This window comes from Lissotriton helveticus, chromosome 8 (assembly GCF_964261635.1).
Source record: "Lissotriton helveticus chromosome 8, aLisHel1.1, whole genome shotgun sequence".
Lineage (NCBI taxonomy): Eukaryota > Metazoa > Chordata > Amphibia > Caudata > Salamandridae > Lissotriton > Lissotriton helveticus.
This window is the reverse complement of record NC_136069.1, coordinates 93,023,612-93,167,790: the sequence shown is the minus strand read 5'-3', so window position 1 is coordinate 93,167,790 and position 144,179 is coordinate 93,023,612. Positions and strand designations below refer to the sequence as shown.

Genomic DNA, 144,179 nt, shown 5'->3' with positions numbered 1-144,179 from the left:
AACCTGATCACGGTGTCAAGGATGTTTACCAGGCTGGGAGCAGGGGATGGAAAACAAGCTTGTTTACACAGGGCGTGGATGTCTCATGGCTTTCTGTTGAACTGCAAAGAATAGGGGGTTGGGTGTGCGACAGTTCCTGGACAGAAATGCAGGCCGCAAGATGTTTTTTGTCGTGTCAGTTTAGATTTTCCTTAGGCATCAGCAGAAATGACCAGGTGGGTCGTGTGGAAGTGTTTGACACGAGATGGCAATGAAAAAATAATGGAATCTCGGTACCGATTATGCTGATCAGAAAAAAACACTTTTCCTCAGTGATATATCACTCCTTCACCAGACGCACAGCTTGATCTGTGTATTTAACACATATTAACCTTCAATTTTTCCAGATTTCAAAATAATGATTCTATGTACTCCCAAAGTTCTTGATCACCTGTTTATTGTCCTTTTAAATCACACGTGAGATGCTTATGTTTTCAACAGTTTCTCATGCGGCAGATATGCCCACCCGGACCTTTCTCTGTAGCATGCCAGAATACATAAAACATCCTCAGTCACTGATCTTATCTCACCCAATGCATTTCGGGCTGTTAAAAAGGGCTTCTCTACAAATAAAAGAACAATGCCATTAGATTCTAAGCTACAGACCTCTCTACTTTACAGTTTAAACCATGAAGTATAGAATACACATTTCATGCCAAATTTGATAACTAACCCCTCGACAGCGTTATTCCCACTAACAGCGTCACTACACACTGCAACGATGTTACCTGGAAAAACCTCTATCAGGCTATATTCATTAATCTTCATTAATCTTCCCCGCTCTAAACTGAAGCCCCCAAGGTGTTCCCCCTCACCTTTAGCCTCACACTTACTTTGTCACTTAATACCTCAAAGTGGCGAAGTGTGGCTCAATGATTAGAACGGCAGACCCTGATGCAGAGGTCTAACCCGGGACTAGGGTTCAATTCCCCGCCTCGGTGGGTCTTGGGCTCAAAATTCCACGGACCTAATAATTCTCGCCTCGGTGCCTATTCCAATCATGGAGTCCCACTCTGCAACTCTGGGCAATAGCTTGCTTAATCTCCACAACGGCCCCCACAACGCTAAGGATGCCTGGCCTCCACCTTGGGGGTGCCCAGGAGTGGATCCCTCACAGGGAAAGCCAGGATGAGTTCCACAGCGGTATTCGTACAAGCGCCTTGCGGGTGAGCAGTTTGCTATACAAGTATCAATTTACATTTTTACATTTAATGCTGACCCACATCACTTTTGTTCCGTGCCTTACTGACTTCTTTCAATTTCTTCCCAGCGTTCTCTTCTTTTACGAGGCAGTTTACCAAATGTGGCTAACTTCCCTCTCTTATAACGTGACTCCGCCCCTCATAATACACTAATCACAACCACCCGGCTGTTATGATGCCTATCCTGAAAACTCCACATCCCATAATTCACTGCTTCAGTCATAGCATGATTGATGAACCCACACTAATTCCAATGTTGGATTTATCAACACATGCACCCAGAGGACACCTCAGAGGTGGCCCCTGAAACAACCTGTTTCAGGGGCACAGGTGGGCTTACTGACTGGGTTTAGGCAGCCTAACACCAGAGACAAATTACGGATCCCTAAGGGTGAGGGCCTTCACTCTCGGGAGGCCACAAACTAGGCCGGCTCTGGGAGGGGGTGATTAGCACCCCTCCCATGAGATGACCTTTAGATTAGCCTGCCCAGGCAACGAAGCTTCAAAACAAGCCCCTCCGCCTAGGGTATGTGACTCTGGTTTCTCTTATAGGACAGGAAGCCAACCCCCATGGGCTGCTCCAACTTTGGCAGGACAGGTGGGAATATTAGTTACATTAGGAGGGGTGCCCAGAGTCAACCAGGACCACCCCTAGAGTGGGACAGGTGAACATGACCCTCTTGTCAAATGCCTCCATCTTGTCTTGGAGAGAATTAACAAACCCGGGTCAGGTTATGCCTACTTCCCAACGGAAGTGGTCATAGGAGGATGTAGTCACACTTAAGGTAAGTAGCCTATTGGCTACTACCTGGCACTCTCTCAAATGCCCCTCGTTAGACCTGTCAGCCCTAGGGTGGTCTTTCCCTGTGATTTTTTTGCCCTTGCCTCATTTTTCCCACCTACTTTGTGTTGGCTTTAGGACTCTGGGCACACTCCCATTGCTAATCAATGCCAGGGTGCAGGTGCTCTCTTCCCCCAACATGGCTGCCACTGACCCCTGCTACTGCAGTGTGGTCTGTATAGGCGCACTCTAGTAGCCAGGAGCTGGCTGGAACCCTTAAACAATATTGCCATACCAGCCTGCCAGCCTGCCCATAGCTAGAATGGGGGAAGCTCCTGGAACCTTCCAGAATAGGGGAGGCGACAACTGCCACTGCCAACTGCCAACTGACACTATATAAAGAAAGGGAGGGAAACTTTCTAGTCAGTTGGGGCATCACTGACCTGGGGAACCCACGCAGGAGTTTTAGGCGGGAGGGCCTAGTGAGGAACCTATGCTACTGGGAGTGACAGGATTTAGGTGCTGCCTCTTAAGCTGGGTGAGGTGTCCTAAGCTAGCCCCCTGATCTGGCCCAGTGGTAGGGAACCCCAGGGTCCATCTGCAGTGACTGAGGAAAATCTCTTCAAGCCTTCAACTCACCCCCCCCCCCCCCTTCTTCCACTTCAAGAAACAACCATCTAAGGGCGCAGAACCATCCAAGCGCCAAGAAAACTGCTTTCCTGTGACCAGAGACTGCTGGGGGATCGACCAGGTACTGGACTGTGCTGCCCTGCGCACCCCCCTGCCTGCAGTAGGCCCTCCTTGCCTCACTGGTCTCCCCCCATGACTGAACTGTTTGCCTACCCTCCTGCCAGCACTGTCTGCTGTTTATTTGGCCACGCGCTGTATACTGTGGCCCTGCACAGCGCTGAGAAGCATCTCCCCCAAAGGGCTGGGCTGCCCTGCACCAAGCACTCTCCTGAGCCATCTGATTTGCCCCCCGAGCGAGCGCTGCGGTGCCTGGGCCCTGCCTTCACGAGGCGCTAGCATCCCCCCACTTACCGCCACGGCCCGGAGCTGTCTGCGCCCCCCTGAGGCATCAAGGAATCACCTCAGAGGACGCGGGAACTCCCCCCTCAGCGGCCCCCATATGCCAGGAGAGGGCCGCCGGAAACCCTGAGAGGCCGCGCTGGGCCGGAAATTAACCTCGCTCGACTGTCCCGGCGCTCTGATGAAGGGACGTGCCATTGATCCCCCCTCGGCGGCCCCCGGTGTCAGGAGAGGGCCGCCGCATCGTAATCACCAGGCCGCACTAGGCCTGAAGCCTACTCCTGCCTGCAGCACGTGACGGGGGACTACGGCCTTGTCATTGGCCACACACCCGCCACTCCGCGCAGCCATTGGCTGCCCAGAACGAGCCTTCTGCCTCGAGGCCCGGCACCCGGGGAAGCGCCGACTCTTCCCGGAGGGGGTCGTGGAGCCCTGGAGCCCCCCTCTGACCGGCCGCCCCCGAGCGCCGCTGCCCAACAGCTGTCCGCTTTCCCCGCGCCGGGCCGAGTGAGGCTACGGGAGGGACGAAGGCCCTTTCGCCTGCAGCAGCATCTTTGCAAGGGCCCCGGAGGGCCGAAGAAGAGAAGTAACCCCCTGGGGAGGAGGGCGGTAGGCCGAGTTGGCCCGAGGTCGCCCCTCCCCCAGGGTTAACTGAGACTGGGCCCTGTTGGCCCCCTGCTAATGTGCCTCAAGAGTTCGGAGGATTAAACACTTTCCATTCTGCACCATATTTACAAGCCTGAAATGTTCATAGTGCACCATATTTACCAGCCTGAAATGTTCATAGTGCACTATATTTACAAGCCTGAAATTTTCATAGTGCACCATTTTTACAAGCCTGAAATGAGAGGGAGATTCACTTCACTGTACTGAATTTTCTTACAGGGGTGGACTTCTATAGTATTCTGATGATCTGATCTAGGTCGCAAGCCGACCTGTATTCACAAGAAGAAAGGCTTGTCACTAATGACTAGAGGCTGTGTTCTTTGGAGTTCCTTGTTAGACTGATAAGTACTTGCCGATATGTTTTATTACCGTCAAGGAAAAGCGTCCATGAGAGGTTTGATGTGTTACTTAAACGCATTACTATAGTCGCTTCTTGTAGGATCCTCAAGGTTAATACAATTACCCCTTTGCCTGTCAGAGACTCTGATGCGACAGGCGGGGTTAGTTAGTGTTTTATTGCTAGATGAGCTGGTTATTATTTTAATGAAATGTTCACCCATTCATAGGAAATGCAACCTGAACGTGATTCATGAAATGTCTTAATGAAATGCTTACCTGAAATGCTAATGAATTAATAATGCATCGCTCTATTTGAAAGCCTATATAAAAGATCTGGATTTCTTTCAAATACAACTACTGGTGTGGTCTCCATTATTGCCCACTGTGTGTTTCATTGGATGAGTGTGTTAAGTAGCTGCTTTACACGCAAGCCCCTGGCTGCCTTCCTGCTCGAGCCATGCTACCCCCCTTGAGAGCTGGTGGTCCCAGTTCTTATACCCCTAAATTCAGTATTTAAGTGGCACCCCTGGGTCACAAACCTTGGATTATGATGTCCTAAGAAAAAAGAGGACACCAAAGAGGCGCAAAAGCGGAAAAGGCTGAAGAGAGCATCTGACTCGCCCCAGCAGACTTCTTTGAAAACTGCACCAAAGTTGACGCGCCCTGCAGCTGTTGACTCCAGAAATTGGGAGGACTGCCTGCCTGTGAAAAAGACTCAAGACCTCCCGATGACAGTGGATCTGTTCTGAATGAACTGCAAAGAAAGGACTCTGAGGCCTCCGGAACTGCCATAATTCGACTCCTGAAGTAACTACTACACCTGCCGCCCCCGACCGAGTTGAAGTGAGCCAACAGTGCAAAGAAGGTTCCTCAGCCATCCAGAGTTTGTTTCCATTGTAGTTTTAACTCTCCTTGCCTCCTCAACTACAGCTGGAGCCTCTGCACGCAGGCCCCCTCAGCCGTGACTAGTCTGGTAAGGAAAAACCTGGGCCCTCATTTATGAAAAGTGACGCATCCTTGCGCAGGCGCAGGGATGCGCCACAATTCCTTACGTCGCGCTGCGTCAGAAGTTTGCGACGCGAATGCGTCACATTAATGGAACGGCGCATCATGTCGCAAGTGATGCCGTAAGCCGGAAAAAAGACACGCAGATGCTGGCGTCCTGACGTACCGGAAAGTCACGCAAGTGCGGGAAAAGTGCCGTAAGTCGCAATCGCGGAACTGACGTAAGCTTACGCATCGCTGCGTCACATTTACGTTGCGTCACAATCTGGAAACCGCCAAAAATACACGCATCCATCCCCCAATTCTCCTGCAAATGGAAAAAATTGTTACCATGGAGCCTGAAGGACACAGCAGCAGCCAAGGGGACCTTCCACATGGCAGCCAGGATGTCCAGCCACATGGCACCCAGGAAGAGCAGCCTGAAACACCCGGAGAAACCCATGTCAAGAGGAAGAGGAAAATTAATTTCAGCGCTGAGGAGAACACCATCCTCATAAATGAGGTCACAGACCACCAGCACCAGCTCTTTGCCAGTTCCAAGTTGCCACTATCAAAAAAAGAGGCAATTTGGCTGTCCATATTGGCAAAGGTCAACTGTGTGGCCCAATCTAAGAGGACAGTCATTGACCTGAAGAAACGCTGGAACGACATAAAGCGCCGGACAAAAGAGAAAATGGCAAAAAAACGCAAAGAAGCTGCGGCGACAGGAGGAGGCAGCCCATCAGTACAGGAAGAGCTGGATGACCTTGAGGAGCGGGTTGCGGCGGTCATCCCAGAGGAGTTGGTGGTTGGCGTCCCAGGACAGGACAGTGCAGAGCATGAGGAACCGCAAGACACACAGGGTAAGTCCCTACAAGGGGAAATGTGCAAAGAAGGTAATGTTGTGCAGTCAATAAAGTAAGGTAGCCGGCTCAATTACAGACGTGTAGTGGAAAGAGTAGTCATGCAATGTCATGAACTGTGAAGGGTCTACAAAAAGTATTGTACCAGGGATTTCAAGTTCAAGTTCGGGCATTTATATAGCGCACTACTCACCCGGAGGGTCTCAAGGCGCTAGAGGGAGGGGTTCATTATTTGTCGAATATCCAGGTTTTCAGTTCTAATCTGAAGGGGATGTGGGTCTGAGTAAGGCGGAGGTGGGTGGGGAGTGAGTTCCAGGTCTAGGCGGGCAGGAAGGAGAATGTTTTTGCCCCCATGGTGGATTTTTGGATGCGCGGGACTGCGGCGAGGGCTTGATTGGATGATCTTAGTTGGCGTGTGGGTTTGTAGAAGGACAGTCGAGTGTTGAGGCATTTGGGTCCTATATTATAAAGGGCCTTGTGTGCGTGGGTGAGAAGGCGGAAAATAATTATTTTGTTGACGGGGAGCCAGTGGAGGTCTCTTAGGTGTCTGGTGATGTGATCTTGGTGCGGGATGTGTAATATGAGTCTAGCAGACGCGTTTCGGCTGCGCAGGAGTTTTTTCTGTAACATTGTGGAATGCATTACCTTGCAGTCTGCATGAACCACAGCTGCTTGAAAAAGAAATCAGAGATAACAGAAGTCTGTGTCCTTGGAACAACTCTTCCAGCATGTAAAAACACCTGTTGGATCTCCCACTCTGATGGGAAGGGGCTGCGGCTACCGCTCAAAGAGACAGGTCATGATGAGTCTTCTGAATGGGAGAGTAGGTCCTGGGTCTGCCGTAGGTGGGCCGGGAGGGTGTGCAAGGTCTTGGCGGCGAGGTAGGACAAGGATCTGCTGCTGGAGGTTGGTCATAGGATGCGGTGGACAGTGGTGAGGGGGAGGCTGGTGGAGTGGCCCTGGCGTGTGGGTGTGTACAAGCTGAGTCTGCTGTACAGGTAGCCTGCTCCGGGCCACTGGAGTGTATTGTGCGTCTGGGTCTGGAGCCTGAAGCTAATCTACTTGCTGATGGGGAACCAGTGTAGGTCTCACATTTGGGGGATGATGTTGCTGCGGTGTGGGACGTTGACAATCAATGAGCCGTAAGTGTATTGGATGCGTTGCTGTACTTGTAGGTGTTTGTCTGGGAATCCTCAGTACAGTGCGTTGCGGTAGTCCAGTCCGCTGCTGCTCAGCGCCTGCGTCACACTAATGTCAGTCTGGGGTGGGGATCCACTTGTAGATCCAGCATAGCATGTGGAGGCAGTTGTAGCATGAGGAGGACATGGCGTCGACCTGCTCAGACATGGAGAGGGAGGAGTACTGGATGTATAGTAATTTGCGTGCATGGTCAGTGGGTGTTGTTGGTGTTCCCAGTGTGGTTGCCCACCAAGAGTCGTCCCAGGCTCAGGGTGTGGGTCCAAGGATGAGGCCCTGTGTCATGTCCAAGTACAATTTCATACTGTTGCACCTCATCCACTTGGTGAGGGAATTCAGTCCCTCGTCGAGGTTTGTTGAGAGGGTGTGTGGGTCCCTGGTGATGGTGGAGGATGAGCTGGGTGTTGTTGGTGTAGGAGATGATGTAGAGGCTGTGATGGCAGCCCACGTGTACGAGGGGGACATGTACATGTTGAACAGTGTTGTGCTGAGGGATGACCCCTGGGGTACGCCGCAGATGATGTTGATGGCGTCCCATTTGATGGATGGGTTATGGACATTCTGGACGCTCTGGGTGCTGCGGGAGAGAAAGGACGTTCTTCAGTGTAGGGCCTTCAATTGGAATCATGATTCTCGGAGGTGTGTCTTCAGAGTGTGATGGCATACCGTGTCAAAGGCGGTTGACCGGTCCAGGAGGAAGAGGGCTGCTGACTTGGTGCTGGCTAGTTGGTGCATGATGTTGTCTGTGCCGGACATGTGGACTGTCTTGCTGCTGTATGTACGTATGAATCTGGACTGGGACGGGTGAAACATGTAGGGGTCTTCCAGCTGGCGCCACAATAGCATGTTCTTCATTACCTAGATGAACTTCGTTGGGAACGTGAGCAGGGAGATGGGCGGTGAGTCCCCGAGGGCCTTGGGGTGTGACTTGTGCGTCTTGAGGAGGGCATTGCTTGTGGCGTGCCTCCATATTTCATGGAATGTTGCTGCATTGAAGAAGATGTAGATGAACTTGTGTAGTTGGGGTATGATCGCTTCCTCTGCCTTTTACAATAAGTGGTGTGGTGATGGTACTGGTGGTGATCCAGTGTACGGAGTTCATGACCTTGTGTGTTGCGTCCTTGTTGACGTAGTACCAGGATGTGCTGCGTTTGGGGCTGGTGGTCCTCGCTGGGGAGGTGGAGTCTGGCAAAGTTGGTGTGGATATGGTGATGAAGCTGTCGTCGATGGCACTAAACGTGCGCTGTGAGAAGATGGACAGTGAGTCCCACACTTCTTGTGAGGGTGGGATGTTGACAACATTTGCGCAGGGGTTTCTCTGTTTAATAACGATGCAGAAGACATCATTGCTGTTGTGTGCATTGGTATCCAGAAAGGTTTGGAAGGAGGAGCTCATTGCCAATCTGTTGAGGTGGGGATGTATACACGTGGCGTCCTTGTGGACTGTGTGGTTGTGCAGTGTGTGTCCATGAAGCCATGTTCACTCCATCTTCCGGCATGTGCTTTGGTAGGTCTGGAGGTAGTCGGTGAACCGGGTGGCTCTGCTGCAGGCGTGGCAGTTGGAGGGCAACGTGAGTGGGGCAAAGGTGTTGGTGCCGTCCTACATACACTGTCATAGTGTTTTGGGCACTGGCGACTGGGTTGGTGGGGTTGTAGTTCGGGCCCTGGCTGAGGGGTGTGACCAGCTGGTCTACGTTTACTTTTACCCAGCATTGGTGAGGCAGCAGCTCTCTGCAGTGGTGTGTGGTTGATCAATAGAAGGTCAAATTGATGCTGCGGTGGTCGGTCGAGTGCAGGTCAGTGGTGTGGTTGGAGGTGACGTGGGTGCCTGTTGAGAAGACGGGGTCCAGCTTGTGGCTGGCGGCGTGGGTTTGGTCCCGAGTAGTCTGCAGCCGGGTCTGGTGAGGTCGTTGATCAGTATGGTGGAGTTGTCGTCGTTGTTGTCCTTGAGGTGTAAGGTCAGGTCCCACAGGATGATGTGGTGCGTGGAGGGGAGTGTGTGGGTGCTGGGGAGGTCATTGATGGAGCAGCAAAACTGAGCACAGGGTTGGTGTGCTGTACACGAGGGTCCTCTGAAGGTGGTGTTGGGTGTCGGTGTGGATGTGTATGTGCAGGTGGTTGGCGGTGTTGATGGTGTTGTCTGCATGGGTGCCGACCTTGAGGGGGGACTTGTGGTCGATGGTGACCCATACACCTAATCAGTCAGCGCAATCCCTGCGTTTCAACTTGTAGCTGTCTGGGATGTCTATGGGGATGTTGGTTGCAGAGGACTAGTCCCACCAGGTCAAGTTTAATGATCACACATCTGGGGCGGAGGTGTCAAGCACATCCCAGAGCCACATGGGCTGTGTTCGTGTGGAGTGGGTGTTGTGGAGAATGCGTCAGAGGTGGTTGGGTCCACTTCATGGGGGTTTGGTGGTTCACTTGCATGTGAAGCTGCATGTGCGGCAGGAGAAGGGTCCCGTGTGTATGTTATTGTGGTGGGCTGGAAGCAACTGTTGTGTTGGATGGCATTGAGTGCATGGAGGGTACCGGCGTAGTACTTGAGTCTGGTGTAGTGGCGTTAGTGGCCACGGATCACTGAAAGAATATCGACTACCAAAATATCGACTACCCAAAATATCGAGGAAAAAATATCTACAGCAAAAATATCGAGTTTGTATGTACAAACAGGTAAGTACAAAAATATCGACTACAAAATATCGTTTACAAAAATATAGTTGTAAAAAATATCGTATTTACTAAAAACAGTGTTAAATTAAATTAATATTAATAATTAATTACTAAAATATACTTAAAATTACTTAAATTAACTTATAATAATTAAATAATTAATGAAAGTTAAATCAATATTTTTTTATTTCATATTTATTAAACATATATACATAGTAATAAAATATAATAAAATAATACCCAAAAACTGAAAACTGACCCTGAACCCTAAAAATACCCCTTTACCCAAAAACTGAAAACTGACTCTGAACCCTAAAAATACCCCTTTACCCAAAAACTGAAAACTGACCCTGAACCCTAAAAATACCCCTTTACCCAAAAACTGACCCTGAACCCTAAAAATACCCCTTTACCCAAAAACTGAAAACTGACCCTGAACCCTAAAAATACCCCTTTACCCAAAAACTGAAAACTGACCCTGAACCCTAAAAATACCCCTTTACCCAAAACTGACCCTGAACCCTAAAAATACCCCTTTACCCAAAAACCCAAAACTGACCCTGAACCCTAAAAATAAAAAAAAAATGTTTTACTATCCATAGTATATACTTACATATTTTCACTTTCTATATTATTTACAGTCGATATTACTGCACTTACCTTAAAAACGATATTTTGGCTGTCGATATTCTGTCCAGTCGATATTTTATCCAAACGATATTTTTTCCTCGATATTCTGTCCAAACAATATTTTGGAGTCGATATTATGTCTGTGCACCAGTGGCCACAAGGGGTCCTGCCGCTGGGCATGGTCGAGGCGCAGATGGCTGCAGACTGGCTTGCTTAAGGTGTGTCTCTGGTGCGCAAGTAGCACAGTCGAGCACAGTTTGTGACATATGGGGATGTGGGAGGGAGGAGCAGCTGGTAGGCGGGAGCAGCAAGTGTGCATGGGGTGGTGGAACAGTGGCACAGAAACCAAAATGGTGTGCAAACAGTGTGTAAAATAGTTATAATGAGGCCACTAATGGGACACTAATATGGTGGAACTGCACACCTGCCAGTGTGTACTCAGCAGCGGCAGCAGGGGCATACAGGGGGAGCTGGGTGTAGGTTGAGCAACATACCAGGAGCAATCTGTATTATCAAAATGTTACGTAATTAGCATGAAGACACAGGAAATGGTCCACACACAAACAACACAGCTGTGATGGCTATGACATGTGGGATGATGGGAGATGGTAAGAAATCCATGTCCCCAATCCTCAGTAATTGTGGCCTGATACCTGTTGCACACATATAGAGTGCATAAAGCCACTTGGACTTGCTACTGTGCTGGAATGAGTCCCCAATATACACCAACAAAACAGACATCAGGACATGCACTCAAGTTGAATGTTGCAAGTGTGCAAGCACTGTCTGGCCATGTGCCATGTTTTTAGACAAACATTTTGAATCCATCAAATGAATCATGCCATGTCATTTTAGGTAACATGAGTGATGATGTGTAGCTTTAACTGTGACATGTTGACACACATCAAACTCAAAAAGGGTAGATGACTGAGAATTGTGCATCTGTACACCATATGTCAGACATGATCATAAACATACATCTATTTTTTATTTCAGAGCATGGTACACATCCTCATGAGCAGGAAGCTATGTTTGAATCAGATGATGACGCCGTGGAAAGTGTACCAAGTGTGGACACAGACGATATCCAGGACCTCTTACTATCAATACAAACTCCCTCTCCCCGCACCAGAAGGCAAACCAGCACAGTGGGATCTCAGCTTGCCCAACCTGGAAGCACTCCTACGCCACCTCCCACAACATCTCTGTCTCACCACTCGCCAAACACGCTGAATTCCTTTGAACAACGTGTCGTGGATGTACAGGGGCAGTTGGCACAGGAGGTGCGTAAAGGCATTGAGAGCATGGCAGGCACCCTAGAGGGAGTGCTCCGTTGCCTAACATCCAATAGTGGCAATGCGGAAACTGGTAGCACCAATGATCCACCACCACGTACTTTGTTTCACGCCATGAATGAGATATCAGAGGTCATGCAGCAGAGGCACAGACAAATGCCTAACACAAGTGGCAGTCCTGGAGTGGCCAACACGCTGAGGGAAATTCAGGTAACCCTTAAAGATATGAATGCTAAACAGGATGCCTACCTGACCAAATTGGCTAACTACCAACGTGATGTAACAGCTGTGCTTGAAAATCAACAACTCATGCTCAGTGCATTCATGCGGTACCTGATGGGCATCGAACATGATGCTGGTACAATCCCATCTACATCAGCAGCCCCTGATGTGTCTATTCCTCCCGTGTCAACTTCACCACTGATTACACCATCAGCTGTGACAACAAACACATCTGATGAAGAAGAGTCTGAAGATTGTCCAGTCCTCCGCAGAACCATGCGTTAGCATTACATATTGTACATGGACTATACATATACACTGGCTGGTGCATATAAAACTGACATTGTACCACAGTAATGATGAACAATAAATTACTGCTAGCCAATGGATGTACAATGAATTATCTGTGGTCTCCCTCCATGAGGTGAACATATGATTTTGACACTCCCTTCTCACACAATAAAAACACTACTCACTCATGCATGTCTCAAATGTCATGTTGATGTATGGACTGTGCATGTACAAACTCAACCCTACTGTATGTGTCCCTTGATCATTATAGTCCTGTCATACCTTGCTAATTGCTAAGTTGTGTCACTTACATCAATGTGCACCCACAACATGCAAAGTCCAACTGGCAAAGTTCATAAAGTGAGTAGTAACGTGTGTACAACAGCATAGCAAATGTGCAACATTACGAATGATTACTTAAGTTCTAATGAGTAACACTACAAGTTTGTACAAGGAGGGGGTGACGGGGAACATCAGATATGCTTGCACGCTAACATGATTGTGGATCAGTCCAAGGTGTATGTATGTGATGATGAAATATCTGACATACCACATGTATGTATGAAAGGAAAACATCAGCAGGTGGCTGGCATCAAAGGCACATCCTAAGGTAAGATGAGTAGCACACAATTCTATTAACTTAAGCATGGGAATAGGGACATGCTTCACACCAGTGATTGAAACAACATCATTCAACACTCACATGGTGTCTCATGTATGAATTCCTACAAATAATTCAGTGCTGCTGCAAAGACTGTGGCCCTCATGCCTCATTGCCTTTGATACACACTTGGTACAGTCTCCTACCACTAGATCATCAAAGTGAATGTCAACCTAGATGAACATAAGCAAGACATACCACACAACACCTTAGCCCAAGTAAGCCACACTACACACCATCCTCTGGTGGCCACATGTCTACATGTTTCACATCACAAACACCGTGATGGACATACTTTAAGGAGCACCCACACACCCCTGCCCACAGCACATCTTCCACAGGGCTGCATCCCCCACAGCACACAAACAGTGACAGTACATGGCCTCCACCATTGGAACATGCACCTCCACAGTAATAGCAAATGCTGAGAGCTACATGACATTAGCAGATACACCCCTGATGACCAAACAGATGTCAAGACCCACAGGCACATCTTTCCACACACATATGCAGTCTAAATCCTTAACCAGAGGGTCATCATGCACCCACTGATGTTCATGGGAACATTGAACATCCCCAATCCTCCGCCATGACAAACAACAGCATCAAGAGGTCCCTCCTACATGCCACAACAACATCCACACAATCCTCAAAGTAGGTCACACTGCCACTCCATATACACAATACATTGCATCATTGCAAGAAACAATGTTCCACAACACACTAGCAGTTACACTCCACTATGGCATGAGGCAAGGTAAAACACCACACTGGAATTTCTCCACCCTTGCAGACCGGAGCAGATGATTCAGCCCAATACATTTCACAGCACAACACACAGAGTACTGATGCTGAGTTCCTCAGGGACTGTCCCTCAGTAACTTTGTCTGCTATGTCTACATGGCTCCGCTTGCTGAGGGCATCAGTGAACATGGACTCTGCATAGTACCCTACGCCTAATACACCCAGCTCTGCCTCTCACTCACCAAGGTACCCAACATTAGAGGATACGATTAACCACAATGGATGCGAGATGTGCCAACAAGTATGTGGCTCAGCTGGACACATCTCCATTTGTTGTCAAAAAAAGTCTTCATAATCCCAAGAAACACTACCACATGGAACTATACCTGGGGGTACCCTGGGCTGGATAAACAGTTCTGCACTCATATGTGCCACACAAACTATACATTGTACAGAACACATCCCTCACGCCGTCATTACGGATTATAGTAGTATCCTCACCATACTTCTTCACCCTCTGCTAACTCTGCAAGTGCATCAAAATTATTGCCAACTGATGCATTGATTGGATCTGCCACACACCCATCATCATCAGCCTGTGCAATGTGAAAGCCCTCAATAACATTATCAAAAATACCCTCAGTACAAAAAAGATGAATGTCCAGACAACCGTAGGTAGACGTTCCCTGTGGCTCACATGATAATACCACTTCCGCCTGCACATACAGGAGCTCTACTGCATCCACACCCATACAGATATACTGACACTCAAGGAGCTCACACACACCTACACAGTCAGCCAGAACCCTGGGCCAGCAAACCTCTACCAAAGAATTTGCTTCTAGGCCCACAAGACATACGTCTGCAATACAGACCTATCCATGGTCACATTTCCCTACATCTACATAGCCAGGCTGTAAACCAGCTTTCTTTTCCACTTGCAGGAAAGACGTGGGTCATACTGGCCCTCAGCATTGGGAAACACTGCAAACATTGAGGTACAGTCTCAATACCAGGTGGCCCAATAAATGACGGCCCTTGTGCCATCTGACCCTCACTTGTTGTGACGTTGTGTGATGCCTAACCCTGCCTAACAGTCATCATCCATCACCAAGGCACATAGTGATGGGATAATGCAGCATGCAGCTAATCCAACCCTTGCACGCATTGATCTGCAGTACAGGCACGTGCAATGGGTGTTGCTGGGTGCCTTCCCAGCAACATCCATTGCCTTTTGACACTGCCACAGATGTAATAGGAACATGAAATGTGAGGCACTGTCCAGAAATTACACAGACCCAGTGCAGGCGTGAAGAAGGCTCAATGTTGACAAATATGATGAATTCTCCTTGTCTCCCCTTTTTCTCACAATGCAGTAGACATAGTAAGAGGAAGAGGCCGTTGTGATGATTGATTAACTGAGAGGTGTCCGTTCCTGTACAAGTCGGATGTTCACAGCAAGGCAGACACACTTGCCCCATTGTGCAAAGGTGACTGCGTTAGCGATGAACAGGACATTGTGCAACAGTGCTGGCGAGAACAACAGGACTGCGCAGTTAATAGCAGATACGGCACGGTCCTGCACTTAATCCTGCAAAAGGGTAGCACTACAGGAAGGCCTGCTGTGCTCCACTACGGAAAAACGTCATGACAGAGGTCCCAGAATCTTTACACATGATTGTTGATCACATGGGCTCACCTGAGACACATTACCTAAAGTCCCTCAAGGGTGAGTATTGGCCTGTATGAATTTGTGATAGGGTAATGAACATTTGGCTTACAATAGCTAACATGTAACGGTAATCTCAGCTATGAGATCATTGTTGACATTCCTTGGCCAGCAAGGGTAAGGCTCATCCAGAGCTGATTTCTCTACTTCATATGCCTACAAGTACAACTTATTGTAATAGAAACAGATATTTTATTAACAAAAATTGTTCAGACTATTTAAATGTTATGCTAAACTACACTACACTATTCTAAAATGTTTATAAAATCCTACACTAATCTAATCTAATGCACTAACATCTACACTTATCTTGTCTAACTGTTCCTATACCTACCTCACACATACTACACAACACACAGATGACCACCCACCCCCTATTCAACAATCACACATCAGGTACACATACACTTAATCTAAACACATACTAATTAACCTACCTAACTAAACAATGATATATTTTTTTTTATTTTGTTTTTTTTTTACATATAAAAATACATTTAACATACACTATACATCAACCCCCACCCACTCCTAATAACTTAACACTTATCCTAACACTATTCCTAAGTACTACAACTATCCTAAATACTATCTAACTATGTTAAAAATGTAAACAATAACAAGGTCCGTAACTTGACATGTGAAATTCCATGTCATGGACAACGACCACAGTTGTTAACTATGTGTTCATTCCTGCTCGTCCATTTGTTCAATGTTGGCCTTCATGTCGGCAACCATGGACAGCAGGGTGGCCAGCTGCAGTTGCATGCCCGCAACCTTCAATGTCAGTTCCTTCTGGCCTTTTTCAAACATTTCCATTTGCCCCTCAATCTTGTTAATTTTGGCCATCAGGAGCACACCGTCGATCTCAGGGGGAGCTGCTGCATGCCCTGTTGCTGTACGTCCAAGTTGCCCTACTGCACCTCCACCTGGACTCGTTGGAAGGGCCTCTGCTGTGGTGGATGGCGATTTTTTAGCAGTGGTTGTCACTGGGGTCATATCTGAGGGATGTCCAGAAGTGGGTTGAGTAGCAGATCCAGAACCAAGACCAGCTGGGGATGCAACCAAACCTGATGTTGAGGGTGCTGGTGTCTGCATGCCTGATGGTCCACTCCCTGTAGGAGATTCAGTGTCCATCTGTGGATGTTGATCTTCACATGATCCTGTTGGTGGTCCGGAGTGCATGTGTGAGGTTTTGGCCTTTTCCTTCCGGCTCCGCGTGTTGGATGGTGGAGTGGGAGTTGGTGATTTCCATGCTCCATCAGCACGTGAGCGCTCATGTCGGCGTCCCATCTGCCTGAATGAGCGACCAACATTCCGTATGTGGCGGTATCTCTCTAGACGGATGCGATACTGCCTCTCCTCATCTTGTGACATGTTTTCTGTAAAGGAGCAATGACATCCACATCAGTCTGCACTAACACATTGACACCTGTACACATGCACATTCATGCAATCTTCGGTAAATTTGTCAAGGGGCTATCGTTAACAGGGCATCAATTTAAAAGCATGGTGGCATCATCATCGATGGTCATACACTGGGATGCTAAGTGATATTGCGTACTACCTAACATGATAAATAATCTACATGACATGTAAGGCCTCAATACATATGAGATGGTGCATTCCAAAGCATTTGTCCTGGCCATGAACCCAATGCTCGCCATTCACATATGCAGGCCCCTTCTCAAAATGATGCCTGTGCATCTGTGTGCAGGCAAGGTTTGTAGAGGCATTGTAATTGTGCTCTTCATACGCAGATACATAGCAAGGTATATGGACCATCATCCCTGTATGCTGCACAAGCCTACACACATGTAAAATGCACAATGGAAACAAAACATGGCCAAATTAGGATTGTGTTTCAAGGAAAGACACAGGTGTGCACTGCAATTGATTTGTGCACCGCCTCCTATCATTTAACTCTTGTACATGGGGTGCTGCTTGGGAGTAAATACGTGCTGCATTTTCACACTACGCAACACACACTGCACAACACTTTCATGTTAGACGCATCTTCACAGGGGACGTCATATAATGGCCAGCATCAAGGCCTGGTATGTGAGTTGACAATGCATGATAAATGATGCTATGGCCATTTATAGACATGTACATCAATGCATATTTAATACTGATGTAAATAGTCAAATCTGCCGGTAGCCCTTTTAGTTGCATAGGTAACTGCATTATTATAGTGCTAATTGATGATGGACTTGCAGCACTGTTGCATCCCTCTAACAATAGCAAGTACTGACACACGTGGGGCACAAGGAAATCCTACTTGTAGGAGGTATGTCTATGTTGTACTAGAATTAGCATGTGTCACGTAGCCATGGTCTACATACACTGACTGTCACGTACCCCAAGTCTCCTTGCTCAGCATGACACTCTTCGACATCTCCATGTGCACACTTGCCACCATTGCATGCACACACCACCACAACATACAAACCTATGCCAATGATACCCATCTGGTACGGTCCCTCACCCATGACCCAGCCCCAAACAAAAACAACCTCCATGAAGGAAAGATAGACGCTGCAGAATGGAAAAAGGTCAGTCAGCGGATACTGTAGACACACAATACAGAGGTTTTCATTCTTGGCAAATCAACATCCGCCAGGGACGACGCCTATTGTTCCACAACAATGGTCACTGCAAGAACACCCACGGAGCATACACCCCACTTGGGATACTTCCAGGTCTACTCACTCACAACTAACAAACAAGTGGACGTCATGTCATCCTTATGATTCTACACCCTGCACATGCTCCGATAGATATTCTGGTGGATCACCACCGGAACGTGTGAGACGGTCACCAAGGCCCTCATCAACAGCCAATTGTACAACGGGAAGCCCCTATACACAGGAACCACTGCCAGACTTCACTTACAATTACTACCCATAGTAAATGCATCGGCACAACTCATCCTCGACGGCCCTCACCACAGCTGCAATTCTACAGGCCATATTGACCAACACTGGGTCACCTTCAACACAAGGATCACGTTATGCCTCCTCACCCACACACACACACAGACACATGACATGAGCCCAGAATGACTCCTCAACCGCCTCTCGTTCTCACGTCCTACCCGCCAACTCCGCTCCACCAGCCTCCCACTGGCCACCATCCCAAGGATTGGCTCATCCACCACTGGACGTAGATCTTCCTCATACCTGGCCACCAAGACATGAAAGTCCCTTGGCGCACAACTACGACTGACCAGGAACATCATACCTTCATTAAAGAACTTAAGAGCTGCCCATTTCATCAGTAGCAGCACACCCCCTCCCTTCAGTGCCTTCAGACCCTCACACCTGAGTATGGTGCTCTATGGAGGTGTAGATGTATTGTTTGATTGTGGTCTAATTTTATGTGATAGATACTTACAGCAGCACAATATTTGTTACTGTGTCCCTTGCACACTGTAACACCTCATACATGTGACCCTTATCATTGAGTAAATGGATTTCCACATGGTGCCATTGAGTCCTTCACACTTCCATGCACATGTGATGTGTAAACATGCTGCATGCAAGAATGATGATTTTGGCACTGTCTGCATACTTGGCATGCATGAGGAGACATGTTAAGCATACAGACAAACATAGTAAGGATTGCACACTCACCAATGGCCTTAGGATCCTTGAAGGACTCCACCTCACCCCTTGTGTATGGTGGTGGACCACCTACAAGGGAAAGACAATAGAGCAGATTCTCAGCGTATGTTGCATATTTCAACACAGTACAGAGATTACATGAGAGTCAGTGGTATCTTCAACATTGGCTTACGATGCATCCCATGAGGCAACCTGATTAATACAACAGTCTCTGGCTAAGTGCTTCACATGTGAAGCACACTCTTCCACTGCATGTATGACACACATGTGATCCCTTGTTTGTGGTGTCACATTGAGATGGCATTTTCCAAATACTTGCACACTTGTCCCATATCGATAATATGTTTGCATTGTGTAGATGTATGTGATTGTGCTTTTATGGGGGACTTCATTTATAATGCAGCACACCATGGTGAACAAACGGCACAGATGCGCGAGGCATCTGTGTGGGAATTGTGGGCCATTGCTGGAGTTGCGTCGCAAGCGCAACGCAGCTCCAGCAAGGCTCGGGGATGCACCATTTGCACAATGCTGCGTCAATACCTACGCCTGCTTCAAGCAGGCGCAGGGTTTTTACGCAGCATTGCCCAGAAAGTGACTGAGTGAAATTTCATAGATTTCACTCAGCCACTTTCATGAGGGGTTCCTGCGCAGGAAGGCCCACCCCCCTGCGCAGGAACGCCTTCTTATGGCGCAGTGCTTTACAAAGTTGTGAATAGGGCACTTTATTTGCGCGGCAGTTGGTCAAATAAAGTGACGCAATTGCGGTGCAAAGAGGCACAAATGCCTCATAAATCTGGCTTTATGTATGTTGCATTTTTGTGTAGCAAATTACGTTAGATATTTAGCAAATTAACACCAACCAGTAGTTGATGGTAAGGTGCTTATTTTTCTATACATGCACAATTTTGCTTTTTGGAAGGTGGCAGGTGATGCACACACATGGCCATAGGGCATGTATGTGCACCATATGCACACACACATATACTTTTGAGAGCTGCAGCAGTGTGTCTTTGAGACACCCCTGCACCCTTGTAATAATTCACTTATGTCGATTAGCAAATAGCTGATTTGCAATAAGTGTATTAATTCCGATTTACAAAAAGGGTTCTCCGCTGGCCCCGTCAAATTATAGACCAATTAGTCTAATTGACGTTACTCAAAAAATCTATGCCAAACTGCTTTTGCAACGCTTGCAAGATTGGATTAGTGAGAACAACATCCTCTCCCACTTGCAAGCCGGGTTCCGTGCCAAAACCTCGACCATTGACCAACTACTACGGCTCCAGGTCCTTTACTGGAAGCACGTGGTGATGGAAGGGGGGAGCCTCTACCTGACATTTGTGGACCTAAAATCCGCATTTGACATGGTGGACAGAAACCAACTTTGGAGCATATTAACAACAATGGGGATACCACCCTATCTATGTCTCCAATTCAAAAGACTCCATGACGGTACCTATGCAAAGGTCCGCTATGGCAAAAACGGCCAGCTAACAAGAGATTTTCCTATTGAGAAGGGAGTTAGGCAGGGATGTGTACTGGCCCCTACGCTATTTTCCCTCTTTCTAAATGGCCTCGTTGATGACTTAACTAGTGTCCAAAACAGTGATGCTCCAAACCTAGCTGGTGGTAAATTTCCTGCACTCATGTTTGCAGATGACACCCTGCTACTCTCAAAAACATCTATGGGGATGCAGCGGGTGTTAGATCAATTTACCAAATTCTGTAGGGACAGGAATCTGGTAATAAACATAGACAAAACTAAGTACATGGTGTTTAATGGCAATACAACTAATTGCCCTTGTCCAACTATGGATGGACAAGCCCTGGAAAGGGTAAATCATTTTACCTATCTAGGCCTGACCTTAAATGATAGAATGAGTTGGGAAACCCAAATGACTAAGGCTAATCTGACTCTTTCTCAGTCTATGGGGGGTATCCTTAAAGTGCAGAAATCTTGTGTTCACAAGCTGGTCAGTGTACCGCTGGAAATATACAAGGTACAAACCAGATCTTCTACCCTCTATGGGGCAGAACTCTGGGGTCATTGTCCAGCGAATGAGATTAGTACAACAGAGAACAAATTCGTTAGACAGCTGCTCTCCTTACCCACTAACACCCCCCTAGTTCCACTAAGGCTGGATACAAATCTGAGGCAATTGCAGAAGTAATTGCCTCACGCCCGCTTCTTTATTGGCGTAGATTGTGGAGTGTCCCGGAGCTTGAGTGTTATAGAGAAGAACTAAAAATTGTTATGGCTCGCCCGGGTGTGGGGAGGATAAAGTGGTTATCTTTTATAAGGGGGCAGGCGTCCAAGATCGGCATGGAGAATCTCTGGTCTAATCCGGAGGACACATGCAAATCTATCTCAAAGAGAACCCTGGCTGAGTCTATAAAACATCATAACCTTGAAGAGGTTCTTCGAACAGCCAGGCCATCTAGTCTCACCGACAGTTTTTTGCACTTCAGAATGTTTACAGTTTTGAGAAAGAATTAGATGCTATAGAACCTGTCTTAGCAAAAAAATTGTTTCTACAATTCAGATATGGTACATTACCCCTTTACTCCTATTCTGATAAATGGAAATTGGGTTTAGCTCGTCCTTGTCCAGGTTGTAATGATCCGAATGAATCTTTAATCCATGTAATCTTGTTTTGTCCTGCTTATTCTGTCAGCAGGAAAAATGGATTATACAGTTATGTGTTAACTTAGGACTGAGGAACTATATAGACTATTTTAGAATTTTAAAAACTGATACTAGTGCATTGATAGTTACTGCCATTGCTAAATTCTTGTTCTCGATGTGGTCACATGCAAATCTATCTCAAAGAGAACCCTGGCTGAGTCTATAAAACATCATAACCTTGAAGAGGTTCTTCGAACAGCCAGGCCATCTAGTCTCACCGACAGTTTTTTGCACTTCAAGAATGTTTACAGTTTTGAGAAAGAATTAGATGCTATAGAACCTGTCTTAGCAAAAAAATTGTTTCTACAATTCAGATATGGTACATTACCCCTTTACTCCTATTCTGATAAATGGAAATTGGGTTTAGCTCGTCCTTGTCCAGGTTGTAATGATCCGAATGAATCTTTAATCCATGTAATCTTGTTTTGTCCTGCTTATTCTGTCAGCAGGAAAAATGGATTATACAGTTATGTGTTAACTTAGGACTGAGGAACTATATAGACTATTTTAGAATTTTAAAAACTGATACTAGTGCATTGATAGTTACTGCCATTGCTAAATTCTTGTTCTCGATGTGGTTAACTAGACGAAGACTGATCCATTTGTAGTAACCCGCTTATTGTGGGTGGATGGCTCTGTCTCAGTAATAACTAGTTTTTTATCTGTCTTAAAGGAAATTTCCTAGCTTCTGTATCCTATTGTTATGTTTTTATTGTTATATTATAACCGCATGTCAACTGATTATTGCAAATATGCTAATTGAGATCTACAATGCATTGGTTGAGTTGTAAACGTATTTTTTTTTCTAACTGTAATGTACTTTTATGGTTCATTAACAAACCGAAATAAAGTTGATTTGATGATGATTAATTTAAAAAATTTCCTATGGCCCTCCTGGGCCATGGCAATGCATATGAAATTATCCCTTAATTGCTAAGGCTAAACATGCTAAGTTGCACATACGAAAGATTAATGGATTCCTAAAATAATAGTGATTTTTCTTAATACATACCATTTGTCAAATCATAAATATGGATTCCTTGCTAATCTCAAGTTTAGATTACCAAAAGGGTTTGTTGATAGATAAGGCCCTATATCTGATGTCACAGCGTTGCAAGGGGATCATCAGTGAGACCCCTGTAGTTTCACAATTGAATAGCTGAACCTTACAATACAGCTGTTAATACATTAAATAAATGTAATTTGACTTACCAATTGTTCCCTCGACCTCGATTCCAAGGTGGTCCAGGAGATCCTGCTCACGGTTGATGACATCAGCCCACCGATGCTTGTACTGTCGGAGGGTCCGGTCCACTCCAAATATTCGCAACATCTGGTACCGGACCCTCTCCCACCTCAGCTTCCTTTCTTGTGTTGGGTAACCCAGCAGTACCCTGCCTCCACTCCCAATCATGTTTGGGAGGTAGTGAACAATCAGTCACAGTAGCCCCCCCATACTCCTGCTCAGTGAGGTTCCGAGACCTGGGTGACATTGTGACAAAGCACAAGCCACGCTGTGTGAATGCTACAAAAAAAATAGTGGCTTTCACAGGAATACCCCTAATAGTTTAAATCCACTAAACAGAACACTATTCCCCCTATTACTAACTTTGAAAACCCCTTAAAACAACACAAATCCCCCTATTAATGAATAATAAAACCCCAAAACAGACAGACACCCCTTTACACACAACACACAGGTAGACAATACTGAACACTACAGAGACAATTTGGACACAGTTAGCAAGACACACACTGTAAAACAACTGCAGGACAGGACAAAACTCTCAAGCACTTTGCAAACACACTCCTACACCTCTCAGAGACTACAAAGGAGTGAAAGAGAAAGCGAAAGTATTGTATAACTTCCTGTTTTGGGGCAGGGCAGGCTGGTTACATCATTTCCTGTTGCGATGCGACTCGTTTCCGTCGATGCGTCATTATTGGCATGCGATTAAAACGTAATTATGTCGCATCGTTGACTTGAAGCATGGTACAGTTAAAATATTTCCCCTTACGGTGCGAGCAGTTCTGGTGGAAGCGTCATTATTGTCATGCGACACAATCTTAATTATGTCGCATCAATGATTTGAAGCATGGGTGACTGATGACATATGACCCTTACGGTGCGACCAGTTCTGGTGGAAGCGTCATTATTGTCATGCGACACAACCTTTATAATGTCGCTTCATTGATTAGATGCATGGCTGATGACATATTTTCCCCTCAAGGTGCGAGCAGTTCTGGTGGAAGCATCATTATTGTCATGCGACACAACCTTTATTATGTCGCTTCATTGATTAGATGCATGGCTGACTGATGACATATTTTCCCCTCAAGGTGCGAGCAGTTCTGGTGGAAGCGTCATTATTGTCATGCGACACAACCTTTATTATGTCGCTTCATTGATTAGATGCATGGCTGACAGATGACATATTTTCCCCTCAAGGTGCAACCAGTTCTGGTGGAAGCGTCATTATTGTCATGCGACACAATCTTAATTATGTCGCATCAATGATTTGAAGCATGGGTGACTGATGACATATGACCCTTACGGTGCGACCAGTTCTGGTGGAAGCGTCATTATTGTCATGCGACACAACCTTTATTATGTCGCTTCATTGATTAGATGCATGGCTGACTGATGACATATTTTCCCCTCAAGGTGCGAGCAGTTCTGGTGGAAGCGTCATTATTGTCATGCGACACAATCTTTATTATGTCGCATCAATGATTTGAAGCATGGGTGACTGATGACATATGGCCCTTACGGTGCGACCAGTTCTGGTGAAAGCGTCATTATTGTTATGCGACACAACCTTTATTATGTCGCATCATTGATTAGATGCATGGCTGACTGATGACATATTTTACTCCCAAGGTGCGACCAGTGTTAGTAGATGTGACTTTATTGGCATGCGTCACAATCTTCATTAATGGCACATTGCAGTTATTATCTGACAATGTTGTTGCATATCTTAAGTGGTGTATGTTTTGACGCTGGCCAAAAGATGCGTGTTTACGCTTAGTGTGAAAGTGTCTCAACAGGAACACAAAATGTTTGTGTGTAAATATTTTATGTTTCTAAATTCGGCTGAGTCAGACTATGACATGTGTTGACCAAAGTCACTTTTGGTCCTTGTGTAACGTGACTTGTGTGCGTGGAGTCCGGAATGCATGGGTCAGATTGTGACGTACGCAGACCCAACGTCACAGTTGTGTGTAGAGTCATGAATGCATGGATGAGATTGTGAAGTATGATACACCTACTTCATTTATGTGCCTGCCACATTAGTTCTATAATGCAAACCTGTGTGAGCACTGAGGTGTACTTTTTCATGGATGGTCATATTTAGCCTCACATCCACTGTGTGACATATTAATGAATGTAATGTTTGTCCTATTATTGAATTACCTCCAACATGACTTAGCTACATACAAGAAATGTTTCTTATTTTTACCTGCTGTGTGATTTCATAATGTGGACTCATCTTCACCTGTGGTTTTATCATTTTCTGCACCACTAAATGGGGATGCCCCATCTCGCTGCTCCCATTTTCAGCAAAAGTCATCGAGAAGACCGTCAACAAGCAACTGGCCGCCTTCCTCAAGATGAACGGATCCCTCGACCTCTCGCAGTCTGGCCCAACCACAGCACCAAGAGGGCCCTGATCGCAGCCACCGATGACATCCCAGCCCTGCTAGACAGTGGAGAAACAGCGGCCATCATCCTCCTAGACCTCTCCGTGGCCTGTCTGCCACCGTACCCTAGCGCAGCGCCTCAGCAACGTTGGACTCCAGGAGAAGGCACTGGAATGGATCACCTCGTTCCTCGCCGGAAGGACACAGAGAGTCCGCCTCCCCCCGTTCAGATCAGTAGCCACCACAGTCATCTGCGGTGTTCCTCAATGCTCCTCGCTCAGCCCAACCCTCTTCAACGTCTACATGAACCCCCTCGCTGCCATCGCACGCCAACACAACCTCTAGATCATCTCCTACACCGACAACACACAGCTGATCCTCTCCCTTACCAACGACCCCGCCACTGCCAGAGCCAACCTACACGAAGGGATGACAGACGTAGCCATGTGGATGAAGAACAGCCGCCTGAAATTGAACTTGGACAAGACAGAAGTCCTCATCCTGGGATCCTCACCCTCCGCCTGGGACGACTCCTGGTGGCCCCCCGCCCTGGCCAGCGCACCCAAAAACGACAGACCACGCACGCAACCTGCCCTTCATCCTGGACTCCTCCCTCTCCATGACCAGACAAGTCAACACAATCTCCTCGTCGTGCTTCAACATCCTGCGCGTGCTACGTGTGATCTTCCAGTGGATCCCCACCCAGACCAGAATGACTGTTACCCAGGCCCTCGTCACCAGCCGACTGGACTATAGCAACTCCCTCTACGCAGGAAGCACTGCCAGACTCCACTACACACTCCAGCGGATTCAGAACGCCTCAGCACGACTCATCTTGGACATTCCCCATCGCTGCCACATCTCCGGAAACCTGAGAGATCTGCACTGGCTCCCGGTCAAGAAGAGATTCACCTTCCGTCTCCTCACCCACGCACACAAAGCCCGACACAACCAAGGCCCAGGATACCTCAACATCCGCCTCAAATTCTACGCTCACACATGCCAGCTTCAATCGACCGGCCACGCCCTCGCCGGCGTCCCACGCATCCGAAGAGCCACCACAGGAGGAAGGTCCTTCTCCTACCTGTCCACCAAGACTTGGAACTCCCTCCGACCCACCTCCGCCTGACCCAGGACCACCTTGCCTTCAGGAAGTGGCTGAAGACCTGGCTGTTCGAGCAGTGGCGGACCCCCCCTCCCCTAGCGCCTTGAGACACTCCGGGTGAGTAGTGCGCTATATAATAGCTTTGATTGATTGATTGATTGTGTACTCCACATACGAGATTGTCATGCAACCTGCAGTGTAAATTTTAGAAAAATAATCATACACAAGGGAGTAAAGGTTGTATGATGTATTTTTATTAGTCCTTACAAAAATCAAAATGCATGCTGAGGATGTTATTTTTCACATTGTTAAAAAAAATTATGCACTATGTCAGCACGTCTGCGGTTGCCTGCTGCTGTGCTTTGGTTTACAGGAGCATGGCCGTCATCCTGGTCATCCTCCGGCATTTGTGGATTTAAATCAGGTCCCTCATCCCAGGGGACTTTTGTGAGCACACATATGTTGTGCAGTATTGCACAAGCCAAAATTAATTTGCACACTGTCTCTGGTGAATACAGCATACGTCCACCAGACTTGTCCAGGCGCCGAAACCTGGCCTTGAGCAGACCAAATGTTCTTTCGACAATGTTCCTGGTCCTGCAATGTGCTTGGTTGTACGCTACTTCCTGTGGCGACTGTGGGTTTCCATAAGGTGTCATCACCCATGGCTGGATGCCATATCCCTGGTCAGCTGTAATGGAATAAATGAGAAGGTACAATGAAATGCTTGTAATGGTTCTGGTCGAGTACAGGCCATATGTTGTGTGTAATATTTCTTTTGACACTGTCCATTGGGCATGGATGTTGCAGAGAACACACCCAGTGACTCACATGCAAGACACCTTTGGCACATAGTTATGCTGGGAAATGGACACAGATTTGGACGGACATGCATTGACTCCCTATATACCTCTACATGACCTTGGCCCTCATTTTTGAAGTACTTGCGCCACTGGTGCATGACTTTTTAATTTTTTTAAAGTTAGGCACCAGCAGCGCATGACCTTAATTAATTATGCCCCTTCTATTGATGTATATGTATATGCTAGTGCAACATTATTCCATCCATGTCCTCATTAAAGCGTAATTGAAGCAATATTAACAGTATGGTAGCATGGATGGTGCATTGTATCATACTCTTTTGCTTACCTACAAGTAGGCCATTGCCATACTGGCCATTCTTGAAGCGGTCATTTATGATGCAGTTCCGGAATATGAAGGCATCATGTACACTGCCAGGGTATTTTGCCAGCACATTGGTAAATAGTCCACGGTGATCCACAATGGCCTGTACATTGATTGAATATGTATGTTTGCGATTTATGTACAAATGTGCTGTTGCTGCCGGAGGTACTAATTGCACATGTGTACAGTCAATGGCACCCAGCACATGGGGTAAGCCTGCTATGTCATAGAATCCTTGCTTGATCTCCATCTGCTGTTGTGGATTGTTGGGGAAACAGAGGTAGCGGGGTGTCAGTTGGATGATGGCATCCAGGACAGTTGGTAGGAATGATGAGAAAGCTGGCTGGGATATTCCTGCCACTTTGGCAACTGTTGTCTGGAAGGAGCCCGACGCTAGCATATGCAACACAGTCAGGAGCTTTGCCTGTGGCGGCATGTTGGTAGGCCTGTTGGTTCCTACCTCTAGCCTTGGTCCAATGAGTCGCAGTAGATGTAGTATGGTCTGCTTCTTGAGGCGAAATAGACTTATGACCTCCTCATTCCTGAGGCCTCTCAGGACACTCCTTTGACGGAATAACCGCTCCTTTCTGCGGCGTTGCCTGGGGGGGGGGGGTTGTGGGGCGGGGGTTTGTGGTTGGATTCCTTGTGCTAGTCGTCTCCGTCTGGCAGCTACTCGCAGCATTTCCTGCGCGTCCGTTTTGCAGGCGCACCAATTCTGACGTAACCGCAACAATGCGCATTTTCCGCAACAGATGCGACAAAAGTGGATAGAGTCATTAATATGGATGCGTCACTTTTGCGCATGTTTCTCCGTCGTAACGCCCACCATGCATACATTAATACTTACGTGTCGCAGGGCATTTTCACGCAGTGGATATCCGTGCGCAGTGGGCTGAAAGTGGCGCATCGTCGGAGATGCGCCACTCCATAAATATGGCGCATGCGTTGCGCCGACGATGCGCCATTATTTTTGACGCACCGGCGGCGCAAGCTCTTCATAAATGAGGGCCCAGATGCCTAAGGCCCTCATAACCTCAGCTGTATAGATAAAAAAAGGAAGAACTCTACCTCAGGAGAAAAACATCGATTTGAGGAGATAGACCAAATATACACCAGCGGATGTGCGTCCACCTACACCGACTGGAGAGGGTGTAAAGCAATAGTCTTTGAAGCCGGTGACCCCAAAGAAACGGCAGTCCTGAAGAAGGTGCTACAATATCAAGTGTCCACAGCACCGAAACGCGTCGACGCACTTTTGTTCTTATATAGAATCCAAGTAGGGTCTGAGGAGCGATAGATACTCATACATGAATGATACTATTGACTGCACTATTGAGATATAAAGAGAGGACCATTGGATCTAAATAATTAGTGTGGCGAAGGAATTTGAAGGCCATAGTGTACAGGGGGTTGTTTTGTATTTTTGTCTGCTATATTAATCTTCTAATATGTTCATGTTTCTGATATATTAATTTTGATAAATGTTACAGTAATTGTCTAATTGCTTACAACAATCACTTATTAATTGTTATGAATTTTTATGAATTTCTGTCTTTTCACTGTATTTGTTCAAAGATTATTCTTTGAAATTTAAGTCGTCCTATGTATATTTTATATTTTTTATTAAAAAGATTGTGAACGTTCAATTTTAGTGTGGAAATTAACTATTTACGAGCATTGGGAGTGACTGGCCTGTAACTACAGGAGAAAGAATGTATGAATGCTTAGACAGATAGGGTGCAAAAACACAGTGTATCTCCACGATAGTGTTTTACCCAGGGATTCCTCTCTGACTGGCTATATTGGACCTTGCCTACCAGACACCTTAACATTGTGGAACTCAGAAATTGCACAATGTCCACTTTTTAAAGTGAAAATAATCCATAGTTAAAAAACTTTCTTACCGGAATGATTTTTCTCTGATGCCTAAACATATATAAAGATACTGGCTATATTTATGAATTTGTGTGGCTCTCCTTCTTGAGTCATGTTGTCATTTATTGGCCATGGTGTGTATTTTGTGAATGTCTTGCGCTCCTCTGTGTTAAGCCTAAGGCTGCTCGACCACACTACTCCCTAATAGAGCACTTTGGGATTGCATAGCAAGTCCCTGTCCACTAGTAAGGGAACCCCAGTAATCTTTAAACAATATATCAGATTAATAAAGTATATCACATAAAGAGCCAGCATCCGTGTCAATAGAGCTAATATGTGGCGATCTGTTTGCCATTGCACACCTCTCCTCAAGAAGGAGCGGCTCATACTGGGCATTATGCAGAAGATGTAAACCCAAAGAACAGTCCTGATAATGGGTCACTAAGGGACTCATCAGCAGTCCAATGTTTGAAGTTGTGGGCATATGCTGTGCCAGGCAAATATCTAGGGCCCATTTTAAGGGGCACCAGATGCAGTGGAACAAGGGTTGCCGGCACAGGTAAAACCAGGCAGGCCGGAATGTTAGCCACCAATCAAGGTCCCGTTCTTGAAACAATTACATTATGTAAATTTGAAGTATGTCTTAATGACACCGCTGGAGTGATGGTAGTTCCAGCAGACTTGCATATGGAACATCCATTGCAGAGAAGCAAAAATAGAGCCACAATTCTGTAAATAAGAGACAACAGCAACAGGAACCTTCCGAACACCCTGGAAAAGATAGAATGAATAAAGGCCGGATTACTCCAAAAATAGTTTGTAATGAACTAACTAGGCCGGTGTAGGAAAGTAGGATCTGCTTTTATGGTTACTCCCACTTTTTGCTTGATGTAATGCTGTTTCTGACTAGTCTGACTGGAACTCTGCTAATCAGGACCCCAGTCTCTGTACTTTCTCCCATAAATTGGTGTGGTAAATACTTGGGTACATCCCAGATTCTACACTGCTGTAACCTTATCAGTCCCTAGTATACGTAACTAAGGTACCCAGGGCATTGGCACACCACGGGTTCCCCATGGGCAGAAGCATTTATTATGCTAACCATGGGAGACTACCCAAACTGTAATTACAGGGTGCCAATTGCAGCCTGTGTAAGCTGGTGCTAGCACCATTTACGAAAGATATAGGTTTACCTATATCTAAGGTCACTGCACTTAAAACCGATACATCACCCCTAAGGCAGGCCTTACAATCCTGAAAGCAGGGTACTCAGATCTAAGTGTGAGGGTGCCCTTGCATGAGCAGGACACCCTTACAGGCTATGGAGTCCATTCTGGCTATGGAGTCCATTCTCCCAGGTTGTAAGTGAGACAGCCATATAACATATAGAGGGCCACAGCGTCATTACGCGATGACCATCTCGAAACTGGCTGTACCGAATCAAATCATATTTGGTATGAAACATGTTGGAATCATACCCCTACACCGTAAATGGCGCGGGAGGTATGATTCCATGCACCGTAATGCTTTTTTGTGAGGCCCTCGGTGCTCCCGATACCTGTCTTCTATACCCAGACAGCAAACTAGAGCTGCTACTGGCCAGAGACACTATTCTGCCCTTCTGCTGCTGAGACAAGCTCGAGCAGGTGAAGGCAAAACAATTGGTATCCTGTCAGAGGGCGGTGTGACCACCTCCCATACAGGGTTTACTGTATTGGGGCAGGGTGAAGGCACTTGCCAGCACCACATAGCCTGCGTGCAGGGCACACTTGGTGCCCTCCATGCATCGTCCAGTTCAAACTAGTTTAGGGAGCCATTGGCTCCTGCTCTTGCACAAATCTGGACAGAGGACAGGGGTTTATCTTCCTCCTTGTCCAGCTCTTCCTTAGGGAGGGACCCCTGAATCGTCTGAACCCTTTCCTTAGGGTATTTAAGGGCTTACCTGTGGGTGGGTCCCTAGATTTGCCATAGGACATGATTATTTTCTGACACTACTTCTTTTTCAACCATCTGGGCACTCTGGACTCCGGTGGACATCGCTCTGGCATCAAGGCTGCAACTGAGAAGACTCCTGCTGTTACTGGTCTTGTTGCCCTGATCGTCTGTCGCAACTTCTGTGCCTGTGCATCATAAAGAAACATTCCATGCCCTAGTGGGCATGCAAGACACCTGAAGGAACCTCCCTTGAAGTGAAGGAGTCACATCTCTGCATCTGCAGGCACCACAACTAAGCTGGCTGGTCCGCTGATCTTGGGCTCCCACAGACTCCGGAAGGTTCAGCAACACAGGTAGTGGTTCTTCACATCCCTCGAGGCCTGCCCTGTCCTCTCACCAAATTTAAGGCCAGTATCCATCGTCGGTGTCGCAGGAACCGAACCCCTGTGCCTGTGGTTCCCAATCTGTGCGCCCCGGCACCCCTGTGCGCCATAAAATCTATTCAGGGGCGCTGTGCAACAAGCACAGTTTCAAAATAACACTTTTCTGGTCCGCTAAATGCCTCTGTATTTATTGCATTTCCAGTCGAGAGTTTACACGTCGTTTGTCATTAAATTCTTGGCGTGTGCTGTCAACTAGTGTCTACTTTTCACATAGCAGTTTAGCAGAGAATCGTCCATAAACGTGGCAGAAGGCATGAAACAAGCCCAAGTTTTGACTTCTGAAGGAGAGAAAGCAGAACAGATAAACCGAGCAGCAGGTACGTTTTCTAGTTCAGAAGGGCTTCCAGCCCTCCTTTCCAAGGCGCACTTACTCATGAGCGAATCTCCGCGTATTATTCTGGGCCAGGTTGTTCAGAGGGTTTAAAACACAGCTGCCTCCACTGGACCCCAGTTCCATGCACAAAATCCTCCGGAGTTGGATGTTTAGTAATGCAGTATCCTTATTCTTTCCCAGGGCGGGTATTTATAAGTCCAGCTCAAAATCTGTTCACGATTCTCCAATATTTCATTTGCAAAGTAATGTCACAGGTGCTAACATCCGGAGCAGATATCCTTTTTCTCCCCATCTGCAAAATAAACCCACACATTTCGTGTTTCACTTCTTTGACTAGATGAGAGTGGTGCCCTGGTAACCAATGCACGCCCTCTTTGTGCCTTTAACAGACCCTGCCAGGGTGTAGTATAACCAAGTCCTTATTAAAGATTGTTCTGTGAGGTCGTATCCAAACCAATACTTTGTTATTCATGTGCACTGTTTATTTGCACACATACAATCAGGTTTATTTAAGTCCACTACAGCACACTGTGAGTGAGTGAATGATAATATCCGTACGATCGTTAGTAAAGTAAAAAGGTTTCAGTTCGCAGTTAGGGAGTTGACAGGATCCTATTTCTCACACAAGTCACATGCAGCATCTCCATAGGGCACATACAAATGCACATGAATACATACACTGGAGCTCCGTGACACACACAACTGAGGTTGGGCAGAAGATCGGCATGGCATTTTAAATAATAGTAGTATCACCAGCATTATTTTTCCACTGAAAATGCGGGCTCCACTGAGCTTGTTAAAGAAATCATAAGCCTTATTATCACGATTTCTTTATTTTAATGAGCTCCGTGAAGCCCACCTTTTTAGTGTAAAAATAATGCTGGTGATACTGATTACTTTAAAGAAAAAGGGGTAACCCTGTGTCCCTCAGAACCTGGGTAATTAATTGTTAATAAAACAAATGGTTCTGTCGGGTGAAAACCAGAAGTGATTTTTGGAATATTCTTGACTCTATTGGAGGAGCCCCCTCTTATGACAACACAATTCAGAACCTCACAATTAATGACTCGAGGTCTTATTCATTGCATTTCCATCTTTATATAAATTAAAGTCATTCAGTTATTTCATGAGTACAAACAAAAAGACTGTCAAAATGAATTCATGTGCAAAAAAGTGACAATAGTGAATAGTGCTCAAGTGGTAAGAGACTTACTATATATGCACAATGAAAGATACAAATCTATACAATCAATATATACATATATACACAGTTATTCTTTCCAAGGCCGTTCTTGACAAATTTCTAGAGATTTTCCAATGTTTCTTTAAGTATTTAAAATCCTAGATGTCAAAAGCCTGTTGTGGGGTGTCGACGTTTCGACACGGCTCAACACGACCTGTTATTCAAGTGGACTGCTGTGCAACACACCTCTGTCTTGAGAAAGACCCGCCGCGACTTTAGACACAAGCGCAGAAGTGTTGAAACGTCGACACCCCACAACAGGCCTTTGACATCTAGGATTTTAAATACTTAAAGAAACATTGGAAAATCTCTAGAAATTTGTCAAGAACGGCCTTGGAAAGAATAACTGTGTATATATGTATATATCGATTGTATAGATTTGTATCTTTCATTGTACATATATAGTAAGTCTCTTACCACTTGAGCACTATCCCTGGCCGAGAGGCTATGATGGGGTGGGGTCCACTTTAGAGAAGAACAACGCCATCACAAACCCGGCTACACTCTCTATGGCACTCCTAAACTGTAGGTCCCTTCCAAAACACGCGGTTGAAATACATTTATTGGGCCAAGATTTGGAACTGGACCTATTGTTTTTAACAGAGACATGGCTGTCACCAAATTCTGGAGCTGATATCGTCGCGGCACTGCCAGATGGCTTCAACATGCAATGTCAACATAGACCTCTTGGAAAAGGGGGCGGGCTAGCAATAATACATAGAGACAGAGTTGGCTGTAGAATAGCAGAGGGTGGTGTTAAAGACTTCGAGAGCACCCATTTTCATCTGCAAATTTCACCAAACAAGTCCTTATCGGGCCTATTGGTATATCGCCCACTAGGCAGCCCGGGTCAATTCATAGACTCACTACTAGAGAATACTATCGCCTTAGCTACCGCTGCACTAACTTTATCTTATTAGGAGATTTAAATTTTCATTTCGATGACCCTTCTGATAAAGGGGCTATGGATCTTAAGCACGAGCTGAAGATTATGGAGCTACAGTTAATTAATGAAGATGCCACACACATAAAAGGGCATCTTCTTGATCCTATATTCACGAATGCCTCACAGCTGGTCTCAAGATCCTCCCTCCCCCTACCTTGGTCCGACCATTTTTTAGTCTCATTTGAGTGGCAAACAAATTTGGACCTCCCACAAATACAGGCCCCACGCACTTTAGAAAGAGTCTGGTCTAAACTTCCGCTAGAAAGCTGGATTAACAGACTGGAACGGACGATTCCCCCATCTGACCCTGACCCCGTGGAGGCGGATCTAAACCTCTCAAAATGGCTCAATGAGTCCCTCGATTTCGTTCTGCCTAAGAAAATAGTGGAAAAAAAGAGCAGGACCTTTAAAAATCCTTGGTACACCCCTCAACTTCGAAACCTAAGAAAGATCTGTAAAAAAGCTGAGCGCAAATGGAGAAAAAATTGGTCCTCCCAGGATAAATCAGAGTATAGAGAAACCATGAGAAATTATAAATTAGCTCGGAAACTGGCTCAAACCACTTACTATGAGGAGAAAATCAGAACTTCCTCTAATTCATCTAAAGAGACATTTAAAATCGTTACCAGGGCACCAACTCCTTCGACGGTGCAAGTGGCATCCGAAGCTAGGTGCAACCAATTGGCCGCCTTCTTTGAAAATAAAATCCTAACTATACTTAAAACTCTACCGCAGAGCGGTCAAGCCTCTGACTGTGCTTACTCTTTCTCCCCCTCCATAAGCCCTTACCTCAACTCATTTGTCCCGATTTCAAGGGAGGACCTCCAAAACATTTCACACACCATAAAGAGTGGCTCTCCCAATGACCCTGCCCCCATGCACATTCTTAATCAGGTAGCTCCCACCACTGCTCCAATAATTACAGACCTTATCAATGCCTCCTTCATCCAGGGAATTGTTCCACCCAGCTGGAAGCGCGCCACGGTTAAAGCGCTTCTGAAGAAACCTGAGCTTGACCCCGCAGAGTTGGGTAATTTCCGACCAATCTCGTTGCTACCGTGTGTCAGCAAAATGGCGGAAAAACTAGCCAACCAGCAGCTTTCTTCTTTCTTAGAAATGAATAAACTGCTCCGTAATTCCCAGACTGGCTTTCGCCCTGGGCAGAGTACAGAGTCCGCCCTACTAGCAGTTGTAGAGGAGGCAAGGCGCATTCTGGATTCAGGGGGATCAACGTTGGTGATCCTCCTGGATCTGAGCGTTGCGTTCGACACGGTGGACCATAAGATCTTAATCTATCGTTTGAGCAATCTGGGAGTGTCAGGTACTGCGCGGCAGTGGCTCACATCTTTCTTGGAGAATCGGACCTTCCAGGTGTGGGAGGGATCAGCACGCTCCAAGACAACCCCGCTCGAGTGTGGGGTCCCACAGGGCTCATCATTGAGCCCTACCTTATTTAACGTCTATATGGCCCCCCTCGAAGATGTGGTGAGTCCTTTTGGGATCAAAATAGTTACGTACGCCGACGACACCCAACTGGTCATCGCGCTTTCCCAAGAAGAACACTGCGCAAAAAACCTTCATACCTGCCTCTCGGAAATCCACTCCTGGATGAAGTTCTCACGTCTCAAATTAAATAGGACTAAAACGGAGCTCATGTTGTTAGGCCACCACACAACATCTCTACCAAAGTCCATCTGGCCTGCCTGCCTGGGACCTGCACCGACCCCAAAGAATGAGCTAAAAAGTCTGGGAGTATGGCTGGAGCAGGACTTAACATTTAAGACCCAGACAAAAAAGACAGCTGGCATTTGCATAGGGTTACTCCGTTCTGCTCGAAAAATACTTCCTCTACTGCCAGAAATTTCAAGGAGGCTACTTATCCAGGGTCTAATTTTATCTAGACTGGATTATAGCAACGCTCTCCTCCTGGCAGCTCCTGAATCGACAATCAACATTCTCCAATGAGTTCAGAACTCGTCAGCGAGACTACTGACTGGCACTTCACGCAGATCGTCAGCTAGACCAGCACTCAAAGCCCTTCACTGGCTACCAATTCGTGAAAGGGTCAAATTTAAAGCCCTATGCATTGCTCATAAGTCCTTACAGGGGAAGGGCCCCCCTATCTTAGAGCACTTTGTTCGCCCATACAAGGCCACTAGATCGCTCCGCTCCAATCATGCCAATCTGGCTATCGTTCAGAGAGTCAGGCGGATGCGGACTGGGGGTCGCCGCTTCTCAGTGAACTCAGCGACCTTGTGGAATGCTCTCCCACTCAGAATTCGGATGGAGCCGAGCCATCCTAAGTTCCGAAAGCTCCTCAAAACCTTCCTTTTTCCCTTAGACCCCTAGCTGCTGACACTGTCTTTGGTATTCTTTGTTCTATAGCGCTGGGACGCTTGCGGGCAGCCATGCGCTTTACAAATCTAATTTAATTTCATTTCATTGTCACTTTTTTGCACATGAATTCATTTTGACAGTCTTTTTGTTTGTACTCATGAAATAACTGAATGACTTTAATTTATATAAATATGGAAATGCAATGAATAAGACCTCGAGTCATTAATTGTGAGGTTCTGAATTGTGTTGTCATAAGAGGGGGCTCCTCCAATAGAGTCAAGAATATTCCAAAAATCACTTCTGGTTTTCACCCGACAGAACCATTTGTTTCATTAACCGGTGATACTGATTACGACAGATCAAACTCAATGTTCCATTTTCTCAGAGTGGGTCTCAGTACCAAAAGCTACTGCAGCAGCTGGCATAAATAAGGGTTTGGGACCAGGCACACAGTTTGTATCACTGGAGCATGTGTGTGCTCTCTGTTGCATCTGCTTCCTTTTCATTGACTTACATGTACTCCACTGCACTTTTGCAGTGGTGTGTGTGCTCCACAGCATGTGCTGAATTGGTGTGGGAGTTGTTACATGTGCTGCGATGGTGTGTATGTGTGTATGTGTGTGCAGGGCTGTATTTTCAGCATATGAAACTATTGTTGTGTGGTTAAAAAAAGTTGCATGAAAACATATTTGGCTATTAATCTTGTATCTTTTCTCCTTTAACGAGTTTTTATTAAACAACTGTTCTCTTTTTTATTTTGTTACAAATATGATTATAATACCTTCATTGCATCCCAATTAATTTAAGGAAGGCAACAGGAAGTACTTCCAAGGCCGGGCTTTCATCCGCCCCACCCACCCACTGGTAAAAAAAGATGGTGGGGAGCCACGGCCAACTGCCAATTAGGCAAAGGGAGCTACGGGTCAAAAAAGTTTGGGATCCACTGCCCTAAGCAACGACTTGCAGTTGCAAGGGCTTGTTGGCTTCCTTCCACCGAGATCTTCAGTCTCCGAGTAGCCCAAACTTCAAGCAGCTCCAGTGCCAAGATCTTTGTCCTCACTACATAACTTTTACTGCGGGCCTGAATCTTTGGTGAGCTGCTCGAGATCCTCGCTTAAAGTAGAGGTTGTTGTTCTCTAGTCTGATTCTTTTCCACGAACGTTCCCTCCCCACCGCCGCACAAACAACAATCTAACTGATACTGAATCCAGAAATCTTTCCTTTGCGATTTCAACATGACCTGAAGTCAATGCGAGATCTTCCAAAAATGTTACTAATTTCCCTCATCAGTGCCACGCGCAGTGGAATTGACTACTGTGAGTAAGAAATGCGAACGCATTAATTACAAGACACATGCAAGTTCTGAAAGTTGATCTTCAGCCTGATTCATGTACGGGCCGTTTTGCGTGGCCCTAATAGCGAATCATAGCGACTCGCTATTGAGGACACGCAAAACGGCATTCATGTAGGAATTGCTAAATCAATAGCGATTCCTACATGTTCTCTATTTGCGAGTAGCAATTTGCTACTCGCAAAAAAAGGAATAACTCCCCATTCATTCCTATGGGCCAAAAGGCCCATTGGAATGAATGGGGAGTATCCCTCATTTGCGAGTAGCAATTTGCTACTCGCAAATCAGATATCGATTTTAAGGGTGCCAGGGGTGTCCAAAGGACTCACCCTTTGTTATGTTTTTTATTTTTCCAGCGCCAAGAAGCCCTTGGGCGTACGTGCGCTTTATAAACTTTTAATAACATAACATAACATAACAAATGCACAATTGAACAGGTGTTGCGCACACACATGTCCAAAGGACATGTGTGTGTGCAACATGCAACTTAGAAAAATGCTTTTAAAAGCATTTTTCTGAGTTTTTGCTATTTACCGAGAGGTCTGACCTCTCGGTAAATAGCGGCCCGAAAGTGCTAAATCGCAATTTTTTATTGTGTCATGAATAGCATTTGAGGAATCTCTATTAGAGATTCCTTAAATGCCATTCCTCGCAAATATGCGAATTCTTAAATAGCGATTTTTGCATTTGGGATGATGAATACCAAATGCAAAAATCGCACTCGCAAAGGGCCAGATTCTCAGAATCTGGCCCTTTTGCGAGCGCTTTTAGCTACATGAATCAGGCTGCTTGTTTCTACTGTCACCGTAGCGTACACTCTAACGATACACATTGTTGTTAATCAGTTGGAACGTATGAAACATTACATGAGAAACGGTTCATCTGTATTCATTGAAATTAATTTTCTAGCTATAAACGTAATCAGAATCTCTTCGTGTGAGATCTTCCAAAAATTAAGAATAATTTCCTTTGTCAGAGCCACACAAAGTGCAACTGAGTTAGGAACAGATACTTAAGAGTGGGAGGAGTCGTTGCAATCCGCCATCCTATATACATTTTTACTTAAAACAATTAGAGCGACATTTTGTAATGATCTTGAGCTTGATAAAGAAATGCTACCACACTTGATAAAAAAGAGATACAAGATGTGTGTTCAATGCTTCTAGACAGCTATCATCGGCAGTGGCTGCTGTTGGTTTTGCATACGGGGCATTATGGGTAGACTGTATTTACCATATCTTCTTTTCCATGGCCTCTATTCGAGATTTCCTTCAGACTAAAGACTGCAATTCTACTGACTGCCGACAGAGGGCCGCCCTCGGCATTACCTCGTCAACCCTGCTCCAAGGATGGCTTCGAACTGCAGACAGCTTGTGACATCACGTCTCTTCTTTGTATTTTATTTATATTGCCACAGAGGGAGAATGCATTTCGTGAAAAGCCATCTGGAGTAGGGATGCACCTTTCTTAGAGAAAGATACCGGCCATTTGTTTAAGGAGTCTGCAAAGCCCCTCCCCCACACTAAATATGGCTTTATATATTTGTAACATTACTTTTCTGTCTTTGTTTTCTTTAATTGTATTAATGCAGCCCTAAAACACATTTACAATTACTATTTATATGTGCTGTTTGAATTATGCACAAATATGTGCTTAAAGTACCTGCACTTTTGCTTACTTTTGAACTGGCTAGGACATCAAAATGGCGATTCGATAAATAGCGATTCGATAAGCTGGCAACCCTAATCAGGAGACTGAAGGGGGCATATTACCAACAACTAGCGATAATTTTTGTCTCTAACTTGTTTAGAGACAAAAATTATCGCCGCACATCGGCGATTTTTATCGCAGATTAGCAAGGTTTATCGCAAATGCGATAAAAAACGCCCGCAATGCATGAATATCGCTGAAAAGTCAGCGATATTCATGCATTATCGAGCAAATGCTCTTAGCCATGTTTCCACCTCCCATTGGATAACATGGTGAAGAACTGCTCAGGGCAGGTGTTAGCTTTTGGAGATATTCGCGCTTAGCGCGAATATCTCCAAAAGTTGGTAATAGGAGATAGCGATGTTAGCGACTGTTTCCAGTCGCTAACATCTTGGCACGCCCACTTTGCATGTCATTAGTGATAAATATCACTGACATGCAAAGCGGGGCCCAAGATGGTCGCTATCTCCTATTAGCTGTCACTAACTGGTGTTAGCGACAGCTTGGTAATAGGGAGATAATTTTATCTCCGCTTTCTTGGCTTTTAAAGCCAAAAAAGCGGAGATAAACCCCCTTGATAATATACCCCAAAGTTTGTTGCAGAATCCGCACATTATTTATTTCCTCCACCCTCCATCCCAGATTGATACCATAATAGCAATAGTTTAACTTATATCTGAAACTGTATGCCAGCTGTCAATTCTATGATGAGTTACTCCTCTTTTTAAAAATTATTTTTATTTGAAAAAGATGGTACATATAAGGACAAATTTAATAAATTATTAAATACATGATGAGAACATTGATATACATTTAATATATTTACATGCATTTTCTAAAAGAAGTTTATTAGCGGGAGCGAGGAGAATAAATATATATATAGGGATAGAAAATAGTTTCAATTAATTAAAGGCGAGCGTCTTTTAGCCATTGCTATCTATTCTCCAATTAGTTACAGGAGCCCACAGGCGTATACCCTTCTTACGCTCCCTCTTGCCTTTATATTCATAGAGGCAAGATTCTATGTTGTGGATTCCTAAAAATCTTGAAAGCCACATCTGAAAGGATGGAGGGTTCGTATCTTTCCATGCCGCAGAAATTAAAATTCTAAATACAGCAACAGATAAAAACATTAGATCTCTTTCAGCGTCCCCCAGACCCAACTTGGAAGCTATACCGAGTAAAATTAAGGTAGGGGATAGGTCGATGGACTGACCTAGCAGCCCCTCCATAAATTTCGTTATCTCTTTTTTAACACTTTATCTAACTGTTTGCAGGAAGAAAACATATGTATAATGTCAGCCTGACTTTCATTACATCTAGGACAATTATCATTTTCGCTTATACCCCAGGCAAATATCTTTGCAGGTGTATGATACAGATTAAAAATAGTCTTGTAGTGTTGTGCGCGAAGATTTGATGCCCGGAATATTTTTTTATTCAATAAGAGGGCAAGATCCAAATTGACATCAGAATCTCCTAATTTTGTCGCCCAATTGGACTCAACCTTCTCAATGTCATCCGGGGTTTGATCCAATAAACAGTTGTATAAAATCTTAATCTTCCTACAACCTCTATTTAATAGCTCAATCATTGGGAAATCTGCTGTACATGGAATCCGAGGCCTGGCTGCCTTAATTGCCCTGGTAACTTGACCATATACCAGCCATTGACTATCTGGAATACCAAATCTTTCCTGCAAGATTTCAAACCCCAGGATTTCGCCTCCTTCCATCACATCTCCCAGGGATCTAAGCCCCAACCTTTTCCACATCAGCAAATTACTATCATTTTTTAGTTGGGGAAAGAGAGACGAGTTATACAGTTGCAAATAGGAATTAACTTTCGGGATATTGAAGATTTTCATAATTGCTTTCCAAGCCTGCCATGCTCCAAGCAATGTCTTCAATCCTGTTTTTTTCTATAAAAGCTTCGTTCCAATTCACACTGAAATAAGTTTATAGCCTTTTCACCCAATAACATCCTATATATCTGGGGAGGACAATGTTGATCTACAAACCCAGATGCTATATTAGGTAAAGATGTAGATTGAAATAAAATAGTCATTTGGGTTAACAGGCAGGTCCAGTGATATAACTTTAAATTTGGTAATCCCATCCCGCCCCTTTCTCTAGGTAGCGCCATTAAGTTTGTAGATTGCCTTACCCTTCCATATTGCCATACAAATCTGATAAACATAGATTCAAGTTGTTTCATGATCCTGTCCTCTATTAATAAAGGGATGGCCCGGAATAAGTAAAGAACTCTAGGGAACATGGACATTTTAAATGCATTCACCCTTCCTATTAATGAGAGGTGTAGCACATCTATTCTTTTTAATTCTGTCTCAATATTGTTAATGAGCGGCAGATAGTTCTCGCTTACAATTTTCTCCACATTGCCATTGATTTTCACCCCTAGATAAAGAGCAGAGTCGACAAATCTATAATCAGTTTTGGCGATATTTTTGGAGCAAATGACCTGCGTTTTTGTTTCATTTAGAAGATAGCCTGACTCTTCCCCAAACAGTTTAGCCATCTGAATCAGGACAGGAAGAGTTTGTTGTGGGTTATTTGTTAACACTGCAAGGTCGTCAGCGTAGGCCAGTATTTTACTTGAATAACCGTTGCATATCACTGGAGCTATCTCTGGACACTCAAGGATACCCTGGATGAGGGGATCAATATACAACGCAAATAGAATAGGGGAACAGGGACATCCTTGCCGAGTTCCTCTCTTTATATGAATAACCCCAGATTTTTCGCCCATTGCTGTCCCCTTAGCTGTCGGTTCTACATACATGGCTTTAAGGGCACCTATAATATTGGGACCAAATCCCCTCGCTTCTAAGATGGCCCAAAGAAAGCTCCAGTCCACGCGATCAAAAGCCTTCTCTGCGTTGAGCAGGATCATGGCGATATCCCCCCCACGGCAGCCTGGGCGTCAAATACAGATATTGCCCTACAAGTATGATTAGTTGTACCCCGACCGGGGACAAACCCATGCTGCCATAGGGATACGACCTCTTTGCCAGAATTTTTGAGTACAACTTGGTATCGGAGTTTATTAGTGAAATGGGTCGGTAGGATCCCGCCTTCTCCGCTGGTTTCCCCTTTTTATGGAAAATTACTATATTTGTCTCTTTCCAAGAGGCGGGTGTTAATCCTGTACACATAACCCCATTAAACAAATCTACCAGAAGCGGAGTGATTTCGGTTTCTATTATTTTGTATACTTCTAAAGGAATCCCATCGGGACCTGAAGCTTTACCAGAGGCTAATTCCCGTAATGCTAATGTTACTTCGAATAATGTAATTTCCTCATCCAATTTTTTTTTGACTGACTCCTCTAGATAGGGGCCCCGGTCTCGTATTCCTTCACCTGGTTTTTTAGTAGGTTCTTCCTGCTCATATAGCTGCTGATAAAATTTCTCAAATACTCTCAGAATGTCCTTGCTTTCTGTATAACTGATCTCGTCCTCTTCTATGCATAAAACAGTAATTATTGCTTTTTCCTGCCTTAACCTGAGGGCAAGCGCTCTCCCTGCCTGCTCACCGGTCTCATATCTTTTAACCCTATTTGACTGATATTCTCTTGTGGCTTTTATAGTTACCTCTTTCTGGAGTGCGGCTTTGATTGTCAGTAAGGCTTCCTGACTTACAGTGGTATTGACCCCTTTGACTATATCCTTCGTATGTTGCTCTTCTACTTTTACTAACTCTTTCATTAAACCCTCGATCTTATTTCTATCTTCCTTTCTTAATCTTGCTGAGCAGCTAATAGTTTCACCCCTCAAAGCCGCCTTAAAGGTTTCCCAAACCGTGTTTCTAGACGCGCTATACCTATTTGCTGCGAAGAATTGTGGGACCCATTTTTTCAAATGATCTATAAATCTATTATCACTAAGGAGCTTTTTCTCAAAAGACCAAGAATTACTTTTTTTTACCCTCTGACCTATATTATATGATAGAATTAGTGGGTTATGGTCAGAGACCACTTTAGGAAGTTTGAGTATGTCAACTTTAGGTAACTCAGAGGATGAGATCAGGAAATAGTCTAACTTCGTGTATTTTTTAGCAGGATTAGAGAAGTATGTAAATCCGGAATCCAAAGGGTTTTTAGCCCCCCATACGTCATGCATCCCATGAGAGCCTAGAAGTGATCGGATAGATTGATAGTCCTTGGGTTTGCGACCTACATATAATTCAGATCCGACCCAATCAGCCGAAATATTAAAATCCCCCGCTATTATCAACGGTGTAGCCCATCGCACAAGTTCAGTTTCTAAAAAATCAAATATTCCAGGTTCATCCTGATTGGAGCCATACGTCACGCATAACGTGAAACCAAGGTCCAATTCAGCAATTACCCATCTCCCATTACTATCCGCCTTCACTTTCCTTGCTTTGCCTAGGGAACCTCGAATCAGTATAGCTACACCCCGGATTGTAGACGTCTGTGTAGAGCAAGCTACTAATTCAAATCCACCCAGGGAAAGTTGGTTACATTTCGACCATGGGAGATGGGTTTCTTGTATACAAATAATATCTATTCTTTCATGCCTTATTAAGAATGCCAATCTCTGCCTCTTCCTCCAATCATTCAGACCTCCCGCATTAATAGTGCATATTCTAATGCTTGCCATTTGATTGTTTATGTCTCTCATCACTTAAATCCTTAATCATGTTGTTGTCCTTCTCATCAAATCTTTGTCCAAAATTGTACCACTTTCCTTTTTTCTCCTTTTTCCACCCATTCACCACCCAAACCCAGCACACATCCCTCCCTCCTCCCCTTCCTCCTAGACCCCTGCCCCACCCGCCCTCCCAACCCCCCCTACTCTCCCCTTTTCGTGAGGCACACAGAACTAGTCTGTGTTGGTGATGGAATACAGTGATCCTAGTGAGGACGCTAACATCAGTTACAACTAACTACAAAATTTGTGGAGCCCAAAACAAATCTACTCAATATAAAAGAAAAAGAGATAACCAAAATATCAGCGTTTCACAACGCTATGCTGCTACCGCTTATAACAGCTCGTTCCTGCATTAAATATCAAAAACATTGACAGTAATAATCATAGGGAGTCCAGATATTCTTGAACTTTTATCTCTGATGAGAAGAATAAAGTCTTGCCCTTATTTACTATTTTCAACTGCGCAGGATTTAACAGAAATGCCTGCAAATTCTTTTCCTGGCAGGGCTTAATCATCCCTCTCAGCCACCATCGCCTCTCCACAGTAGTGTGGCAGAAGTCAGGCCTGACAAAAAAGGATATTCCTTTCGGCATTTCTTTTTGTATTCGGTCTTGCGAGGTCTGATATAGCTTGCCGTAGGACAAAGTTCCCAATGTATATCAATACCGCTCTTGGATAGGCCCCCTCCTTCGTGTTCTTTTTAATTTTAAAAGGTATACAATGGACTCTTTGAACTTCTGTAGACCAGTTCCATCCATTTAGTTCGGGAAAAGCCTGGGCGAATAACTTAATTATGTAAGCCTTAATGTCGGACCCCTCAATTCCCTCCGGAAATTCCAAGTACGCGCAGGTTATTTCTGCGTAGTCTATTTTCCATTTCTTCTCATTTCCAATGGATATCAGTCATCTGTGCGTCATATGACCCAACTTTAGAGACCGCAGCTGCCACCTCTGTCTCAGTAGACACAATCCTATCTTCTAAATTTGCCACTCTGTCACCCGTAGTAGCGCAAACTTTGGATAGTTTTCTGACTACCCCATGCATTTTTTTTCATGGCGGTATGAGCTTTCTGATTCTCCCTGCGGGTTTCCTCCCTGTGAGTAATAATCTCTTGATGTATTCTCTCTAGGAGTGTCATTTGGGCTGATTCCATGGCAAAGCCATCTTGCAATGAACTATCCAGAGGCTGATCCCAGCTTGGCTCATGTTTGTCATTGGTACCTGAAATTTTTTGGGCTGTTGCCGGTTGCTCTAGTTCAGGATCACTTTCCGAGTCTATATAGGAGGAGCCACCATCTTCATCCTCAGACCATTCTTGGCCGTCAGACGCGGAATAGATAAGCCTCACTTGGGGCACTTTCCTTCACAACCCCATTTTGTTCTCCACCTGGTAGAGTGTCTGTATCACATTCTGTACCATTATAACCATTTCTCTGATTTGCTATGACATGTGAAGCTTCAGGGTTTTTTTTCACAGATTCAGATGGAATTACACTTTTAATCTTAGTTTGGAGTGGTTCATTAACAACTTGCTGTGCCTCTTTTGAGTTTACACCCTCCTGGTCTGACACATTAAAGTTTATATTCTCACCCACTTTTTGCAGCTCTCCCTCTTTTGCTATAGTCGAAGATTCTGGGGGGTCTTTAGTGGGGTTAGTAGCTTCACTAGATACAGCACATTCCTGGGTGCAGATTATTACACCCTCGCTGACATTTTTATTTTCAACAGGTTTAACATTATCCACCACTCCTTTCTCCTTACCGGCTTTTGCAAAAAGTTCAGCAATAGAAGTTGTTACTTACCGTGTTCGTACCCCTGCTGGCTGCTGCTGCTGTAGTTGTTTCTTCTTGCTTCGTTCATCCGCAGGGGGTGTATGAATTTCCCCAGGTTCGGCACATTCCTCTCCCCCCGCTGTTTTCTCTTTGTCCTTCTCCTTCTGCTTTCTCCTGGCGCCAAGGGATTTATCCACAGGATTTAATTTAGGGGCCATAACGCTTTGCTGGAAGCGTTTCTTCAATAGTATTCGCGAGGTATCGTCTTTCCTCTCCTGTTTCCAGTTGCTGCCGCTACTCTCGACGTCCACAACGTCTCTCAGCTGAGAGCGCACCCGGCACTTCCCCTGGTCCTTACTCCGCCTCCCGGCGATAGCTAGCCGTTTGCAGCCCGCGAATGCAGCGGAGAAAACGTCTATCAGATCCCGCAGGTCCCGCAAGATCTTTTCCGCGGACCCACGGCAAGCACTTAAAGTAAGTACCGGCTGCATTAACCCAGGTCTTCCTCTGGGAAAAGCACTTCAGCTATCGAGCGGTCACACAGCTCCCGCTAAGCTATCGTCGTCAGCTACACCGTGAGCGGCAAGTCTCTCATTTCTCAATTCCTTCCTCAGCCATATAACAAGCGGCTGCTAGCGCATTAGTTTCCTCGACATTAGTGCTCCGTTTTTAGAAATGCGTCCTCACTGCAGCACTGCTTCGGCCACTAGTGAGCGACCGCCATCTTGCCTCATCGATGAGTTACTCCATTGGGCATATGTATAATTTATTTTATTTAGAAAGTTTTGTTTAGGGCGAACATGACCCTTGAAGGTATCAGAGAGCTTTACAGATGGATGCGACACAAATGAGAGGGGTCAATCATGGCAGAATCATAGCAATAGACAAAAACAGCAAGAGTTACATGACAACATGATAGACAAAAATAGCAATAGATACATGACGACATGATGCACAAATATAGCAATAGTTACATAACGACGGAATAGTGGGCCAAATAATTAGTCAGTAGGATAAGGCAGGAAATACATCAGCATGATAGTATATGAGGTGACTCAGGACCCCTACTGGACTTTAGGACAGGCAAGTATTCATCAGTAGCGCTTTCATTTCCTTTTTGAAGGACACTGTTGATGGAATCAGTCTGATGTCCGTAGGAAGGGCATTCCAGATTCTTGGGGCGATTTCTGAGAACGAAGGAACAGTTGTATGTTTTTTTTGTGTTAATTTCCTTGGTTTAAGTAGAAGGGTGCTAGAGCTCCTGGAGGTACGGGCACCACCCGACAGCTCAGGTTTCTTTGTGAGATAAAGAGGTGTGTTGAAGTGAAGGGCTTTGTGGGTCATGCAGACAAGTTAAAGGTTTATCCTTGCTTTGAAAGGTAGCCAGTTGAGTGTTTTCAGGTCCGGGGAAATGTGATTGTACTTCTTGGAGCCTGTTACTAGCCTGGCGGCCGCATGCAGTGAGTCTCAGAGGGGGGCCAGTCTGTACTTAGGCAGACCGCAGAGTGTTGCACTGCCATATACAACCGTGAGATGACTAATGCTAGTACTGCAGACTTGAGGTCATCGGGGGGAGGAAAGGTTTTAGTTTCCTTAGGGTGCTCAGCTTGATGTTCGCTCCTTTGGTAGAAGCACTACTTTGGTCCTGAATGTTCAAGTTCCTATCCAACACTATACCCAAGGATTTCGTAGAGTCTAGGATATGTGGTGTGCAGTTGAGAGCAGACAGATCTTTCATGTATTCCTCAATGATGGGTCTTTGCTTGGGCGGGTATATAAGGAGGTATTCTGTTTTTTTTTTTAACTTTATTGTGCAAAACAGAAGAATTACAAGTATGGGCCTACAACCCAGAAGCCGGCCGCTAGTGATCGTCAAATAAATAGGCAGTCAGTGAAACAGCAGCAGGTCTCTGGTAGGTCCAACAAAAGTACAGGATACACAATCGGCAACAAGGATGCATGCAGGATACGCGATTTTTTATTTTATAAAAGGAACAATGAAAAACAAAGAGACAAACAACTCAAGGCGCGAAGCATGATAAATGAAGTCGAGCTCCGACTCTGGGGACCTACCAGAACGGATAGGGAATCAGGAGGACATTGACAAACCAATGGGGGGGGGGGGGGAAAGCAGTGGGGAGATCAGGACATTCAACCAAGGAATATGGTATCGAGGAACCTCTGAGGTCAGGGGGACAAGGAAACATCAGGGATATCTGCGAAGGGGGGAGTGCAGATGTCTCCTCGGTACACATTCCATTGGCCCCAAATTTTACTCCACGCCCTAGGCTTGCCCCTAGCCAAATATACCGTCTTCTTCCTGAACATGCACCAGTCCATGTTCTCCTTCCACTTGGACACGGTGGGCGGCCGTTGGGATCCCCAGAGCTGTGCGATGTCCCTTTTGGCAATCATGTTCCCAAGAGCCGCCCACCGGGTCTGGGCAACGTTGTAATCATTCGGCTCCCACACATTCAACAAAAATCTTCGAGCCTCAGGCAACAGAGCGACCCCAGTGACGCACTCCATCACAGCATGCACATGGTGCCAATACGTAGCGACCTCATGGCACTCCAAGAGGATGTGAAGAAAGGTGGCACTCATACCACAGCCTCGCCTACACAACCCATCCGACGAAAAACCCATGGCAACCAAACGAGGACCAGTTACATACACGCGGTGAAGGATTTTAAGCTGAACAAGGCGGAGACGGGCCGGAATGGCAACCTCTTTAGGGGAGGATAGAGCAGACTGCCAGTCTTCGTCATCCAATTCCAATCCGTCTCTAGCCCAGGTCTCCCTGAGGCGCACGAGGAGATCTGCCCGATTGTTGATCAACTTTTTATAGATCAAGGAAATCGTACTATCGGGCAGATGACCGTCATGTATACGATCCTCAAGTGGGGAAGATTCAGGGACCACAGTACCGGCCGTGAAGACCGACAGTAGAGCATGACGCACCTGTGCGTATCTGAAGAACTCCCGCTCACTCAATTCATATTCACTCCAAAGCTCCGCAAATGTTTTCACCGCACCCTTCACCCAAAGATCACCCACTCTGCTAAGTCCAATCATATCCCAGTTCTCAAAACCTTTCGTCTTCCAGAGGCACCCCAACCGTTCCGAAGCAAACAAAGGGGTCACCTGCGTCAATCGATCGTTCCATCCCAGAGCCACATTTGCATCGTTCCACACACGCACTGCAGTTTTAGTGGGTCCCATAAGGTTTCTCCCGCCCTCCGAGAGTAGAGTGCTCTGTTAAAGTCGCCACCGGGCAACAAGTATTTGTCCATAGCGTGGGCAGGATTTGGCCCGGGAGCGTATGTGGCATGGTTAATGACGGACAACTGGGAAGCCCAATAGTACCTCCTGATGTCCGGGAGAGCGATACCCCCATCGTACCAGGGGAGGGTCAGTTTCGAGAGAGCAATGCGCACTCGGCCGTCCCAAACAAGTCTCCTCTGGAGTCCCTCAACCTCCCGAAAATAGCGCGCAGGAATGATATCAGAGGAGTTCTGGAGTGCATAGAGAAATCGGGGTAGGGACATCATTTTGAACAGCGCCGCTCGACCAAGTGGGGACAGCGGCAATCTGCGCCAACGATCCACGTCGAGCTTCAAACGTCGCAAAGGAGGAAGGAGATTATGTTCGTAACGGGCAGCCGAGTCTAACGATATATGCACCTCTAAATATTTAAAGCCAGAGTGGGAGACCTGAATGGGAAACCTGGTCGGTAGGGGAGGAAGACCACCAGAGATAACATATACGCAGGACTTAGACCAGTTGATAATCAACGCGGAGTTCTTGCCAAAGGAAGTTAGGACATCAAAGAGGACGTTAAGGGACTTACGGGGGGAGGTAAGGTACAGGAGAATATCATCTGCGTATAACGACACCCGGTCTACAAAGTCAGGGGTCCAACAAATGCCCTTTATCGAGGGTTCCCATCGAAGCCAGGCAGCAAGCGGTTCCAGGGTAAGGGCAAAGAGCAGGGGGGACAGTGGACACCCCTGTCTAGTACCCCTCCCAAGAGCAAAAGACTGGGAGACTCTACCGTTAACAACCACCCGGGCCAGAGGGTCCGCATACAGTAGCCTCACCCAACTAATGAATCCCGCACCGAACCCAAACGTCTCAAGTGTGGCCCAAAGATATGGCCACTCTATTGTATCAAAGGCCATCGTGGCGTCTAATGAAGCCAAAATAGCCGGTTCAGACAGAAGCTCCGCCCTTGCAAGAACGCCATGAAGGCGACGCAGGTTTAGAGCCGTGTTCCGGTGCGGGATAAAGCCGGATTGATCCGGATGGACCAGGTCACAAATAACAGTGAGGAGGCGGTTGGCAAGAACCTTCGCGAGAATTTTGGGCTCTGCGTTTAGTAGAGAGATAGGCCGGTATGAGGCACAGCGGTCACGAGGTTTGTCCTCTTTGGGAATAACCACTATGGTGGCCAGGCGCTGATCAACGGGGAGGTAGCCAAGGTCACGCGCCTCCGCGAACATGTCACGGAGGTACGGTGCGACCCTGTCCGGGTGAAGTTTATATAATTCTAAGGGCAGGCCATTTGGCCCCATGGCTTTACCGGAACAGAGGGAACGAATGGCAGTTGCTATCTCATCGACTGACAACGATACCTCCATACTCTCCCGGTCCTCTTCGGACAGGCTGGGTAGCATGATATCCCTCAGCAAAAGCCGAGAGTCATCCTCGTCCCTGTCGGACACCGGGGAGTAGACCACACGAAATAGTCAGCAAAACATTCCACAATCTAACCAGGGTCAGTCACCTCCACACCATCGGAATTTTGAATCACAGGGACCACACGATTCGCTCTCTCCTTCTTATCAAGCCAGGCAATCAGCTTACCCGCCTTCTCACCAACGTCATACACTCTACCTTGTTGTTCTCTGTACATCGATTTGGCAGCCTCTGTCACAAGGGATTTGTAATCAAACTGTTTCAAGTTAAGGGCGTGGAGTCTATCCCGGGTGACACCCGTATCCAGGTCGTCTTCTAGGCCCAATATTTCAGCCTCCAGACTCTCGACCTCCCCGTCCCTCGCTTTCTTGGTCTCTGCTATTAACGATAGGGCGTGTCCGCGAATAACAGCTTTAAAGGCCTCCCATGAGGACACCGAGGACGAGACAGACCCCTCATTCTCAAGGAAATAGTGATCTAGTGACTTAGTGAGGCTGGCGCGAATCTTAGGGTTACGCAGGTGCCAAGGGTTGATAGGGGCAACCCGTCCCGCAGTATGTAAGCCCTCGTCAAAAAGAAGCAAAACAGGAGAGTGATCTGAGATACCCCTGGCCAAGTGGCTGATTTCCTCGATGTATGAGGACTGGACAGCGGGCATTAGAAAGTAGTCTAGCCTGGAGAGACTCCCGTGAGCACCAGAGTGAAAGGTATAGTGACGTAGAGTCAGATGCATCAGCCTCCAGGCATCCACCAGACCAAAGGTGTCCAAGAACCCGCCCAACCACGATTGAGACGCGGGAAGGTCCCTGGGGGGGTGACGGTCCATGTCGCCGGAAAGTACCGAATTGAAGTCCCAACCCACAAGGAGAAGACCATCAGGGAGTCCCAGCAGCAACCGACCCACATCAGAAAAAGTAGAGGCCTGGACGCCCGGGGGCACGTAAACAGAAACCAAAGAAAGAGTCTTACCCTCCAACCTACCAGTGAGGGCGATATAGCGCCCCTTGTCATCAGGAGTAACGCTATCGATCTCAAGAGGGAGGGAAGACCGGATCAAAATACCCACGCCCCTAGAACCAGTGGTAAATTCAGAATGTGCTACCAGTCTGTAACCCCATCTATTCATCGCATGACACACATTGCCAACTAGGTGCGTCTCCTGCAGGAGTACCACATCGGGGGACAAACGTCGTAAATATTGCAAAACAACACCCCGTTTTATACAATCACCCAAACCATTGACATTCCACGATATAATATTTAGCCCACTACCCCCCATTCCCAAACATGTTACATGGGGGTCCCCATGAAGAGCAGGACATCAGGATCAGAGAAAGAATTCATACGCCGCCTTGAGCAAGGAAAACACAAACAGAAACACCCCCCCCACCCCCCAACTGGAACCGTTTCAACACCCCCCTCCCTGCACCCCTGCAAAAGAACAAGAAACCACCCCAAAATGCAGTGTGCCTGTCGCCCTAACAACCCCATTCTACAGAAAGACCCCCGTTCCCACCCACCACCCAAATGTGGACTACTACAAGGCAACAGAAATAGAGAGATAGTACCCAGCTGAGCAAAGTCCAATGTTCAGAGATCAAGGACCGAAGAGTCACTTATGAGTAGGCTCACCACCCTCGGCACCGCCAGGGTGCTCCGTACGATCGCCTCGCCCCGGCAGGGAATCCAACCAGTCGCTCACACTGTCTGGTCGATCGAAAAAGCAGGTCAGCTCCTGATATTCCACACGAAGCCTGGTAGGGAAAAGCATGGCGTACTTGAGGCCCAGGTCCTGGAGACGTCGCTTCACTCCCAGAAAACCCATCCGTTGTCGTTGCACAAGTTGCGTGAAGTCCGGGAAAAAGTTAATCGAGGAGTTCTCAAATTTCACTGGGCCATGCACTCTCGACGCCTGCAAAATTGCATCGCGGTCTCTAAAGTGAAAAAGTCTCGCAATAATGGTCCTCGGAGGGGCGCCCGGCTTAGGTTGTCCGCCCGGAACTCTGTGTGCACGCTCCACCGCGAAGAATTTACTCAGGCCATTGGGAGCGAGATGGGTGAGGATCAGATCCTCGATCAGGAGGTCCACAGAGTGAGACTCGGGGTTTTCCGGGACCCCAATGACGCGGATATTATTGCGTCTTTCCCTGTTTTCATAGTCCTCCAGCCGATGGGACATTGGTCATTCACCAATTTCAAATTCCCAAGTTCCGTTTGGAGTTCCACCACATCGGCCTTGAGGCTGGAGGTCTTCAAGTCGAGCGACTTAACCTTTTCATTCGTTTTGGACAAGTCAGCCCGGATCAGGGTGACATCCACCGCCACCGTGTCAATTTTATTAGCCAGGGCTTCGTATTGCTGGCCGATGGTTTCCCTCATACCGGTGATGGCGCCCATAATGTCCTGCAAGGACAACTCGGCAGGAGCGGAAGAGTCGTCTCGGGCGTCCTCCGGGGTTCGGCTGGAAAGCCCAGGGGAGCCTTTAGCTTGGGTGTACCGATCCATAACGTTGGTCTGGACCGGTCCACCACGTAGAGATGGTTTTGTCCTCCTCCTCTCGGCATCACCCCTTCCCACCATACTGGAAACTGTTCTCCGGAGGGGCCCACACGACCTTGTGAAAATGGCCGCCGGCAGTCCGGGCGCCAACGAGACCACAAGAGCTGGCTCGTAGGACCAAGAAAAGGCACGATGTAGTACAAAAGAGTTGAAAGGAGAAAAGTGTCCAGAGGCTAAGTGGGGGCTGGACTGGTTCCCAACCGGGCGAAGCGGTCTCTCGATCAGACCGTGCGGGGATCCGGGAACGAAACCAAAAGTAGAGATGCGGTCTCCAGGGAGGCCCACTGCCGTTGTTGTTCAACTCCGTCCCGGATCCGCAAGTGGCCAAGACCCCGGCACAGCCTCCAGGGGGGCCAGAGAACTTCAAAGTACCATAACTCCGGCCACCGATGTCCGATTTCAATTCCGAGAAGAGTTATGGACTCAGCTGAGGGTCATCTTCGAAGAGCTGTCCAAGAAATCAGGATAGACTCAGGATAAATTGCAAGGAGCGGCGAGGGTCCGGGGAGCTCTGGGCTCACGCGACCATCTTAGATGCCCGCTAAGCTCCTCCTCCGAGGTATTCTGTTTTGAGGGTGTTTAGTTTGAGATGGTTGAAGGTAAGCCAGTTGAGGGTTTTGTGTAAGGTTCCATTGAGTGACTTGATGTTGTCAGGCGAGGAGATTTTCATGTACAGCTGGGTGTCGTCTGCATACATGTGGTATTGGATGTTAGATGCTTTCAGGATTTCAGCAAGGGGTTCAATGATAGGTTAAAAAGAGAGGGTGAAAGCGAGGAGCCTTGGGGCACCCCCAGGGTGACAGGACTGGGATGGGAGTGGGATTGGTTGGATTTAATTCTCTGTGTTCTATTATGGAGAAAGGATGCAAACCATTTTAGTACTGCACCGGACAGCCCCAACCTATGTTCCAGAAGGCTCAGGTGGTTGTCATGTTTGCCCGTATCAAAGGCTGGTGAAAGGTCAAGTAGGATTAACAGGCAGGATTTGTTCCGGTCAAATAGGGTAAGTTCATCTTCAACTATGTAAGGGATGGCTGTTTCGGTGCTGTGGCCTTGACGAAGTCCGATTGAAATTGATCTAGTAGCTGAAATTCCTCAATGTGGTTACATAGTTGTACCTGTACACATTTATCAATGAGCTTTGCCAGAGTAGGGGTGTAAGTGATTGGTCGGAAGTCATTCAGCTCCTCAAGGTTTCTTGAGGATGGGGAAAACTAGCCCAGACTTTAGGCAGTCAGGGATCTCACTTTGAAGTATACTATAGAATCTACTAACTTGAAATAACTATAAGAAACTGGTGGAGCGCTGGGCTACGCCAAATCTGGTAAGGCCACTTTCTGTCAGTTTCAAAATGCAGGGATGCGCCGTGTTCACAAGAATGCAGCACACTCCTGCATTACACCTAGCACTGGTGCAAAAAATGCTCCCTAGTGGCAGCGCAGGCACTCTAGCGCCATTTTCCTAGAGTGCCTGTGCTGTAGGGGTGATTGTTTATGTGCAGGAAGGGACAGTTTTCTGCACATAAACTATCTTAAGAGGCAATTTGCTCTGTGTGTTGCATTTTGCAGCACACATAGAAAGAGCAATATACGAGGAGAAATACAATATTTCTCCTTGTATCGCCTGTTTAAAACCACGTATTCCCTGGCAGCATTTTTGGAACTGCCCACTCCTTGAAAATATAGGCCAGCATCAAAAACCACTGGGTGTTGCAGCGTAACGCCCACTGAAACACTCATTGCACGCCTCTTTCGCGCTTAGTGCTGCCTTAATAGCGGCATTATTTTCAAGGTGGCACTAAGCCACAAGAAGTGCCTTGTAAATATGCCATAGTAGTTAACGCCACAGGAGTGTTGGAAAAAGTGATGCTCTGGTGGCGTTAGGGGCGTGTACATATGCCCCCAGGTGTCTGGGAATACATCCTGCATTCAGACAACACCCTCCTCATTCTCACTGCTCACCCTTCACTTTTATGTTCACCCTGCACTCAATGCAATCATATTGCACTCACACTGCTCACCCTCCTCCTACCCTGCACTCACATGAGCACATCACTCACTCTGCAACCACATGACCCTCCACTCACTTGTCACTATCACTGCTAATGCTACACTCACAGCTATCACACTGCACTCACGCTGTTATCCTGCACTCACACGTTCATCTTTCCCTTACCCTGTGCTCACACAAGCACACCTCTCACCCTGCACTCACAGTGACCTCACTCCACATATGCCCCTTGCCATGAACTCATGCTGTTCTCCCTCAAATTACCCTGCGGTCACATGAGCATACCTCTCACCCTGTACTCACAGTGATCAAACTGCACTCACACCACTCACCATGCACTCACGCTTTTCACCATGCACTTACATAGGCACACTACTCACCCTGCACTCATATGATACTTAAGTCACCTGTCACTCTCACTGCTCACTCTGCAATCTCACTCAAACATGCACATCGCTCACCATGCATTAATTCCTCCCACTCTGCACTTTCACCGGTACCCAAACTCATGCCACATCACTCACCCGGCAGTCACTCCCTCTCACCCTATTCTCACACTGTCTCAATGCTCACTTTGCACTCACATAGGCTCACCCTTCACTCACATTTGCACAGTACTCACACCACGCAAACAAGCACAGCACTCAGCCAGGAGTCACACCCCTCACTCTGAACTTCCACCGCTCACCCTTCACTCACACAGACAAACCGCTCAGCCTGCATTCATTCAGGCACTCTGTTCATCCAGCCTGCACACAAGGACAATAGGCTGCAGTAACTGATAGGGACACACCACACACTCTGTACTAACTCCTCTTACCATGCACTCACCAGTCATTCTCACAGATCACCCATCACTCTCGCCGCTCACCCTGCACTGCACACAGGCACACCACTCATCCTGCATTTACAGTGCTCACAACAGCCTATACTCATGCCTCCCACTCCGTGCACACTCCTCTCACCCGACACTCAAATGGGCTCTCCTCTCACATTGCATTCATGCAGCTCACCGACCCTTACATTGGCACATTTTTCACTCTACACTTGCACAACTCATGCTGCAATAACTCACACTATTCACCATCACCCAGCACTTTCATGAGCACACCTCTTACTCTGCACTCATAAAAATTACACACCTCTCATGAATATGTACATATGTCTACAAAGGCACCCACAGAGTTCCTGCTCTTTTGGTAGTTCTAGATGCCTACTTAATTCCATCAGCAATGAGGCTGGTGCAAGAGGGGAGAGTGGACAGAGAATACGGGATGGAGCAAGGAGAGAGACTAGGCAGAGGCTTTGGGGTATGGTGATGGATTGAGGATTGTATGAGACCGTCAGCCATTCCTGGCTTTCCATACATCACAATGCTTCATTCTGGGACTTGTAGTTTTTAAGTAGGTTCTCAAAAAACCCAAATTGCAAAGTGTAACTGGATAAATCTATGGTTGCCAAAGAAGTCAGGGGCATATTACCAACAACTAGCGATAATTTTTGTCTCTAACTTGTTTAGAGACAAAAATTATCGCCGCACATCGGCAATTTTTATCGCAGATAAACCTTGCTATTAGCAAGGTTTATCGCAAATGCGATAAAAAACGGCCGCAATGCATGAATATCGCTGAAAAGTCAGCGATATTCATGCATTATCGAGCAAATGCTCTTAGCCATGTTATCCACCTCCCATTGGATAACATGGTGAAGAACTGCTCAGGGCAGGTGTTAGCTTTTGGAGATATTCGCGCTTAGCACGAATATCTCCAAAAGTTGGTAATAGGAGATAGCGATGTTAGCGACTGTTTCCAGTCGCTAACATCTTGGCACGCCCACTTTGCATGTCATTAGTGATAAATATCACTGACATGCAAAGCGGGGCCCAAGATGGTCGCTATCTCCTATTAGCTGTCACTAACTGGTGTTAGCGACAGCTTGGTAATAGGGAGATAATTTTATCTCCGCTTTCTTGGCTTTTAAAGCCAAAAAAGCGGAGATAAACCCCCTTGATAATATGCCCCTCAATCATTTCATGAGATCCGTGGGATGCTGTGATATTACCTGGTAGAATGTGGATTCGATCATTTCCAATACTGTAACTGCTTGATCCACACGTGAAACCGAATATAAGCCCTGTACAGAAATTTTAGGGAAGTAAACCTTTAATTCACATAATACTTGTAACAAACATTGATAAGGCAACATATTATTTTTGAATAGAGAATATATTTTTATTAAGCTTCACTAAGAGGTAAGGCAGGTATAGCAGAAGCAGCAGGGCAAGCTTTTCTAATACAATAAAAGCAGATTGACTAATGGGAGTGCGAGCGGTAGGGTGTCTGTGTGTGAATGTGACAGAATACAAATGTACGAAAGAGTGCCAATGATTTAGTGAAAATGTGTGCAAGAGAGAATGTGTGTTTCAGTGTTTGTGTTTTATGTTTGCAAGTGTGCTGTTGGTCTGGCATACTGTAGGTCATTCTTGCCTTTTGGACAAGGACACTAATAGAATATGGAAGGGAGGTGTTACCTATGGAAAACTGCAGGCCCTGACATGCTTCTATTAAGACCCCATCATTGGCCGTGGGGACTCGAACTGTCTTACTGAGAAAGCCGCTAGCCAGTCATACCCAGGGCAGAAACACAGAACACGCGCCACCACACCTGGCCGTAGGCCCTAACATAATGTACCTAATTCTTAGCATATTGGGTGGATCTATAACAAAATGTTGGAAGTGAACTTTAGGTAACACTTGTTAGATTTCCTGTACTCCTTTTAAAGGGGGAATGTATGGCAAAATGCGCCCACTTGCTGGTTCAGCCTGACTGGCTTCCTTCCTAGCCAGAGCCTGCAGCCTCTTTTTACAGAGACCGACCGCCATTGAAACGCATTGGGCACCTGACGCTGTACCCAGCTGCCCTCATGGAACTGGTGGCGAACTGTTGGTGCTATATTGGACCTTGCCTACCAGTCACCTTAACATTGCGGAACTCAGAAATTGCACAATGTCCACTTTTTAAAGTGAAAATAATCCATAGGTAAAAAACGTACTCACCTGAACGATTTTTCTCTGATGCATAAACATATATAAAGATACTGGCTATATTTATGAATTTGTGTGGCTCTCCTTCTTGAGTCATGTTGTCATTTATTGGCCATTGGGTGAATGTCTTGCGCTCCTCTGTGTTAAACCTAAGGCTGCTCGACCACACTACTCCCTAATAGAGCACTTTGGGATTGCATAGCAAGTCCCAGTCCACTAGTAAGGGAACCCCTGTAATCTTTACACAATATATCAGATTAATAAAGTATATCACATAAAGAGCCAGGTTCCTACATTCTCTCATCCGTGTCAATAGAGCTAATATGTGGCGATCTGTGGCTAGCAGCTGATGCGAGCGGACGCAGCCTAGTGAGGCTCCCGGCCCTTGGCCCACTTATCCGCAATATATCCGGATTTAAACGTGGAATCCCCGTGAAACCCGGGTCGACTCCGCGTCTCCCATCGGTGCCTGCTCTGGTTGAGTGGCTGGCAAGCAGAACGGCCACAACCAGCGCTGCGAGCTGTGCAGAGTCCGGGAAGACGAAGCGCAAGATGGCGGCGTAAGGAGGCGGAAGACTGCAGACTATCGCAGTCAGAGGCCTGGGGCGCCACTACATGTAGCCAGCAGAACTGTGAGTTGGGGGTTGCCCCCGAGAAGCGCCCCGGCAGCGGCGGACCGTGAAGGGGCGTGTGTGAAGCCAGGGTGACTCCGGCCCCGTGGAGCCCGAAAATCTACGCCCCGGCTTGTGGGCCTACAGCCCCTCAGACGTTGGCGCGTCGGCGCTTAGGGGTGAAAAGTGTGCGGCGCCCCAAGCAGGCAGCGAGAGAACCGACGAGCCCACGAAATAGGCGGGTCTTCGCCGAGGACCTGCAGTGGTACCGGGACAGCGGCGACGGACGGGGGCTGGGGACCCTGGAGGGGTGAGAGCAGCAACGGAGGACGGTGCACGGAACCTGCCCGGGGAACCGTCTGCCTCGACCCGTGAGGGCTGGTGGGGGACCCGGCCAGCCTCAAACAGGCATTGCTGGACTGCGTGAAGAGCCCTTTGTCCTGGTACTGGGCCCAGCCGCCCCGCAGGTGCACTCCAAGTAGGAAACGGAGCCCTACATCCACCCAGAGGGGCGCTCAGCCCTGCATTAACCGACGGAGCGGTACTCCAGCAGAGAGGTGCGCTAGCGATCGTGAGCCTCACCACCCTCAGCGGCTTTGCATTCGGCCGAGGGCCGCTAGGCCTCCGAACAGGGGAGAGGTGGCGACTGGCTGGCGACCCTATGCCGGTCCAGTGTGCAGCCTAGGCAGTGGGTGGCGACGAGGACTGGCTGCTCCCTTCCCGGAGCGACGACCCGACTCCCCAGCGAGGGGGTCCGCTCCCGCCGGCGAGCGAGGGTGAAGGTTCGGAGGCCCGGTGCGGCGGCTACCGGCACAGCTACCCACGGTGAGAGACGGTATACAGGAGAAACACCCCGGGGCGCTGCTCGGGAGCCAGACCCGAACGACAGCGGCGGACAGGCAGTAGCGGGGCTTCATCACGGAGAAGGGCGGCTACCTACACCCCTTCCACGCAATTGAGGGGGGAACGCACGATCGCAGCAACAGGGCCCCTGGGGCACGACTACCGCTACCGGCGGGTGGACCCCGACCGCGCGGACCACAAGACGCGGCTACCTGAACGGTGACTGCTCCTACTGGAAGCTACGGCCTGGCCGCCTGCTGAGTGGACTATCTATCTCGACCTGCCCGGGCTAGGCCGGCTGTTAACCCGGAGGTGGAATGGGGAAGCCGAGAGGGCCAGAAGGTGATGGGGGGCCGGCCACAGAGGCCTCAGACGACGTGCAACAGCCCCACTCAGAGTTGCAAATGATGCAAGACAAAATCCTAGAAGCTATTGCAGCCACGAAGGACGCTCTGCAGCAAGACATTGCTCAAGTATCGACGGGCCTGGGGCTCCTGAGAGCCGACCATGGGAAACTAGCCGATAGGGTCAAAGAAGCGGAAATCACTCTAAAAGACATTGTGCCGGGACAAAAAGCTCTGGAAGGAAAACTCACGGACGCCCTGGACCGCATCCAGACACTGGAGAGAAGGGCAGAGGATGCGGAAAACCGCAGCCGTCGGAACAATGTACGCCTAGTGGGCCTTCCGGAGAAAAAGGAGGGGACAGACATAATGGGTTACTTAGACAATTGGCTGCGAACAGTGGTGGCGCCGGAGGGACTGTCCCCCTTCTTCACATTGGAGCGAGCACATCGAGTACCTGCCAGGCCCCCGAAACCGGGGCTCCCCCCGCGACCGGTGGTGATCAAATTGCTCCACTACAGGGACAGAGACTGGCTACTGCAGCGAGCGAGGGATGCAGGACCGTTTCAGGTCGATAATAGCAAAGTCACGTTGTTCCCGGACTACACCTTCGAAACTCAAAAACTCCGTGCCTCGTTCCTGTCCATTAAAAAAGAACTACGTACGGAGGGTCTGCAATACTCGCTTTTATTCCCGGCAAGGCTTCGAATTTCAATAGATGGGAAGGCTCTGTTCTTTACATCTTCGGCGGATGCATGGTCCTGGTGGGACTCTTACAAGGCTGGAACGGATGGGGCCCGCTTCAGAGCTGAGGAGGAATTCCAACAGGGCTCGGTGCGACGATCCAAGCGGCTTCGGAAATGTGGACAACACCGGAAAAAAACGACGGAATCACAAACAGAAGAGGAGCGGAAAGCAGCACTGCAGGCGGTGAAGGAGGTATCAGGTGTGGTGTCGCCACAGCTGGGGAGAGAATCGATCTCGGAGGGAAGAAGAACGGGATCGGAAACAGAACTATCGGAGGTGGACAGCACAAGGGGTCCGACAGTAACGCCACAAACAGCAGAAGAAATATTCGGCAGCTAAACCAAGAACCATGGGGGATCTGACAGAGACAGTCTAGCTGGTATGGCGTGTCCGACCACTTGAGCAGGCAGAAGTAAGACTGGACTAACGTGAGTCTGGATGAATATTGAGGGGCGGGGAAATAGGGAGGTGAATTCCATAGCGGAAGCTAGTTCACTCGCCCAGAGGCCCATAAGGCCACCGCAGTACAGACTGCGGAGTAGGAAGTTTTGAGAGCACATTGCTCAATTGTTTGGATGGGGGTAACTCTTTCGCAGTTAGGTCCTGTTCTAGGGGGGAGGGTGTCTGGAGAAGTTGGGGTAACTCGGGACATGGGCTGGGGAAGGGGGGAGGGGCAGAGTTGAGCGGGGACAGAGTGCGGAGGGAGGGGGGGGCGAAACTGTTGGGGACGGGTGGGAAAGGTGTCATTCTTGGTGTCTGGCCACTGTTGGTCAGGGCTCACAACCGACAATATCGGGATAATGGATAGTGTGGGATCGTTAAAATGTGTGTCCTGGAACGTGCGGGGTCTGAACTCAATGACTAAGAGGCACAAAATTCATTCTTACCTGGTCCGCAGGGGGGTTCACATTGCCTTCCTGCAGGAGACTCATCTGACTAAAAAAGAAGGGGCTGCACTACAAAGGAGGTGGAGGGGTCACCTGTTCTATACCACATATTCAGCGTTTGCCAGGGGAGTACTAATTTGGATTCGGGCCGGGGTCCCCTTCCAAGTCACTAAGCACACCGTAGAACCAGAGGGGCGATTTGTAGCTGTTGAGGGATTACTCAGGGGCCGTGTTATCGCACTCTGTGGCGTTTATGCACCGAACGCTGAGCAAGCGGTATACTTCACTAAACTATCCAGGCAATTGGCTACCTACTTCGCTGGACCGGTATTGATGGGAGGGGACTTCAACTCTATTGAGGACACCACCTTAGATAGATCACACCCACCACTACATACTTCCCCAGTACATAGATTAGCGAAACACAGATCGAATTGGCAGGAGCAGTGGGACCTGACTGATGTGTGGCGTATACAACACCCTGTAGAGAGGGACTATTCCTTCTACTCCAGCATGCACGACCTCCACGTCCGTATAGATGCATTCCTATGCTCCCAGCAAGTATTACCGATGGTTGCCCGTACAGAATATCTAACACGCACGATATCGGATCATAACCCCCTGCTACTCACACTGGCTTGGATGAACGGAACTACGCCGATCCCGACGTGGCGGCTCCGCCCAGACACGTGGGATGACCCACCGTTCAGCGCAGACCTAGAAATCAGAATCACCCAATACTTTACAGAGAACAAAGAGACTACCTCCTCAAGAGCCGCTGAATGGGATGCATTCAAGGTAGTGGTAAGGGGACACTGTATAGGGAAATTTGCGGGGGCACGACGGACGTTGGTAGAGGACTTAGACAAGGCTGAACGGACATTGCGGGACGCCGAGAAATCGCGACCCAACCACCCCGAATTACAGGATAGGGTAGGTGCAGCGCGGGAGGCGGTGGCAGTTGAGATGGAGCGCCTACGCAGCTTTGATTACAAATCTTATTTGACTAAGGCTCTTGCTGAAGGGGATAAGACAGGGACACTCCTAGCCTGGCTAGCCAACCCCAATAGGGGCACTACCCCGATACTGTCCCTGAAAGGATTGAGCGGGGAAGTGTACAACACCCAACTAGACATAGTGAGGTGCTTCAGAGACTATTACGACAGCTTATACAGGAGGGGCTTAGAGGCTCGACCCGAGGCGATGGAAGCCTTGTTTACAGAGATCCGGCTGCCTCGGCTAGAACCGGAACATGCTAAAACCATCGGGGGCCCGATCGACCTCGCGGAAATTAGGGGGGCCATAAAGAGAATGGCGCGTAACAAAACACCAGGGATGGATGGGCTGCCTATTGAGTTCTACGGGAAGTATATGGATTTGCTGGCCCCAAGGCTACGAATCATATATAATGAAGCCAAGGAGAAGGGCGAGTTGCCCCACTCGATGCGCGAGGCGATTATGATCCCCTTGCTAAAACCGCGCAGGGATAGCTCAGATCCAGCTTCGTATCGCCCGTTGTCAATGCTGACGACGGATTATAAAATTTTAAGCACGATCCTAGCCACAAGACTGCTAGCCCATATGCAGGGTCTGATTCATAGAGACCAATCGGGCTTTATCCCTACTAGAAACACGTCCCACAACATTCGCAGGCTGCTTAGACTAATAGCGGACCCTCCACCGACCGCAAGAGCCCCTATGGTGCTGTCGGTCGACATAGAAAAGGCTTTCGATAGCCTGGAATGGGACTACCTCTATAAAGTGATGCAGTGTTTTGGTCTAGGAGAGGGTTATATACAATGGACCAAAGTGCTTTATGCCTCGGCAGGCGCTAGGGTGAGAGTGGGAGCTTTAATATCGGATCGCTACGAGGTGAACAGGGGAACAAGACAGGGGTGTGCACTTTCTCCTCTATTATTTGCTCTGGCGATGGAGCCATTTGCGACGCTGGCTAGAAGAGGTGATGCTTACTACGGATTAGAAGCTGGAGGGACCCACCACTATATATCGCTGTACGCAGACGATCTTCTGCTATTCTTAGATAACGCAGAAGAGGCGGTTAAGGGTGCGGAGGAATTACTAATGAGATTCGGAGAACTCTGAGGCTTAAACGTGAACTGGGCGAAAACTTGCCTCTTTCCGCTCCGGAAGGCGGAGAAATGTCCATTGACCAACCTCAATATGCGATGGGAACCTGATTGCCTGCACTATCTCGGGGTTTACATCTACCACGAACCCGCCAACCTATTAGACGGGAATATCGGTCGATGTGTTCGAGCGTTGAAAGGCAACATGTCCTTCTGGGCTACCCTCCCCCTATCCCTGACGGGACGAGTTTCCCTCCTTAAAATGATCGCCCTGCCACGATTATTGTACTTTTTTAGGACCCTCCCTGTATGGATACCAGGAGAAATATTCAAGCGCCTGAAGTCTAGCATAGTGTCCTTCCTATGGGGAGCAGGCAGGCGGCGAAAAGCACTGGCGACTCTAATGCGCCCGAAGGATCGGGGCGGACTAGCGGTCCCAGACTTCGAGCTCTATTACCTGGCTGCACAACTGCAATTCTTCACGCAGGAGGTGGCAAGAGTGTACTGGGGGCCTGACTAAGAGAGAGACATGGGTACCCCCCGCCATGTGTTGGCGTATATAACCCTACAGCAGAAATTACTACTCAGAGGGTTGACCCAAGAAGAAAGGACGCTGCGGCTATGTTGGAACCGCATGCAAAAGCGTGCCGGTCCTGGTCACCCATATGCGCCAGAGATCCCAATAGGAATGATAACGGCGCTCTAGCATGGAGGAGATTGGTCGAACCTCCAGTTGTGGGAGGAGGCGGGTCTACAGATGGAGGGAGACCTATATACCGACGGGGTGCTGACGCCATACCAGACTCTACAGGAGCAATACGATCTCCCACGAGGAGACTATTTACTGCACGCGGCGGTAGTGAGGACTATTCAGGCACATTGGGGGGAGGGACTGATTGAACCTAAAACGTCACCGGCGTGCCAATACACGATGATGACAGCAGGAACGTTCAAGGCGGTTACATGTCTCTACTCCAGAATGAGCACGGAAACCATGCCTTTACTAACACGCCTCAAAACACGATGGGAGACTGATCTACAAAAAGAAATCCCAGACACAACATGGTCCCACTTGGTTCAGAGAGCTAGGAAAAGCACCAGGAACGCCCACTTCCAATTAATACATCTTTACATTCTTCATAGGGCCTACCTCACTCCGAATAAAATAGCACAATACTTTGGCGCAGAAGATGCAGTGTGCCCCAGATGTGCACTAGCAGGTGCTGACTTAATACACATGCTCAGGGACTGTCCACAATTACAAGAATACTGGACAGGGGTGGGGGACACCCTGAACGAGGTTACAGATAGAGTCCTGCACTATGACAGCGCGGTCGTCCTTCTACACTGGTTTCCACACACACGCAAAACCAAACTGTCGAGTAAATTTATAGACATGGGTCTACTTATTGCAAAGAGGGAGCTCACCAAGGGTTGGAAGTCTAGGACAGCACCGACACATCAAAAATGGATGAACGAATTTCTGAAATGGGCTGCAGCGGAGAGCACGCTTAGATACCAGCTGGCCAGGCGTAAAGCAGATGAGAAAGCTCAGGAAGCGGCGCTAGCATGGGAGATTCTAGTCCAGGCGCTCAGGGACAGCACAGTGGAGAGTGGTGAAGAAGAGGTAATAGTAAACTCAGGGACCCCGGGGGAGGCGGTTCTAGACCCAACACTAACACCAGACACACACACCTAATAATGGACTTCATAATCCTGGAACTACCAACTTAACTAAGTTTACGACCATCACATATAGGCACGGACACCAGGGGGGCAGGGAGGGGGGGAAAAGATAAACTAATTCAGATGTTAAGGAGGGTTCATACACCCATAATGGACGATGGGGAACAGAAGGTTTAGAAAAGTTAAAAGCGGAGGGCGGTGGATCGCCGGGAACATCTGTGCCAGGAGACTGAGGCAGCGTGCTGCATGATCATACGCCACCCAATCTCCGGGATGTGGGTTATGAGGCTGTGTACGTAATGTCTAGACGAAGAGAAATTACTTGAGGTCCCGCTGACGCTCCTGCACGTATGTTGTATACCTTGCATTATCCTCTGCAATAAAAACAGTTTTACAAAAAAAAAATATGTGGCGATCTGTTTGCCATTGCACACCTCTCCTCAAGAGGGAGCGGCTCATACTGGGCATTATGCAGAAGATGTAAACCCAAAGAACAGTCCTGATAATGGGTCACTAAGGGGCTCATCAGCAGTCCAATGTTTGAAGTTGTGGGCATCTGCTGTGCCAGGAAAATATCTGGGCCCATTTTAAGGGGCACCATATGCAGTGGAACAAGGGTTGCCGGCACAGGTAAAACCAGGTAGGCGGGAATGTTAGCCACCAATCAAGGTCCAGTTCTTGAAACAATGACATTCCGTAAATTTGAAGCATGTGTTCATGACACCGCCGGAGTGATGGTAGTTCCAGTAGACTTGCAGATGGAACATCCATTGCAGAGAAGCAAAAATAGAGCCACAATGCCATAAATAAGAAACAACAGGAACCTTCCGAACACCCTGGAAAAGATAGAACGAATAAAGGCCGGATTACTCCAAAAATAGTTTGTAATGAACTAACTAAGCCGGTGTAGGAAAGTAGGATCTGCTTTTATGGTTACTCTCACTTTTTGCTTGATGTAATGCTGATTCTGACTAGTCTGACCGGGATTCTGCTAATCAAGACCCCAGTCTCTGTGTTTTCTCCCCTAAATTGGTTTGGTAAGTGTAGGAACTGGGGTCCCAGTTCCCCGGGGGTAGCCTGGCACAAGCAGATAGGCACCCGAAAGCTTAGGTGTTAAGTGACTACACAGCACACGCAACCACTGAGACATTAAAGGCACGCAATGACTGACGCCACTCCAGTGTGTTTGATTAAAAATCAAATAACTTTTATATAAGATTCAGGTTCAGGAGTGGAAAATCACACTATCATTTAGTCATTAAAGCCTTTCATAGGAGGGTAGAAAAGGGAGCAGTTCAATAGATTAGCATTTCATCACTTCACAATAAACTTTTCATTGCATTAGAAATCAGCATGGCTTAAACCAGAATAGCACATTTCATGAAAGAATTAACATGGACAACCATCTCATCAGGCAAGGATTAGCCTATCCTGTAGCAAGAGTCCACAGGTCTTCAGGTAAGTAACCTGGTCAGTAGGCAAGTCAATTACTTTTCACCAAGCAAGGGTGAACATTTCCGAAAACTCCTTAGCAGGAATAATCATATCCTTCAGCAGGAATAAGCAGTGCATTAAATGATAAAACCTTTCATTAAATGTCAACCAGTTGATTAGCGGAGGTGAAACCTTTCAGTGGGTATAAACATCTCCTGGATCAGGACTAAACATTCCCTTAAGCAGAGAGAACCAAGCATTTGGTGTAAATATGCAATTCTTTAAACATATGAAACTTGGCTAGTGCACAAGAACATTTCCTCGACTTTGCATTAGGCAGAGGGAATTCATGCAGCAACGAATAACCTAGGCATTAGGTAAGCTTACACATTAGGCATTAATAACCCTTGGTATCAGGTAAACCAACATTTCTTTAGGTAAGATTGACAGGCCAGTGCAAATCAGGCCGGCATCAGCATTTCCTTAGGCCAGAATAAACCTTTCATTTACCATTGCATTAGGCAGGAACATATAACACTTCGCCCTGCAGGAGTAAAACAGGTAATTGAAGGTATAACATTTCCTCAATCGGAGGGAACACCTCATTCGGCACAAGAACATTTCATGGGGCAATAACTATTTCAGTAGTTACGCAAACATTCCCTCAACCAGGAGCCAACAGGGCATTAAGCTGACTTATTCAGCAAAGGCAGACATTCCATTCTGTAAGTAACCCCTTTAGTAAGCAAATCATATCATTAGGCATAGGTAAACCATTGACCCCGCAGGGTTCTTCCCTCGTGGAACTCAGCTTCTGCTACGAGGCAATCTGGCTAAAACAATTCCACAGCTAGGGACTACTTCCTCCGCAGACCAGTCACTCAATGAGGAATCTGGGGTTCTACTCAGTCAATCAGGGCTACTGCCCGTTTCAGAGGGGGGGCCTTCTGAAAGTAATTAGAACCAACGGGGCCCCAACAACAGTGTTCCCCAGGGGAGGGGTGAACTCAGGGCCTCCTGTGGCCTTCCGCCCTCCTCCCCGGGAGTTACCGGGCTTCTTCGGGCCTACACGGCCCCTTGCGCAGATTCTCTGGTGAGGTGGGAGGACTCTTGCTTTCCCCCAAGCCCTCCAGAATGTGTGGGAGCCGGTCAGGGCCCTATCTGGGCTGTGACGCCAACAGGTGGGGCTCGTGCTGTCTCTAGGGTTCACTTTTGATCTTTGGCCAGCCCGGGCCTGCACTGGCAGGTGGGGGGGGGCTCGGACTCCCTCCGAGCCCTCCCTGATGTCAAGAAGCTGTTCATGGGCCTTCCACAGCCTCCACGGCCCAGGAACCAATCAGGAGGCGTCACATGAGGGACTTGGCCTTAGCGGCCAATAGCAGAGCCGCTCCAGAGGGCGCTGCAACGGCAGCCAATGGCTGCGCGACGATCGACGGGGGCGTGGCTGGTGACGCGGCCAGCGCCCCCCGTCACGGGGGGCTGGTGGTTGGCTTCGCCGGGCCTAGCTCGGCCCTCTCTGAAGTAGCGGCGGCCCTCTTCTGGTACCGGGGGCTGCCGAGGGGGTACTAAGGACGGCGCTTCGCCTGACTCTTCTTCTGGGCCGAGTCCGGCCCACGGTAAGACAGCGGCGGTGCAGCAATAGCGTGTGCTGGGCCCCAGAGCCAATCCGAGGCTCGCTTGACAGGGGCTCGGCCACGCAGCCAGTCAATGCGCGGCAAAGGCTTCAGGGCCTGTCAGGCCTAGCGCGGCCTGAGAGGAATTTCGGCGGCCCTCTCCTCACACCGGGGGCCGCCTCGACAGCGCTGGACAGGGCGGGAAGGCCCTCTACGGGGCTGCGGCGTTGATTCAGGCCCCTGGGCACGCCAAAAAACGGTGTCTTCTCAGCCCACTCCTCCGGACGCAGTGGCGGCCCTCTCCTGGCACCGGGGGCCGCCTGGGGGCAAAACACAGCGCTTCACAGGACGTGGCAGATGAGCGCTTGAGGGGGCAACACAGCGCTCTTCAGAGGGGCCTAGCGCCGGGGGTTTCACCGTGCTTCTCTGGGGGGGCGATTACCACAGCGATAGCACTTCCATGGTACAGCAGATGAGCGCTTAGCAGTTCAGTCAGCAGCTCGAACAGGACGGGCCACACAGCAGTGGCAGGTTAGCGCAGGGACCCAGGTCAGGACAAAGGGGACGCAGGTGCAGCACAGTCCAGTACCTGGTTGATTCTCCAGCAGTCCTGTAGCAGTTAGACTTCTTCTTGGCGCTTGATGGATTTTACGCCCTTGTAAATAGCTGCTGGTTTCTTGTTACTTGAAGGGGGGTTGAGTTGGGGACTGCAGGCAGGCTTCCTCTGCAGGTCACTGTAGATGGTCCCAGGGGTTCCCTACCGCTGGGCCAGATCAGGGGGCTAGACTAGAACACCTCACCCAGCTTAAGAGGCAGCATCTAAATTCTGTCACTCCCAGTAGCATAGGTTCCTAACTAGGCCCTCCCGCCTAAAACTCCTGCGTGGGTTCCCCAGGTCAGTGATGCCCCAACTGACTAGAACGTTTCCCTCCCTTTCCTTATATAGCGTCGGTTGGCAGTTGGAAGTGGCAGTTGGTGTCACCTCACCTGTTCTGGAAGGTTCCAGGAGCTTCTAGGAGGTTCCACCATTCTGGCTATGGGCAGGCTGGCAGGCTGGAATGGCAACAATGTTGGGAGTCCCTGCCAGCTCCTGGCATCTAGAATGCGCCTTACCAAGACCACACTGCAGTAGCAGGGGTCAGTGGCAGCCATGTTGAGGGTAGTCAAGCACCTGCATCTAGCATGGGTTGTAATATAACCCAGGGCATTTTAACCTCACAGGGCCTATACAATTACAGTACAAGGGGGGACATCCGGAATCAGGGGAGCAAAAAGCAAAAAATTTCAGTGAAAAAGGGCCAAGTCCAACACAACTCCCCCCCAGCCAAAAGCCAGGGTAGACCAATCATCACCTTGATGGTCTTCCCTGCTTGGGGCGGAAAAAGGTGGACGCAGGCCCGTTACTTCCATGGCATCTGCCAGCTCTTCACCATTCAAACCACCCCACTGGTGTTCCCTAGTGGGATGTGGCCAGGACTGGCCTCTAGACAGTCCAAAAGTCTCTGGCCCTAACTCTCTCTCAGAGTGGGGGGCAGTAGCCCCAGGCCCGTAGTACCATTTGACCACTCTCCTTCTCCTCCTTGCAACTCCAAACGGCCATTGGTCATCCCACCTGGAGTCCGAACCCTCAGGCTGACCAGCCACCAGGGGCGAGGCTCTCCTCCCCCTACCTCTCCTTCTGGGGTTCCACCCATTCCTCCTAAGCGGGACACCCTCAGAAGACCACTCTCTCCCCAACCTAGAGTCTAGACCCTTAGGTTGAACCGGTGACAGGGGCGAGTCCTCCCTCCCCCTGCACCCCCTCCCAGAGTTCTGCACCCTCCTAACTGGAGTAGTACCCCTGAGAGTCAAATCTGGGGGGACTCTGAACACAGATGTCCCACCCGGCAGGTCCGGCAAATCCTCAACCTGGCCACCCAACCCGGGATCGGCGCCCTGTGGCTGAGCCGGTGACAGAGGAGAGTCCTTCCTCCCTCCGCACCCCCTCCCAGAGTTCCGCACCCTCCCACCGGGAGAAGTACCCCTGGAAGACAATTCGGTAGGGACCTTAATTACAGGTACCCCACCCTCCAGGTCAGGCAACTCCTGAACCTGAAACCCCAGTCCAGGATCTAAACCCTGCGACTGGTCAGAACCCTGAACCACAGGAGCTCCGGTTACTGATGCTCCGGGTTCTTCTGGCACGAGGGGATCCCTTTTACTGGAAGGCACACAGGACAGCCTAGGCTCCCAACCTGGGGTTCACTTAACAAACTCTCCAGGCCCTGTGACTGCGTTTGGGGCACCTCGGGACACCTCCCCGTCTCACTCCCTCCTATAGATGGGATGTGAGGCCCTACAACCCTCTTACTTTCCTGGGACCTAGCTGGGCTTCTCCTCACCTCTCCCGCCTCGCTGGGTCGGAAGATCCCTGCCCCAATCCCTTCAGGATCACTCCCCCGAACCTCGGGTACGCTGCCACCATTAGGAGTTCCTGACGCACTTAATTGTAAAGCTTTCAGCTCCAACTCCTTGAGCTGAAGCTCGTGCGCCAGCTTCCTCTCTTCCAATACTAACTCCCTATTTTCCCTTTCTCTCTCCCTCTCGTGCTCTAGCTTAGCAAGCTCCAATCTCAATCGTCTCTCCTCCCTCCTGTCCTCATACACCTTCGACGACGCACTCCTACTAGATACACTACAGCCTGTCTTGGAACGTCTTCCTGACAACACATTTCCACTTATCACAGTGTTCAGTAGGTCTAGTCCTTCTGGAGCGCCCGCCTCCCCTTGTGTAACCTGTCCTTCCTGTTCCCCATCCCCTCTCCCCTCTGGGTGGGCCCTTACCCCTGCCCTCAAAGTGGTACGGAGCTCCTCCTTTGCGGCTCTCCGCCCAACCGGCAACCCCATCCCCTGACAAAATTCCCATGGCAGTTTGGCCAGCTGGAACTCCATCTTGCCAGGTGGGGACCCAGATAAAAATCAAGGAACGATCCTAGGACGTGGGTAACAATTCTGGGTCAAACACAGGTCTCTACACACATGCTAGACAGTGGGGGCGATTAATTATGCTTGCAGGCACGATAGGTGGGCAGTCTAATTGCGGCACACTCTGTCTCACTGGAGGGTGCTGTATAGTCACAGGTCCTGAATCCCACCGCTGGGCACCAATGTAGGAACTGGGGTCGCCAGTTCCCCGGGGGTAGCCTGGCACAAGCAGATAGGCACCCGAAAGCTTAGGTGTTAAGTGACTACACAGCACATGCAACCCCTGAGACATTAAAAGGCACGCAATGACTGACGCTACTCCAGTGTGTTTGATTAAAAATCAAATAATTTTTATATAAGATTCAGGTTCAGGAGTGGAAAATCACACTATCATTTAGTCATTAAAGCCTTTCATAGGAGGGGAGGAAAGGGAGCAGTTCAATAGATTAGCATTTCATTACTTCACAATAAACTTTTCATTGCATTAGAAATCAGCATGGCTTAAACCAGAATAGCACATTTCATGAAAGACTTAACATGGACAACCAGCTCCTCAGGCAAGGATGAGCGTATCCTGTAGCAAGAGTCCACAGGTCTTCAGGTAAGTAACCTGGTCAGTAGGCAAGTCAATTACTTTTCACCAAGCAAGGGTGAACATTTCCTAAAACTCATTAGCAGGAATAATCATATCCTTCAGCAGGAATAAGCAGTGCATTAAATGATAAAACCTTTAATTAAATGTCAACCACTTGATTAGCGGAGGTGAAACCTTTCAGTGGGTATAAACATCTCCTGGATCAGGACTACACATTCCCTTAAGCAGAGAGAACCAAGCATTTGATTTAAATATGCATTTCTTTAAACATATGAAACTTGGCTAGTGCACAAGAACATTTCCTCAACTTTGCATTAGGCAGAGGGAATTCATGCAGCAACGAATAACCTAGGCATCAGGTAAGCTTACACATTAGGCATTAATAACCCTTGGTATCAGGTAAACCAACATTTCTTTAGGTAAGATAGACAGGCCAGTGCAAATCAGGCCGGCATCAACATTTCCTTAGGCCAGAATAAACCTTTCATTTACCATTGCATTAGGCAGGAACATATAACACTTCGCCCTGCAGGAGTAAAACAGGTAATTGAAGGTATAACATTTCCTCAATCGGAGGGAACACCTCATTCGGCACAAGAACATTTCATGGGGCAATAACTATCTCAGTAGTTACGCAAACATTCCCTCAACCAGGAGCCAACAGGGCATTAAGCTGACTTATTCAGCAAAGGCAGACATTCCATTCTGTAAGTAACCCCTTTAGTAAGCAAATCATATCATTAGGCATAGGTAAACCATTGACCCCGCAGGGTTCTTCCCTCGTGGAACTCAGCTTCTGCTACAAGGCAATCTGGCTAAAACAATTCCACAGCTAGGGACTACTTCCTCCGCAGACCAGTCACTCAATGAGGAATCTGGGGTTCTACTCAGTCAATCAGGGCTACTGCCCGTTTCAGAGGGGGGGCCTTCTGTAAGTAATTAGGGCCAATGGGGCCCAACAACAGTGTTCCCCAGGGGAGGGGCGAACTCAGGGCCTCCTGTGGCCTTCCGCCCTCCTCCCCGGGAGTTACCTGGCTTCTTCGGGCCTACACGGCCCCTTGCGCAGATTCCCTGGTGAGGTGGGAGGGCTCTTGCTTTCCCCCGAGCCCTCCAGAATGTGTGGGAGCCGGTCAGGGCCCTATCTGGGCTGTGACGCCGACAGGTGGGGCTCGTGCTGTCTCTATGGTTCACTTTTGATCTTTGGCCCGCCCGGGCCTGCACTGGCAGGTGGGGGGGGCTCGGACTCCCTCGGAGCCCTCCCCGATGTCGAGAAGCTGTTCCCGGGCCTTCCACAGCCTCCACGGCCCGGGAACCAATCAGGAGGCGTCACATGAGGGACTTGGCCTTAGCGGCCAATAGCAGAGCCGCTCCTGAGGGCGCTGCAACGGCAGCCAATGGCTGCGCGGCGATGGACGGGGGCGTGGCTGGTGACGCGGCCAGCGCCCCCCGTCACGTGGGGCTGGTGGTTGGCTTCGCCGGGCCTAGCGCGGCCCTCTCTGAAGTAGCGGCGGCCCTCTCCTGGTACCGGGGGCCGCCGAGAGGGTACTAAGGACGGCGCTTCGCCTGACTCTTCTTCCGGGCTGAGCCCGGCCCACGGCAAGACAGCGGCGGTGCAGCAATAGCGTGTGCCGGGCCCCAGAGCCAATCCGAGGCTCGCTTGACAGGGGCTCGGCCACGCAGCCAATCAATGCGCGGCAAAGGCTTCAGGGCCTGGTAGGCTTAGCGCGGCCTGAGAGGAATTTCGGCGGCCCTCTCCTCACACCCGGGGCCGCCTCGACAGCGCTGGATAGGGCGGGAAGACCCTCTACTGGGCTGCGGCGGTGATTACGGCCCCTGGGTACGCCGAAAGACGGCGTCTTCTCAGCCCACTCCTCCGGACGCAGCGGCGGCCCTCTCCTGGCACCGGGGGCCGCCTGGGGGCAAAACACAGCGCTTCACAGGACGTGGCAGGTGAGCCCTTGAGGGGGCAACACAGCGCTCTTCAGAGGGGCCTAGCGCCGGGGTTTTCACGGCGCTTCTCTGGGGGGGGCGATTACCACAGCGATAGCGCTTCCATGGTACAGCAGATGAGCGCTTAGCAGTTCAGTCAGCAGCTCGAACAGGACGGGCCCCACAGCAGTGGCAGGTTAGCGCAGGGACCCAGGTCAGGACAAAGGGGGCGCAGGTGCAGCACAGTCCAGTACCTGGTTGATTCTCCAGCAGTCCTGTAGCAGTTAGACTTCTTCTTGGCGCTTGATGGATTTTGCACCCTTGTAAATAGCTGCTGGTTTCTTGTTACTTGAAGGGGGGTTGAGTTGGGGACTGCAGGCAGGCTTCCTCTGCAGGTCACTGTAGATGGTCCCTGGGGTTCCCTACCGCTGGGCCATATCAGGGGGCTAGTCTAGGACACCTCACCCAGCTTAAGAGGCAGCACCTAAATCCTGTCACTCCCAGTAGCATAGGTTCCTAACTAGGCCCTCCCGCTTAAAACTCCTGCGTGGGTTCCCCAGGTCAGTGATGCCCCAACTGACTAGAACTTTTCCCTCCCTTTCCTTATATAGCGTCAGTTGGCAGTTGGAAGTGGCAGTTGGTGTCACCTCCCCTGTTCTGGAAGGTTCCAGGAGCTTCTAGGAGGTTCCACCATTCTGGTTACGGGCAGGCTGGCAGGCTGGAATGGCAACAATGTTAGGAGTCCCTGCCAGCTCCTGGCATCTAGAATGCACCTTACCAAGACCACACTGCAGTAGCAGGGGTCAGTGGCAGCCATGTTGAGGGTAGTCAAGCACCTGCATCTAGCATGGGTTGTAATATAACCCAGGGCATTTTAACCTCACAGGGCCTATACAATTACAGTACAAGGGGGGTCATCCGGAATCAGGGGAGCAAAAAGCAAAAAGTTTCAGTGAAAATGGGCCAAGTCCAACAGTAAGTACATGGGTACATCCCAGATTGTACACTGGTGTAACCTTATCAGTCCCTAGTATATGTTACTAAGATACCCAGGACAGAGGCACACCAAGGGTTCCCCATGGGCAGAAGCATTTATTATGCTAACCATGGGAGACCACCCAAACTGTAACTACAGGCCTCCAATTGCAGCCTGTGTAAGCTGGTGCTAGCACCATTTACGAAAGATATAGGTTTACCTATATCTAAGGTCACTGCACTTAAAACCAATACGTCACCCTTAAGGCAGGCATTACAATCCTGAAAGCAGGGTACTCAGATCTAAGTGTGAGGGTGCCCTTGCATGAGCAGGACACCCTTACAGTCTATGGAGTACATACTCCCAGGTTGTAAGTGAGACAGCCATATAACATATAGAGGGCCACAGCGTCATTAATCGATGACCATCTCGAAAGTGGCTATAACGAATCAAATCATATTTGGTATGAAACATGTTGGAATCAAACCCCTACACCGTAAATGGCGCGGGAGGTATGATTCCATGCACCGTAAAGCTCCTTTGGGAGGCCCTCGGTGCTCCCGATACCTGTCTTCCAGACCCGGACAGCAAGCAAGAGCTGCTACTGGCCAGAGACACTATTCTGCCCTCCTGCTGCTGAGACAAGCTCGAGCAAGGGAAGGCAAAACAATTGGTATCCTGTCACAGGGAGGTATGACCACCTCCCATACATGGTTTACTGTATTGGGGAAGGGTGAAGGCACTTGCCAGCACCACATAGCCTGTGTGCAGGGCACACTTGGTGCCCTCCATGCATCGTCCAGTTCAAACTAGTTTAGGGAGCCATTAGCTCCTGCTCTGGCACAAAACTGGACAGAGGACATGGGTGTATCTTCCTCCTTGTGCAGCTCCTCCTTAGGCAGGGACCCCTGAATCGTCTGAACCCCTTCCTTAGAGTATTTAAAGACTTACCTGTGTGTTGGTCCCTAGATTTGCCATAGGACATGATTAATTTCTGACACTACTTCTTTTTCAACCATCTGGGCACTCTGGACTTTGGTGGACTTCGCTCTGGCTTCAAGGCTGCAACTGAGAAGACTCCTGCTGTTACTGGTCTTGTTGCCCTGATCGTGTGCCGCAACGTCTGTGCCTGTGCATCATACATTCCATGGCCTAGTGGGCACGCAAGACACCTCAAGGAATCTCCCTTGAAGGGAAGGAGTCACATCTCTGCATCTGCAGGCACCACAACTAAGCTGACTGGTCCGCAGATCTTGGGCTCCCACACACTCCAGAAGGCTCAGCAACACAGGTAGTGGTTCTTCACATCCCTCGAGGCCTGCCCTGTCCTCTCACCAAGTTTAAGGCCAATATCCATCGTCGGTGTCACAGGAACCGAACCCCTGTGCCTGTGTTTCCCAATCTGTGCACCACGGCACCCCAGTGCGCCATAAAATCTATTCAGGGGCGCCAAGCAACAAGCACAGTTTCAAAATAACACTTTTCTGGTCCGCTTAATGCCTCTGTATTTATTGCATTTCCAGTCGAGAGTTTACACGTCATTTGTCATAAAATTCTTGGCGTGTGCTTGTCTACTTTTCACATAGCAGTCTGGCAGAGAATCGTCCATAAACGTGGGAGAAGGCAAGAAACAAGCCCCAAGTTTTGACTTCTGAAGGAGAGAAAGCAGAACAGATAAACCGAGCAGCAGGTACATTTTCTAGTTCAGAAGGGCTTCCAGCCCTCCTTTCCAAGGAGCACTTACTCATGAGCGAATCTCCGCGTATTATTCTGGGCTAGGTTGTTCAGAGGGTTTAAAACACAGCTGCCTCCACTGGACCCCAGTTCCATGCACAAAATCCTCCGGAGTTGGATGTTTAGTAATGCAGTATCCTTATTCTTTCCCAGGGCGGGTATTTATAAGTCCAGCTCAAAATCTGTTCACGATTCTCCAATATTTCATTTGCAAAGTAATGTCACAGGTGCTAACATCCGGAGCAGATATCCTTTTTCTCCCCTTCTGCAAAATAAACCCACACGTTTCGTGTTTCACTTCTTTGACTAGATGAGACTGGCAACCTGGTAACCAATGCACGCCCTCTTTGTGCCTTTAACAGACCCTGCCAGGGTGTAGTATAACCAAGTCCTTATTAAAGATTGTTCTGTGAGGTCGTATCCAAACCAATACTTTGTTATTCATGTGCACTGTTTATTTGCACACATACAATCAGGTTTATTTAAGTCCACTACAGCACACTGTGAGTGAGTGAATGATAATATCTGTACGATCGTTAGTAAAGTAAAAAGGTTTAAGTCGGCAGTTAGGGAGTTCACAGGATCCTATTTCTCACACAAGTCATATGCAGCGTCTCCATAGGGCACATACAGATGCACATGAATACATACACTGAAGCTCCGTGACTCACACAACTGAGGTTGGGCAGACGATCGGCATGGCATTTTAAATAATAGTAGTATCACCAGCATTATTTTTCCACTGAAAAGGCAGGCTCCACTGAGCTTGTCAAAGAAATCATGGGGCATATTATCAAGGGGGTTTTTCTCCGCTTTTTTGGCTTTAAAAGCCAAGAAAGCGGAGATAAAATTATCTCCCTATTACCTAGCTGTCGCTAACACCAGTTAGCGACAGCTAGTAAGAGATAGCGACCATCTTGGGCCCCTCTTTGCATGTCAGTGATATTTATCACTAATGACATGCAAAGTGGGCGTGCCAAGATGTTAGCGACTGGAAACAGTCGCTAACATCGCTATCTCCTATTACCAACTTTTGGAGATATTCGCGCTAAGCGCGAATATCTCCAAAAGCTAACACCTGCCCTGAGCAGTTCTTAGCCATGTTATCCAATGGGAGGTGGATAACATGGCTAAGAGCATTAGCTCGGTAATGCATGAATATCGCTGACTTTTCAGCGATATTCATGCATTGCGGCCGTTTTTTATCGCATTTGCGATAAACCTTGGTAATACCAAGGTTTATCTGCGATAAAAATCACCGCAGCTCAGCAGTAAATTTTTGTCTCTAACCAAGCAATAGCGATAATTATCGCTATTGCTTGGTAATATGCCCCCATGAGCCTTATTATCACGATTTCTTTATTTTAACGAGCTACGTGAAGCCCGCCTTTTTAGTGTAAAAATAATGCTGGTGATACTGATTACGACAGACCAAACTCAATGTTCATTTTCTCAGAGTAGGTCTCAGTACCAAAAGCTACTGAAAGCAGCAGCTGGCATAAATTAGGGTTTGGGACCAGGCACACAGTTTGCATCACTGGAGCATGTGTGTGCTCTCTGTTGCATATGCTGCCTTTTCATTGACTTACATGTGCTCCACTGCTCTTTTGCAGTGGTGTGTGTGCTCCACAGCATGTGCTGAATTGGTGTGGGTGTTGTTACATTTGCTGCGATGGTGTGTATGTGTGTCTTAACATGTGAATAAGAGTGAGTAAACGCAATGTCTTCTACATCATTTTTAATGAAGACAAATAGAACCACGGGGCATATTACCGAGATGTGCGTTGCAAAACGCACAACGCACATCTCCGTATCGCCGGCTATCGCCGGATTTCATCGCCTAATTAGCGCGCAATTATCAATGCGCATGAGGCAGGCGATCAGAAATCCGGCGACATGGCACATTAGCGGATAAAAACAAATGTTGTTTTCATGCGCTAATGTGGGCCTTGTTAATATGGGGGGGTGGATTCAGCTTTATGATCCACACCCCCATGTTAACAATGCCTAACGCCTGTTCGGAGCAGGCGTTGGGAGACCTGCTATAAATGAGTTTATCACAGTTTTTTGTCTCCCAACGCCTGCCTTGGTAATAGGGTGTTCCCACCTCCAACCACATTTTACATGTGGTTGGACGTGGGAACGCCCACTTTGCATGTCATTAGCGATGTTTCTCGCTGACATGCAAAGTGGGATCGGGCCAGGCTTTAAAGTGCCCTTGGTAATAGGGCTCTAGCTGTGATACAAGCCCTTGGAAATATGCCCCCACATTATTTAAAGATTTCGAGCGTGAGTAAGAAATGCGAACGCGAACGCATTAATTACAAGACAGATTCAAGCTCTGAACGTTGATCTTGTGCATAAACTCCGACATTACATATTGTTGTTACTCAGTTGGACTGTATGTAACAGCATCTCTCACATAGCAGCATTATTAGCATTTAATCTTCTATTTACAAACGTAATCAGATCTCTTCATATGAGATCTTACTAAACTTATCAATAAAATTCCATCGTCAGAGCCACACAAAATGTGATTCACAAACTTATGTATATAATGCTCATTAAATTGCAATCCGACATGCTATATACATTTTTACTTAAGACAATTAGAACGACATTATGTAATGATCTTGAGCTTGATAAAGAAATGCTACCACATTTAATGAAAGAGGGATACAAAACGTGTGTTCAATGCTTCTAGACAGCCATCATCGCTGTGGCGGCTGTTGGTCTTGCATACAGGGCATTATGGGTAGGTTGTATTTACCATATCTCTTTGCCATGGCCTCTATTCAAGATTTCCTTCAGACAAAAGACTGCCGTTCTACTAACTGCCGACAGAGGTAGGTCCGCCCTGGCATTACCTCGTCAACCCTGCTCTCATGATGGCTTCGAACAGCTTGTGACATCACGTCTCCTCTTTGTATATAATTTATATTGCCACAGTGGGAGAATGCAGGGGCATATTACCAAGCAATAGCAATAATTATCGCTATTGCTTGGTTAGAGACAAAAATTTACCGCTGAGCTGCGGTGATTTTTATCGCAAATAAACCTTGCTATTATCAAGGTTTATCGCAAATGCGATAAAAATCGCCGCAATGCATGAATATCGCTGAAAAGACAGCGATATTCATGCATTACCGAGCTAATGCTCTTAGCCATGTTATCCACCTCCGATTGGATAACATGGCTAAGAACTGCTCAGGGCAGGTGTTAGCTTTTGGAGATATTCGCGCTTCTCCAAAAGTTGGTAATAGGAGATAGCGATGTTAGCGACTGTTTCCAGTCACTAACATCTTGGCACGCCCACTTTGCATGTCATTAGTGATAAATATCACTGACATGCAAAGCGGGGCCCAAGATGGTCGCTATCTCCTACTAGCTGTTGCTAACGGGTGTTAGCGACAGCTAGGTAATAGGGAGATAATTTTATCTCCGCTTTTTTGGCTTTTAAAGCCAAAAAAGCGGAGATAAACCCCCTTGATAATATGCCCCGCATTTCGTAAAATGCCATCTGGAGTAGGGATGCACCTTTCTTAGAGAAAGATACCGGCCATTTGTTTAAGGAGTCTGCAAAGCCCCTCCCCCACACTAAATATGGCTTTATATATTGGTAACATGACTTTTCTGTCTTTGTTTTCTTTAATTGTTAGTCATGTATCATTAATGCAGCCCTGAAACACATTTAAAATTACTATTTATATGTGCTGTTTGAATTATGCACAAATATGTGCTTAAAATACCTGGGGCTTCATTTATGAAAAGTGACGCATCGCTGCGTGTAAACAGCGATGCGTCACTTTTCATTGCGCCCTCCTTGCGACATGCTGGATGCGTCATATTTACAATATGACGCATCATGTTGCAAGGAGTTCCAGATAAGTCAGTATTTCTGACGTATCTGTAGGCGCAAAAAATGACGCATTGCTGGAGTGTGTCACAAAAGTGACGCAACTTCAGCAATGGGCCATTTAACACGGGCAAGTCCCATTTCAATGGCCCTGCGTCAGTCTTACGCCTGCTGTGAGGCAGGCGTAAGATAATGACGCATTTGTGTCCTAGAAGTGACGCAGTCAAATCTCATAGATTTCACTGCGTCATTTCTAGGAGGCTTACTTGCGTCAATACGCCTCCCCTGCATACATTATACCTGGCACAGCTATAATGTGGCGCAGGGGTTTACAAAGTGACGCATCGACCTAGATGCGTCACTTTGTAAATATTACGCAACCTGGCGCATTTTGTAACCTGCTGGTGCGTCACAAAAAATGACGCACTGGCGGCGTAAAAGTGACGCAAGGGCTCATAAATAAGCCCCCTGCATTTTTGCTTACTTTTGAACTGGCTAGGACATCAAAATAGCGATAATGCCTGTATAAATTAGATAAGCTGGCAACCCTAATCAGGAGATTGAAAGTGTGTTGCAGAATCCGCACATTATTTGTTTCGTCCACCCTCAGTAGCGCTTTAATTTCCTTTTTGAAGGACACTGTTGATGGAATCAGTCTCATGTCTTTTGGAAGGGCATTCCAGATTCTTGGGGCGATTCCTGAGAACGAAGGAACGGTTTTATGTTTTTTTTGTGTTAATTTCCTTGGTTTAAGTAGAAGGGTGCTAGAGCTTCGGAGGTACGGACACCACCCGACAGCTCAGGGGCCTCATTTATGAGAAATGACGCATCGCTGCGTGAAAGCAGCGATGCGTCACTTCTCAGTGCGCACTCCTTGCGACATTCCTGATGCGTCATATTTAATGTATGACGAATCATGTCGCAAGGAGTTACAGATACGTCAGTATTTCTGACGTATCTGTAAGCGCAAAAGTGACGCATTGCTGGAGTGTGTCACAAGGGTGACACAACTCCAGCAATGCTTCCTTTCACATGGGGCAAGCCCCATGTGAAAGGGCTTGCGTCAGTCTTACGCCTGCTGTGAGGCAGGCGCAAGATTTTGACGCAACGGCGTCATAGAAGTGACGCAGTGAAATCTCATAGATTTCACTGCGTCACTTCTAAGAGGCTTTTTGCGGGTGAACGCCCTCCCCTGCATACATTATACCTGACGCAGGTATAATGTAGCGCAGGGGTTCACAAAGTGACGCATCTGTTTAGATGCGTCACTTTGTAAATAGTGCGCAACAGGAGGCATGTTTTACGCGGCTGATGCGTGACAAAAAGTGACTACGGAAGCGTAAAACTGACGCAAGGCCTCATAAATGAGGCCCCAGGTTTTTTTGCGAGATAAAATGGTGTGTTGAAGTGAAGGGCTTTGTGGGTCATGCAGACAAGTTAAAGGTTTATCCTTGCTTTGAAAGGTAGCCAGTTGAGTGTTTTCAGGTCCGGGGAGATGTGATTGTACTTCTTGGAGCCTGTGACTAGCCTGGCGGCCACATGCAATGAGCCTCCGAGGGGGGCCAGTCTGTACTTAGGCAGACCGCAGAGTGTTGCACTGCCATATTCCAACCGTGAGATGACTAATGCTTATACAGCGCACTTGAAGTCATCGGGGGGGAAGGAAAGGTTTTAGTTTCCTTAGGGTGCTCAGTTTGAAATTCGCTCCTTTGGTAGAAGCACTAATGTAGTCCTGCATGCTCAAGTTCCTATCCAACACTATATCCAAGGATTTCGTAGAGTCTATGATATGTGGTGTGCAGTTGAGAGCAGACAGATTTTTCATGTTAACCTCAATGATGGGTCTTTGCTTGGGCAGGTATATAAGGAGTTATTCTGTTTTGAGGGTGTTTAGTTTGAGATGGTTGAAGGTAAGCCAGTTGAGGGTTTTGTGTAAGGTTCCATTGAGTGACTTGATGTTGTCAGGCGAGGAGATTTTCATGTACAGCTGGGTGTCGTCTGCATACATGTGGTATTGGATGTTAGGTGCTTTCAGGATTTCAGTGAGGGGTTCAATGAATAGGTTAAAAAGAGTGGGTGAAAGCGAGGAGCCTTGGGGCACCCCCAGGGTGACAGGACTGGGATGGGAGAGGGATTGGTTGGATTTAATTCTCTGTGTTCTATTATGGAGAAAGGATGCAAACCATTTTAGTACTGCACCAGAAAGCCCCAACCTATGTTCCAGAAGGCTCAGGTGGTTGTCATGTTTGACCGTATCAAAGGCTGATGAAAGGTCGAGAGGATTAACAGGCAGGATTTGTTCCGGTCAAATAGGGTAAGCACTTCTTTAACTATGTAAGTGATGGCTGTTTCGGTGCTGTGGCCTTGACGAAGTCCGATTGAAATTGATCTAGTAGCTGGAATTCCTCAATGTGGTTACATAGTTGTACCTGTACACATTTCTCAATGAGCTTTGCCAGAGTAGGGGTGTAAGTGATTGGCTGGAAGTCATTCAGCTCCTCAAGGTTTCTTTAGGATGGGGAAAACTAGCCCAGACTTTAGGCAGTCAGGGATCTCACTTTGAAGTATACTATAGAATCTAGTAACTTGAAATAACTAGAAGAAACTGGTGGAGCGCTGTGCTACGCCAAATCTGGTAAGGCCACTTTCTGACAGTTTCATAATGCAGGGATGCGCCGTGTTTATAAGAATGCAGCACACTCCTGTGTGGCAGCGCCGGCACTCTAGCGCCATTTTCCTAGAGTGCCTGTGCTGTAGGGGTGATTGTTTATGTGCAGGAAGGGACAGTTTTCTGCACATAAACTATCTTAAGAGGCAATTTGCTCTGTGTGTTGCATTTTGCAGCACACATAGAAAGAGCAATATACGAGGAGAAATAAAATATTTCTCCTTGTATCGCCTGTTTAATACCACGTATTCCCTGGCAGTATTTTTGGCACTGCCCACTCCTTGTAAATATAGGGGCAGCATCAAAAACCACTGGGTGTTGCAGCGTAACGCCCACTGAAACACTCATTGCATGCCTCTTTCACGCTTAGTGCTGCCTTAATAGCGGCATCATTTTCAAGGTGGCGCTAAGCCACAAAAAAGTGTCTTGTAAATATGCCATAGTAGTTAACGCCACAGTAGCGATGGAAAAAGTGATGCTCTGGTGGCCTTAGGGGATTGTACATATGCCCTCAGGTGTCTGGGAATACATCCTGCGTTCAGACAACACCCTCCTCATTCTCACTGCTCACCCTTCACTTTCATGTTCCCCCTGCACTCAAAGAAATCATATTGCTTTCACACTACTCACCCTCTTCCTACCCTGCACACACACGAGAACATCACTCACTCTGCTAGCACATGACACTCCACTCACTTGTCACTTTCACCGCTAATGCAACACTCACAGCTATCACACTGCACTCACGCTGTTACCCTGCACTCACGCCGTTCATCCTTCCCTTGCCCAGTGCTAACACAAGCACACCTCTCACCCTGCACTCACAGTGACCTCACCCCACATATGCCCCTTGCCATGAACTCATGCTGTTCTCCCTCAAATTACCCTGCGGTCACATGAGCATACCTCTCACCCTGTACCCACAGTAACCACACTGCACTCACGCTTTTCACCCTGCACTTACATAAGCACACTACTCACCCTGCACTCATATTAAACTTAACTCACCTGTCAATCTCACTGCTCACTCTGCAATCTCACTCAAACATGCACATCGCTCACCATGCATTAATTCCTCCCACTCTGCACCTTCACCCATACCCAAACTCATGTCACATCACTCACCCGTCAGTCACTCCCTCTCACCCTATTCTCACACTGTCACAATGCTCACTTTGCACTCACATAGGCTCACCCTTCACTCACATTTGCACAGTACTCACACCACGCAAACAAGCACAGCACTCAGCCAGGAGTTACACCACTTACTCTGAACTTCCACCTCTCACCCTTCACTCACACAGACAAACCGCGCAGCCTGCATTCATTCAGGCACTGTGTTCATCCAGCCTGCACACAAGGACAATAGGCTGCAGTAACTGATAGGGACACACCACACACTCTGTACTAACTCCTCTTACCATGCATTCACCAGTCATTCTCACAGATCACCCTTCACTCTCGCCGCTCACCCTGCACTGCACACAGGCACACCACTCACCCTGCATTTACAGTGCTCACAACAGCCTATACTCACGCCTCCCACTCTGTACAAACTCCTCTCACCCGACACTCAAATGGGCTCTCCTCTCACATTGCATTCATGCAGCTCACCCGACCCATACACTGGCACATTTTTCACTCTACACTTGCACCACTCATGGTGCACTCACTCACACTATTCACCATCACCCAGCAGTTTCATGAGCACACCTCTTACTCTGCACTCAGATATTGCTGCTCTTTCGGTAGTTCTAGATGCCTACTTAATTCCATCAGCAACGAGGCTGGTGCAAGAGGGGAGAGTGGACAGAGAATATGGGATGGAGCAAGGATAGAGACTAGGCAGAGGCTTTGGGGTGTGACGATGGATTGAGGATTGTATGAGAACTTCAGACATTCCTGGCTTTCCATTCATCACAATGCTTCATTCTAGGACTTGTAGTTTTTAAGTAGGTTCTCAAAAAACCCAAATTGCAAAGTGTAACTGGATAAATCTATGGTTGCCAAAGAAGTCAATCATTTCATGAGATCAGTTGGATGCTGTGATATTACCTGGTAGAATGTGAATTCGATCATTTCCAATACTGTAACTGCTTGATCCACACGTGAAACCGAATATAAGCCCTATACAGAAATTTTAAGGAAGTACACCTTTAATTCACATAATACTTGTAACAAACATTGATAGGGCAACATATTATTTTTGAATAGAGAATATATTTTTATTAAGCTTCACTAAGAGGTAAGGCAGGTATAGCAGAAGCAGCAGGGCAAGCTTTTCTAATACAATAAAAGCAGATTGACTAATGGGAGTGTGAGCGGGAGGGTGTCTGTGTGTGAATGTGACAGAGTACAAATGTACGAAAGAGTGCAAGTGATTTAGTGAGAATGTGTGCGAGAGAGAATGTGTGTTTCAGTGTTTGTGTTTTATGTTTGCAAGTGTGCTGTTGGTCTGGCATACTGGAGGTCATTCTTGCCTTTTGGACAAGAGCACTAATAGAGTATGGATGGGAGGTGTTACCTATGGAAAACTGCAGGCCCTGACATGCTTTTATTAAGACCTTATCATTGGCTGTGGAGACTCGAACTGTCTTACTGAGAAAGCCGCCAGCCAGTCATACCCAGGGCAGAAACACAGAACACGCGCCACCACACCTGGCCGAAGGCCCTAACATAATGTACCTAATTCTTAGCATATTGGGTGGATCTATAGCAAAATGTTGGAAGTGATATTTGAGGTAACACTTGTTAGATTTCCTGTACTCCTTTTATAGGGGGTGTGTATGGCAAAATGCGCCCACTTGCTGGTTCAGCCTGACTGGCTTCCTAGCCAGAGCCTGCAGCCTCTTTTTACAGAGACCGACCGTACAGACTGAATCACAGTTTCAAAATCATGGGCATCAGCAGAAATTTTTCCAGGGGGGGGGCTAACCTGGCAAACGAAGGGGCATGGCTAATGTTAATCAATAGGGGCGGGGCTAAAAAGGCAGACAATCAGGATCGGTTAATGCTCAGGCCAAGCTGAGAAAAAAAAAAGTGTTCAATTCTGCATTTGAAACTGGACAACAATTAGAGCACACTTATGAACCTTAATATCACCCTCTGGCCCCTTAAAACTCATACATACCCACCCCCCTAAAATTAGCCTTCTAGCACCCCAAAACCCATAACCCATACCCGCCCTGACCCCTAAATTGGTCCCCTTGGCACCCCAAAACCCATGCCTGCCCTGAACCCTAAAATGTCCCCCCCTTGCAACCCAAAACCCATACCCACCCTGAACCCTAAAATTACCCCCCTGGTACCCCAAAACCCATATCCACCCTGAACCCTAACATTTCCCCTGGCATCCCAAAACCCATACCCGCCCTGAACCCTAAAATTACCCTTGGCACCCCAAACCTCATACCCACCTTAAACCCTAAAATTATCACTGCCACCCCAAAACCCATACCCACCCTGAACCCTAAAATTACCACACTGGCATCCCAAAAGCTGAACGCTACAGGGCAGATTTACAAGCCCCTTGCGCCACTTTAGCGTCACTTTTAACATGGGAAAAGTGATGCAAAAATGTCCCAAGGGGCTTATAAATCTGCCCCAACAAGCTCACACTACATTTGCATATTCAGCGGGGACTGTCCTGCTTGACGTTTACATGCATGTTAGTCTAAAACAGCGTAACCTAGATATGCAGCCAGTAGGTACTGCTGGTGATGCTGTAGAATGCAATAAAGTTAATGGAACTTACTTAAAAACTGCTGCCTGCTCTTCTGATACTATTCAGTGGAGTCTGGCTGATCAGCAGCACTGTCGTCCTGGCATCCAGCCCCTCCCAAAAGTCTCACTTTCTAGATAGGTGTGGGTCAAATGTCTCCTGGATTCTCCTTGCCTGGGCCTCCTCTGCTTCTTCGTCGGTGCCCTTGGATGCAAAAAGAGACATATCCATGGCCCTGTTCACCATTTATCTGCTGAGCAGCGCCGTGGATGTGTATTCCATACAAGTGCAGACAGCAAGGTGAAAGGGATGGCAGTGCAGGCGACACTTTTCCTTCGTAAAGTAATTCCTGCTGGCGTCATAGCCCTGGGTGTGCTGTCTGTGCACTAGTATGGAATACACATCTATACAAGTGCACAGACAGCAAACCCTGGGCTATGATGCCAGCAGAAATTCCTATACAAAAGAAAAGCGTCACCTGCACTGGCCATCCCTTTCCCCCTGCTGTGCACATCTTCCCACTCCCACCCCATGACAAGGCAGCTAGAAGTGGTCATTTATCATTCTGAGGGGTGTGAATGTTATAAGAATTTGTGTGCCTGTCTGAGACAGCTTCCCGGCACAGCACACACACACAGCCACACCCGAGTACTTCACACAGGTCTTTAAAAGACCATTTACTTGGTAATGAGGCTTTGTTGTGTTTTCGCCCCTACTTAGAGCCCCTGCATCTCCACTCTGCATATGGCTTTGGCTGGATGAATTAGCCTTACCTCCCGAAATTTGAGGGAGACGAGTTGACGTGAGGTTTAAAAGAGGGGTGAACGAAGGATTGAAGACGCATAGTGGTGACCGTGATGGGGCAGACATTTAATGCAGTTTCCTTATCTAATGGGTTTATTGTACAAATCTAATTTGACAGACTCGCAGACAGCAAATGCTGCAGCCTTTCCATGGCGACTGAAAGTTTTTTTCTGGAAGTTGGGTCGACAAGCTGATCGGGTTCATTTCTTCCTTCATGTGGTGGTGATTAGTGGGTTGCAGGGCACCTGCACTTGTCGCCTCTGTCAAAGGTAGCCCCCTGCTTCCATCTGAACGCCGAGCATCACCACCCCCCCCAACTACCGGCACCTGGAGGGGTCGCCGTGATGTCTAGGGTGACCAACTGGCATGGGTGCAAATTCAGGACAGTGAGTGTAAAAATTCAGGACAAAGGGTCAAAATTCTTGACAAAAATTCAGGACAGGAGGTCAAAATTCAGGACAAAAGGTAAAGTTTACAGACACATCAGAGAAGGTTGCGCAATAGTATATAAGTAAGTAAATAGACAACCACTAAAGTACAAGTTAAAATAAGTTTATATTAGGTTCATGGTTTGTCAGTATACAAGAAGCTTTAAGCAAATATGCAGGTCTTTTTGTGGTAACAAAACCGCCCCCACCTTTCCAGCTCCCAGAGAAAACACCTGATGCCCGGTCCGGCCAGTCTGGTCTTGATACCACCCTCCAATGGCGTGCCCCTCATCTTCACATAGACCCTCTCTCATGTGTATTTAATTTCTTCTATAGTGCTACTCATCCCAAGTATGTGGGGCAGAGTTTTGGAGTGTGTTACAACACACACATATTATATAGAGACAATCACTCATATAAATGGGAAAGTCAATGTATAGGAAATGTTGCTTAAGATAATGGGGCTTACAATGTGCAATCATACTTTCATCCTTCATTCAGTCTTTCACCATTCAATCTGTCCTTCCATCTGTGGGCCCAACAATGTCCATATTCATCCATTTATAAACCTATCCATCACGTTTCCTTCCTTCCATCATTTCACTTATCTATCCCTCAATCCACCCTTTTACTCATCCATCATCCATCCATCCACCCTTTCACCCTATCCATCCATACACTCATCCATCCACTCTTCCACCCATCCATCCTTTAACTCATCCATCCAGCCATTCACCCATTCAGTCATCCATTTACCCATCCCCCTTCCTCTTTCAATTCTCCTTTCACTTAGCCATCCATCCTTCCATCCACCCACCCACCCTCCTACTCATCCACTCATGAATCCATCCATTGAATCTATCATTCATCCATCCTTTCACTCATACATCCACCCTTTCACTCCTTCACTCATCTATCCATCCTTTTGTCTATCTACCCGCACTTTCACCCACTCATTCAGCCTTACATCCACCCTTTCACTCATCCGTCCATCCATTCACCCTCTCACTTATCAATTCATCAATCCACCCTTTCACTTATCAATTCATCAATCCATCCATGATTTCACTGATCTATCCACCCATTCACTCGCCCGTCATCCACCCTTTCCCTCATCCATCAATCATTTCAATCATCTATCCAGCCATCCATCCACCCATCCCTTCACTTACTTACTCACTCACGCTTTCACATTAATTATGAGACCTATCAAGAACTCCACCCTCGCTGTAGTTCCTAAAGCAAGGGTGGGGTGGAGCAGGGTTCACTATGCCCCTGCACATAGGCAATCTGAAAAAGTTGGATGGGATGTCCGATTGCGCCTGAAATGACTGTTCTGTACATGGCCCAGTACGAGGAAAAATATGTATATAACAACCATCCGTACCAAGCACACATTCACACATTGGCTACAATACATTGATGATGTGTGGTGTGTCTGGGATGACACTCCTCAGTCGTTAGAAGAATTTCACGACTGGCTAAATAATAGGAGCCCTGATATCAAGTTCAACTTGACATATGATTCGAAATCCCTATCATTTTTAGATGTAGAAATTAAATCGACATCCGAGGGACTGATGTTCTCCCTATTTCAGAAAAAAACTGATAAGAACAATGCCTTACATTTCAAGAGCTACCATCCAAGAAGTTTAAAAAATAACCTCCCCTATGGATAATTCCTTAGGGTGAGACGGAACTGTTCAAGGCTTCAAGATTTTGAAACTCACGGCCATGCATTGGTCCAGAAACTTCAAGAAAGAGGGTATCCACGTAAGCTCCTGAAACACTCTATGAAAAGGGCGAGATGGACACCAAGGGAGAATCTATTGCAGAAGAACCAGAAGGCACTGAAACAACGGATTGTATGTGTGTCCACCTTTGGACCCCACACACATCCAGTGCAAAATATCATTCTCAACAGCAGGCATCTATTTGAAGAAGCAATCCCCAATGTGGGTTCCCCTTGTTTGCGCTAAAGAAGGATCGGAGCATAGGACAGCAGATTACATCCACATGTCCTGAAAGTAAAAAAGATACTCAAAGCACTTTATTTGGTCTCAGCCCTGTCAAGGGGCACCACAAATGTGGAACTTGCTCCGTGTGCAGCCTAACAATGGAAGGTTCTCTGTTTATCGATGCTAAGAAGTGCTGGTGCCATGAAGACTTCACTAATTGTAAGACCAAGTATGCAGTATATGCCATTCAATGTCCATGCAAAAAGGTATATATTGGCATGACCACACATGAGGTATGACAAAGAATCACACAGCACCGTTCAAGAATCAACAATAACACCACAAATGTGGAACTTGTTCCGTGTGCAGCCTAACATTGGAAGGTTCTCTGTTTATCGATGCTAAGAAGTACTGGCGCCATGAAGACTTCACTAATTGTAAGACCAAGTATGCAGTATATGCCATTCAATGTCCATGCAAAAAGGTATATATTGGCAAGACCACACAAGAGGTCCGACAAAGAATCACACAGCACCGTTCAAGAATCAACAATAAAATACTCACAGCACCTTTGGTTTCGCATTTTCTACAAAAAAATCATTCAGTGAATGACTTAAAATGGACAGTCTTGGCAGTGATGAAAACTTCTGTTGGAGGGGGTGGTGACCCTGATGCACGTCTATCCCAGTAAGAAGCGTATTTGATATTGAAATTTGACACAGCGATGTCAGGTTTGAATGAATTAACTGAATTGAGCAATCTGTAATTAACACCAGTCTATGCAAGTGAATTTCGTAACTACTAACTGCGTTGGCCCTATTTGCTCGAGTTGACCATGATGATGAAAAAACCTACTAAGATGAAAAAAACTACAAATAACAACTTCCGATAGGAACATCTAAATAACTACGGCCCCTTTAAAAGTATTACCAACGTCCGCTGCATCTACACGTCAGACGCCCTGTTAGAGTAAACGTCGTCGAAGACCGAGAGAGAGGAGTTCTGTTTCTAAGTAAGTTCAGAGCTGCACGTTTTTTTTTTTAAAAAGCTCGCATTTCCTCTCTTTGCTTTTGCAGACATCAACTAATGCGGCACATATTCAATAGGTGTTATTTACCGTTTCAGCCGAGATGGAAATGATACAGGCCGCTGAGTAAGAACATTTAGTGCCGAGGATTGGCCAGCACTTCCCTACCTCTCCCCCTTCATTCTGTCAACACATGAAGGTAGGCTGTACTAAATGGCGGTTCCTATAGGAATTTAGCGTAGCGTGGAAAAGGGCAATTGATGGTAGACTGACCTTTAATTTTGCATTTACCCACAGAATTCCCACATTTGTCTGGCAAATTCCTACCATAAGTGGCCGTAGATGCTGACAACAAGTAATTGTGAACATTAGTAGAGCAGTCTGAGAATTTAGAAATATTTTTAACAGCTCCTATAACACTGATCCCAATCCCATTATCATTCTTTACAGTGATGGCCACTCCCACTCCGTGTCCTGAGGAGAACCCTTAAATGTTTTAGTGGTTCGAAACGCGTCGATCCTGAGCCTGAGCGAGAAAGGAGGGACGCTTCTAGGGTAATAAAAAATTGTGCCATACTTTCTTCCCCTAGGAGTGTGACCCATTGAGAAGTTTAGTCTCTGGCTCAGTTAGACAAGCAGGCGTCTCTAATGAATTTTTTGTCGGCTTGTCTGTTTATATTCAATACGAAGGACTGGTGCCTAGTAATGAAGTACTTGGAGGCATTGTATAGTTGTGTATTTGGTGTGCATTGTAATTTCTAACATTGATTTTGTGTATTATGTTTAAATGTCCGTATGTGTTTAATATTGTTTGACAATTGATTCTTTTCTATGACATACAAAATTTACTTGAAAACAAGCTTTTTATGAAATATAAAAGACTAAAATAAAATAGTCGTACCACCTAGAATTCCTTGACGAGGTGTGTTAAAACAAAAAATAAAAACCTGTCTGGCCTTTTGCTTTTGTTTGATGTATTAGAGTGGTCCAGGACAGCCAGTGACAGGACCCAAGCCTTTTCTGTTGCCCCGGTCTTGCATATATGGCATTATGGGTAGGTTGTATTTACCATACTTCCTTCCTTCAGACTAAAGACTGCAATTCAACTGACCGCCGACAGAGGGCCGCCCTCGGCATTACCTCGTCAACCCTGCTCCAGGGATGGCTTCGAACTGCAGACAGATTGTGACATCACGTCTTCTCTTTGGGCAGATTTCTGAGGACCTTGCGCCGCAATTGCGTCACTTAATTTGACGCAACGGCGGCGAAACAATGCGCCCTATCTACAACATGACGCATCTAGGAGATGCGTCACGTTGGAAAGCCCTGCGCCATAAGGAGGCGTTCCTGCGCAGGGGGGGGGGGGTGTTCCTGCGCAGGAACGCCTCCTGAAAGTGGCTGAGTGAAATCTATGAGATTTCACTCAGTCACTTTCTACGTCAATTCCTTACGCCTGCTTGAAGCAGGCGTAATGGTGACGCACCAGGCATTGTAGGGGCGGCCCCTGTGCATTGCAGGAGTCATGTCGCACTTGCGACATGACTCCAGCAATGCGCCGCCCGTACGCCGAGAAATGCGTGACGCATCTTCCATGCCTTGCACCATGGTGCGCCGCATTGTAAATGCGGCGCACCATGGGTGGCGGAGCTGTGGCGCACATTAACTGGCGCATCCCTGGGGATGCGCCAGTTAACATAAATCTGCCCCCTTGTATTTTATTTATATTGCCACAGTGGGAGAATGCTTTCCGTGAAAAGCCATCTGGAGTAGGGATGCACCTTTCTTAGAGAAAGATACCGGCCATTTGTTTAACGAGTCTGCAAGCCCCTCCCCCGCACTAAATGTGGCTTTATATATTTGTAACATGACTTTTCTGTCTTTGTTTTCTTTAATTGTTAGTCATGTATCATTAATGCAGCCCTAAAACACATTTAAAATTACTATTTATATGTGTTGTTTGAATTATGCACAAATCTGTGCTTAAAGTACCTGGGGCCTCATTTATGAGAAATGACGCATCGCTGCGTGAAAGCAGCGATGCGTCACTTCTCAGTGCGCACTCTTGCGACATTCCTGATGCGTCATATTTAATTTTTGGCGCATCATGTCGCAAGGAGTTACAGATACGTCAGTATTTCTGACGTATCTGTAAGCGCAAAAGTGACGCATTGCTGGAGTGTGTCACAAAAGTGATGCAACTCCAGCAATGTGTCCTTTCACATGGGGCAAGCCCCTTGTGAAAGGGCCTGCGTCAGTCTTACGCCTGTTGTGAGGCAGGCGCAAGATTTTGATGCAACGGCGTCCTAAAAGTGGCGCAGTGAAATCTCATAGATTTCACTGCGTCACTTGTACGACCCTTCCTTACGTCAACACGCCCCCCTTGCATACATTGGGCCTCATTTATGAGCCCTTGCATCACTTTTACGCCGCCGGTACGTCACTTTTTGTGACGCACTAGTGGCATAAAAAATGTGCCTTGTTGCGCCATATTTGCAAAGTGACGCATCTAGGTAGATGCCTCACTTTGTAAACCCCTGCGCCACATTATACCTGCGCCAAGTATAATGTATGCAGGGGGGGGCGTATTGCCACAAGAAAGGGTCGTAGAAGTGACGCAGTGAAATCTATGAGATTTCACTGCACCACTTCTAGGACGCTGTTGCGTCAAAATCTTGCGCCTGCCTCACAGCAGCCGTAAGACTGACGCAGGCCCTTCTTGCTGGAGTTGCGTCACTTTTGTGACGCACTCCAGCAATGCGTTACTTTTGAGCTTACAGATACGTCAGAAGATCTCGAGCGTGAAAAGTAAGCCAAATACAAGCTCTATCAGGTGATCTTATTGCTATTATGACCGCAGCATGTGCTCTGACGTGACAGATTGTTATTAGTTACAATAAGCTTTCCTACATCCAACGTCTTAAATTCTATATTTAAACATATTCAGATCGCAGTGTGAGATCTACAAGTAATTCCCGAAATATACACCTTTCTTCGTCAGAGCCACACAAACTGCATCTGTGTTAAATAATGAGTATACAGTAAAGCATGCTTATACTTAGAGAAATTGCAATCCGTCATCCTATATACGTTTTTACTTAAGACAATTAGGGCCCGATGTAGGTAATTCTTATTTACCACTTCTTAAATACCGAATTTTACCGATTCGGAATCGTTAAGATTCGGTATTTACCGATTCTGTAAATACTGAATCTGTATTGCCCATTAATTCCTATGGGCTTCAATTCAATTCCGATTTTAGCAAGGGTGCTTAGGGGCATGTCTGTCTGTCACATGTCTAGATGTGCATGCACACATGATTCGGGGTGGTAAAATACCGAATCTGAACTACCTACATGTGCTTTTACAGAATCTGTATTACTGATTCCCGAATCTGTAAATACAGATTTGGTAACATACCTATTCTGTAAAGCATGCTCCTACATTAGAAAGCCCTAATACCAGTCGGACGAAAACCCTAATACCAGTCGGAAACGTCCGACTGGTATTAGGGCTCCTACATCTGGACCCTAGGGCGACGTTATGTAATGATCTTGAGCTTGATAAAGAAATGCTAACACATTTGGCAAAAAAGAGATACAAAATGTGTGTTCAATGCTTCTAGACAGCTATCATCGGCTGTGGCGGCTTTTGGACTTGCATACATGGCATTGTGGGTAGGTTGTATTTGCCATATCTTCCTTCCTTCAGACTAAAGACTGCAATTCAACTGACCGCTGACAGAGGGCCGCCCTCAGCATTACCTCGTCAACCCTGCTCCAAGGATGGCTTCGAACTGCAGACAGCTTGTGACATCACGTCTTCTCTTTGTATTTTATTTATATTGCCACAGTGGGAGAATGCTTTTCGTGAAAAGCCATCTGGAGTAGGAATGCACCTTTCTTAGAGAAAAATACCGGACATTTGTTTAAGGAGTCTGCAAAGCCCCTCCCTCACACTAAATATGGCTTTATATATTTGTAACATGACTTTTCTGTCTTTGTTTTCTTTAATTGTTAGTCATGTATCATTAATTCAGCCCTAAAACACATTTAAAATTACTATTTATGTGTGTTGTTTGAATTATGCACAAATATGTGCTTAAAGTACCTGGGGCCTCATTTATGAGAAATGACGCATCGCTGCGTGAAAGCAGTGATGCGTCACTTCTCAGTGCGCACTCCTTGCGACATTCCTGATGCGTCATATTTAATGTATGACGCATCATGTCGCAAGGAGTTACAGATACATCAGTGTTTCTGAAGTATCTGTAAGCGCAAAAGTGACGCATTGCTGGAGTGTGTCAAAAAAGTGACGCAACTCCAGCAATGCGTCCTTTCACATGGGGCAAGCCCCATGTGAAAGGGCCTGCGTCAGTCTTACGCCTGCTGTGAGGCAGGCGCAAGATTTTGACGCAACGGCGTCCTAAAAGTGACTCAGAGAAATCTTATTGATTTCACTGCGTCACTTCTACGAACCTTCCTTGCGTCAATACTCCCCCCTTGCATACATTGGGCCTCATTTATGAGCCCTTGCGTCACTTTTACACCGCCGGTGCGTCACTTTTTGTGACGCACCAGTGGCGTAAAAAATGAGCCTTGTTGTGCCATATTTACAAAGTGACGGATCTAGGTAGATGCGTCACTTTGTAAACCACTGCGCCACATTCTACCTGCTCCAGGTATAATGTATGCAAGGGGGGGCATATTGACGCAAGAAAGGGTCGTAGAAGTGACGCAGTGAAATCTATGAGATTTCACTGTGCTACTTCTAGGACGCCGTTGCGTCAAAATCTTGCGCCTGCCTCACAGCAGGCGTAAGACTGACGCAAGCCCTTTCACATGGGGCTTGCCCCATGTGAAAGGATGCATTGCTGGACTTGCGTCACTTTTGTGACACACTCCAGCAATGCGTCACTTTTGCGCTTACAGATACGTCAGAAATACTGACATATCCGTAACTCCTTGCGCAATGATGCATCATAATGTAAATATGATGCATCATTGGTGTCGCAAGGAGGGAGCAATGAAAAGTGACGCATCGCTGTTTTCACGCAGCGATGCGTCATTTTTCATAAATGAGGCCCATTACACCTGGCGCAGGTATAATGTGGCACAGGGGTTTACAAAGCTGCGCATCTACCTAGATGCGTCACTTTGTAAATATGGCGCAACAAGGCACATTTGTTACGCCACTGGTGCGTCACAAAAAGTGATGCACCGGCGGCGTAAAAGTGACACACAGCCTCATAAATGAGGCCCCTGCACTTTTGCTTACTTTTGAACTGGCTAGGACATCAAAATAGCGATGATGCCTGTATACATTTGATAAGCTGGCAACCATAATCAGGAGATTGAAAGTTTGTTGCAGAATCCGCACAATATTTATTTCCTCCACCCTCCATCCCAGATTGATACTATAATAGCAATAGTTTAACTTATATCTGAAACTGTATGCCAGCTGTCAATACTATGCTGAGTTACTCCATGAGGCATATGTATAATTTATTTTATTTAGAAAGTTTTGTTTAGGGCGAACATGACCCTTGAAGGTATCAGAGCGCTTTACAGAGGGATGCGACACAAATGAGAGGGGGCAATCATTACAGAATCATAGCAATAGACAAAAATAGCAAAAGTTACGTGACAACATGATAGACAAAAATAGCAATAGATACATGACGACATGATACACAAATATAGCAATAGTTACATAACAACGTAATAGTGGGCAAAATATTTAGTCAGTAGGATAAGGCAGGAAAGACATCAGCATGATAGTATATGAGGTGACTCAGGACCCCTACTGGACTTTAGGACAGGCAAGTATTCATCAGTTGCGCTTTCATTTCCTTTTTGAAGAACACTGTTGATGGAATCAGTCTCATTTCCATTGGAAGGGCATTCCAGATTCGTGGGGTGATTCCTGAGAACAAAGGAACGGTTGTATGTTTTTTTGTGTTAATTTCCTTGGTTTAAGTAGAAGGGTGCTAGAGCTTCGGAGGTACGGACACCACCCGACAGCTCAGGTTTTTTGCGAGATAAAAAGGTGTGTTGTAGTGAAGGGCTTTGTGGGTCATGCAGACAAGTTAAAGGTTTATCCTTGCTTTGAAAGGTAGCCAGTTGAGTGTTTTCAGGTCCGGGGAGATGTGATTGTACTTCCTGGAGCCTGTTACTAGCCTGGCGGCCGCATGCAATGAGCCTCCGAGGGCGGCCAGTCTGTACTTAGGCAGACCGCAGAGTGTTGCACTGCCATTTTCCAACCGTGAGATGACTAATGCTTATACTGCGGACTTGAAGTCATCGGGGGGAAGGAAAGGTTTTAGTTTCCTTAGGGTGCTCAGTTTGAAGTTCGCTCCTTTGGTAGAAGCACTAATGTAGTCCTGCATGCTCAAGTTCCTATCCAACACTATATCCAAGGATTTTGTAGAGTCTATGATATGTGGTGTGCAGTTGAGAGCAGACAGATTTTTCATGTATTCCTCAATGATGGGTCTTTGCTTGGGCAGGTTCACTTCGAGTTGCCGTAAGCCCCGCCGTGCCAGTCGATTGTCTGCTGGGTAATGATATGGAGCACAATGCTTGGAAGGAGGTGGAATACCGGACTCATACTGAGATGCTGGGTACACCTGATTGGGCCTGTGTGACTACCAGGTCTGCGGCTGCTCGGGAGGAGAAGTCGCGTGGGTTGGAGCCTGGAACAATGGCCCACCCAGCTGCTGATGAGAGAACATCTCGAGGACAGGAAGAGCCTGCCTCGATGTCCGTGCCCCGTGAGACGGATAGGCCACCTGTGGAGGTGGACCCGGAGTCCGCGGGGGAGGACATGGTTCAGTTGGAGGACTTACCTATCCCCGCTGAGTGGCGAGTGGAGGGAGGACCATCCAGGGAGGAACTAAGCAAGGGACAAAGGGAATGTCCCACCCTCAAGGGTCTGAGGCAACAGGCTGAAACCCAGGCAGCAGGTAACGAGTCCGGGAACTATCGTGTTTACTGGGAGGATGGTCTCCTCTACAGTGAACCGAAGGCTCCAGATTTTTCGAAAGAGTTCATTGTCAGATGCATCCGACACTGGCATTGGGGCGGTGTTATTGCAACTCAATGAAGAGGGCCTGGATCAACCCGTGGTCTTTCTGTCACGGAGACTGCTTCCCCGGGAACAGAGGTGGAGTACCATCGAGCGGGAAGCCTTTGCGGTGGTCTGGGCACTGAAGAAGCTGCGACCATACTTGTTTGGTTCACACTTCCTTGTTCAGACAGACCACCGACCCCTTCGTTGGCTCATGCAAATGAAGGGGGAAAACCCCAAACTGTTGAGGTGGTCTATCTCCCTACAGGGAATGGACTTTCGGGTGGAACACCGGCCCGGAGTTGACCACGCCAATGCAGACGGGCTCTCCAGGTATTTCCGCCTTAGTGTTGAGGTCTCCCAAGGTGTTGGGTAGTTCTCCCCACTTTCAGCTGGGGGGGACCCGTGTTAGACCTGTCTGCTTCTGAGAGTCCCCTCACCAATATGATTTCTTTTGTTCCCCTGTACATCCCAAAATTTGTCGCTTTTCTTTGTCTGCCAGGACTTTGTATGTGCTGTTTCATGGGGTTAGATGTTCCTTGACGCCCAGTTGCTCACAAGGTTTGTGGCACCTATTTACAAGACAAATGACGAAACCTGTGGCATTACAATCTGGGGTTGTCAACCTGAAGATATGGCCCTAAAATGGTGGACACCCTTTTCCCTCATGTGAGTGACTCCCATTGGAGCCTTCATGAACTTTGGCCTTTGGAGGTTTTGGCGCCCCTTTGTTTGGCGCACTTTTCTGACAGGAATTTCTTTATTTTCTCTCAGGTACACAAAATGGCTGCTCTAGAACCACAGTACGGTGGCTGTGAGTGACCTAAATACACCTCCAAAGGGCCATGTCATTGTCACAGCCAGAGAAGGTTCTAGAACCTTCTGGCTCGTGCCAGCAACCCAGGGCACTGGCTATATAAGGCTCAGTCCCTGGCGGCCATTTTAGATTCGATGGGGGAGTTCCGATAGAAGAGATTCCAGACTTGACACCAGATTGACACCTGCCCTGTTGACCCCTGAGGTGGCTGGTAGCGCGGGCAGTAGAGTAGCAAAGGTCATTGGCATTGATCCTGACTGGCGTTCCAGTTATCTGCATTAGCGGTGACCATGCGCCTGCCCAGCTAGTGCCTCATTACCCCCAAAGACTGTGGCCAATTTCGTGTGCTCCCTGCCCCCTCCGGTGGTGAATTGCGACAGATTTCACGAGTCGCGTGGCGAGAGCAAGTTCGCCGCGACCGCGATCGTCGACTGTGCCCCCTTCGCGACAGGCGCCTCTAGAGGGGAGCTCGGACGTCTACGAGCCCCACCAGCGTAGAGCGCTCCCTGCACGGACTGAAGGTGAAGTGGTGCGCCGGGGCGGGGAAGGCCGGCCTTTGTTGGGCGGGACTAGCGTCCCTGCCACTCTCCAGTGACCCAGAAGCTGTAGCTGTGGGCGGGAACCACCCTGTATGCGGAAGACGGAGGGAGGTCCGGTGAGCCCCTGAGAACCCCTTCGCTGGCGTGAGGAGTGCTAAGCCCTGACTGAATCGCTTTCCGATCACAGCCAATGTGAGGTGGGCCCGTTTCTTCCAGTAGTGTGCAGCGTTGTGAAGGAACTGTGAACCGGCATTGTTTTAACTGAGCGAGAAGGTGGTGTGACCTTGCCAGCAGCCCGTTCGTTAGTCTAAAGACTTTGAACTGGTGCCGCCTGAGTGCTAGCGGTTACAAAGCCTGTAGGCGCGTAGAGACTCCACCGGCAAGCAGAGATCCTTTCCCGGTGACAGCCACGTGCAAATGAAGTGTTCACTGTGTCTCCTTGCATTTTAGACACACGCGCATACTCCCTGAATGAACGTTAAAGAGTCCCAAAACGCATTCTGTGCCCAGAGAAGCCTGTATGCATTGTCATTGAAACCAACACAAACTGTAAGAGTTATCTTTCCAAACTGAAACGTAATGCAAATGTAATGTTCCTGAAATATTTAATTGGTGGCAGCGATACCAGAATGAACATGTGTTTATTATTTAAATGAACCAGTATTTATTCTGCTAGGCGAAAGTGATATTTATTCTATTGATTTGTGATATTTATTACTGATATTTATTCTATTTATTGATGCTATTTATTCCTGATATTATTTATGGTATTACTCATTACAGAATTGAAGCCCAGAATTGTGTGACTAAAAGAAATGTATATGTGCTATCCCAATCATCCCTATTTACAGAGAATTTTTACATAAAGGAATCGTATTTTTCTACAGCAGTGGTGTGGTGTCATTCTTTTTGGTGTGGCTGCGCAGAGAGTTATTATTGGGTCAAAGCCGGCTTAACACTACAGCCTTCACTTGCCTTGTCACTTGAGCCAAGCTACCCCCTTTGTGCTGTGCTTGCCCATCGCAGGTCCAACAAAGAGGTATTCTGTTTTGAGGGTGTTTAGTTTGAGATGGTTGAAGGTAAGCCAGTTGAGGGTTTTGTGTAAGGTTCCATTGAGTGACTTGATGTTGTCAGGCGAGGAGTTTTCATGTACAGCTGGGTGTCGTCTGCATACATGTGGTATTGGATGTTAGATGCTTTCAGGCTTTCAGTGAGGGGTTCAATAAATAGGTTAAAAAGAGTGGGTGAAAGCGAAGAGCCTTGGGGCACACCTAGGGTGACAGGACTGGGATGGCAGAGGGATTGGTTGGATTTAATTCTCTATGTTCTATTATGGAGAAAGGATGCAAACCATTTTAGTACTACGCCAGAAAGCCCCAACCTATGCTCCAGAAGGCTCAGGTGGTTGTCATGTTTGACCGTATCAAAGGCTGATGAAAGGTCGAGTAGGATTAACAGGCAGGATTCGTTCCGGTCAAATAGGGTAAGCACATCTTCAACTATGTAAGTGATGGCGGTTTCGGTGCTGTGGCCTTGACGAAGTCCGATTTAAATTGATCTAGTAGCTGAAATTCCTCAATATGGTTACATAGTTGTACCTGTACACATTTCTCAATGAGCTTTGCCAGAGTAGGGGGGTAAGTGATTGGTCGGAAGTCATTCAGCTCCTCGAGGTTTCTTTAGGATGGAGAAAACTAGCCCAGACTTTAGGCAGTCAGGGATCTCACTTTGAAGTATACTATAGAATCTAGTAACTTGAAATAACTATAAGAAACTGGTGGAGCGCTGTGCTACTCCAAATCTGGTAAGGCCACTTTCTGTCAGTTTCAGAATGCAGGAATGCAACACACTCCTGCATTACCCCTAGCACTGGTGCTAAAAATGCTCCCTAGTGGCAGCGCAGGCATTCTAGCGCCATTTTCCTAGAGTGCCTATGCTGTAGGGGTGATTGTTTATGTGCAGGAAGGGACAGTTTTCTGCACATAAACTATCTTAAGAGACAATTTGCTCTGTGTGTTGCATTTTCCAGCACACATAGAAAGAGCAATATACGAGGAGAAATAAAATATTTCTCCTTGTATCGCCTGTTTAATACCACGTATTCCCTGGCAGTATTTTTGGCACTGCCCATTCCCTGTAAATATAGGGGTAGCATAAAAAACCACTGGGTGTTGCAGTGTAACGCCCACTGAAACACTCATTGCATGCCTCTTTCACGCTTAGTGCTGCCTTAATAGCGGCATTATTTTCAAGGTGGCGCTAAGCCACAAAAGGTGCCTTGTAAATATGCCATAGTAGTTAACGCCACAGTAGCGATGGAAAAAGTGATGCTCTGGTGGCGTTAGGGGCTTGTACATATGCCCCCAGGTATCTGGGAATACATCCTGCATTCAGACAACACCCTCCTCATTCTCACTGCTCACCCTTCACTTTCATGTACACCCTGCAGTCAAAGCAATCATATTGCATTCACACTACTCACTCTCCTCCTACACTGCACACACACAAGAACATCACTCACTCTGCAACCACATGACACTCCACTCACTTGTCACTTTCACCGCTAATAGTTTAACAAAAACGGGGTAACCCTGTGTCCCTCAGAACCTGGGTATTAGTGGTTAAACAAACAAGTGGTTCTGTTGGGTAGAACAAATTCCTTTGAGAACGCTAATCTATGCAAACAAAACAACAGTGAGAGCTCTCTGATACATTTACGTAACTGAAAAATCAATACTCAAGCTGAAAAAACAAATAATATAGCCTGGTGAAGAATTCATACATATATTTAGAATTCAATTTAATATTTGCTGAATTACTTCATTCAGTGACAAAAACAATTAATACAAAGTACGACCACAGTTAAGTGACAATTGGTGAAAAAGGTGCTCAAGTGCTAAGGTATATACACAACAATGAATACAATTATATAAACAGGTGATAGAAAGGCCAACAATTAATTGATCTCCAAAGAATCCTGATGTTTCATAGAGGAGTCATGGAGTGTTCTGGACCTAAAATTGGCTTCGACGTTTCGACCCTAGCGCGCCCCAGTTGGTGGTCGCTGCGGGTCTTTATCAAGACGGAATATGGTCGGAGATAGTCTGCAACATAAAGGCTAAATATCAGAGAGACTGTCGCGTAACTCGAAAGTGAGAAACACTTAGTGGTGAGTCAGTGAGTACTCACATGGTTCAGGGACGATGATTTGCCTGAAGAGTTGCCACACGTATGTTGGCCAAATCTGTGGATTAAGACAGGAGGTAAATCAAAGATCGAATAGTGATTTGGATACTGGTGGGGGTTTTGAATGAAACCCGTGAATGGACGTGATGCCCTGTCGATCAGATGAAAATAGCTAGGCCTTCCATTGATAAGGAAGAGCCACTTTAAAACAGGGCCAAGGCTAGGTGAATGCATAGGTGCCCATTAAAAACTAGAATGACCGTCGGCCCAGGACCGTTGCTCTCGACCATGTCGGAAATGGTGGCTAAACGAAAACAGTTATGGTGTGCAGATCTATAAAGTGTTTTACCCATTAGATCCATTACGCTATCAAAACGCTTAACTATGTACCGCGGGTACAGCCATGTATGGACTAAGGCAGGCAGTCGAGCAGCAGTGGTGATAGAAGTGCCTAAATGAATTGGAGTCGGCATAGGTGGACAGAGCGGTGACGTAAATCGAGTTTAGCCCATTTAAACCATCACGCCATCGGAACATCTCACCGTGTACCGCGGGGGCAGAGTGCAGCTATGCAGAAACTCACCCGTCATGGAGACGATCAAGATGCTTGGTCCACCGTAGCTGAGAGTGAAGTGAATCAAACATTCGCAGAAGCGGTATGACGAAGCGTGTACGTTAGGCACGTTCGTTGCTAGGAGACCGCGTCGGGAAAGGACTGTCCCACGCAAACGGCGTGTTCAAGGAGTTAACTGTTTCAGCGCTGTGGCAGCCTTAGGCGTGAAATTCTCAAAGCGGGGATGTTATGGTGAACCTCTGTGGCAAAGTCACATGTAAGGGAACACACGATTGAAGGGAAAGATTGCGGTATACCATTAACACGCACTGGGGCAGTTTGACATATCACATAATGCATTTTCTACTGTTATCGGTGGCAATGAAAAAATCACACAGTGAGTATGCATTGGTTTGCCTTATCATGAGACTATAGAGAAACTAAGCACAGAGTTGCATGTAAGGGAAACACATTTCCAGCGGAAAAAGTACAGTATCAATACACAATGATGCAGGAGGGGATAACAAAATGGGTTAGTACAGAGTATCAGACAAGTGTGTCTAAACCTATGCTGTATCTCAATTCCTATTGGTGTGTACCTAGAGTAAGCCCATTTGTTTGGATATCTCCTCGTGTTCATTCAGGCCTGCAGCTACAAAGTTTAAAAAGTGTATCCACTTGCATTCCTTTCTGTTTAGAGCAGAGGTTATGGAACCACCTCTAGGACTTGCGTTTATCTTTTCCAAGACTCTCCAGCGTATATTTTCGGGTCCATGATTGTGGGTGATAAAGTGGTCTAGGTGGTTTGACGACATTGTCTTTTATGTTGCGTCCTCTCTTGAATGCGAATAATGGACTCTCATCCATTTTTAGTTCTGTGGCCACTAAGTTCCAGTATTTCAACACTGTCTTTTTGGTGATGTTACTTTTGGAGTGAAAGGTGGTGACACAGACAAGCTTGCTGGCATCCCGTTTAGTTTGGGCTCAGAAGATGTTCCCTCGGGCAATACCATGCCCTCTTCTTGACACATTTGAGTAGGCCCAGTGGACAGCCTCGTTCCCGTAGGCGCTTACCTACCTTATGGTCAATATTTAAGAATGAGGAGGAATTGCACCAAAAGGGAGGACTTCTTCAAAGAGAGTGACACACTCACTAAGCGCCTACGGGAACAAGGCTACCCACTGGGCCTACTCAAACATGCCAAGAAGAGGGCAAGGTATTGCCCGAGGGAACAATTTCTGAGCCCAAAACAAACTAAATGCTCCGTCCATCATCCCCTTTTGTATCGCTTTGTTCGCCCTAAGTGTGGCAGGTTATGCTCAGGCTGATGAGGATTATGAATCCGAAACTGGTCCCAGGATGCTTGTTTCCGGTCCATGGAAGACATGGCTTGGCAGTTCGGGCTGGACTGTTCCCACGATGCACAGGGTCAGACTGATTTGCATATAGCCATGTCTGAAATGGGGTGGCTGAGTGGGCTAAAGAATGGTGATGGATTAAACCCAGATCAGTTGACTGGGGGTGAGTGTTTGATTTGCTCTAACGCTCCGTCCATTATCCCCTTTTGTATTGCTTTGTTTGCCCTAAGTGTGGCAGGGTATGCTCAGACATGAGTCCCTTGCTCACTTGGCCACTGGATTCAAGATAGCCTGGCTGATGAGGATTATGAATCCGAAACCGGTCCCAGGATGCGGGGTCTCCTAGCAACGACAGTGCCTAATGTACACGCTTCGTCATACCGCTTCTGCGTATGTTTGATTCACTTCACTCTCAGCTACGGTGGACCAAGCACCTTCATCGTCTCCACGACGGGTGAGTTTTCGCATAGCTGCAGGTACACGGTGAGATGTTCCGATGGCGTGATGGTTTAAATGGGCTAAACTTTATTTACGTCACCGCTCTGTCCACCTATGCCGGCTCCAATTCATTTAGGCACTTCTATCACCACTGCTGCTCGACTGCCTGCCTTAGTCTATACATGGCTGTACTCGCGGTACATAGTTAAGCGTTTTGATAGCGTAATGGATCTAATGGGTAAAACACTTTATAGATCTGCACACCATCACTATTTTCGTTTAGCCACCATTTCCGACATGGTCGAGAGCAACGGCCTGAGCCGACGGTCATTCTAGTTTTTAATGGGCACCTATGCATTCACCTAGCCTTGGCCCTGTTTTAAAGTGGCTCTTCCTTTTCAATGGAAGGCCTAGCTATTTTCATCTGATCGACAGGGCATCACGTCCATTCACGGGTTTCATTCAAAACCCCCCACCAGTATCCAAATCACTATTCGATCTTTGATTTACTTCCTGTCTTAATCCACAGATTTGGCCAACATACGTGTGGCAACTCTTCAGGCAAATCATCGTCCCTGAACCATGTGAGTACTCACTGACTCACCACTAAGTGTTTCTCACTTTCGAGTTACGCGCAGTCTCTCTGATACTTAGCCTTTATGTTACAGACTATCACCGACCATATCCCGTCTTAATAAAGACCCACAGCGACCACCAACTGGGACGCGCTAGGGTCGAAACGTCAACGCCAATTTTAGGTCCAGAACACTCCATGACTCCTCTATAAAACATCAGGATTCATTGGAGATCTATTAATTGGTGGCCTTTCTATCACCTGTGTATATAATTGTATTAATTGTTGTGTATATACCTTTGCACTTGAGCACCTTTTTCACCAATTGTCACTTAACTGTATGTATATGTGATGGTCGTACTTTGTATTAATCTTTTTGTCACTGAATGAAGTAATTCAGCAAATATTAAATTGAATTCTAAATATATGTATGAATTCTACACCAGGCTATATTATTTGTTTTTTCAGCTTGAGTATTGATTTCTCAGTTGCGTATATGTATCAGAGAGCTCTCACTGTTGTTTTGTTTGCATAGATTAGTGATCTCAAAGGAATTTGTTCTACCCAACAGAACCACTTGTTTGTTTAACCACTTTCACCGCTAATGCTAGACTCACAGCTATCACACTGCACTCATGCTGTTTCCCTGCACTCACACCTTTCATCCTTCCCTTACCCTGTGCTCACACAAGCACACCTCTCACCCTGCACTCACAGTGACCTCACTCCACATATGCCCCTTGCCATGAACTCATGCTGTTCTCCCTCAAATTACCCTGCGGTCACATGAGCATACCTCTCACCCTGTACCCACAGTGATCACGCTGCACTCACACCATTCACCATGCACTCACGCTTTTCACCCTGCACTTACATAAGCACACTATTCACCTTGCACTCATATGATACTTAATTCACCTGTCACTCTCACTGCTCACTCTGCAATCTCACTCAAACATGCACATCGCTCACCATGCATTAATTCCTCCCACTCTGCACCTTCACCCATACCCAAACTCATGTCACATCACTCACCCGTCAGTCACTCCCTCTCACCCTATTCTCACACTGTCACAATGCTCACTTTGCACTCACCACGCAAACAAGCACAGCACTCAGCCAGGAGTCACACCGCCCACTCTGAACTTCCACCTCTCACCCTTCACTCACACAGGCAAATCGCTCAGCCTGCATTCATTCAGGCACTCTGTTCATCCAGCCTGCACACAAGGACAATAGGCTGCAGTAACTGATAGGGACACACCACACACTCTGTACTAACTCCTCTTACCATGCACTCACCAGTCATTCTCACAGATCACCCTTCACTCTCGCCGCTCACCCTGCAATGCACACAGGCACACCACTCACCCTGCATTTACAGTGCTCACAACAGCCTATACTCACGCCTCCCACTCTGTACACACTCCTCTCACCCGACACTCAAATGGGCTCAATGCTTCATTCTGGGTACTTGTTGTTTTTAAGTAGGTTCTCAAAAACCCCAAATTGCAAAGTGTTACTGGATAAATCTATGGTTGCCAAAGAAGTCAATCATTTCATGAGATCAGTGGGATGCTGTGATATTACCTGGTAGAATGTGAATTCGATAATTTCCTATACTGTAACTGCTTGATCCACACGTGAAACCAAATATAAGCCCTATACAGAAATTTTAAGGAAGTAAACCTTTAATTCACATAATACTTGTAACAAACATTGATAAGGCAACATATTATTTTTTAATAGAGAATATATTTTTATTAAGCTTCACTAAGAGGTAAGGAAGGTATAGCAGAAGCAGCAGGGCAAGCTTTTCTAATACAATAAAAGCAGATTGACTAATGGGAGTGTGAGCGGGAGGGTGTCTGTGTGTGAATGTGACAGAGTACAAATGTACGAAAGAGTGCAAGTGATTTAGTGAGAATGTGTGCTAGAGAGAATGTGTGTTCCAGTGTTTGTGTTTTATGTTTGCAAGTGTGCTGTTGGTCTGGCATACTGGAGGTCATTCTTGCCTTTTGGACAAGAGCACCAAAAGAATATGGATGGGAGGTGTTACCTATGGAAAACTGCAGGCCCTGACATGCTTCTATTAAGATCCCATCATTGGCTGTGGGGACTCGAACTGTCTTACTGAGAAAACCGCTAGCCAGTCATACCCAGGGCAAAAACACAGAACACGCGCCACCACACCTGGCCGAAGGCCCTAACATAATGTACCTAATTCTTAGCATATTGGGTGGATCTATAGCAAAATGTTGGAAGTGATATTGGAGGTAACACTTGTTAGATTTCCTGTACTCCTTTTATAGGGGGTGTGTATGGCAAAATGCGCCCACTTGCTGGTTCAGCCTGACTGGCTTCCTAGCCAGAGCCTGCAGCCTCTTTTTACAGAGACCAACCGCCATTGAAACGCATTGGGCACCTGACGCTGTACCCAGCTGCCCTCATGGAACTGGTGGTGAACTCTTGGTGCTATATTGGACCTTGCCTACCAGTCACCTTAACATTGCACAATGTACAATTTTTAAAGTGAAAATAGTCCATAGTTAAAAAGCGTACTTACCTGAACGATTTTTCTCTGATGCCTAAACATATATAAAGATATTGGATATATGTATGAATTTGTGTGGCTCTCCTTCTTGAGTCATGTTGTCATTTATTGGCCATTATGTGTATTTTGTGAATGTCTTGCGCTCCTCTGTGTTAAGCCTAAGGCTGCTCGACCACACTACTCCCTAATAGAGCACTTTGGGATTGCATAGCAAGACCCTGTCTACTAGTAAGAGAACCCCTGGACTCTTTACACAATATATCAGATTATTAAAGTATATCACATAAAGATACAGCTTCCTACAATCTCTCATCTGTGTCAATAGAGCTAATATGTGGTGATCTGTTTGCCATCGCACACCTCTCCTCAAGGAGTGGCTCATACTGTGCATTATACAGAAGATGTAAACCCAAAGAACAGTCCTGATAATGGGTCACTAAGGAATTCATCAACAGTCCAATGTTTGAAATTGTGGGCATCTGCTGTGCCAGGCAAATATCTAGGGCCCATTTTAAGGGGCACCATATGCAGTGGAACAAGGGTTGCCGGCACAGGTAAAACCAGGCAGGCTGGAATGTTAGCCACCAATCAAGGTACAGTTCTTGACACAATGACATTCCGTAAATTTGAAGCATGTGTTCAAGACACCGCTTGAGTGATGGTAGTTGCAGTAGACTTGCAGATGGAACATCCATTGCAGAGAAGCAAAAATAGAGCCACAATGCCGTAAATAAGAAACAACAGCAACAGGAACGTTCCGAACACCCTGGAAAAGATAGAACGACTAAAGGCCGGATTACTCCGAAAATAGTTTGTAATGAACTAACTAGGCCGGTGTAGGAAAGTAGAATCTGCTTTTATGCTTACTCCCACTTTTTTCTTGATGTAATGCTGTTTCTGACTAGTCTGACTGGGATTCTACTAAACAAGACCCCAGTCTCTGTGCTTTCTTCCCTAAATTGGTTTGGCAAGCACTTAGGTACATCCCAGATTGTACACTGGTGTAACCTTATCAGTCCCTAGTATACGGTAGTAAGGTATCCAGGGCATAGGCACAACAAGGGTCCCCCATGGGCAGAAGCATTTATTATGCTACCCGTGGGAAACCCCCCAAACTGTAACTACAGGCCTGCAATAGCAGCCTGTGTAAGCTGGTGCTAGCACAATTTACGAAAGATATAGGTTTACCTGCACTTAAAACTGATACGTCATCCCTAAGGCAGGCCTTACAATCCTGAACCCAGGGTACTTGGTTCTAAGTGTGAGGGGGCCCTTGCATGAGCAGGACACCCTTACAGCCTATGGAGTCCATTCTCTCAGGTTGTAAGTGAGACTGCCATAAACCATATAGAGGACCACAGCGTCATTACGCGATGACCATCTCCTAACTGGCTGTAACGAATCATATCATATTTGGTATGAAACATGTTGGAATCATACCCCTACAACGTAAATGGCGCGGGAGGTATGATTCCATGCACCGTAAAGCTCCTTTGGGACGCCCTCGGTGCTCCTGATACCAGTCTTCCGGACCCGGACAGCAAGCTAGAGCTGCTACTGGCCAGAGACACTATTTTGCCCTCCTGCTGCTGAGCCAAGCTCGAGCAGGGGAAGGCACAACAATTGGTATCCTGTCACAGGGAGGTGTGACCACCTCCCAGACAGGGTTTACTGTATTGGGGCAGGGTGAAGGCACTTGCCAGCACCACATAGCCTGCTTGCAGGGCACACTTGGTGCCCTCCATGCATCGTCAAGTTCAAACTAGTGCTCTGGCGCAAAACTGGACAGAGGAGAGGGGTGTATCTTCCTCCTTGTACAGCTCCTCCTTAGGGAGGGACCCCTGAACCGTCTGAACCCTTTCCTTAGGGTATTTAATGGCTTACCTGTGGGTGGGTCCCTAGATTTGTCATAGGACAAGATTAATTTCTGACACTACTTCTTTTTCAACCATCTGGGCACTCTGTACTTCGGTGGACATCGCTCTGGCATCAAGGCTGCAACTGGGAAGACTCCTGCTGCTCCTGATCTTGTCGCCCTGCTCATCTGCAGCAACTTCTGTGCATGTGCACCATAAAGAAACATTCCAAGGCCTGGTGGGCATGCAAAACACCTGAAGGAATCTCCCTTGAAGTGAAGGAGTCACATCTCTGCATCTGCAGGCACCACAACTAAGCAGACTTATCCGCTGATCTTGGGCTCCCACAGACTGCGGAAGGCTCAGCAACACTGGTAGTGGTTCTTCACATCCCTCGAGGCCTGCCCTGTCCTCTCACCAAGTTTGAGGCCAGTATCCATTGTCGGTGTCGCAGGAATCTAACCCCTATGCCTGTGGTTCCCAATCTGTGTGCAGCGGCACCCCAGTGTGCCATAAAATCTATTCAGGGGCGCCGTGCAACAAGCACAGTTTCAAAATCATGGGCATCAGCAGATATGTTTCCGGGGGGAAACATATCTGCTGATAACAAATTAACCTCCTGGCACCCCAAAACCCATAACCCATACCCGCCCTGACCCCTAAAATTGTCCCCCTGGCACCCCAAAACCCATGCCTGCCCTGAACCCTAAAATGTCCCCCCCTTGCAACCCAAAACCCATACGCACCCTGAACCCTAAAATTACCCCCCTGGTACCCCAAAACCCATATCCACCCTGAACCCTAACATTTCCCCTGGCACCCCAAAACCCATACCCGCCCTGAACCCTAAAATTACCCTTGGCACCCCAAAACTCATACCCACCTTGAACCCTAAAATTATTACTGCCACCCCAAAACCCATACCCACCCTGAACCCTAAAATTACCCCACTGGCATCCCAAAAGCTGAACGCTTCGGGGCAGATTTACAAGCCCCTTGCGCCACTTTTGCGTCACTTTTAACATGGGAAAAGTGACGCAAAAATGTCCCAAGGGGCTTATAAATCTGCCCCTACAATCTCACACTACATTTGCATATTCGGTGGGCACTGTCCTGCTTGAAGTTTACATGCATGTAAGTCTAAAACACCGTAACCTAGATATGCAGCCAGTAGGTAATGCTGCTGATGCTGTAGAATGCATTAAATTTACTGGAACTTACTTAAAAACTGCTGCCTGCTCTTCTGATACTATTCAGTGGAGTCGGGCTGATCAGCAGCACTGTCGTCCTGGCATCCAGCCCCTCCCGAAGGTCTCACTTTCTAGATAGGTGTTGGTCAAATGTCTCCTGGATTCTCCTTGCCTGGGCCTCCTCTGCTTCTTCGTCGGTGCCCTTGGATGCAAAAAGAGACATATCCATGGCCCTGTTCACCATTTATCTGCTGAGCAGCGCCGTGGATGTGTATTCCATACAAGCGCAGACAGCAAGGTGAAAGGGATGGCAGTGCAGGCGACACTTTTCCTTCGTAAAGTAATTCCCGCTGGCGTCATAGCCAAGGGTGTGCTGTCTGTGCACTAGTATGGAATACACATCTATACAAGTGCACAGACAGCAAACCCTGGGCTATGATGCCAGCAGAAATTCCTATACAAAAGAAAAGCGTCACCTGCACTGGCCATCCCTTTCCCCCTGCTCTGCACATCTTCCCACTCCCACCCCATGACAAGGCAGCTAGAAGTGGTCATTTGTCATTCTGAGGGGTGTGAATGTTATAAGAATGTGTGTGCCTGTCTGAGACAGCTTCCTGGCACAGCACACACACACAGCCGCACCTGAGTACTTCACACAGGTCTTTAAAAGACAATTTACTTGGTAATGAGGCTTTGTTGTGTTTTCGCCCCTACTTAGAGCCCCTTTATCTCCACTCTGCATATGGCTTTGGCTGGATGAATTAGCCTCCCCTCCCGAAATTTGAGGGAGACGAGTTGACGTGAGGTTTAAAAGAGGGGTGAACGAAGGATTGAAGATGCATAGTGGTGACCGTGATGGGGCAGACATGATTTAATGCAGTTTCCTTTTCAAATGGGTTTATTGTACAATTCTAATTTGACAGACTCTCAGACAGCAAATGCTGCTGCCTTTCCATGGCGTCTGCAAGTTTTTATCTGGAAGTTGGGTCGACAAGCTGATCGGGTTCATTTCTTCCTTCATGTGGTGGTGATTAGTGGGTTGCAGGGCACCTGATCTTGTTGCCTCTGTCATAGGTAGCCCCCTGCTTCCATCTGAACGCCGAGGATCACCACCCCCCCACCCCAACCACCGGCACCTGGAGGGGTCGCCGTGATGTCTAGGGTGACCAACTGGCATGGGTGCAAATTCAGGACAGTGAGTGTAAAAATTCAGGACAAAGGGTCAAAATTCTTGACAAAATTTCAGGACAGGAGGTCAAAATTCAGGACAAAAGGTAAAGTCTACAGACACATCAAAGAAGGTTGCGCAATAGTATATAAGTAAGTAAGTAAATAGACAACCACTAAAGTAGAAGTTAAAATAAGTTTATATTAGGTTCATGGTTTGTCTGTATACGAGAAGCTTTAAGCAAATATGCAGGTCTTTTTGTGGTAACAAAACCGCCCCCACCTTTCCAGCTCCCAGAGAAAACACCTGATGCCCGGTCCGGCCAGTCTGGCCTTGATACCACCCTCCAATGGCGCGCCCCTCTTCTTCACATAGACCCTCTCTCATGTGTATTTCATTACTTCTACAGTGCTACTCATCCTAAGTATGCGGGGCATAGTTTTGGAGTGTGTTACAACACACACATATTATATAGAGACAATAACTCATATAAATGGGAAAGTCAATGTATAGGAAATGTTGCTTAAGATAATGGGGCTTACAATGTGCAATCATACTTTCATCCTTCATTCAGTCTTTCACCATTCAATCTGTCCTTCCATCTGTGGGCCCAACAATGTCCATATTCATCCATTTATAAACCTATCCATCACGTTTCCTTCCATCCATCATTTCACTTATCTATCCCTCAATCCACCCTTTTACTCATCCATCATCCATCCATCCACCCTTTCACCCTATCCATCCATACACTCATCCATCCACTCTTACACCCATCCATCCTTTAACTCATCCATCCAGCCATTCACCCGTTCAGTCATCCATTTACCCATCCCCCTTCCTCTTTTGTAGTGTAGCTCCTATTTTCCCAATAGGCTCTGCGCATTGGAATAGTACCTACAGCAGTAAAGGCCTAGGCCAGACGTTAACTAGGTCTACTACTGTCGAAACTAGACTTAATTTTTGGGTTTGCCAGCTAAGCTCAGAGTTCGCTAGAAACTTTCTCGAATGTTCAAGGAAGGATGAACTCCCCTGATTAGACAAGAAGGGATTTAGTTTCTGACAACCATAGAACATGACAACTTTGCTCTCCCCTAATCAAGAGTCAATCTCGAGAGTCGTGTGAGCACAAGGCAATTATTTTACTCAGTCAGTACGTGCATTCTTAGTCTCATCAGAAAGTAGAGAAAAGGAAGAGACGGGCGTGTTCAATAAAAGATGTTATTTATTGATCAGTCTCTTTTCTCGTACAAGAGAAATGGATCGATATTATTGCAATACTTATAGTTAAGTAAAGTGCATACATTAGAAGCAATAGTATAAAATAATACTGTAAAAACATTGATATGGTTTCTGAGCCATATGATGTTTAAAATGATTAAAATATATTTACATACACATATACATTTGACTAAACGTACTCAACTGGTGTTTCTAAATACGCCTACCCCGTGTACCTGACCTAAGTCTAATGCGTGGGCGGGAATAGAAAGTTACAGTTTAGTTTAAGTTTGTTTTTGCCAAGTGAATAACTAAAGAATTCTCTAGGAGGGGTTATTCAGTTCTGTACCTGGAATTTAGGATGAATGAGGAATGGTATCTCTTTCTCTGCTCTCGATATTCCAGGCTGCCTGCGAGGGCTGCCCAGAAGCGCCGGTGCTGGGTCTCTCGGCTTGAGATAGCAGCGCGTCTCTCAGCGCGTCAGGAAGGCGGGGCTGCTGCCTGCGGGGTCTGCTTCTGCTCTCGGCTTCGGCAAGTATGGCTGCTCCGTCTTGTCACCACGCGTGTGTTTGCATAGGGCAAGGTCGGCAATATTTATACCTTAAAGGTGCCGAGATTGACGTAAGGATGGACATAGGTACGTCAATAAAGATGTCATACGACTTGCTCGTTAGCACATTCTTTACTAAAGTTCTCTGTGAAATCAAAACAATGGCCGCACGGATTATCCAGGTTGTCATAGGTTTGATTTGTTATGAGAACGTCGTATGCCTTATCAGGGGCTGGAGGAATATCGCTTGTCTAATTAGATCTCAAGCGTTATGACCTAATCAGATAACACGTTCCTGTGCCGTAGTGTGACTGCGTCAGATAACGGTATCTGCATCATGGGGGATTTCTTGCCTCATGGGCTGACTGTTAGTTAACTAGCTAGTAAGTTTAACCAGAATAGGGTCAGGAATAGGGGGATCGAATCAGAACCTATAGAAATACACGACACCCACTCCACGCTAACTATGGTCATATCTACTAATCTATGCATAGTATAACATAGTACAACATACTATAGAGTATAGTGTATACCTTACCACCCCAAAATACATAAATGCATTTCGAAATTTTCAAATATACTGAAAAATTGCAGTCATATATATTGTATGCACTTAAGCTATGAATTAAATGCAAAAGTGAACACGCATTGTTATGCATTATTGATTGTTGGTATATGAGAAATACACATGAAATGGCTCTTAATATGGCTATACAGAAAAAAAGTCGAAACCATTTCATCACATAAAATCTATTGCGAACATACCAGCGGGCAGCTAAAGTCTATAAAGTCTATAAAGTATCTAAAATAGAAATCTTAGTTCTCTAGGAATAGTCTCTTACTTTAAGCAGAAAATCAGTGTCCCGGGAAAAAATATATAGAAAAATATTTTAGGGGCTTGCTGAAAAAAGTTGCTGTCCGTGAACTGGATTGTAATTGTTCATGTGACTTTATTTTTAAAGTTGAAGGCCGAATTCAGGGAACGCCGTGTGCGAGTTTACTCAAAAGTCTCTATTTCTGTTCCGGAGAGAACATCATATCATTCAGGCTTTCGAAAAAACTGTCAACAGCTTCATGGGAAAGTTCCTCTAAGTCGGAAATAGGGGTAACCATGCATTCATGCTCATGATTGTCTCCATTGACATTCTGATTTGCATTGCTGACAGAAGGTCGTACCTGTTCGATGCTGCTTTCATCTTGAACTTCACTACTCTTCAATCGCAGTGGTGAAGATTCCAGGAATGCCGTCATCAGAATTGGCAGCCTTTGAGGGCAGCACAGTGCGTGAACCTTGGTAGGAACCAACAGTGTATCTGCATCCACCGGCGCATCCGATTGTAGCGTCAGACAGGTGTCTAACACGCATTCTTCTCCGCATAGCAGACACCTTAGTACAGGTAAAACACACCTTTGCCACATTGGTCGAAATGATAGAAACCAAGTCATGTTTAGGTCTCTAAGCCGGGATAGTCCCAGGATTTTTGATATCCGGTCCCGGTATCCAATGGCTAGGATCGTATCTTCCATTGTCGCGAGAGTTTGATCTGTGACATGGGTTGCCATAACGAAAAATAAGGACTAGGAATAGGATTCCTGCAATTAGTCCTAGGATCAGGGGAAGTCCGCCAAAAATCGAATGGACGAAGTCTGGAAAAATACCCAGTATGGCTTTGAATGGTGTTAATGCCATCGAAAATACTGTCTTAAATACCTTTGAGACCCCTGTGGTATCAGAAATATTTAAGATTTCGCTCAGGATTTCCGCGAAATGTACGGGGGAATTAGTTGATAATAATGTATGTATCTCTGCAGTCGTCCTTGCGACTTGTAGATCATACGTTTCTTTAGATGACGTGAGCCTTGTAGGCGTCTGAAGAAGCACTGTTTTCATTCTGCTTAAAGTGTCTATTCGAATAGAAGTAATTTTCAAACTGGGCCATGCCCTCGCCTCCCTGTCTGGAAAGGAGCTGGGGAACAAAGAACGTCCACAGCACTTGACCTTCGCCGTCGTAGTGACGAGATAAGGAGTCCCGGGCATAAGACTACAGCATCTGCGGTCTACAATAAGAATGTAACTCCCATTATAGAGTCTTTGAAAGAATGGTTCTATTTCAGTTGCAGGTGCGCCTTGCTGGTGACATGAAAGGTTGTATGAATTCCCTTCACAGGCTCCGTGCAAACTAATACCGTTACACAGAAGCGTGCCGCTTAGTGACATAGCACAATTGATGCCACTAAGAAACACTTTCTGTCCTTTGTTACTGATACATGCATGTGAATAGGGCAGGTTCCATGTTGTTTTAAGGTACCCCTTTCCCAATTTCTCGTACATGCCAGCCTGTATATATTTTTGGCAGTATTGAAACCTGAAGGTTGAGATTGGAATATTTATGATTCCGTGGATTATCCATTCACTGACAGGTCGTTCTGACATTGTCAACGGTAATCTTTCTAGTTTTTCAATGCTCAAGATTGTATAATCAGCACCCTTCTGCGCCATACCGATTTGTCTATCAGTAAGGTTAAAGATTTGAAATAGTGACGTTGTGTTGATTAAACGCCAAGGCACATAGCCTGAACGCAGATTTTGTAACGTCCAGCCAAGCTGTACAATAGAACGCAATTGTGACTGACCATGTTGTAATAACAGTAAGTCTTGCGATAATATATCGATTGCTGAAGACACAATGCTGTCCAATGAAAAAATTCTGGAGGACAGAGTCATTAACCCATTGTCCACTACAGAAAGTGCTTTTTCCAAATTAATACGGTCAATTTCCCGTATTCTTTCTGCTGTCTCAATTTGAGTAACCTTCCAGGCCTCATTGTATGCTGCATATACAGAGGCTGCTATGAAACGCTTTTGACGCTGTTTGCGTGGTCCCAAAGTGAAATCACGCAAGTCAGCACCATCAGTAAGTAAAGTTAGGTGTTGCTTAATTTCAGGCAGTGTGGAAGTTTGTAGCCATTGAAGGCATAATTTGCCCACACTGTAGGTTGTTATTATCCCTGGGTGATGTCTTTGGGGATATCTAGGGTCTGGCCTGTTCATTTTGAAACCCTGTGTTTTATTCAGGAATCTATCTTGACAGTTATTTGTATCTGTGGGCCAGATCAACCATTGTTTCCAATCAGGATGTGTTCTGTTTTGGTTAAGTATATGGTTTATGTCTATTTCTTCATCTGTTTCAGAGTTATTGCTAAACATTGTTGGCTTTGGAATAGACAGGTTATTTAAATCTTTGATTTTGGCTAAGCCAAGACAGGTGGTTTGTTGAACGGTGTCATTTAAAAATATCATTTGTTCTGGGATCATGCAGGCTCTAAACAAAGCTTCTATACCCTGTACTTGCCATTCTTTTGTACCCCAAACACTTTTCAAATCAACATGTTTGTCCCAATAATCAAATCCAAAAGTATTCATTTTTTCAAAGAAAGAATCTGAATATATCAATTTTGTGTTGGTTATCATGGTTTTCATCCCTGTCTTGTTTGACAATTTGTAATAAAATGTTTCAGCCTTAGTTATGTTAAAACCTGAAAAATATGAATATTTGCCATACACGGTTCTAGAGCTCCCTTTTGGAGGTGTAGCACAATGTTCCCATTGATTAAAATTTAAAACATTTCTAGGTTGTGCAGATTTATGCAAGAAATGGTTACCATAATGGTTATAGCAGTACATGCTGTCATAATTTGTAGAACCCTGCAAATAATCATGTTTTGTAAATTTAGCAGACATTACTAAGTCAGACATCATATTGTTTATACTTTCAAAGTCCCAATCATCAGCAAATGAGTTTGGTTTTGCAAAGTCACTCAAGGAGATCTTGATTTGGTGTGGATATTTCAGGATCTCGACCGGACCATAAATTTCATAGTCAGTGTTGTCCCAGGCTACCCCACCAGATATTGGAATTGCTGTGAAGTTGGCTGAAGAAAGTTCTGAAGAAAGTTCTCTTTTCTCGACGTGTGAAGATGTGTGTGGTTTGAGGACCAAGTTGATGTTCTGACTTGCTGTGTCCATTTTAGCATATTTTCCCTCAATGAAGCGTCCCAAGGTAAATACCATGATGAGCCAAAGTATGAGGATAAATGCACCAAAACCCACCCAAAATTCAATCCATGGAGAAACTAGATATGTTTCTTTCAGTTGTTTCAAAAGTTCCTTCGCTTTGTCTTTAAAGGATTTTGATGATGGCTGTGTCTTTTGTTCGCTGAAGCCTTCAGAGGAATCATCGAAGTTGATGAAGTAACCGGATGCAGTTCTGTCAATTGTTCCAATTGGTTCAGGATTTTTGTTTCTTGCATTTTCACTTGGTACTTCTGTATAGATTGGTGTGTCTCTGCTAAATGTCTTTATTTGGGTTTTCAGAGGTCTAAGTTCTATTGCATTGTTGCATAGTCCTTGTTGTTCTTCTGTAGGCGTTTCGAATGTGATGAGCCTCTTTGATAGGACCTCTGTACTGGTAGCAAACCTTGGTGTTCTGCTACTTATTGGGAGTCCACTTGGCCTACTGTTGGTTATCGGCCACATGTTGTGGTTTTACCAGGTCGATGGATACAACTCGGTTCTCCTTTTTTCCAGCAAGTGGCGGTAGTACAACTGATCTTGTCCTGTTGACAGACAATACAGGAACTGCTTTTCTGTAAGAAGGCCCAAATTCCTTCTTTACCGCGATCTTCTCCCTGACTAGATCCCCGACTTTTGGAATCCAGACAGGTCTTGCTGGGACAGGTGGTGATTCTTCAGTGGTCGTTGGCTGTTCTTTCAACTGTATGTTGCTCAGGTCTTTTCTTGTTTTGTTTAAGTCCTGCAAAATAGCCAAACGGTCTTTGACATCAAAGCTTTTTTCTGTTACCACTGAAGTCTGACTATCAAGGTCAGAGATCAACATCCTAGTTCCGAATAATAATTCGTACGGACTGAATCCCTTCAGAGAATTTCTTGGCAAGTTATTTAGACTACGTTGGACACTTATTAGATGTTTGACCCACCCAGCTCCCGAACCTAATACCTTTGCCGTTATAGATTGCTTTATGTCACGGTTTTTTCTTTCAACAATTCCGTTCCCCTCAGGGTGAAATGGACAAGAGTACCGCAATTGCACGCCCATGCTGACCATGGCCTCCTTATAAGCCCGAGAGCTAAAAGCAGGACCATTGTCCGAATGCAGAATGCCAATTGCGTATGTGCCGATAAAGACCCGCAAATCTTTTATAACAGTTCTGGCGTCAGCCGTTCGCTGGGGCCACATCCATATGAATCTCGTGCATGAGTCCACTGCGACCAAGATATATTTATAGTTACCGTCCCTTTGTAAGGGACCACAGTGGTCTAGATAAACACAGGCTAATGGTTTATCCGAGATTAGAAGGGGCGTCTGTGCTGGACGTCTCACAGTTGATACTTTCATTTTTTGACATATTTCACATGCTAGAACATAGTTCCTTGTTTGTCTTCTCATTTGCGGCCACCAGTATCTCTGTTTTAATAATGATACTGTGGCTGAGACGCCAGCATGGGTAGAAGCAAGCCCTTCGTGTGCCGCTATTATTAGTCCTAATCTGTGTTCCATGTTTGGAATTGCCCTATCCCCCACTCCAGGGATTTGAGCAAAAGGAACATTGTTTTCATCTGTTATGTATGAGTACTTTAATGGAAAGCCTTTAGGGAGTGGTTCTATCGAATCCTTTTCAGAAGCGCTGACAGCTTGTAATATTTCGCTGTCTATTTTTGTTTTTGACCGGGTGATGGCAGCTACGGAAGCCGTTTGCACAGCTGCCTTCGCGGCCTCATCAGCCAATGAATTCCCTGCAACGTGAACGCCATCACGTTGATGACTCAGTGTATGTATCACGTGAGTCTTTGGTAGTTCTTTTTGTAAAAGAGCTACTTGTTCCCATAGCATTTTATGCTTGATTGTGCCTCCTTTCGCATCCTTGAAACCATTTTGAAGCCAGATCTGCAAGTATTCATTATAAGATTGAACGCAATAATACGAATCGCACACTATGAGTGTGGGGAATTCTCGATCGGTATTTTCAAGCGCCATCTTGAATGCTAGTAATTCAGCTCGCTGAGCTGTGCAATCTCCTAGAGATTGGGTCTTAGTTAGGGTTGGTTTAAATTTCCCTTCGTGCCAACGACCTTTAACAATCGCGCACGCAGCACTGTAAGCTTGTTTACCCCCTACTGCGGGTTGTGCTGATCCGTCTGTATATATTATACAGCCGTATTGGTCTAGAGGCAGAATTTCGGTTGGCAGAGGACATTCGAATTCATATTGTAGAAATTCTTGTGTTTTTAAGTAAGGATCAAATTCGTACACCACGTCTGTTGCAGCAAGAGAGTTAGCCCATTGTATCCATCTCGGATGGAGTGCTTTCCCATTAGGAATGCTTGCCTTTGTTACCGCCTCTAAGGCTGGTATTGGTGTCACGATTATTATTCGTTTACCTTGTGCCAGGGCTCGTTCTTTTGCTATAGCTGTCTGTGTTGCTGTAAGAATTTTTTCCGTTGGGCTAAATTTCATTTCAGCCTTAGTGTACAAGTGCGATTTAAATGCAATTGGTACCTTATCTCCCTCATTAGAGGTTAGGTATGTGAATCCGTATCTCCCTGGGATGACTCGGATCACAAGGTTGCGTGTATTATCACGGGTTTCTAATTTTGTTTTAATTAGCATGTCTGTTTGTAAGGATCTCAAAATTTCTGTGTGTGCTTGAGTCCAACTGGATCTTTTAAAGTCTGGTTTAATTAGATCGTAAAGGGGTTTGACCCTTTCTGCGTAATTTGCAATGTAAGTTCTTCCGAAATTTAGGAAGCCTAGAATTGACTGTAGGTTTTTTAGTGTTTTAGGAGCTTGGATTACGGCACATTTCTCTAGGAAATTGTCTGCCAGGCTTTTGCCTTCACTTGATAACTCATATCCTAAGAATAGGACCGTCAGATGGGCAATTCTGGACTTTTTGAAGTTGAATTTGTAACCCTCTGCAGCGAAACCAAGTATTATGGTGTTCACTCTTTTCAAGTGAGTCTCCAAGTCATCATCTGTTAAGTAAATGTCATCGACATAAGATAATGCTTCATCATCATATAGTTGTAGTAATTCTGTTACTCTCGCTGAGAATACCCCCGGGCTGTTCTTGTACCCCTGGGCTAACCGACAGAATTGTTTTTGAGTGCCATTTACTGAAAATGCAGTTAAATATCTGCTCTCTGGTGCTATGTTTTGACAAAAGAATCCGTTGGAGATGTCCAAGGTTGTTTTGTATTTTTTGCGCACTATGTTATTCATTAGTGCAGCACTGTGTGAGTTTTGCACTGCAAAAGTTTTGCAACATGTGTTAAGGTGTCGGTAATCCAAAACTAGACGGTACGAATTGTCTGGTTTGGAGACCGGAAACAAAGGATTGTTCATTTGTGAGGTGCAAGTTTCAATCACCCCCTGGTATTCTAGCTGATCTAGTATTTCATTTACTTGTTTTTTAGCTTCTTGCTTAATTGGGTACTGCCTTTGTGCAGTAGGTTGTGATTTTAACTGGACTTTGTGAGGAGGAGAATCCTCATCCCATCCTACGTGATTTTTATATAAAGCAGGTGCTAAGGCCACTGCCCACTTTCTAGCAAGTGTGTATTTTTTATGAATCGGTATTTGATTCGAGAAGGCAGGCATAATTACTTCTTCGCCATGAGGGCACTCCCTGACAAACTCCGGTGGCCAGTCTTTTTCAGCTAGAAGGATGTCATAGCCCTTGGATAGGTTATCCCAAAATAGTCCCCTTATTTTCCTAGTCTTATCTCCCTCTATACGTAATGTTATCTCGTATATTTTGTGGGGCTTGCTAACTCTGGTATCTGCAGTTTCCACTTGAAGGTATTCATTCGTGTCCACTGTCTCCAGATGATTCATAAGGACTTTGCGAGCTATGCTCACCTCTGCTGCGCTGTCTAGCATTGTCTGAGCCCATTCTCCGTTTTTCAGTTGTGTCCTCAGTATTCTCGGCATTGTTAACTACCTTGATACTGGCTACCTTCTTTTTTGGAAATTGTGATTTCTTTTTCAGTTGAGCAGGTTCCTTGTCTTTGGACTTGGCGTGCTCTTCTGATCGTCCTCTTCTTTCCGATTTCTGCGAGGAATTCTGAAAAGATTGAGACGGACGTGTATCAATGTCTTGATATCTATCAGGTTTTTTAATATTATCCCTATTTCTAAGGTTATATCTATTCCCAGAGGGTTCACTCTGAGGTGACCTTTGTCTCGGGTTTGGAGATTTCTCTCTTCGCCTAGGAGACCTTCCTCTGGACTGGAATTTCTTTTCTTTAGGATTGGATTGTTTATTTCCATCCCAGTTCTTTTTTGGTGAATTATTATTAAAAAATATTTTTTCTGGACTTGTAGTCAGTTGCGGTTTTACTGGTATTCCACCTAGACTATCTCTGCCTAGTTCTTCATAGGATTTTTCTATGATTCTGGCAATTTCAGCTGGTTGGTCTGCTATATCTGTCTCTTTTAACCTCTGGCGGATCGCCACGTTTGCTGCTTCACCCTTTATGTTGGCTAGTAATATAGCCGAGACCTGCTTGAAGTCTTTCAGTAATTTCATACCAAGAGTTAAAGCAGGTTCTGGACCGTATTCATCTTGAATTTGTTTTAGCACATCTGGTATTACCGAAATGGATGGAACACCGTGCGTTTTTGTGTAGATTGAAGCAAAGACCGTACCCCAAGTGTCACAGTCCTCAATGTGTGGTGCGATTCCCATTGGGAGACATATAGTCAGAATCCTGTGCTTTTCTAATGGGGTGGTGTCAGGAAACACCGCCTCTATTTGGGTGATTTTCTGTGCCAACCAGAATGGTATCTGTTCCCGTTTAGCTGGAACTTTACCTAGGCAGGATTGGATGTTCTGTGGTGTGATTTTATTTGTGTTCCCCTGGTGAGGGGTCAGCTGTGGAATTTTAATCGCTGGCTGAATTGTTGAAGTCCGCATTACATACTGAACTAATTGTCTGTGAATTTTTAGTAGTTGTTTTAGCTGTATTAATAGCTCTGGTGCAGTCATCTCGTCGATGTCTGGATGTGGTGTGTATCCGGCTAAGACCGGCCACGTTGCTCCTGGTCTTCCTAAAGGACAGAGCCTTGTAATGTGATTATTATGTTTTAGGGCGCCATCAAATAAGAGCAAATGCTCTTGGAATTTGAGTGGTACTTCCACCTCCTCGAAAGGAGTGTACGTTTCAGGAGGTTCCTCTACTTTGTAATAGTGGAAGTACTTTGTTACAGCATTTGCTGCTGGAAAATGTATCCATGTATAGTATACCTCTGTCTGCCGATATTCGTGTGCCTCAATTACGAATATGACTGTGCCACCTCTAGGTGTCAGTCCATTTTCTATAAGTTTTAAGGTTATAGATCTCCTTTTGGCGACCTGGATGAGTATTATATCCGGGTCTGCTGTTTGCATGGTAGCATCAGCATCTGCTATTTCAGTAGCTAATCTAATTGCCTCTCTTTCTCCATCACTGTCTCCCATTTTACTGACAGGATGGTATTATTTTTATTTGCAGATCAGGTTTCTTTATGGAAACAGAGATTAGGTGCACAATATTTTGGAACTGTTTTATCCTTCAACGTTGACTAGACCAAGAACCATACATAGGAGTTCCCTCCTGCGAGGTTTTGGAGGATATAATAACCTTTCACCCACTCCAGACGTCTTTGGAGTATTTGGGAGAAGGGGTCTGAGTGAGAAAGCACGACTGAGTTACTCTAAATGTCTTACGTTAGTTTTATCGCCCTTTCCAAACACGTTGGGCGCCATGTAGTGTAGCTCCTATTTTCCCAATAGGCTCTGCGCATTGGAATAGTACCTACAGCAGTAAAGGCCTAGGCCAGACGTTAACTAGGTCTACTACTGTCGAAACTAGACTTAATTTTTGGGTTTGCCAGCTAAGCTCAGAGTTCGCTAGAAACTTTCTCGAATGTTCAAGGAAGGATGAACTCCCCTGATTAGACAAGAAGGGATTTAGTTTCTGACAACCATAGAACATGACAACTTTGCTCTCCCCTAATCAAGAGTCAATCTCGAGAGTCGTGTGAGCACAAGGCAATTATTTTACTCAGTCAGTACGTGCATTCTTAGTCTCATCAGAAAGTAGAGAAAAGGAAGAGACGGGCGTGTTCAATAAAAGATGTTATTTATTGATCAGTCTCTTTTCTCGTACAAGAGAAATGGATCGATATTATTGCAATACTTATAGTTAAGTAAAGTGCATACATTAGAAGCAATAGTATAAAATAATACTGTAAAAACATTGATATGGTTTCTGAGCCATATGATGTTTAAAATGATTAAAATATATTTACATACACATATACATTTGACTAAACGTACTCAACTGGTGTTTCTAAATACGCCTACCCCGTGTACCTGACCTAAGTCTAATGCGTGGGCGGGAATAGAAAGTTACAGTTTAGTTTAAGTTTGTTTTTGCCAAGTGAATAACTAAAGAATTCTCTAGGAGGGGTTATTCAGTTCTGTACCTGGAATTTAGGATGAATGAGGAATGGTATCTCTTTCTCTGCTCTCGATATTCCAGGCTGCCTGCGAGGGCTGCCCAGAAGCGCCGGTGCTGGGTCTCTCGGCTTGAGATAGCAGCGCGTCTCTCAGCGCGTCAGGAAGGCGGGGCTGCTGCCTGCGGGGTCTGCTTCTGCTCTCGGCTTCGGCAAGTATGGCTGCTCCGTCTTGTCACCACGCGTGTGTTTGCATAGGGCAAGGTCGGCAATATTTATACCTTAAAGGTGCCGAGATTGACGTAAGGATGGACATAGGTACGTCAATAAAGATGTCATACGACTTGCTCGTTAGCACATTCTTTACTAAAGTTCTCTGTGAAATCAAAACAATGGCCGCACGGATTATCCAGGTTGTCATAGGTTTGATTTGTTATGAGAACGTCGTATGCCTTATCAGGGGCTGGAGGAATATCGCTTGTCTAATTAGATCTCAAGCGTTATGACCTAATCAGATAACACGTTCCTGTGCCGTAGTGTGACTGCGTCAGATAACGGTATCTGCATCATGGGGGATTTCTTGCCTCATGGGCTGACTGTTAGTTAACTAGCTAGTAAGTTTAACCAGAATAGGGTCAGGAATAGGGGGATCGAATCAGAACCTATAGAAATACACGACACTTTCAATTCTCCTTTCACTTAGCCATCCATCCTTCCATCCACCCACCCACCCTGCTACTCATCCACTCATGAATCCATCCATTGAATCTATCATTCATCCATCCTTTCACTCATACATCCACCCTTTCACTCCTTCACTCATCTATCCATCCTTTTGTCTATCTACCCGCACTTTCACCCACTCATTCAGCCTTACATCCACCCTTTCACTCATCCATCCATCCATTCACCCTCTCACTTATCAATTCATCAATCCACCCTTTCACTTATCAATTCATCAATCCATCCATGATTTCACTCATCTATCCACCCATTCACTCGCCCGTCATCCACCCTTTCACTCATCCATCCATCATTTCACTCATCTATCCAGCCATCCTTCCACCCATCCCTTCACTTACTTACTCACTCACGCTTTCACATTAATTATGAGACCTATCAAGAACTCCACCCTCGCTGTAGTTCCTAAAGCAAGGGTGGGGTGGAGCAGGGTTCACTATGCCCCTGCACATGGCCAATCTGAAAAAGTGGGATCGGATGTCCGTTTGCGCCTGAAATGGCTGTTCTGTACATGGCCCAGTACGAGGAAAAATATGTATATAACAACAATCCGTACCAAGCACACATTCACACATTGGCTACAATACATTGACGACGTGTGGTGTGTCTGGGATGGCACTGCTGAGTCGTGAGAAGAATTTCACGACTGGCTAAATAATCGGAGCCCTGATATCAAGTTCAACTTGACGTATGATTCGAATTCCCTATCATTTTTAGATGTAGAAATTAAATCGACATCCGAGGGACTGATGTCCTCCCTCTTTCAGAAAAAAACTGATAAGAACAATGCCTTACATTTCAAGAGCTACCATCCAAGAAGTTTAAAAAATAACCCCCCCTATGGACAATTCCTTAGAGTGAGACGGAACTGTTCAAGGCTTCAAGATTTTGAAACTCAAGGCCATGCATTGGTCCAGAAACTTCAAGAAAGCGGGTAAGCTCCTGAAACACTCTATGAAAAGGGCGAGATGGACACCAAGGGAGAATCTATTGCAGAAGAACCAGAAGGCACTGAAACAACGGATTGTATGTGTGTCCACCTTTGGACCCCACATGCATCCGGTGCAAAATATCATTCGCAACAGCTGGCATCTAGTTGAAGAAGCAATCCCCAATGTGGGTTCCCCTTGTTTGCGCTAAAGAAGAATCGGAGCATAGGACAGCAGATTACATCCACATGTCCTGAAAGTAAAAAAGATACTCAAAGCACTTTATTTGGTCTCAGCCCTGTCAAGGGACACCTCAAATGTGGAACTTGTTCCGTGTGCAGCCTAACAATGGAAGGTTCTCTGTTTATCGATGCTAAGAAGTACTGGCGCCATGAAGACTTCACTAATTGTAAGACCAAGTATGCAGTATACGCCATTCAATGTCCATGCAAAAAGGTATATATAGGCAAGACCACACAAGAGGTCCGACAAAGAATCACACCGCACCGTTCAAGAATCAACAATAAAGTACTCACAGCACCTTTGGTTTCACATTTTCTACAAAAAAATCATTCAGTGAATGACTTAAAATGGACAGTCTTGGCAGTGATAAAACATTCTGTTGGAGGAGGTGGTGACCCTGATGCACGTCTATCCCAGAAAGAAGCGTATTTGATATTGAAATTTGACACAGCGATGTCAGGTTTGAATGAATTAACTGAATTGAGCAATCTGTAATTCACACCAGTCTATGCAAGTGAATTTCGTAACTACTAACTGCTTTGGCCCTATTTGCTCGAGTTGACCTTGATGATGAAAAAACTACTAAGATGAAAAAAACTACAAATACCAACTTCCGATAGGAACATCTAAATAAATGCGGCCCCTTTAAAAGTATTAACAACGTCCACGGCATCTACACGTCAGACGCCCTGTGAGAGTAAACGGACGTCAAAGACCAAGGGGCAGATTTATGAAGGCCTTGCGCCGCCGGTCCATCACTTTTTCCGATGTTAAAAATGACGCACCGGCGGCGCAAGGCCTTCATAAATCTGCCCCCAAGAGAGAGTAGTTTGGCTTTTAAGTACGTTCAGAGCTGCACGTTTTTTTTAAAAAAAAGCTCGCATTTCCTTTCTATGCTTGTGCAGACATCAACTAATGCGGCACATATTCAATAGGTGTTATTTCCTGTTTCAGCCGAGATGGAAATGATACAGGCCGCTGAGTAAGAACATTTAGTGCCGAGGATTGGCCAGAGCTTCCCTACCTCTCCCCCTTCATTCTGTCAACACATGAAGGTAGGCTGCACTACATGGCGGTTCCTATAGGAATTTAGCGTAGCGTGGAAAGGGGCAATTGACGGTAGACTGACCTTTCATTTTGCATTTACCCGTAGACTTCCCACATTTGTCTGGCAACTTCCTACCATAAGTGACCGTAGATGCTGACAACAAGTAATTGTGAACATTAGTAGAGCAGTCTGAGAATTTAGAAATATTTTTAACAGCTCCTATAACACTGATACCAATCCCATTACATTCTTTATAGTGATGGCCACTTCCAGTCCGTGTCCTGAGGAGAACCCTTAAATGTTTTAGTGGTTCGAAACGCGTCGATCCTGAGCCTGAGCGAGAAAGGAGGGACGCTTCTAGGACAATAAAAAATTCTACCATACTTTCTTCCCCTAGGAGTGTGACCCGATTGAGAAGTTTAGTCTCTGGCTCAGTTAGACAAGCAGGCGTCTCTAATTAATTTTTTGCCCGCTTGTCTGTTTATATGCAATACGAAGGACTGGTGCCTTGTAATGAAGTCATTGGAGGCATTGTATAGTTGTGTATTTGGTGTGCATTGTAATTTCTAACATTGATTTTGTGTATTATGTTTAAATGTCCGTATGTGTTTAATATTGTGTGGCAATTGATTCTTTTCTATGATATACAGAATGTTCTTGAAATCAAGCTTTTTATGAAATATAAAAGACTAAAATAAAATAGTCTTACCACCTAGAATTCCTTGACTAGGTGTGTTAAAACAAAAAATAAAAACCTGTCTGGCCTTTTGCTTTTGTTTAATGTATTAGAGTGGTCCAGGCCAGCCAGTGACAGGACCCAAGCCTTTCTGTTGCCCCGGTCTTGCATATATGGCATTATGGGTAGGTTGTATTTACCATATCTTCCTTCCTTCAGACTAAAGACTGCAATTCAACTGACCGCCGACAGAGGGCCGCCCTCGGCATTTCCTCGTCAGCCCTGCTCCAGGGATGGCTTCGAACTGCAGACAGCTTGTGACAACACGTCTTCTCTTTGTATTTTATTTATATTGCCACAGGGGAGAATGCTTTTCGTGAAAAGCCATCTGGAGTAGGGATGCACCTTTCTTAGAGAAAAATACCGGCCATTTGTTTGAGGAGTCTGCAAAGCCCCTCCCCCACACTAAATATAGCTTTATATATTTGTAACATGACTTTTCTGTCTTTGTTTTATTTAATTGTTAGTCATGTATCATTAATGCAGCCCTAAAACACATTTAAAATTACTATTTATATGTGTTGTTTGAATTATGCACAAATATGTGCTTAAAGTACCTGGGGCCTCATTTAGGAGAAATGACGCATCGCTGAGTGAAAGCAGCGATGCGTCACTTCTCAGTGCGCACTCCTTGCAACATTCCTGATGCGTCATATTTGATTTTTGACTGATCATGTCGCAAGGAGTTACAGATACGTCAGTATTTCTGACGTATCTGTAAGCGCAAAAGTGACGCAGTGACGCATTGCTGGAGTGTGTCACAAAAGTGACGCAACTCCAGCAATGCGTCCTTTCACATGGGGCAAGCCCCATGTGAGAGGGCCTGCGTCAGTCTTACGCCTGCTGTGAGGCAGGCGCAAGATTTTGATGCAACGGCGTCCTAAAAGTGGCGCAGTGAAATCTCATAGATTTCACTGTATCACTTCTACGACCCTTCCTTGCGTCAACACGACCCCCTTGCATACATTGGGCCTCACTTTTACGCCGCCGGTGCGTCACTTTTTGTGACGCACTAGTGGCGTAAAAAATGTGCCTTGTTGCGCCATATTTACAAAGTGACGCATCTAGGTAGATGCGTCACTTTGTAAACCCCTGCACCACATTATACCTGCGCCAGGTATAATGTATACAAGGGGGGGGCGTATTGACACAAGAAAGGGTCGTAGAAGTGACGCAGTGAAATCGATGAGATTTCACTGCTCTACTTCTAGGACGCCGTTGCGTCAAAATTTTGCGCCTGCCTCACAGCAGCCGTAAGACTGACGCAGGCATTTTCACATGGGGCTTGCCCCATGTGAAAGGACGCATTGCTGGAGTTGCGTCACTTTTGTGACACACTCCAGCAATGCGTCACTTTTACGCTTACAGATACGTCAGAAATACTGACGTATCTGTAACTCCTTGCGCAATGATGTGTCATTATGTAAATATGACGCATCATTGGTGTCGCAAGGAGGGCGCAATGAAAAGTGACGCACCGCTGTTTTCACGCAGCGATGCGTCACTTTTCATAAATGAGGCCCAATGGCTTGCTACATCATTTTTAATGAAGACACATAGAAGGACATTATTTAAAAATACCGAGCGTGAGAAGTAAGACAGATACACGCTGTGACAGGTGATCTTGTTGCTATTATCACCGCAGCATGACCTCTGACGTGACATGTTCTTGTTAGATACAATGGGGCAGATTTATGTTAACTGGCGCATCCCTAGGGATGCGCCAGTTAATGTGCGCCACAGTGCGCCACAGCTCCGCCACCCATGGTGCGCCGCATTTACAATGCGGCGCACCATGGGGCAAAAACGGCACAGATGCGTGACGCATCTGTGCTGTTAAGGTGGCGCATTGCTGGAGTTGCGTCGCAAGCGCGACGCAGCATCAGCAAGGCTCGGGGGTGCCCCACCTTAACAATGCTGCGTCAAGACCTACGCCTGCTTCAAGCAGGCGCAGGCTTTTGACGCAGCATTGGCCTGAAAGTGACTGAGTGAAATCTTATAGATTTCACTCAGCCTCTTTTGCGAGGCGCACCTGCCCCGGAACGCCCACAAGCGGCGCAGGGCTTTACAACGTGACGCATCTGCCTAGATGCGTCACGATGTAAATCGTTCGTAGGGATGCGCCACGGCGGCGTAAACGTGGCGCAAGGGCCTCATTAATCTGCCCCAAAGTATCTAGGGGCAGATTTATGAGGCACTTGCGCCACGTTTACGCCGCTGTTGCGTCACGCAAGGCGGCGTAAACGTGGCGCAGCCCTACGAACGATTTGCAACGTGACGCATCTAGGCAGATGCGTCACGTTGTGAAGCCCTGCGCCGCTTGTGGGCGTTCCGGCGCAGGGTGGGCGTTCCGGGGTAGATGCGACTCGCAAAAGTGGCTGAGTGAAATCTATAAGATTTCACTCAGTCACTTTCAGGCCAATGCTGCGTCAAAAGCCTGCGCCTGCTTGAAGCAGGCGTAGGTCTTGACGCAGCATTGTGGAGATGGGGCACCCCATAGCCTTGCTGGAGCTGCGTCGCGCTTGCGACACAACTCCAGCAATGCGTCACCTTTACGGCACAGATGCGTCACGCATCTGTGCCGTTTTTGCCCCATGGTGCGCCGCATCATAAATGCGGCGCACCATGGGTGGCGGAGCTGTGGCGCATGTTAACTGGCGCATCCCTGGGGATGCGTCAGTTAACATAAATCTGCCCCATACTGTTTAGACTAACTAAATTGTATTGTATTGTATTGTATTGATCCGAGAATATACAACGAACAGCTCTCCGACATCAAAAGTATATTATCTTTCAGTTAACCATATTCAGATCTCAGTGTGAGATCTTCCAAAAATTATCTATAAGAATAAGATCCTTCGTCAAAGCCACACAAAGTGCATTTGAGTTAGGAAGTTCCGAAGCTTGCTTATAGTTTAAAAAAATACAATCCGTTATCCCATATACGTATTCGCCTTAAGACAATTAGAGCGACGTTATGTAATGATCTTCAGCTTGATAAAGAAATGCTAACACATTTGGCAAAAAAAGAGATACAAAATGTGTGTTCAATGCTGCTAGACAGCTATCATCGGCTGTGGCGGCTGTTGGTCTTGCATACTCGGCATTATGGGTAGGTTGTATTTACCATATTCTTCCTTCCTTCTGACTAAAGACTGCAATTCAACTGACCGCCGACAGAGGGCCGCCCTCGGCATTACCTCGTCAACCCTGCTCCAAGGATGGCTTCGAACTGCAGACAGCTTGTGACATCACGTCTTCTCTTTGTATTTTATTTATATTGCCACAGTGGGAGAATGCTTTTCGTGAAAAGCCATATGGAGTAGGGATGCACCTTTCTCAGAGAAAAATACCGGCAATTTGTTTAAGGAGTCTGCAAAGCCCCTCCCCCACACTAAATATGGCTTTATATATTTGTAACATGACTTTTCTGTCTTTGTTTTCTTTCATTGTTAGTCATGTATCATTATTGCAGCCCTAAAACACATTTAAAATTACTATTTCTATGTGTTGTTTGAATTATGCACAAATATGTGCTTAAAGTACCTGGGGCCTCATTTATGAAGAGCTTGCGCCGTCGATGCGCCAAAAATAATGGCGCATCGTCGGCGCAACGCATGCGCCATATTAATGAAGTGGCGCATCTCCGACGATGCTCCACTTTCACCCCACTGCGCACGGAAAACCACTGCGTGAAAATGCCCAGCGACACGTAAGTATTAATGTATGCAAGGTGGGCGTTACCACGGAGAAACACGCGCAAAAGTGACGCATCCATATTAATGATTTTATCCACTTTTGTCGCATCTGTTGCGGAAAATGCGCAGCGTTGCGGTTGCGTCAGAATTGGTGCGCCTACAAAACGGACGCGCAGGAAATGACGCATCGGCACATAGCAAGAGGAGAGGCCACAGTGGACATTGCTGCAACTATCCCCACACCATGGAGGTGGTAATGCTGCGAGTAGCTGCCAGACGGAGACGACTAGCACCAGGAATCCAACCACAACCCCCCGCCCCACAAAATCCACCCCCCCCGCCCCCAAGGCAACGCCGCAGAAAGGAGCGGTTATTCCGTCAAAGGAGCGTCCTGAGAGGCCTCAGGAATGAGGAGGTCATAAGTCTATTTCGCCTCAAGAAGCAGACCATACAACATCTACTGCGACTCATTGGACCAAGGCTAGAGGTAGGAACCAACAGGCCTACCAACATACCGCCACAGGCAAAGCTCCTGGCTGTGTTGCATATGCTAGCGTCGGGCTCCTTCCAGACAACAGTTGCCAAAGTGGCAGGAATATCCCAGCCAGCTTTCTCATCATTCCTACCAACTGTCCTGGATGCCATCATCCATCTGACACCCCGCTACCTCTGTTTCCCCAACAATCCACACCAGCAGATGGAGATCAAGCAAGGATTCTATGACATAGCAGGCTTACCCCATGTGCTGGGTGCCATTGACTGTACACATGTGCAATTAGTACCTCCGGCAGCAACAGCACATTTGTACATAAATCGCAAACATACATATTCAATCAATGTACAGGCCATTGTGGATCACCGTGGACTATTTACCAATGTGCTGGCAAAATACCCTGGCAGTGTACATGATACCTTCATATTCCGGAACTGCATCATAAATGACCGCTTCAAGAATGGCCAGTATGGCAATGGCCTACTTGTAGGTAAGCAAAAGAGTATGATACAATGCACCATCCATGCTACCATACTGTTAATATTGCTTCAATGACGCTTTAATGAGGTCATGGATGGAATAATGTTGTACTAGCATATACATATACATCAATAGAAGGGGCATAATTATTTAAGGTCATGCGCTGCTGGTGCCTAACTTAAAAAATGGGAAAAAGTCACGCACCAGTGGCGCAAGTCCTTCATAAATGAGGGCCAAGGTCATGTAGAGGCATATAGGGAGTCAATGCATGTCTGTTCAAATCTGTGTCCGTTTCCCAGCATAACTATGTGCCAAAGGTGTCTTGCATGTGAGTCACTGGGTGTGTTCTCTGCAACATCCATGGCCAATGGACACTGCCAAATGAAATATTGCCCACAACATATGGCCTGTACTCGACCAGAACCATTACAAGCATTTCATTGTACCTTCTCATTTATTCCATTACAGCTGACCAGGGATATGGCATCCAGCCATGGGTGATGACACCTTATGGAAACCCACAGTCGCCACAGGAAGTAGCGTACAACCAAGCACATTGCAGGACCAGGAAAATTGTTGAAAGAACATTTGGTCTGCTAAAGGCCAGGTTTCGGCGCCTGGACAAGTCTGGTGGACGTATGCTGTATTCACCAGAGACAGTGTGCAAATTAATTTTGGCTTGTGCAATACTGCACAACATATGTGTGCTCACAAAAGTCCCCTGGGATGAGGGACCTGATTTGAATCCACAAATGCCGGAGGATGACCAGGAGGACGGCCATGCTCCTGTAAACCAAAGCACAGCAGCAGGCATCCGCAGACGTGCTGACATAGTGCATAATTTTTTTTAAGAATGTGAAAAATAACATCCTCATCATGCATCTTGATTTTTGTTAGGACTAATAAAAATACATCATACAACCTTTACTCCCTTGTGCATGATTATTTTTCAAAAATTTACACTGCAAGTTGCATGACAATGTCATATGTGGAGTACATAATCAATCAATCAATCAAAGCTATTATATAGCGCACTACTCACCCGGAGTGTCACAAGGCGCTAGGGGAGGGCGGGTCCGCTACTGCTCGAACAGCCAGGTCTTGAGCCACTTCCTGAAGGCAAGGTGTTCCTGGGTCAGGCGGAGGTGGTTCGGGAGGGAGTTCCAAGTGTTGGTGGCCAGGTAGGAGAAGGACCTTCCTCCTGTGGTGGCTCTTCGAATGCGGGGGACACCGGCGAGGGCGTGGTCGGTCGATTGAAGCTGGCGTGTGGGAGCGTAGAAGTTGAGGCGGCTGTTGAGGTATCCTGCGCCTTGGTTGTGTAGGGCTTTGTGTGCGTGGGTGAGGAGACGGAAGGTGATTCTCTTCGTGACCGGGAGCCAGTGCAGATCTCTCAGGTGTCCGGAGATGTGGCAGCGAAGGGGAATGTCCAGGATGAGTCGTGCTGAGGCATTCTGAATCCGCTGGAGTCTCTACTGGAGTCTGGCAGTGGTTCCTGCGTAGAGGGAGTTGCCATAGTCCAGTCGGCTGGTGACGAGGGCCTGGGTAACAGTCTTTCTGGTCTGGGTGGGGATCCACCGGATGATCTCACGTAGCATGCGCAGGATGTTGAAGCACGACGAGGAGACTGCGTTGACTTGTCTGGTCATGGAGAGGGAGGAGTCCAGGATGAAGCCCAGGTTGCGTGCGTGGTCTGTCGTTTTGGGTGCGCTGCCCAGGGCGGGGGGCCACCAGGAGGCGTCCCAGGCGGAGGGTGAGGATCCCAGGAGGAGGACTTCCGTCTTGTCCGAGTTCAATTTCAGGCGGCTGTTCTTCATCCACATGGCTACGTCTGTCATCCCTTCGTGTAGGTTGGCTCTGGCGGTGGCGGGGTCGTTGGTAAGGGAGAGGATCAGCTGTGTGTCGTCGGTGTCGGAGATGATGTTGAGGTTGTGTTGGCGTGCGATGGCTGCGAGGGGGTTCATGTAGACGTTGAAGAGGGTTGGGCTGAGCGAGGAGCCTTGAGGAACGCCGCAGATGACTTTGGTGGCTTCTGATCTGAACGGGGGGAGGCGGACTCTCTGTGTCCTTCCGGCGAGGAACGAGGTGATCCATTCCAGTGCCTTCTCCTGGAGTCCAACGTTGCTGAGGCGCTGCGCTAGGGTACGGTGGCAGACAGTATCGAAGGCCGCGGAGAGGTCTAGGAGGATGAGGGCCGCTGTTTCTCCGCTGTCTAGCAGGGCTCGGATGTCATCGCTGGCTGCGATCAGGGCCCTCTCGGTGCTGTGGTTGGCCCGGAAGCCAGACTGCGAGAGGTCGAGGGATCCGTTCGTCTCGAGGAAGGCGGCCAGCTGCTTGTTGACGGTCTTCTCGATGAATTTAGCAGGAAACGGGAGCAGCGAGATGGGGCGGTAGTTCTTGAGGTCGGTGGGGTCGGATGAAGGCTTCTTTAGTAGAGCGCTGATTTCGGCGTGCTTCCAGCTCTCCGGGAAGGTGGCGGTGTCGAAGGAGGCGTTGATGATGTCCCTCAGGTGGGGTGCGATGACAGCGTCGGCCTTGTTGAATACGTGGTGAGGGCAGGGGTCGGTCGGAGATCCGGAGTTCATCGTGCGGATGGTGTCTTCGGTGCTGATCGGGGTCCAGGCATGGAGGGTGGTGGTGGGGGGCGGTCGTTCAGTCGTGGCGAGCGTTGGTTGAGTGCTGAAGCTGTTGTGTATGTCCGTGATCATGTTGTGGAAGTAGGAGGCGAGGGACTTGCAGAGGTCTTGCGAAGGGGTGATGTCGTTGTTTCCGGCGTTGAGGTTGGAGAGCTCCTTAACGATGTTGAAGAGTACCTTGCTGTTGTGTGCGTTGCTGTCCAGTTCCTCGAATGCATGTTTCTTTGTGGCGTGGATTAGTTGGTGGTGTTTTCGGGTGGCGAGCTTGAGGGCAGTCATGTTGTTTGGTGTTGGGTCTCTGCGCCAGGCTTTCTCGAGTGCTCGGCAGTTCTTCTTTGAGCTCTCGAGTTCGTTGGTGAACCATGGGGCTTTCTTGCTGCGGAGTCTGCTAGGTGGGGTCTTCAGAGGGGCGAGGTCGTCTGCGCAGTTGCTGATCCACTTTGCGAGGTTGGTGGCGGCCTTGCTTGGGTTAGTTGCGCTGGTGGGAGGGTTCATGCTCAGGGAAGTCGCAAGATGGTCGGCTGTGATCTTGTACCAGCTTCTGCGTGCTAGCTGTTGCTGGTGGTGGTGGATCGTGGTCTTTTTGAAGCTGAAGTGGACGCAGCTGTGGTCCGTCCAGTGGAGTCCGGTGGCGTGGCTGAAGGTGATGTCCTTGCTGGATGAGAACACGGGGTCGAGTGTGTGTCCGGCGTAGTGGGTGGGGGTGGTCACCAGCTGCTTGAGACCGAGGTTGGCGAGGTTGTCCAGCAGGATGGTGGTGTTGCGATCTTTGTTGTTCTCCAGGTGGAAGTTGAGGTCCCCGAGGAGGATGTAGTCAGCGGAGAGGAGGGCGTGCGGGCTAATGAAGTCGGTGATGTCTTTGCTGAATTGTGTGCATGGTCCCGGGGGTCTGTAGATGAGGCTGCCTCTGAGGGTGGTCTTGGGGTTGATGTGGATCTGGAAGTGCAGGTGTTTGGCGTGTGCAAGGGCGTCGTCGGTGTTGGTCGTGATGCGGATGGAGTTCCTGTGGATGATGGCGATGCCACCTCCTGTCTGGTTGAAGCGGTCCCTCCGGATGATCTTGTAGCCGTCCGTGATGACGATGGCGATGTCGGGTGCTGAGGAGGCGTTCATCCAGGTTTCTGTGAGGAAGGCGACGTCTGGAGATGTGGTGTCGATCAGGTTCCAGAGTTGGACGGCGTGTCTGTGGATGGAGCGGGTGTTGAGCAGGATGCACTTGAGGTGGTTGCTGCTGGTGCTCGGCTTGGTCGGTGCTGGTGTAGTGCAGGTCTGGATGCAGGTGAACTTGCAGGAGTGGCGATACAGAAAAGGGGGTGGTGATGAACAGAGTGTCTGAATTAAGCAGACCACTCTTACCCAGTCCAAAGATCAGGGCTTGATCCATCACCGTTATTTATCTCACTGCCCCATCCCAGCTCAGAACCTGGCTATATGCAAATTAGTCTGTCCCTGGCCCAGTGCATCATGGGAACAGGGCAGACCAAACTACCAAGCCAATTCTTCACCAGAAAGGAGACAAGCTACCGGGGACCGGTTTCTGGCAAATCAAAATCAACACTTGAGACCAACTAATCACACCAGTGTTTGCTGAATATCCATTTGGGAACTCCAATTAAAATAGAATATCTCCATCACAAAAATAAAGAAAGGACACTCGTTGTACATACAAACCTGATTGCGTCATCAAGTTACCTTAATACACTCCGTGTTTTTTAAATACTATCGTGGCTGCTCCAGAAGAAGGCGCTGGTTCTCCGAAACGCGCGTAGAGATTAAATTAGCCACATTCTTTCTTAAAATTGTGTTTATTTTATGTACCTTTATTTACTTCGTTGGATTATTACATTTTTTTAACATTGTTGTTGCGTATTCTCAATCTATTGAGTTATATGTGTTAAATGTAAATTATGAATGTGTATTATTATTATTCCTATTGTGTCTTAATAATTTGTGAATAAAATTGTACCCCCCTTTTTTACAAAAAACCAATGTTGTAGCTCAGTTAATTTCGACCACTTATTACGCCTTGTTGCCTAGATTGATATATATCATTCACTTATAGAACTAATGTGGCAGGCACATAAATGAAGTTGGTGTATCATACTTCACAATCTCATCCATGCATTCATGACTCTACACACAACAGTGACGTTGGGTCTGCGTACGTCACTATGTGACCCATGCATTCCTGACTGGATGCACAAAAGTGTCGATAGGTCTGCCAACGTCACAATCTGACCCATGCATTCCTGACTCCACGCACAAAAGTGACGTTACACAAGGACCAAAAGTGACTTTGGTCAACACATGTCATAGTGTGACTCAGCTGAATATAGAAACAACAAATATTTACACACAAACATTTTGTGTTCCTGTTGAGACACTTTAACGCTAAGCGTAAACACGCATCTTTTGCCCAGCGTCAAAACATACAGCACTTAAGATATGCAACAACATTGTCAGATAAAAACTGCAATGTGCCATTAATGAAGATTGTGACGCATGCCAATAAAGTCACATCTACTAAAACTGGTCGCACCTTGGGGGGAAAATATGTCATCAGTCAGCCATGCTTCAAATCAATGATGCGACATAATAAAGATTGTGTCGCATTACAATAATGACGCTTCCACCATAACTGGTCGCACCTTGAGGGGAAAATATGTCATCAGTCAGCCATGCATCAAATTTACGATGCGACATAATGAAGATTGTGTCGCATGACAATAATGACGCTTCCACCATAACTGCTCGCACCGTAAGGGTAATATCTCATCAGTCACCCATGCTTCAAATCAATGATGCGACATAATAAAGATTTTGTCGCATGACAATAATGACGCTTCCACCATAACTGGTCGCACCTTGAGGGGAAAATATGTCATCAGTCAGCCATGCATCAAATTTACGATGCGACATAATGAAGATTGTGTCGCATGACAATAATGACGCTTCCACCATAACTGCTCGCACCGTAAGGGTAATATGTCATCAGTCACCCATGCTTCAAATCAATGATGCGACATAATAAAGATTGTGTCGCATGACAATAATGACGCTTCCACCATAACTGGTCGCACCTTGAGGGGAAAATATGTCATCAGTCTGCCATGCATCAAATTTACGATGCGACATAATGAAGATTGTGTCGCATGACAATAATGACGCTTCCACCATAACTGCTCGCACCGTAAGGGGAAATATTATAACTGTACCATGCTTCAAGTCAACGATGCGACATAATTACGTTTTATTCGCATGCCAATTATGACGCATCGACGGAAACGAGTCGCATCGCAACAGGAAATGATGTAACCAGCCTGCCCTGCTCACAAACAGGAAGTTATATAATACTTTCGCTTTCTCTTTCACTCCTTTGTAGTCTCTGAGAGGTGTAGGAGTGTGTTTGCAAAGTGCTTGAGAGTTTTGTCCTGTCCTGCAGTTGTTTTACAGTGTGTGTCTTGCTAACTGTGTCCAAATAGTCTCTGTAGTGTTGTGTATTGTCTACCTGTGTGTTGTGTGTAAAGGGGTGTCTGTCTGTTTAGGGGTTTTATTATTCATTAATAGGGGGATTTGTGTTGTGTTAAGGGGTTTTCAAAGTTAGTAATAGGGGCATTAGTGTTCTGTTTAGTGGATTTATACTAATAGGGGGATTCCTGTGAAAGCAACAATTTTTTTGTTGCATTCACACAGCGTGGCTTGTGCTTTGTCACAATGTCACCCAGGCCTAGGAACCTCACTGAGCAGGAGTATGGGGGGCTACTGTGGCTGATTGTCCACTACCACCCAAACATGATTGGAGTGGAGGCAGGGTACTGCTGGGTTATCCAACCCAAGAAAGGAAGCTGAGGTGGGAGAGGGTCCGGTACCAGATGTTGCGAATATTTGGAGTGGACCGGACCCTCAGACAGTACAAGCATCGGTGGGCTGATGTCATCAACCGTGAGCAGGATCTCCTGGACCACCTTGGAATCGAGGTCGAGGGAACAATTGGTAAGTCAAATTACATTTATTTCATGTATTAACAGCTGTATTGTAAGGTTAAGCTATTCCATTGTGAAACTACAGGGGCCTCACTGATGATCCCCTTGCACCGCTGTGACATCAGATATAGGGCCATATCTATCAACAAACCCTTTGGCAAATCTAAACTTGAGATTATCAAGGAATCGCTATTTATGATTTGCTAAATGGTATGTATGAAGAAAAATCGCTATTATTTTAGGAAATCATTAATCTTCCGTATGTGCAACTTAGCATGTTCATACTTTGCAATTAAGGGATAATTCCATATGCATCGCCATGGCCCAGGAGGGCCATAGGAATAATTTGAAATAAATACACTAATTGCAATTCAGCTATTTGCTAATCGACATTTGTGAATTATTACAAGGGTGCAGGGGTGTCTCAAAGACACACTGCTGCAGCCCTCAAAAGTATATGTGTGTGCATATGGTGCACATACATGCCCTATGGCCATGTGTGTGCATCACCTGCCACCTTCCAAAAAGCAAAATTGTGCATGTTTGGAAAATAATGCACCTTACCATCAACTACAGGTTGGTGTTAATTTGCTAAATCTCTAACATAATTTGCTACACAAAAATGCTACATACATAAAGGCAGATTTATGAGGCAGTTGTGCCTCTTTGCACGGCAATTGCGTCACTTTATTTGACCAACTGCCGCGCAAATAAAGCGCCCTATTTACAACGTTGTAAAGCACTGCGCCTTAAGAAGGCGTTCCTGCGCAGGGGGGGGGGCCTTCCTGCGCAGGAACGCCTCATGAAAGTGGCTGAGTGAAATCTATGAGATTTCACTCAGTCACTTTCTGGGAAATGCTGCGTAAAAACCCTGCGCCTGCTTGAAGCAGGCGTAGGTCTTGACGCAGCATTGTGCAGATGGTGCATCCCCGAGCCTTGCTGGAGCTGCGTTGCGCTTGTGACGCAACTCCAGCAATGGGCCACAATTCCCGCACAGATGCCTCACGCATCTGTGCCGTTTGTTCACCATGGTGTGCTGCATTATAAATGAAGTCCGCCATAAAAGCACAATCACATACATCTACACAATGCAAACATATTATCGATATGGGACAAGTGTGCAAGTATTTGGCAAATGCCATCTCAATGTGACACCACAAACAAGGGATCACATGTGTGTCATACATGCAGTGGAAGAGTGTGCTTCACATGTGAAGCACTTAGCCAGAGACTGTTGTATGAATCAGGTTGCCTCATGGGATGCATCGTAAGCCAATGTTGAAGATACCACTGACTCTCATGTAATCGCTGTATTGTGTTGAAATATGCAACATACGCTGAGAATCTGCTCTATTGTCTTTCCCTTGTAGGTGGTCCACCACCATACACAAGGGATGAGGTGGAGTCCTTCAAGGATCCTAAGGCCATTGGTGAGTGTGAAATCCTTACTATCTTTGTCTGTATGCTTACAATGTCTCCTCATGCATGCCAAGTATGCAGACAGTGCCAAAAGCATTCTTGCATGCAGCATGTTTACACATCACATGTGCATGGAAGTGTGAAGGACTCAATGGCACCATGTGGAAATCCATAAACTCAATGATAAGGGTCACATGTATGAGGTGTTACAGTGTGCAAGGGACACAGTAACAAATCTTGTGCTGCTGTAAGTATCTATCACATAAAATGAGACCACAATCAAACAATACATCTATACCTCCATAGAGCACCATACTCAGGTGTGAGGGTCTGAAGGCACTGAAGGGAGGGGGTGTGCTGCTACTGATGAAATAGGCAGGTCTTCAGTTCTTTAATGAAGGTAAGATGGTCCTGGTCAGTCGTAGTTGTGCGCCAAGGGCCTTTCATGTCTTGGTGGCCAGGTAGGAGGATGATCTACGTCCAGTGGTGGATGAGTCAATCCTTGGGATGGTGGCCAGTGGGAGGCTGGTGGAGCGGAGGTGGCGGGTAGGATCTGAGAACGAGAGGCGGTTGAGGAGTCATTCTGGGCCCATGTCATGTGTCTGTGTGTGTGTGGGTGAGGAGGCAGAACGTGATCCTTGTGTTGACGGTGACCCAGTGTTGGTCAATATGGCCTGTAGAAATGCTGCTGTGGTGAGGGCCGTCAAGGATGAGTTGTGCCGATGCATTTACTATGGGTAGTAATTCTAAGTGAAGTCTAGCAGTGGTTCCTGTGTATAGGGCCTTCCCGTTGTACACTTGGCTTTAGATGAGGGCCTGGGTGACCGTCTCACACGTTCCGGTGGTGATCCACCAGAATATCTATCGGAGCATGCGCAGGGTGTAGAATCATAAGGATGACATGACGTCCACTTGTTTGTTAGTTGTGAGTGAGTAGACCTGGAAGAATCCCAAGTGGGGTGTATGCTCCGTGGGTGTTCTTGCAGTGACCATTGTTGTGGACCAATAGGCGTCGTCCCTGGTGGATGTTGATTTGCCAAGAATGATAACCTCTGTATTGTGTGTCTACAGTATCCGCTGACTGACCTTCTTCCATTCTGCAGCATCTATCTTTCCTTCATGGAGGTTGTTTTTGGTTGGGGCTGGGTCATGGGTGAGGGACCGTACCAGATGGGTATCATTGGCATAGGTTTGTATGTTGTGGTGGTGTGTGCATGCAATGGTGGCAAGTGTGCACATGGAGATGTCGAAGAGTGTCATGCTGAGCAAGGAGACTTGGGGTACGTGACAGTCAGTGTATGTAGACCATGGCTACATGACACATGCTAATTGTAGTACAACATAGACATACCTCCTACAAGTAGGATTTCCTTGTGCCCCACGTGTGTCAGTACTTGCCATTGTTAGAGGGATGCAACAGTGCTGCAAGTCCATCATCAATTAGCACAATAATCATGCAGTTACCTATGCAACTAAAAGGGCCACCGGCAGATTTGACTATTGACATCAGTAGTAAATATGCATTGATGTACATGTGTATAAATGGCCATTGCATCATTTATCATGCATAGTCAACCCACATACCAGGCCTTGATGCTGGCCATGATATGACGTCCCCTGTCAAGATGCGTCTACCATGAAAGTGTTGTGCAGTGTGTGTTGCGTAGTGTGAAAATGCAGCACGTATTTACTCCCGAGCAGCACCCCATGTACAAGAGTTAAATGATAGGAGGCGGTGCCCAAATCAATTGCAGTGCACACCTGTGTCTTTCCTTGCAACACAATCCTAATTTGGCCATGTTTCGTTTCCATGGTGCATTTTACATGTGTGTAGGCTTGTGCAGCATACAGGGATGATGGTCCATATACCTTGCTATGTATCTGCGTATGAAGAGTACAATTACAATGTCTATACAAACCTTGCCTGCACACAGATGCACTGGCATCATTTTGAGAAGGGGCCTGCATATGTGAATAGCGAGCATTGGGTTCATGGCCAGGACAAATGCATTGGAATGCACCATCTCATATGTATTGAGGCCTTACATGTCATGTAGATTATTTATCATGTTAGGTAGTACGCAACATCACTTAGCATCCCTGTGTATGACCATCGATGATGATGCCACCATGTTTTTAAATTGATGCCCTGTTAATGATAGCCCCTTGACAAATTTTTCTTAAGATTGCATTAATGTGCATGTGTACAGGTGTCAATGTGTAAGTGCAGACTGATGTGGATGTCATTGCTCCATTACAGAAAACATGACACAAGATGAGGAGAGGCAGTATCGCATCAGTCTAGAGAGATACAGCCACATACGGAATGTTGGTCGTTCATTTAGGCAGATGGGACGCCGACATGAGCACTCACGTGCTGATGGAGCATGGAGATCACCAACTCCCACTCCACCATCCAACACGCGGAGCAGGAAGGAAAAGGCTAAAACCTCACTCATGCACTCCGGACCACCAACTGGATCATGTGAAGATCAACATCCCCAGATGGACACTGAATCTCCTACACAGAGTGGACCCTCAGGCATTCAGACATCAGCACCATCAACATCTGGTTTGGTTGCACCCCCAGCTGGTCTTGGTTCAGGATCTGCAGGTCAATCCACTTCTGGACATCCCTCGGATATGACCCCAGTGACAACCACTGCTCCAAAATCGCAACCCACCACAGCAGAGGCCCTTCTAACGAGGACAGGTGGAGCTGCAGTA

General features: G+C 46.8%; 1 long non-coding RNA gene across 1 annotated transcript; it reads right to left on the bottom strand.

Annotated features, from left to right (window-relative positions):
- Positions 1-26,653: 26,653 nt before the first annotated feature.
- LOC144771490 (uncharacterized) lies at positions 26,654-103,687 on the bottom strand. The gene is made up of 3 exons (XR_013599310.1): positions 103,650-103,687; positions 87,276-87,446; positions 26,654-27,098 (listed from the first exon to the last, which is right to left on the bottom strand). It is a non-coding gene; the product is annotated as an uncharacterized LOC144771490 (long non-coding RNA).
- Between the last annotated feature and the right edge of the window lie 40,492 nt (positions 103,688-144,179).